The 121,896-nt window shown below is 40.2% G+C and overlaps 1 protein-coding gene across 1 annotated transcript; it reads right to left on the reverse strand.

Annotated features, from left to right (window-relative positions):
• Positions 1-60,318: 60,318 nt before the first annotated feature.
• On the reverse strand, positions 60,319-98,539 carry E2F7 (E2F transcription factor 7). Its single transcript, XM_047067413.1, has 13 exons — positions 98,472-98,539; positions 97,692-97,784; positions 90,493-90,768; positions 86,344-86,512; positions 82,260-82,550; positions 80,716-80,874; positions 79,115-79,249; positions 69,789-69,974; positions 69,231-69,303; positions 65,716-66,217; positions 64,089-64,344; positions 62,206-62,627; positions 60,319-60,909 (listed from the first exon to the last, which is right to left on the reverse strand). Exons 2-13 carry the CDS (start codon positions 97,782-97,784, stop codon positions 60,739-60,741), a joined length of 2,733 nt encoding a protein of 910 aa, XP_046923369.1. The 5' UTR covers positions 98,472-98,539; the 3' UTR covers positions 60,319-60,738.
• Positions 98,540-121,896: the final 23,357 nt, after the last annotated feature.

Genomic DNA, 121,896 nt, shown 5'->3' on the forward strand with positions numbered 1-121,896 from the left:
TCATCAGGCTCAACGAACAAAACGCATTTTCCTCCTTTTGCCTGCTCATTCTAATTTACTCCACTTGGGGCTCCCCTATAGCACAGATGTGATCTTCCAGACCTACTTAGACAAGTAACGTGCAGGAATATGTTTTAGATTTACAGATATTAGTGTACTGTAAGTACCATGGAAAAGACAGTTGTTCACTTGAAATTTTAAGTTCTCACCAGAATAACTGGTATGGATTTATATAGTAACTGTGCCTGACACCATGCCATGAATGTTTTATAGATTTTTGATGTAGTCCAAAGAAAACAAATTACAACAAATCCTTCCTGCATTGTCAATTAGGTGAGCAGCTGTAACTGCTAAAAGGCGAGGTCCTTGGAGAGCCATTGCCTGTGTTACCAAAATTAAAATTGGGCTGGATGTTTGGGGCTCCCTGCTCAAATTCTCTAATCACATTTACCAAAGCAAATCATTTTTTTGAAAACATGGCTGCTGCTATATTGGCCAAGATTTGGAAAATCTTATCTAACAGTCCAGTAAGGATGAAGGCAAAATGATTAAATGTCAGTTGCTATGATTTTTGTACTTGAGGTGTCCAGGTTCTTTGGGGGGTGTTCCTATTTTAATTTTTCTTGGTCCAACTAAAATGATCTTGCCCCTATTAATGTTGGTTTTGCTTTTTGGCTCACCCTCTGACATTTTTTACCATCCCCAGGTGTCTGACTCTATCTTTCAGATTTAATTTAACTGGAGAAGAGATGAAATAACTTGAAAATGGCCTTGTTAGCTTCATACGCTATCAAATTAATGAAAGGTCTTGTGTGCAGCCCTCCCACTCCCCACATTTGTATTAGGAATGAGGTTTTCTTTGTCTGGCTTGGAGTGGTGTGTGTTCTGGCCTTGGCCAAGCTCTTCATTTTCTAAATAGAAACTTAATGCACGTAAAATTAACGACAAATCTGATTATGGTGATTTGCATAAATTAGAAGACATTTTTATTAATTTCCAAGGGCTTATCTCTACAAGAGAGGACATATAAATTTGGATGCCAATTAAGCCAGGACTACCTTTGTTAATGAATACAAGCACGCGTTAAGCTTTCTAATGAAGAGGAGGGTGCACACTTACGGGTGAAGACACCATAGTGTAGGTGCTGGCAGAAATTGCAAAGTTGTGTTGTGGTATCTGGCAGCACGAGGATGGCTCATTTATATTAAGGATAATCCTGTCAGTCTAGTGTCTTTGTTTTTGTTTGTTTTGTTTTGTTTTCAGAACACCACGAAAAAAAAATCAGAGCCCTCTTTCCTTTGAAGGAAGATGGATTTGAAAGGAAAAGAGTGTCTCCTGTTCCTGGTAAAATATTAACATGAATCACTGATTCTAAGGAGAAATCAGTCTGTATTCTTAACTGACTGCTGAGTACAATGATCATGCTCTTCAATTGGCCAACATTTTGTTTTACATTTTTATTTTTTTAAGTTTATTTATTTATTTTGAGAGCGAGAGAACAATGAGGGGTAGAGAGAGAGGGAGAGAGAGAGAATCCGAAGCAGGCTCCAGGCTATCAGCGCAGAGCCCGCCATGGGGCTCAATCTCACCAACCGTGAGATCCTGACCTCAGCTGAAATCAAGAGTCAGATGCTCAGCTGACTGTGCCACCCAGGTGCCCCTCAATTGGCTCTAATTTTAAGTACACTTCTTTCTGTTTCTTCTGCCACTGTCATGGTTTCTCAGCATTATTGGCCATCAGCATGGTATTGATACTATGGTGAGAGATGTGGAAAACTTGGAGCAGGTCAAAAGCAAAGACATTCAAGAAAGTGATAGGACATAGGAAATACTGCAGGGACAGTCCTGAACAGAATTTTGAAGAAGGTAAAATTTACTCCTAGGATTTAATCTTTTCTTTCTTTTCTTTTTCCTTCTTTTGCTTTTCCTACATACCCATGTGTTTCACCTTCTTTCTACGTTTCTTTTACTTTTTCTTTTTTCTTTTCTTTTCTTTTTCTTTGTCTTTTTCTTTCTTTTTTTTTTTTTTTTTTTTTTACTTCTAAAGTATCATGGCTATCCTCTCTAAATTCTTAGGTCTGCTCACATAGGAGTGACCTATGCTCTGAACCTCTTGTCATCTCTCTCCTTCCATCAAACCTACTTGTTTTGTAGGATGCCTGGGTGGCTCAGTTGGTTAAGTGTTCAACTTCAGCTCAGGTCATGATCTTGTGGTTTGTGAGTTCGAGCCCTGCGTCGGGCTCTGTGCTGATGGCTCAGCGCCTGGAGCCTGCTTCACATTCTGTGTCTTCCTCTCTCTCTCTGCTTCTCCCCTTCTCATTCGCCATCTCTCTCAAAAATAAATAAACATTAAAAAAAATAAATAAACCTACTTGTTTTGTAGCCCAGGGTTTGCTAAAGTTAAGTGAGTGGTTAATCTGATGAACAGAGTCAGAGCAAATACTGGTGGCTAGAATGAGGTAGAGAGTGTTACTCGCTGAAAGTAGCTGCAAATTGTCACACCATAAACACACAGGCCTACGTCTGCTGTTCAAGTTCTTAACACATTCAAGATACTGTGGCTTTAGACAAGTCATTTAAGTTCTCTCAGCTTCATTTTCTGTATCCATAACATGGGACTAATGGACAGATTCAAGACCCTATAATAACTAACACTTGAGTGTTTGCTGTATGCTACGCATGTCCTAAGGCCTTTATAACTATTAATGTACCTTCTCACTGACTCTCCAAAACAGAGCATTACTTGGCCTGTTTTATAGATGAGGAAGAAAAGAGAGATATTGATTAATAAAACTATTACCTCTCTTGCCTGAATTATTGCAGTAGATTTCTGAGCAGTCTCCCTATTTCCATCCTTCTCTGTGTTCAGCCTATTCTGAGTCACAACTGGCAAAATGATCCTGTTGAAACTCGAGTCCGATCTTTCACTCCTCTGCACAAAACGTTCTGGTGGCTTCTCATCTTACCCAGAGTAAAAACCAAACTCTACTGCATATTCTACCAAGTCCTTGTGATGGGCTTGCGTCTCTGACTTCACCGTATTCCAGCCTTTCTCTTGGTGGTTCCACTCAGTTCCACTGGCATCCTGCACCTTCCCTGTTCCCCTCCTCTAGGGCCTTTATGCTGGCTATTTCTTCTTCCTGCAGGCTCTTCCCTCAGTTTTCTCCACGGCTCCTTTCCTCACCTGCTTTTCTCAAAGTCATCTTTAGTAAGCCTTACCTGGTCACCTTATCTGAAATTACAGCCCCCCGCGACCTCCAAATGCTTCTTCTCTTACTTCTCTGCTTTTCACTTTTTCACTTCAGCACCTGGGTGTTGCCTAAGCTCTCACTGGCCTAAGCTGAGAAACTTGGAGGGCTTGATTCCCTGTCTGTTGCCAAAGCCTTGACTAGGGATGTAGGACTCACAGAAGGGTAGACCAAGATTCCCTCCAACCAACGTTTTTCTTTTGTCTAATATCCAATCACATACAGAATGGTGTGGGTAAAGTCTAGCTCAGGGGTAGACCAGACTCTGACTCACAGATGCTATGAGAAAGTCTACCAGCAATTATAGCTGCCACTCCCCTCCGCTTTCTATTCTTGTTCTTTCTCTGCCTTCCTTCCCCTTCTCTTATTTTCCTTTCCAGCCTGTTTTCCCAGTTCTCCATCTGTCCCACAGCCTGAGGGCGGCACTCCTGGTTTTTGCCTCAGCCTCCAAATGAACAGACTGTTGATCTAATCAACCCTCCCCAAACCCTTCCCAGCTCTGAAATCCTATATCTGAAGTCTGAAGTACTTCTACATTAATAAACTGCTGTGTTCACACTATGTGGGGGTTCAGGTGCCAGACTCAAGACTGAAACCAAGGGAGAGAAAGAAAATCGGAAGACCAGACAGTGGTCAGAAATGCAACAGACTAAAGCCTGGAAAACAGTGGCTTGTTACTTCTGTCACTGGGTGGTCTGCTCCCCACAGCCTTACCTGGAGCCCAGAGGCACTCAATCACACAGTCTGTTCTTATTTTCAGGGGTCTTTGTATTGCATATTTCACTCACTGAGGATTGCCTCTCAGGCTCAAGTCATCTTATAAGGGCCCTTTGCCCAGCCTGGTATTCATGAAGCTGTGTATGTGCCTTCAACTGTTTACCCTCCTGGGCCCCAGTGCTTGCTTAGTGGACTTTTTGGTCTAGTTATTCAACAGTCTATAAACCATTAACTTACAGCTGTATTAATGTTGTAAGAATTCCTAGGATTCCCCCCCCCAAAAAAAAGGCTTTATTTACAACAGTTGCAAGTTTAAGCATTAAAAAAATTTTTTTAACACTTATTTTTGTGAGAGAGAGTGAGAGAGAGAGACTGAGCATGAGCAGGGGAGGGGCAGAGAGGGAGACACAGAATCTGAAGCAGGATCCAGGCTCTGAGCTGTCAGCACAGAGCCCAATGCTGGCCTTGAATCCATGTGAGATCATGACCTGAACCAAAGTCAAACGCTAACCTGACTGAGCCAACCAGGCACCCAAGCAAGTTTAGGCATTTTTAAGGAAAAAGTATCTTAAAAAATTCTTAGGAAATCCGGCTTAGATATTTTTAGGGAAATGTTTCAGGTGTAGCAGTATGCAAAAAAAAAAAAGAAAAGAAAAGAAAAAAGAAAAGAAAAAAAAGAAAAAAAGTTACAGTAAGTCCATATGCTTTTTAAAATATTGAGCGTGTTTTGGGGCACCTGGGTGGCTCAATCAGTTGAGAATCCAACCCTTGATCTCAGCTCAGGTCTTGATCTCAGGGTTGTGAGTTCAAGCCCTGTGTTGCGTTCTGCACTGGGCGTGAAGCCTACATTAATTTTTTTTTTTTTTTTTGATCGAGTGTGTCTTAAACATCAAGTAAAGGAGTCAATGATCTGATTTAATCTTTCTTAGAGAGTGGGAGACCCCTTCGTTTGTGACCTTCTGGTGTTGCTTTAAGTCTCTTTGCATGAAAACTTCCCTTCCCGCCATAGAAGACTGGCCGCCCTGGCACTGCTGAAGCCTTACTCCATGTAAAAGTGGTGTGAATGTTATTTATTGGCCATGGAATAAAGTCCTGCTGATCTTGGTGATGGTCCAGGATCATTTATGTTTCAGACTGTTCTTCTGATGCATCCTCATAGTAACTCATCTTACAGATGAGAAAACAGAGACCATGGTAAGTACCTTCTATAAAGTCACCCAGATAGTTAGAAGTACAGCTACCTTTCACCTAAGTTACAAACAAACAAAATCCTGTGTGTTGGTTCGTTTTTGGCCTTACACTAAAATTTTCTTGTGGCTTCTAGTTATATATTAGGAATTTCAGAAAAATTCCTGTCTAAGGAATTTTTTTTGTCTCAGCCCTCCTTATATCTGGGTCTTTCCTATTTTTCTCCACTTCCCTTTTTTCCAGGCCACATAGTGTAGCAGAAAGAGAAAGGACTTTGGAAATGGGCAAAGTTTATTCAGTTTTCATTATACAACTTGCTAAAGATAAAAGGTGAGGCAAATACATTAGTCTCTTGAGCCTCAGTTGCTCATGTTTAAAAAAATAATAGCTCTTTCTTAGAGTAGCTGTAATGATTAAATACAATAATGCATGTGAAACTTCATTATTCTAGCCCTTCTTAAATTGCCTAAAGCTTCTACTTTGTATGGTATTTTATTCAATAGAACATATATCTACTTCAAAAATCCTAAGAGATAATATAAATCACTGCTGAAGTGTTTAAAAGAGAAAGGAAAGAAAAGGAAAGGAGTAATCTATTCAACATTTATCAAAACTTCTTAAAGATTCTCTTTTCCCTCAAATTATGATTCACAGTGCAGCTACCCCAATTCTGTCCAAAAATATTAATTCTTCATTATTGTTCTCTCTCCCGAATGTCTACCCAGGGCCACATTACCTGGTCCTGCAGGATGACAGTTCTGTTGTCTGAGCTTTGATAAGGAGGTATTGCCTCAAATTATTTCTAAATCAGTCTTGCTGGGACAAATAAATGCAACAGCAAAAATCTTCACATTTCCCCCCTTCCTCCCCATTGTTTCTTCCATCCATCCCTTCTTCCTTCGTTATTTCCTAAACAAAAGAGATTTTTATTCCTCAAAGCTAATATTTTGTTGAAGCCTGGGTAATAGCATTTTCTTCTTTTTGTCTTCTATTTTACGGTTAACAGTGTCTAATTTTTTAAATGCTTATTTATTTTTTTATTTTTGAGAGAGCACAAGAAGGGGAGGGGCCAAGAGAGGGGGGAACAGAGGATCTGAAGTGAGCTCTGCACTGACAGCACAGAGTCCCATGCAGGGCTCAGACTCACAAACCATGAGATCAGGACCTGAGGCAAAGTCAGATGCCCAACTGACTGAGCCACCCAGGTGTCCCAGAACTGTGTCTAATTTTTCAAATTGTGAGCTCATTGATCTAGTTAGGAATGCTTTTGGCTACAAGTAACAGAAAATTTGACTCAAGGTGCTTAAACAGAGGTTGTTTTCCTTACCCTCGAAATGTCAAGATGAAAGAAACCAGCCTTTGGCATTTGTCCAGCAGCTCACTCTTTGTAGAGCCAAAGCCTCTGCTCTAGTTAAGTCTTTTCATTTCATCAAGAAAGCTTTTCCAGAAATCTGAGCAGTTTTTTGTTTTTGTTTTTCCCTTAAATCTCACTGGTATGGACTCCATCCAAGGCAACTCCAAACTTGAGGGAGGGATGAAAATTGAGATTAGGCCTTCAATTTGCCTTACTCCTTGAAGACAGAATAGGTGTCTTGTTCAGGCTTTCCTCACTGTGCCCAGTGAGGGCCACCACTTCTAGAACATAGATAGTACTCAAGACATCTGTTAAATTGGCAAATGTATGAATAAGTAAAGAATGGATTAACGAATGACTTTTCAGTTGCTGAGGGCACGAAAATCTTTAGGCAGTACTCCTTCCAAGACTTATGCAGTCAAAATGTGATACAGAGAATTTTCCATGCTGAAAATGAGGAAAGAGTGATTGAGATAATCCGCTCTTTGATTTTTAGAAACTCTTCAAAGGGCTAGGAAAGATTTAAAGGACCTACTATGCTTTTTGGTAGTTGTACTTGCCACAGAATTAGGAAAAATGATTCCAAAGAAATCTGGAGTTTTCATTGACCAGAAATTAATAAAATTATGGCTTTCTGTTTTGAGCTGCTTTTATTTATTTATTTATTTTTATTTTTTTATTTTTCAACGTTTATTTATTTTTTCTGGGACAGAGAGAGACAGAGCCTGAGTGGGGGAGGGGCAGAGAGAGAGGGAGACACAGAAACGGAAACAGGCTCCAGGCTCTGAGCCATCAGCCCAGAGCCCGACGCGGGGCTCGAACTCACGGACCGCGAGATCGTGACCTGGCTGAAGTCGGACGTTTAACCGACTGCGCCACCCAGGCACCCCTTGAGCTGCTTTTAAAGACTTCTTTGTTTTCAACCTAAAAGTTTTAAAGTCCTAGAACAGATGAAAAGGTGGTAGAAAGTTATGACAGAGTGAAGGCCTCAGTACAAATGTCCACATGAGGTCAATCCCACTTGGCTTTATTTAGTAATGTCTTTGAATCTTAGAAAGATCTCTTCATTCACAGGCAATACCCTCCTGGGGAGTAGACAGGTGTACCTTCCGTGGACTAGCTTCATTCCCACGTTTATGTTTTCATAAATATAGGTTCTCTTTCTTTTTTTCTCATTTCTCGTTTTTTGTGTCTTGAGAAACTGTCTTAAATCCATCATGAATAGGCAGCAGTGATCATGTGTGACGATCTTTTCTATGCCCATTTCTGAAATGCTGTAATAACTTTCACTTTTAAATAAGCATGTTCAGCAACAGTCACAAAATTTGAGACAGAACTGAGAGTGTTAAAGATTGCACTTGACACTGTATGGCAACCAACTGGAATTTAAATTAAAACTTAAAAAAAAAAAGATTGCACTTGAAAACATATCCAGGCTTCTTTGAAGTGTGTGACACATTGTAAGTTCACTGCCAAGCTATGAATTTAAGCACCTCATATGGTGTTCATATTTATGATGGTTGAATCTGTCTTTCACAATTGCCACCCCACCTCCCCCAATACTAACCCTAACATTGCTTGGGCAATTAAAGAATTATGATTATTATCTCATTTGAGTTTTTGCCTTCAATTTGCTGTATAAGAAAATAAGAAATCTTTTCATTTTGTAGGACTTTGTTGAGACTTAATAAAACAAATGAGATATAAATGTTGCTTTTCTTTCTTTTTTTTAAATGTTTTTATTTAATCTTGAGAGAGAGAGAGCGCGCGCGCGAGAGCGAGCATGAGCAGGGGAGGGTCAGAGTGAGAGGGAGACACAGAATCCAAAGCTGGATCCAGGCTCGGAGCTGTCAGCACAGAGCCTGACACAGGGCCTGAACTCATGAACCATGAGATCATGACCTGAGCTAAAGTCAGACGTGCAGCCGACTCAGCCACCCAGGTGCCCCTAAATGTTGCTTTTCATTACTGCTTATTAGATAAGAAATGAATCTAGCCAAAGCCTTATTTTACAAAGAGCTAGTCTTGGGAGCAATGCTTCATTTAGTGTAAATTGTGAAGTGAGTAGTACTGAAAACTTAACAGTTGGCTTAGCAATTGATGCACAAAGAAAAATTATTACAACACCTTAATGGCTGGCAGATGCCCTGGGTAGGAAAATAGATGCTTTTTTTTTTTTGTTTCACAGTGCCGTCTTTGCTTTTCATGTTGAGTGATTTTTTTTTTTTTTAATTCTTGACAGGGCTGTGTATACATGAATCCAACTGATTATTTATTTATGACAAGGAGAATGTCAAATAGGGAAGGGGAATCTATGCAATAGAAGGAAGAAAATGAGGGCTGATTGAAATGGAATGAATTGTTTGTTCTAAGAGGGAAACTAAGGAAATGTTTTGAAGAGTGAACACAAAGGAAATGCTATCAGGATTCTAGAAATCTGTTTCATGGTGGAACTCCTTTGGATCCTGCATTTAAATCCCTCTGTTTTCAATTTAGACATCAAAGTTTGGGAGTCACCATCTTACGTGAGACTTACTAGTGTACCGTGACACATTGGAAAGCCCTATTGAGACCAGCTGGTGAAGCTTGTGTGGTCTCCTCGTCCTTACTCTTTTGAGTCTAGCCTGAGTGTTAGAGAATGTATGATAATCTATACTATTCATCCAGCTCCACAGTCAGTGAGAAAGAGGAATTCTCTTTGTGGATTTTGTTATAAACCTCTAGAATACAAATACAAACCCTTAATGAAATAATGAATGTGAGCAAACATCTTCAGTGGTTGCTAACCTCACAGCGGGGGGAGGGGGCAATAAAAAATTAGGTGACTCCTGTTAGAAGTCTACAATACCACCTATAAAATATTTTTGTCAAAAAAATATCAAAGTTTTATCAAATCAGGCTTTAGGTTGAACCTAGTAATTTATAGTGAATAGAAGGGAAAGAGGAATGTATACAAAGGCAGCATGGGGATTTATTCGTCAAAATTCAGAATGTGAGAAAGTCTATAGGACAAACAATCTGGTTTCCTTGGCACATAAATTGCAGGGGGAAGGGGGGGGAACTATAAATGAAAAGAGACAATAAATATCAAACAAAAACCATATATGCACCTCCTTGTTTGGAGTCTTATTTGAACAAGCAATTGTTTTGTTTTTTTGTTTTTAATGGATACAATTGGGGAAATATGAATGTTGACTGGTTATTTGATGACATTAAAAATTATCAGCAATTTTTATGTTAGTGATGGTATGGAAATAATATTTTAGAAGTCTTTACCTTTTAAAATGCCTGTGATTTGCTTCAAAACAATTTGGTCAATGTTAGATGGGTGGTTTAAATGAAACAAGATTGTCCATGAGTTGGTAATTAATGCATTTGGTAATGGGGGTTTATTGTACTCTTCTATTTTTGTTTGAATTTTCCTAAATCAAAAGTAAACAAGCAAATTAAAAAATTCCCACAGTGCAAAAACACAGATCTTTGTAAGAACTCACTTCTATTCTGACAATTTCAAGGTTGGATGCAGAGTGCTGTCTTCCCCTGAACCTTTCCTGATGCCCTTGTGCTGAATTATTTGGCTTTCATTTGCATCAGCCCAGTGCTCTGTGTTTATTGCTCTTGTTTTGACACCATATTGTAATTCCTTAGTCACCTGTGGCGTAGGACAATATTTTCAAACGAGCTTTTTGTTTCCATATTTATTTTTACCCTTTGGCTAGCTAAGCAATTGATGCCTTGTTGCCTCAGGGAAGGGGAGGACTGGAGTGGATGCAGAGACAAAGAAGTTGATTGTTGACCTTTGAGTTCCAAAGCCTGGGCATCATGGGAATAAGAAGTACCCACATAGAGATGAGAGATGTGATAGAAGTGATGAGTTAGACAAGAGGTCACTAGTAGCAGGGATTCACTGAGTTGGAGTGTGGGGGACAGAGGCAGGATGGAGGGCATAACCTCGTGGGAGACATATCCCTCATGGGATCTAGGATGAGGGACCAGGTCTGGGGTCCCCCCCACACACACACACACACAGGTCCAGAGTTAGTCTCCAGTGAAAGTGTGCTCACCTTGACCATCTACCTAGAGTGAGTGCTAGTTGGCACCAGTACCAGGGAGCTGTGAAAGCTGAGTTCACAGTCTTAGATGGGCCACTCCAGTTTGGATTGTATATCACCATAGCGATTTCCCTCATTAGTACTGGTGTCTGTTAATGTGGTGAAGAGGTGGAGATGGAGGGACTATGACCTGGTGGGAGACCAAGACAGATGGGATCTGGAGTTGTGGGGTAAACATTAACAAACTCAGAAGTACACCCAAGAAGTAGCAAACAAGGGCCACAATATCACCCTTCTTACTGATAAATCATAGGTTGGAGAGGTAGAATACAGATTACAGAACCCAAGATGAGATAGATATATACCTCCTCTCCCCACAGGCAGTGTTTGGTGAAGGTGGGTTCTCCCTCTGGGAGATGGCGGGATGTCCCATGAGGTTTTTCTGCAGCTCCCAGTACTCCTCCTGGTAAACAGGTTTGCTTCCAAGAGGAAAAGGGGAGATGATATGAGCATGGTCACTTTATTCTCCCAATTTTATCAGATAGGGAAATGACTACACTTACCCATCTGATAAAATTGAGTGGGAAAGCTGACAGAGTTACTTCAGTTGTGGTGCTTTCAATATTAAAGGAAACATCAGGAATATGGAAGAGATCGTCCCTTCAGAACTAGCACATCACTAATTGATTGTCTGGTGGAGTGATAACCATCCGCGCAAGACTTTGCTCAGTACCCAGTCAATTGATCCAATGGGTCAACCACCATCTCAAAATCTCAGGACCTTTGGAAGTGCTGCAGTGGAGACTGTGAATGTTAACCCCCAAAAGGGCAGTGGCAGCTGTAGGTAAAACCTTGAACTTTCCCACTTATCCATGAAAGTGGTGGAATACATTTCAATCATTTCTTTCTTTTTTTCCCCCTTCATGACAAATGTGTTTTTGAGGGCAAGGATCAGACTTTATTCAAACTTGTATTAGTGTCTACCAAGAAGTAAGGACTTGATAAAAATTTACTGAATTGAATCATAGTAACATTTCATTAATGAAATTTTTAGCAACCAAACAAATATCTTGGCAGCTGAGATCAGGTTCATTTGTCTTATGAATTAATCCCACAGACAAGTATAACTGCACATCTACTCACTTCTAGATAACCATCTATTACTAATTTTATCAGTAAATTTTTTTTAATTTTTTAAATGTTTATCTTTGAGAGAGTAATTTTATCAATAAATCTTCAGTTACTGTCTTGAGATGTTAATGACTATTTCTCTTAAGTAATTGAATAGTTAACAGAGGCTATAAATTTATCAATATTTCTTCCATTCATGCCGTGGAGTTATGAAAATTAAGCAATGTAAACATTTTAGCCATGTTTCTAATTCAGTGTAGTATCAGCCAATAAATCAGTCCTGAAACCATTCATGTTACTCTTAGAATTGATACATAATTTTATCAACTTAGAAAAACATAGTGCTTAACTATCAAATATTTTAGGTTGTGAAAGCTCTCGTGTATGTATTTAATCTTGTAGTAGAGATTTATTGGTGGTTTACCAATCAGTACCAACACCCCTTCCTACTTGCGTCCTGATTGTATTTAGGAGACTTACTTCTTTCCATTCTGTACTGTCTCAGTATGCTGGTAAACCCAGGTACTTGCTCTGCCATTATGGACTGAAAGATGATTCCTGGGGTTTCCTTATATCAGATCTTTTTTCTTATCACTCAAGGACCACCAAGAGGTAGGCACATGATATTATTAGGGTCTCCTGCAACTTTGCATAGTCATGTAATTATACAAAGTTGGAATAAAATATTAGAGCTTCTGAATGGCAATGGTACCATCTGAGCAAGGTTGAAAGTAGTTTCTGCTGAAAAGAGTCACCTGGAGTCACCTGGTTCTATTTCAAGACTGGTTTTTCATCTCTTCCTTCCAATTTGTAGGCCTCCTCCCCCCACCAATCCCTTCAACTAATCCTTCCCTTTTTAAAAATTTCTGCCAAGATGATTTCTATTGCCTGCTACCATAGAACCTTAACTGATTCTCAGCTTGAGAGAAAGCATCACAAAGTGGAAGAAACCCTGAGCTAAGAAGGAATATGAATTGTAGTTGTTGTTTTGTAACTAACTTTTGTGGAGACCCAGGAGAAATTTCCTAACCTTTTTGGACTTTAATTTCCCCATTAATGAGGGTGATAGGCCAGATAGCCTCAGTTTTTTTTTTAAGAGTATTTAAAAAATTTTTTTCCAACATTTATTATTTTTTTAAGAGTATTAAAAAATTTTTTTTCCAACATTTTTTTTTTTGAGAGACTGAGACAGAGTATGAGTGAGGGAGGGCCAGAGAGAGAGGGAGATGCAGAATCTGAAGCAGGTGCCAGGCTCTGAGCTGTCAGCACTGAGCCCAGCACAGGACTTGAACCCATGACCTGTGAGATCATGACCTGAGCTGAAGTCAGATGCTTACCCAAGTGAGCCACCCAGGCACCCCAAGGCTCAGGTTTTAAAAGCCCAGTTCCATGACTGATGTTGTTACTGGTTAGTAACCATGATGAAGAAATAACAATGTTCTAATTGAAGGAAGAATTTTATAGATGTTTCACTTGATGTTTTAACACATGAGGTGCTGTAAATATCCCAGATATGTTAATCTTTGACTGAGCATTTACTCTGTAGGTCATCTCTTGGGTGGGGTGACCAGATATTGGAACAGATTCCTACAACAGAGAGAGTAAAGGGGCATGTGACTGCCTGTTCGTGGAAACTATTACCTCAGCTCATTGGGGTGTTTATGATAGAGCTAGTCTTAATGATGACTGATAGGATTGGCGTTAGATCCAGAGAGAAGAAAATGCTGACACATTACATTAAAGTTAAAATTAAACTTATTCAGCAGATATTTACCGTGGGTGAGGCACACCATCTTTCAGAGGGCTCAAGCCTGTTGTAAATTTGAAATACATACACGCAGTCTCTGGTTTGGGAGTGGTTGTCACTGAATGCTTCCTAACATTCTGAGTTTCTCCTTGTTTCTGGTTTTGATCAAATTTGGACTATTTCAATGTGGATTAGCACTTTAAATGACCCATTGATGATACAAACACCAACAGCCAGTTGCCTCAGATCTAAACTGACTTTGTGGTTATTACCCCTGACCTGTATTTCACAACTCTATAATTCAGTAGATACTATTATAGCAACACAACATCTAAAGGAAGTTTGACAATTATCTAGATATTCTAATGATTCCTACCATCAATTTGGATACTATAAAATACTTGTAAAATCTACTTTGAGCTTACGGCAAATAACCTTTTTGTAGTTTGCTTGACTACCAAGATCAAAGTGTATCTAATTCATTTGGCCTTGTATGAATACCTGGTCCATAGAACTGATGGACCACTTGGCTTAGAGTCTTACCTGACATATTTAATTCAGCCAAGCTAATGATTTTTCACTTCTCAAATTCCTGCAGTGGCTTTCCATCTCATTCAGAATAGAAGCCAAAAGTTGTGGAATAGACTATAGGACCCCATGATCCTATAGTCTGGTCCCCTGTTCCTCTTGATTCCTTTGGTTCACGTCCTTCCAGCTTTCTTTGTTCACTCTAGCCACACTGGCCATCTTGCTATTCATTGAACATACCACTCTTGACTATCTCAGAGACCTTGCTTTCCCTGAGTAAAGTGGTCTCTACTGCCCTCAAAGCTGTATGAAGGAGTTCTTGACTACAACTGGAGTCCACCATCAAGCACTGCTTCTGGCTGCTGTAGGAACCAGAAGGTCTGATGGTGGTCTGTAGACCAGAAGGCTTCCAGAGTTTTTGTTTCTGGAGTCCATGCCAGAGTTGTCTATTATTCATCAAAGCCATCTCCATACCAGTTTGCTGTGCTGAAGCTGAGACACTACTTACACTGGTGCCATATCCATGGAGCAGAGTGCAACATGACCTTTTGTTAAGCATGTACTGTGGGCCCAGAACTTTTTAAATACTCATAATAGCTTTGTGAGATTAGCACTATTATCGTCCACATTTTATAGACGGTTATAACTGTCTTTGAAAGGGTTAACAATTTTATATGGATAGCAAGTATAGAGGTTGGATTCCAACCAAGGCATTGGGACTCCAGAAGTCATGAACTTATGGCTCCAGAATCAACTCACTGTGTTGGGTCAGTTGGGAAAGAACCCTTTCTTCCACCTTTTTGTCACTTTAAACACAATGTATTAGCTTCGAGAAGAATGATGGTGCAATTTTGATTGGGATTGCATTGAATGTGTAGATGGCTTCGGGTAGTATTGACATTCTAATAATATTTACTCTTCCAATCCATGAGCACGGAATGTTTTTCCATTTCTTTATATCTTCTTCAATTTCCTTCATAAGCTTTCTATAGTTTTCAGCATACAGATCTTTTACATCTTTGGTTAGGTTTATTCCTAGGTATTTTTGATTCTTGGTGCAATTGTGAATAGGATCAGTTTCTTTATTTGTCTTTCTTTTGCTTCATTATTAGTGTATAACACAAGCAATCCTAAAATTTGTATGGAACCACAAAAGACCCCAAATAGCCAAAGTAATTTTGAAGAAGAAGACCAAAGCAGGAGGCATCACAATCCCAGACTTTAGCCTCTACTACAAAGCTGTAATCATCAAGACAGCATGGTATTGGCACAAAAACAGACACATAGACCAATGGAATAGAATAGAAACTCCAGAATTAGACCCACAAACGTATGGCCAACTAATCTTTGACAAAGCAGGAAAGAACGTCCAATGGAAAAAAAGACAGTCTCTTTAACAAATGGTGCTGGGAGAACTGGACAGCAACATGCAGAAGAATGAAACTAGACCACTTTCTTACACCATTCACAAAAATAAACTCAAAATGGATAAAGGACCTGAATGTGAGACAGGAAACCATCAAAACCCTAGAGGAAAAAGCAGGAAAAAAACTCTCTGACATGAGCCACAGCAATTTCTTACTTGACACATCCCCAAAGGCAAGGGAATTACAAGTAAAAATGAACTATTGGGACCTCATGAAGATAAAAAGCTTCTGCACAGCAAAGGAAACAATCAACAAAATTAAAAGGCAACCAACGGAATGGGAAAAGGTATTTGCAAATGACATATCGGACAAAGGGCTAGTATCCAAAATCTATAAAGAACTCACCAAACTCCACACCTGAAAAACAAATAATCCAGTGAAGAAGTGGGCAGAAAACATGAATAGACACTTCTCTAAAGAAGACATCCAGATGGCCAACAGCACATGAAAAGATGCTCAACATCGCTCCTCATCAGGGAAATACAAATCAAAACCACACTCAGACACCACCTCATGCCAGTCAGAGTGGCTAAAATGAACAAATCAGGAGACTAGATGCTGGAGAGGATGTGGAGAAATGGGAACCCTCTTGCACTGTTGGTGGGAATGCAAACTGGTGCAGCTGCTCTGGAAAACAGTGTGGAGGTTCCTCAAAAAATTAAAAATAGATCTACCCTATGACCCAGCAATAGCACTGCTAGGAATTTATCCAAGGGATACAGGAGTGCTGATGCACAGGGACACTTGTACCCCCATGTTTATAGCAGCACTTTCAACAATAGCCAAACTATGGAAAGAACCTAAATGTCCATCAACTGATGAATGGATAAAGAAATTATGGTTTATATACACAATGGAATACTACGTGGCAATGAGAAAGAATGAAATATGGCCTTTTGTAGCAACGTGGATGGAACTGGAGAGTGTTATGTTAAGTGAAATAAGTCATACAGAGAAAGACAGATACCATATGCTTTCACTCTTATGTGGATCCTGAGAAACTTAACAGAAGACCATGGGGGAGGGGAAGAAAAAAAAAAGACAAGGTTAGAGAGGGAGGGAGCCAAAACATAAGAGATTCTTAAAAACTGAGAACAATCTGAGGGTTGATGGGGGGTGGGGGGAAGGGGAGGGTGGGTGATGGGTATTGAGGAGGGCACCTGTTGGGATGAGCACTGGGTGTTGTATGGAAACCAATTTGACAATAAATTTAATATTAAAAAACCCCACAATATATTCATGTAGTTTTCATTCAAGACCTATAACTGTAATTTGTTTCACTTTTACTCACTGCACCAAGGCACAAATTTGTTCTGCTCTAGGCTAAAATCAGAATCAGAACTAACTTGGACATTGTGATTAGATTTGGCATCACCTGTAGCAAAATGTGGGAAAGCTTGCCTGTATGAACTAAATTGAAATAATGATGAGGATGATTATTTTTTTAAAGTTTATTTTCAGGGAGAAAGAGAGGGAGACAGAGAATCCCAAGCAGGTTCCATGTTCATTTTAGACCCTGACACAGGGCTTGGTCCCCTGAACTGAACCGTGAGATCACGACCTGAACCGAAACCAAGAGTCGGACACTTAATCAACTGAGCTACCCAGGCATCCCAAGGATGGCTATTTTTTTTTTTTTTGAGAGAGAAATAGAGAATGGACAAGAGAGGGGCAGAGAGAGAGGGGAGAGGGAGACCCAGAATTCGAAGCAGGCTCCAGACTCCAAGCTGTCAGCCCAGAGCCTGATGTGGGGCTGGAACTCACAAACTGTGAGATCATGACCCTAGATGAAGTCAGACACTTAACTGACTGAGCCAGCCAGGGGCCCCAAGGATGACTATTTTAAGAGACAACTCAGAGGGTGGTAACAAGTACCAAATCAGCTACCTAGGACCTCCCTCTCACTACCATCTTCGAAGTGGAAAGCGCCTCTACATATGTCCTTTTATTTGTTTTACGTTTTGAACATCCTGGCATGGTTTCTTTTGAATGAAGGTTGTGGTGCTTTAACAACAAAAAGATGAAATCCCAAATCCAGAGGGCCATTATTAATGTTCCTTCCTTTGTCCTTTTTTGGTCAGGGACCAGTGAGGATATAATTCAGGCTGTAGCCTCATGGGGATTTTGTCATCAAGGATAGTATATTTTGAGAAGGACCAACACGGAGGCCCTCTTCCCTCAGCCCTCTGGACAAAGGTTGGCTTCCTGGCCGGGATGCCTTTGAAATGTTTTCTCCAGGTTTCTCTTTTGAAGTACCGGGATAAACAAAACCCTCCTTTAAATTCTTTCTATTGTCTTTGATGGTTTCTGTTTTCTCTGTGGATAAAAATACAATTAAAAAAAAAATTGTAACTCTTTCCGATATTGGTGGTTTCAAAAGCTCAAGTATCTCCACATAGGGCAGTCACGCAGTTATTGGGGCCGCATGAAATTCTGATTTGCCAAAGGGATTGTGAGTCAGTGTAAAGCTCTGGCAGGACCTGTGGGTTTAGGGCGGTCGTGGGGAGGGATTTCACTGCCACAGCTTGTGTGCTTTCAAAACTGTGAGAGCAACCTCACCTAATGATTCCCATCATCTTCTTTTCCATTCCCACTCTAGTTTAAAAACTATAGTGAAAGAGGGAGACATTATGTGCAGAGACAAATTAGAATTATTTTGTCACCCGGCTAAGTACTTTTCCAGCTGGGTCCAGAACAATAGGTAGTGATGCAAGTGTATAAATACCTATTCACGTTTTAAAATCACCAGCTCCAACAGGTGTCGGGTGAGTGTGAGTGTTGCATCCAATGTAACATTAGAAAAAAGAAATCTCAGCATATTTCAGAACATAAGAAAGCCAGAGCAAGTTTGCTTACATTTCATCTGTAGTAACAGAAAAATTATCTCATAATAGTGTATTCTGTTCCCACGGTTTGGTCGTCTTGCGTATGATCCTTTTATGGTTCTGAGTTGATATCAGGTAATTACTGGGCCACCAGTGTCTTCGTTTTTTTTTTTTTTTTTTTTTACACTATCATTCTGCTCTGCAGCCTATTTTTTCTCTCAAAGAGGTAGAAAATGAATTTCTCAGTTCCTGGCCCTGTAACAAGCCATAGTAAACTCTGGGAATGTTTGCTGAATAAATAATGAATGTAGGCATTTCACAGTCCACTGAAAACAATCAGGTTGAAGCACTTATTTAAAGCCCATTATTTCAGAACGTTTGAACTAAAATTCTATTTTCCTGAGTTTGGCAACCTTTTAAAACTCTGGATACATACATAAATTGTATTCCCACTGATTCTGTTTAATTTGTGAAGGAGCCAACAGATTATTTTGGCATGAGCCACAAACAACTTGAATTTTAAACTTAGAGAGAAAGCTGAAGTAGGCTAGTGCAAATGTGCAATATGTAGCTTGCTATATAATTTTTTATGTTTGTCCAATTTAATGTGTGTACTTTTGATTTAGGTTAACCCTTTAGGGCCCTAAGTTGCTTCAGCAGGAGGTAGAATCCTCTCCTCCCCCTTTCTGTAGGAATGACCACTTTGAAATATGAGCCAAGCTGCAGAATTTATTCCTCCCTCCAGATGTCTATTGCTGGAACACAGCTCTTAAAGAGATTATGTCTCTGGAGGGGACCAGACTGCTGATATTATTTCTGACTTCAAAATATGTTAATGATAAAAATAGCGTTCAACATATGGACTTGAGCTTTGTAGAGGAAGCACACAACACTTACATATAGAGTGATCCATCCACCCAAACCAATATTAAATATAGGTTATGATATATTTACTTAACATTCTGTAAATAATTTGCTCTATCAGATTTAGAACATCAACCTCCGAAGGGATCTCAGAAATCTAGCTGATGCACGAATCTTCTGAATCTATATCCAGCTTCTCCCTCTGTAAACTTTATCGCCTTAGGAGATGCCAAGTCTGTATTTAGGGTAGATCTAAAAGTTGAATAGTTCTTTCTCATAAAAAATTGAAATGTCTTTTCTCTATCTTTGGTTAGATGCTAGTTTGCCTGGACACCTTTTATAGGCATCCAAGGGATGGAGCTAGGACCAGTGGATAGAATTCATACACTAATTTTTAGTATCAAGAAGAACTTTCTACTGGTCAAAATTGTCTTGGCATGGAGTGGGCTGCTTCATGATGGTGAGGGTAATATATTCCCCATTACTGGAAGAGTCTAATTAGGCTATATGATCAATGGGCAGGAATATTATAGAGGAGATTCAAGCATCTGGTGGGTGTTGGGGGATACTAAGAGAATTCATCCTGATCTGAGACATTATGATTCATTTTCTGATACACTTCTTTACATGTCTCTTCTGGGCTTCATACAGGTATATCCAAGTGCCTACTTGACATCTCCTCTTGGATGTCTCAAATTCAACATATTTAACCCCAAGCCCTTGATTTCCTGATTTCTTCTTTCAATCCTGCTCATCCAAGAATCTTCTTTTCAGTAAATGGCTCTGCTACATAGCAGTCAGAATAAGTCTTTTAAAACTCACCTATAGCTTCTTATCTTCCCTCCTGTTCACTTTGCCTGGAACATTACTGTCTTCCTCCATATATCTGTATGACTTGCTCATTTCCGGGAGTCTGCTGAAATATCACCTCTTCAGAGAGGCTCTCCTTGACCATGGTATCTGATATATCGCTCCCTGTCACCCCTCCTTGTTATCCTCTGTCCCTCTTACTTTATTTTTCCATAGAAACTGAAAGCACCTCATATTTATTTAAATGATGATTGTCTTTCCACTAGAACTTAAGCTTCCTAAGGAAAGAGCATGTATTATATTGACTGCTACATCCTCAGTACTTGGAACCGTTTCTGGCATACTATAGGTATTCAAGGAATATATACATGGAAATTATGTAAATGAATAATAATAGAAATTTATTTTAAACAGGAAAGTATAGTAAAAATGTAACATATACTATGTGCAAAAGGGCAAAGGAAGAGGGATAGTGCTTATGAATTTTTTATAATAAAAGAAAGTAAATGAAGGGTTTTGATGCCTGTTTGTAAAATTATTCTCCCAAAGCAGCCATCTTCCTATGAACCTCAGAGAGTCCATCAGTGTGCACGTTCACTCTTGGCTTTCAGAAGGAATGGAAACATTGCAAACTTCGCCAGTATTGGCTGTGATCAGTTTTTCAAGAGAATGTGGATCCCCAGATACATCAGATATCAAATTTGGATGATATTGACTAATAGGTGCCCAGGAGTGAGGAGCAATCATTAATTTTATCTTTAAGTCTTATAAGTAGAAGATAAATTGGTCTTTCATATCTAGAGGGCAAATAAAGCTTTCTTACTTACTCTTCCCACACATACAATCTTCCCCATTATAAACCCTCTGGGACTAGACTCTGTAACTTGTATGAATTATTAAGTTTCAGGGTCTTGGTTTAAATACAATAGATTTCCTATCTCAATTAAACTTGAGCAGGATGAAAGAAATCACTTTCAATTTTGTCACTAAAAATGGTAATTTCTTCCTTATTCTTTGCTTTTAATAAAGTAGTTTTGTCCTATTTAAGTAGTAATAACTGGTGATTTATACGTTTTTCTAAAATTAATAATGCTGTATTTTATACCCATTTTCAGTTTCTTTAATAACAGAAAAAAAGGACATTTTCAGAATGAATATACTTTAAATCTTTCCTATGTAACAGGAGTTTTAAATGCTAGTGTGAAAAGCAATCAATTTTTATTTTTCTTGAGACCAAAATATATTATCTTATGACTATCATAGAATGAAAACTTGTTGAGAGCAAATTTTGTGGGAATTACTTATTTTAGTTCTTAGAGACTCCTATGTTTTAAAGAGAAATGCATCTGGGAAAATAAAGAAAAATGTCTCTAGGTTCCTCAAGGAATGAAGTTGTTATTTTTTTAAAGTTACATTCAGGGTTATGTGCCGAATGGGAGGAAGGATGCTGTAAATCCATGGTCCATTCTGGAACACAACTTAACAACTCATAAAATATCAGACTCTTTGACCCAGTACTCCCACCTCTAGGCATTTGCCCTAAGGAGATATCCTGTAAGAATGAAAAGAAAAGATACAGGCATATGAATGTTTCTTATAAATCTGTTTTTAATGTACAAAAATTGGAATCATTCCAGACATCTATCAATAGGAGACTGATTAAGTAAGTTATTGCACATAAATGCAATAAAATTCTTAAGCCATTAAACTTGATGTAGCTCAATATTTATTGACATGGAGAGCTGTTTGTGACATAGTGTTGAGTGGAAAAAAACAAGTGAAAAAGGCTCTCAGCATGATTCCATTTATGTAAAATTATATCCTTCCCTTTAGAAAGACATTCACTGAAATGTTATTTGTGGTTATTTATGGATAATGAGATTTTGGTGATTTATTTTTTTCTGGGCATTTTTTTTAAAATGTCTATTGTGTGTATGTATAATTTTAATAAAAATGCAAATTCATAAATGAATTTCTTATAATGAAGTAAAATCTAATAGGAAATAAACTTTTTAGACCTGTTTGTAGCAGCAAATAGGACTGTAGTCAATTTGGGACCAGCTTGTTTAATGTAAGAAGAAGAAAATTGGAAATAATGTTACATAAAGAACATTTTAATGAGAACAAAATTTTAGAAAGCATTTTAAAAGATGATCTAAACAACATGACATTGTATATCATTTAAACCCAATCTAGAAAAAGATTTTGTTAAAACACTATTCCTAGAATCCTAAAAAATCTTTTCACTTCAATTAACTTCTCATGAAAGTAACCTTTTATATGGATATTTTAGAGCCTGTTCATTTGATACATAGTGATAAACTGAAAAGACCTTGGAGCATGTGGATGTTCTGTTCTGGTATTGAGGCCAATAAAAATCCCTAGCATTCAAACCTTTTCTGGTGGTGAACAGTGTTTAGCTGAATCATAAACTTTCTAATCTGATCATCACTGATTGTTACACATGCTCATTATCTATATATTTGGAAGCTCTTAAACTGTCCAGGTTTTTATTTTGAGAGAGAGGGGGACACCATGAGAAGGGAAGGGGCAGAGGGAGGGAGGGAGGGAGGGGGGGCGTGTGAGAGAGAGAGAGAGAGAGAGAGAGAGAGAGAGAGAGAGAATCCCAAGCAGGCTCCACGCTCAGCATGGAGCCTGACATGGGGCTTGATCTCACAACCATGAGATCATGATCTGAGCTGAAATCAAGAGTCAGATGCATAACTGACTGAGTCACCCAGGCACCCCTAAACTGTACAGTTTTAAGTGCAAGGAAATGGATTATATTTTTATTGATTGATTTCTATAGGTAAGGACTGAAACAATTTCTACTACACTTTTAACACAAGCTCCCAGGAAAATCCTCATGAAGTAAGAAGTTTGAGAAACACAGCTGAGAAAGCTATGTGAATACAATGATGAAGACAATGAAAGACATGCACATTCTACAAGATGGATTCCATGATACATTCCGAGTTAGAGTTTTAGAGCACTTAAAAAACAAAGAAGCTAATAACCTTAAATGTCCTAGAAGAAAACATAGGCAACAAGTTGTTTGACATTGGTCTTGGCAATGATTTTGAGAATCTGACACCAAAAACAAAAACAACAAAAGGAAAAATAATTAAGGGGGACTACATCAAACTAAAAAGCTTTTGCACAGGAAAGGAAACCATCAACAAAATGAAAAAAACAACATACTGAAAGGAAGAAAATATTTGCAAATTAAATATCTGATAAAGTGCTAATATCCAAAGTATATAAATCTTACAACTCAATAGCAAAACCCCAAACAATTCAATTAAAAAATAGTAGATCTGAATAGATATTTTCCCAAAGACTTACAGATGGCAAATTGGTTGAACAACCTGAAAAGATGCTCAAAATGTAAATCAAAACCACAATGAGCTATTACCCCACACCTGTTAAAATGGTCATTATCAGAAAGACAAGAAATAACAAGCGTTGTCAAGGATGTGGAGAAAAGGGCACCCTTGTGCATTGTTAGTGGAAAGGTAAATTGGCACAGCCACTATGGAAAATAGTGTAGAGGTTCTCAAAAAACTAAAAATAGGACTACCGATATGATCCAGCAATTCAACTTCTGGGTGATGTTTATCCAAAGAAAATAACACCAAGAAAGGTATTCATTGCTTTATGTTTTTGCAGCATTCTTAACAATAGCCAAGATACGGAAAAAACCTAAGTGTCCATTGATGGATGCATGGATAAGGAAATTGTAGTACACACACGTTCACACAAAATTAATATCATTTAGTCATAATAAAGAATAAAATCTTCCATGAATGGACCTCGAGGGCATTATGTAAGTGAAATAAGTCAGACAAAGCAAATACCGTATGATCACTCTTCTAGGTGGAATCTAAAAGAGTGTTTTGTTTTTTTAAACCAAGTTCATAGATAGAACAGATTGGTGATTGCTAGGGGTGGGGGCTGTAGGTGGGATAAATTGGTGAGGAGGGTAAAAAAAAAATAGGAGATGAATATGAGGACTTTAAGACACAGAACAGATGAACACAAGGGAAGGGAAGAAAAAATAATATAAAAATAGGGAGGGGGACAAAACATAGGAGACTCTTAAATATAGAGAACAGAGTTACTGGAGGTGTTGTGGGAGGGGGGATGGGCTAAATGGGTCAGGGGTATTAAGAAATCTACTCCTGAAATCATTGTTGCACTAAATGCTAACTAATTTGGATGTAAATTAAAAAAATAAAATTAAAAAAATAGGACATTGATATGACAAAGATACTTATTTTCTACACAGAGCCAAGTATTTTTCTGTATTTGACATGAGATTATTTCCCCAGTATTTGATCCTGTTTAAATGTAGAAATCTTACATGATCTTACATTTTGATGATAAAAAAAAATCAAAGAAAACACTTTGATTGATTAATTGATTGATTGATTCATTCATTCATTCAGGTATTCATATTTTGCTGGTGTAGATCCAGAAGGTGCCGAGCAGCTCTGGAACTAACAGCAGGCAGCACTTCCCTAGATGGCAGCTGAGATGTGTTCCTGGAGGAAAAACTGCAATTGCAGTTTTGATTTATCAGCTCTTTGGCTCAGGTAGAAGCTCTTCCCTCCAGGTCCTTCTGACTGGGAACTGCTCCTGGAGGCCCAACCTGTACCTGCTCTTCTAGTTCTTCCAGGGATGGGGTAGATACATAAATCCCTCTATTAGATACCTTTCTGCAAGAAACACTTAATGTGGTTTTGCTATTTAGAATTGAATTCTAACTCATACCTCACTCAACTCAGGTATTTTTTTGGGGGGGCAGGGGGTAACTACGTGGGAAATGCTTTCTCAAATTGTTTCCCACATATCTTGTCAGTGGACATTGCCGTTTTTTGCACAGATACTCTCAGACTCCTTTTACTTCTTCTGTTCATCCCTCTTCCAGCTTTCATGTAATTTTGCTTTCAATTCTTGAGCAGCCACTCTTCCTCAAAGGGCTATCCTCAGGCTCTTGGAGCAGCTTTGTTCACAGACACAGAACACTGGAAGGACCTAGGAGTTTATGATCCCCTAGAATGATGCTTAGCTAATGAGTGATCTCATTGGGAGATGAGGGTCCAGTCTCTTGTCTTAAGGCACAACAGCTTTGAGCCTGTAACTTACACTCCAGAGATCTCTTGTGGAATCAGGCTGATGCTGCTCTTTCAGGAATTTGCTGAAATCAAAGCCTCCTTGGTTTCCTCTTCTTCTTTGTTGTGTTTCTTCCTCTTCTTTTCCAGTTTTTGCCAAGAGCACCTCCTTGCACATAAATTCTCATCTCAGGGTCTGCTTCTGAAAAAACTCAACTCGGGCAATAGGTTAAACATTGCTTTCCAAAGGCTCTTAATGATTTTCCAGAATTGAATTCAATGACATGATGTATCTTCTGCATAGACTAAAAGCTCTTTGCTCTTTGAAGGCAGCCAGGAGTCACAGTTGATTGCGATAGTTATTCCCCGTAGAACCTAGAAATATGGTTTATACCGAGTGGGCTAAATCAGTGAATACATGGAAGACATAGGTCAATAGTCAGTAATTTTATTTGAGATTGCATCTAGATGGATTAAGTGAAAATTCTGTGTCTCTCATTATGATTTCTGTGCATAAATTAGTCTGATGTGCCCAGACAAAAGATGTTTTCTTTCTATAAACCACTAGATAACAAAGATTAATTCCACCTTGAACTTTCTTTTAGTTCTAAAGAATTAGATGAAGAGGACAGTACTGCCTCTTCCCTCAGTTATGGTAAATTGCCTTATCTTTTCTATTATGCTAGCAAGGGGGAGTGGCTCTTCTTTTTGTTGCTTTTAAATTTATCTTCATTTGCATAGCTCTTGAAATTAGAGAACATATGTGAGTTGTAGAAGTCAAGCTTGTAATCGATGTAATATGATGATAAGTCATCTAATTGGGGTTTATTTAGCCTTCCTTTTCTTCATAATGGAGGCATAGAAAGTAATAAAGGATATTAAGTTGACTGGTGATATTTTACTATTCAAGTCTAGCATGAAAATCAATTTCCCATTGATTTGATTTAGTTCTATGCAGCAGGAAGTGGATAACTAAAGAAAGGGATTACAGTATTAATTATAGATTCTTTCCTTAGTCATTCATCCTTAGAAACCTATAAATATTTATTTGGTACTCTGTGGAAAAATTAAATTCTCTCATCAGATAAAATTTTCATTTTTCATAAGTGATTTCATAGTCCCAGTGCATATTTGCTGGTTGGTGAAAAACAATATGACCTAACATAAAAGATACTTCCTCTTCCGTCAGTGAATATCTTGGATGAAAGAAAGATTTTGAAACATGCAACAAGGGAGCTGAAGCACATCTTTTTTAAAGGTGGATCATTGAGACCTGAGTTCTGCTAGGCATCATGGAGAGGGTGTCCAAGTTCTCCAAAGGCCTGGTATATGCAAAATGTTTTTCTTTTTCCTTCAAGCATTCTTGGATTGCATATACTTTTGGAGATGCCCTAATTTTGGAACCACCACAATTGTACTACCTGGATAGAATGGTTTAACAAATATAAAATGCGTAGAATAGCTCCTAGAATATTTTAAGTCTTCAGTAAATACTAATTATGATATAGACCAATAATTGCTTCTCTGAAACTCTTGGAGTTAGATGTATTTTGGAATTCAGAATTCTTTAGACTTGAAAACAGAAGTAAGGTGGATATACTGTGTCTTAATATGTCCAGCACCTCCAAATCAAATTACATTAATATTTCTGCAGTGAAACACATTCATATAAAGTTTTCATAAACGGCCTCATATTAATTCAGATCAGATTGTGCCACAGAAAAACTGTCTTAAAACTTTTGGGTTTTAGAGCTCTTTTGACTTTGCAATTATGGATAAGAGACCGTGAACCTATATTATCATCATTAGTTTTTTCAAAAATCTATATTTCATTTTTTAAAGCAGTTTTAGATTCACAACAAAATTAGGTGGAAGCTACAGAGATTTTCCATATATCTTCTGTCCCCACACATGCATAGCCTTCCTATTATCAACATTCCCCACCAGCATGGAAAATTTGTTACAACTGATGCACCTACATTGATAAATCATATCACACAAAGTCCATGGTTTACATTATAGTTCTTTCTGGGTGTCATGCATCCAATGGGTTTGGATAAATATATAATGACATGTATCCACCAACATACAGAATATTTTCACTTTGCTAAAAGTCCTCTGTGCTCTACCTCTTCATCTCACCTCCTCCCCCACCCCTTGGCAACCGCTGATCTTTTTACTATTGTCATAGTTTTGCCTTTTCCAGAATGTCCTATAATTAGAATCATACAGTATGTAGCCTTTTCAGATTGGCTTCTTTCACTTAATGTTATGCATTTAGGTTTCCTCCATGTCTTTTAATAGCTTGATAGCTTATTTTAGCACTGGATAATATTCCATTGTCTGAATGTACCACAGTTTGTTTATTCATTCATCTACTGAAGGACATATTTGTTGCTTCCAAGTTTTGGCAATTATGAATAAAGCCGCCATAAACATCCACGTGCAGGTTTTTGTGTGGACATAGTTTGCAGCTCCTTTGGGTAACTGCCAAAGAGCCTGACTGCCAGGTTGTATGATAAGAGTATGTTTGGTCTTATAAGAAACTGCCAAACGACCTTCCAGAGTGTCTGTACCATTTTGCATTCCCACCAGCCGTGAATGAGAGTTCCTGTTGCTCCACATCCTCAGCAGCATTTGGTGTTCTCATTTTCATTTACTTTAAAATATTTTAAAATTTCTCTTGAGACTTCTTCATTGACCTATGTGTTATTTAGAAATAAATTGTTTAACTCCCAAGTATTTTGGCTATTTTCCAACTATCTTTCTGTTACTGATTATCTTTTCTGTTACTGATTTCTGTTTTGGTTTAATACCATTGTGGTCTGTGAGTAGGCATCATATGATTTACATTCTTTTAAATTTGTTAAAGGGTGTTTTATAGCCCAGGATGTGGTTTATCTTGGTGGATGTTCTATATACGAAGAGATATATTTTGCTGTTGTTGGATGAAGAGGTGGTATAAGTGTCCATTAAATCAAGTTGATTAATGTTGTTTAGTTCAACTATGTCCTTACTAATTTTCTGCCCGCTGGGTCAGTCAATTTCCGATAATGTGGGGTTGGAGTCCCAGCTATAAGAGTAGATTAATCTGTTTCCTTTGCGCTTCTACCGGGTTTTCTTCATGTATTTTGACACTCTGTTGTTAGGCACATTCATGTTAAGGATTGTTATGTCTTGTTGAAGAATTGACCCCTTTATCATTATGTAAGGCTCCTTTTTATCCCTGATAACATTCCTTGGTCTGAAGGCTGCTCTGTCAGAAATTATTGTAGCTACTCTTGATCTCTTTTGATTTGTCTTAGCATGGTTTCTCTCTCCCCATCATTTTACTTTTAATCTATATGTCTCTTTTTATGTAAAGTGTGTTTCTTTAGACAACATACAGTTGGGTCTTGTCTTTTTATCTACCCTGACAATCTCTGTCTTTTAGTCAGTGAATTTAGATCATTGACATTCAAAGTGATTGCTGATATAATTGCATTAATGTCTACCATATTTGTCACTGGTTTTCTTTTTGTTGCCTTTGTTTCTAATTTTGTCTTCCAATACTTATGTCTTTTGTGATTTTAGTTGAACACTTTCTGTGATTCTGCTTTTTTCTCCTTTCTTAGCATATCAGGTATACTTCTGTTTTTACTATTTTTAGTGGTTGCCCTAGAGTTTGAAATATGTATTTACAACTAATCCAAGTCCACTTTCAAGTAACATTATATCATTTTGAGTAGTGTAAGTACCTTTAATAACAAAATAATTCCTTTACTGTATCATTGTTGTTATTAATTTCATAAGCATGTGTATATATTACTGATGTAGCATACTAAACATGTACATTGTTGGGGCGCCTGGGTGGCGCAGTCGGCTAGGCGTCCGACTTCAGCCAGGTCACGATCTCACGGTCTGTGAGTTCGAGCCCCGCGTCGGGCTCTGGGCTGATGGCTCGGAGCCTGGAGCCTGTTTCCGATTCTGTGTCTCCCTCTCTCTCTGCCCCTCCCCCGTTCATGCTCTGTCTCTCTCTGTCCCAAAAATAAATAAACGTTGGAAAAAAAAAATTTAAAAAAAAAAAATAAAAAAAAAAATAAACATGTACATTGTTTATATTATTATCTTAAACTAATTGCTATCTGTTACATCAATTAAGAATAAGAAAAATAAATGTGTTTATTTTAGCTTCACTTATTCCTTCTTCAGTGCTCTTTCTTTCTTTATGTAGACTCAAATTTCTGAACTGTATTTTCTTCCTCTATAAAGAACTTCTTTTAACATTTCTTGTCAGACAAGTCCACTGCCAACAAATTCCCTCAATTTTATTTGTCTGAGAAAGTCTTTATTACACATTCACTTATGAAGGATAATTTCACAGGGTATAGAATTCTATATTGATGGGTTTTCTCTCTCTCTCTCTCTCTCTCTCTCTCTCTCAAAACTTTAAGTATTTCATTCCACTCTTATTTGCATGGTTTTGGAGGAGGATTTGGATGTAATTCTCATCTTTGCTCCTGGATAGGTAAAATGTTTTGTCTCTCTGGCTTCTTTCAGGATTAATTTTTATGACTGATTTTCTATAGTTTGATATGCCTGAATGTACTTTCTTTGTTCCTTTTTTCTTTTTATTTTGCCTTTTCTTTTCTGAGATTTCTGGTGGTTTGGTGTCTGACATTAATTTGGGAAAAGTCTCAGTCATTATTGTTCAAATATTTCTTCTGTCCCTTTCTCTTTTTCTTCTCTTGTGGTATTCCCATTACACACACGTTGAACTTTTTGTAGCTATGTCCCACAGATCTTGTATTTCTGTTCTGTTTTTTTCCCCCTCTCCCCCCACCCCATTTGTTTTTCTTTTGCTTTTCAGTTTTTGGAGGTTTCTTTTGAGGTATTCTCAAAGTTAAAGTTTCTTTCCTCAGCTGTGCCTAGTCTGCTAATGAGTCCATCAAATGCAATCTTCATTTGTTAGGTTTTTTTTAATCCCTAGCATTTTGTTTTGTTTGCTTGTTTGGATTTCCATCTCTCTGCTCACCGTTACTCATCTGGCTTTGCATATTGTCTACTTTATCCATTAGAGCCCTTAGAATATTAATCAGTTGTTTTAAATTCCTAGTCCAAAAATTACAAGATATTTTCCATACCTGAGTCTGTATTTGATGCTTTTTCTGTCTCTTCAAACTGTGATTTTTGCCTTTTAATATGCCTTGTAAATTTTTCCTGATAGCTGGATTTATTGTACCAGGTAAAAGGGTCTGCTATAAATAGGGTTTTAGTAATGTGGTGGTGAAGTGTGGGGAAAGGGGAGGTGTTCTGTAGTGCTCTGATTAGGTAGGTCTTCTAGTGAACCTGTGCCTCAGGACTGTGAACTTGACAAGTGTTTATCAGTTGTTTCCCACCCCCAACACCCTCCCCCCACTTTAGGTGGGACAGAATGGCCAGAATTGAAAATTTCACTCCTCCATGTGGAAGGCTAGAGGGAGCTAGAATTATGTATTCCCATTCCCCCAGGTCAGTCAGGCTCTAACAAAACTCCAACTGGTTAGGCTCTAATTACATAGTTTCTCCTCAGTACAGAAGTTTTTAAGAAGAATAGTTCATGTGTATTTAAAAATCATTCCTACCCACACCCCCCCCCCCAGAAGCATGAAGGGATTTTTTCTTTGATATTTGTTATGGAAATCTGGTAGAGTTCCAGGAAGTAAAGCTCACATAAGCGTGGGGGCTTTCCTAATGACTCTAGAGTTTTTATCTCTCAGATTTGTTCACACTGAGCTCCAGCCACTGATCAGTTATACTTTAGGTTTCCCTGCCATAGCACAGAGATAGAAAAAGAGCATAAGCAAACCAAAGCTAGAGTTTGTGATTAGGATTTTACCTTCACACAATGATGAGCTCTTACTCAACCTGGCTAAAACAATAATAAATGCATTATATAATGAAAAGTGCAGAGCCAGAATGGTCTCCAGGTGCATTATATCAATTCCTTAGCACTTCTCTGTGACCTTTGGGCTCTGCCTGATTCTGTTAGCTTTATATTCAGACTTTCACGACTTGACAACATGTAGAAGAAGAATCTTCTCATCCAATTTTCTTTTTTAAGGAGTGGATGAATCTTTACCAGAACTGCCCACCTGCAACCCCCCAGTGCAGATATTTATTCACTTCTCATTGGTTAAAGTTAGATGCCTATTACCAAACCAAGGGGGAGATGGGTTGTCCAACTAGCTGTTGCTAATTATATGAGGTAAATAGATGTTAGAGAGTCAACAGCTGTGATGACAACAAGTAAAGATTAGCCTCCTTAGGCTTTAAAGTAGTTAGGCAGTTCATATTATTTCGTTTCATATGAAACAATTAGTGTCATTTGGTCACTGGTGAAGCAGTGTGACGCGATAGCTTAAAGTATAATAGAGATCAGCAAAGAAGTGCAGGGATTGGCCTTGGAGGCCACCTCTCCACTATGGAACCTCTCCCTGGGCAATTCTTGGTTGCTTGTAGAGTTCCATCCTGTGATGTTTATAACTCCAGCAGGAAGACTGTGCTCTTAATTAAACTCATGTTTATTCATTGAATTAGACTCAATCAACTTGAAAGCTTGCCTTTGTGCCCGATTTATTTGAAATTGGTCACAGCAAAGGTTCACAAAAATGACTTGGTAATGAAGAGAAGATGGTATTTTGGTCACAAGATTAGAAAGGCCACCAGCTGTTGCTTAGTTGGCATAATCTTAACACTTTTCTCTAAACAATTATGGGCAAATTTTAAAAGTAGCAGAAATGACTGTATTCTGGGGGTGCCTGGGTGGCTCAGTCGGTTGAGCAGGTGACTCTTGATTTCGGCTCAGGTCATGATCCCAGGGTTGTGGGATTGAGCCTCATGTCAGGCTCCATGGTGAGTATGGAGCCTGCTTGAGATTCTCTCTCTCCCTCAACCTCTTACCCTCCACTTGCACTTTCTCTCTCTCTCTCTCTCTCTCTCAAATAAAATAAATAAAATGTTAAGAAAAAAAAAAAGAAAGAAATGACTAGATTCTGAAGTAAGAATCCAGCCTTGATGTACTCAAGGAAAACTCTTGCTATTGTGGAAAAATCAGATGACTTTAGGAACTAGCAAAGATAATCTTCAGTTGAAATTTAACTTCAAAACTTTTTTTTTCTTTTAAGTTCAAATGCTTCTGGCTAAAATCATTAATGCAACTTACCCTTAATGTAGTGAGAACTTCCACAAGCTCAAACTTTAACCAAAGTTTAGTAATCTCTTTAATCTTGTTTACATCAACTTACTCAGCCTGACATTCCAGTAGAAGAGTAAAGTGAAGACATCAAGAAGAACAACATTCATCATCCAAATGTTCCATCAGAAGACTTTATTTTTTCCTTTTGGGACATGGTTTGAGCGAGTCAATAGGGAATAATAAATGGGCTGTTTTGTGCATTTTGATGTTTTCAAGTTCTTCCCAAATTTCTAGCTTTACTAGAAGAAAGGTCAAGCTTTTGAGGGTATAATTATTTTTGAATGGTGACATTATCCAAGTTTATAAATATCAAATAATCCCCTTAGTCAGAATCACAAGGGTAGAATTAACATAAGAGGAACACTATCTCATAATCAGCATATCAGAGTTGTAGAATTTTTTTTAAAAAGTTAAATATAAGCTAAAAAAGTAAACCAAAAAGAACAAAATGTGCCTTGACTTAGAGGTGCTGTCTGGTCAGGGTTTAGTTAGATGAGGTTAGGGTTGAGCTTAAGTAGGAAATGCTAATACCTAACACATTGAGTAACTTACAATATATCACATATTGTTTTAAACATTTTTCCTGTAGTAACTCATTTAAGCCTTATAACAATCCTATGACGTAGGTACCATTTTGTAGGTAGAACTGAGAGACGGCAAGGTTAAGTAAAGGATCACATAGCTGATAAAGTGTGAGGCCAAGATTTGAACTCAGGCAACAGGGTAATGGTGCTCATATACTCAAACATGATGTAATTTGCCCCTGGACATGGTAAGATTTCTGTCCAGGGAGAATAGCTCCTCTTATGCTCAGAATCTTCAGTAATGCAGTGTTAGGTGTAGGACTGCTAAGAACTTAAGGGAAGAGATTATAGAGCCAGATGCCTATCACTTAGTAGCCGGATGACCATGGGTAGCTTACTTTTATTTCCTCTGGGATATAGAATTGAGCTAATCATCACATCTAGTCCTCAAATTTAGTGTGCATATGATTCCTAGGAGACTGTGATTCAGTAAGACTGTAAGGTCCAGGAATCTGCATTTTATTTTATTTAAAAAAATTTTTTTTAAGTTGTTTCTTTGTTTATTTAGACATAAAGAGAGAGCACAAGCAGGGAAGCAGAGGGGGGCGGGGAGAGAATCCTAAGCAGGCTCTGCACTGTCAGCACAGAGCCCAGTGTGGGGCTCGAACCCACAAACCATGAGATCATGACCTGGGCTGAAACCGAGAGTCAGACGTTTAACAGACTAAGCCACCCAGGCACCCGGGGAATCTGAACTTTAAGTAAGCACCTTAAGTAATTCTGATGTGATCTGTCTTTAGGCACCCTTTAGGAAATACTGAATTCTATTTTCCAGGAGAGGAGAAACCAGGACTGTAAAATACTGGGCACAGTCCTGGCACATGGTTGGTAGATGTGAATGGCAGCTTTTATCTATTTCAGTGTTGCCAAGGCAGACCTAGGTGAGAAGAGATGGGAGGAGTCTCAGATCTCAGGAGATGCTGCAGATGAAGAGACGTGAAGGCCAGGATGATAGTGATGACGAAGCTGATCATGACAGTGATAGAGATTCTGGCACCCTCTGCTCTGGGAAAGGTATCATAAGGAGGAGAAGAAGGAGGAAGCTGCCATTTCCTCTCATTCTCATTCCCAAATCTTAAAAAGGATTTAATTAGGTTTGCTTCCAGGTCTAACAAAAGAAGCCTACTCTATTTTGAGGGTCCCTCTGCTCATTCTCTCCCCATATTCCCTTATGTACTTGCACATGCCAGTTTTCTTTACTGGAAAAAAATCTTTCACTCTGCAATTTAATGCGAAAAATGCAAATGTCGAGATGAGGTAATGTTGAGTTTGAATGTGCTTCAGTGGCGTCATGAGTCAGCCATTTAATAAATGCCCATACCCACTTAATAAATCCTTCCTTGTTTTGATAGGTCAAAGTAGTGCAGGAAACTGGAGCTCTTACCATTCCTAAAACAATGGAAGGAAATCTATGAGGAGGGAGAAGCAGGATAAGGTACAGAAAGAGTACTGAAGCTGGCATAGTAACTACACACTGTGTCTAGCTCTGATTGACTTTGCTCTTTCAGCTGGGCTGGTACCCTTTGGAGTCCTAGAGAAGGGTAGTTTTGTCATGCAGCTGCAAACACAGCCAGCATAATTTTGCATAATTTATGAACTTAAACTCAATTGTTTTCAAAGGATTTTCTAATGGAGGCAGCTTTATGTGGTGGCGTAGTAAGTAATGTCGGAGCCACAGAAATGTGGTCTAAGAATAGATCCACAGCCTATCTTATCATAAAAAAAAGTTGTGGCTACATTTTAAGCCTAATATAACAACTTTTGCGCTACCACTAAAATATCTTAAAATAGAACATTCTCAAGTGTATTCTATTTATTTCATATATGTTAAAAATCACAGAGCACAGATATATATTGGAAGTCCTCAGGGACTGGGGCTTGGGTGCTTTGAATCTTGGTGGAAAACAGAAGGAGGTTTCCAAGTCCCTGGACCCATAGCATGAAGTCTGGAGTTAGACTCACCTGTGTGGGATTTGTGTGACCTTTTGCAAATCACTTAACATCTCTGAACCTCAGTCTTTAAAAAAAAAAAAACAAAGAAAAAACCCCAAAAAACGTTTAATGCTTTTCTTTGTTTCTGAGAGAGAGCGAGACAGAGCACAAGCTGGGGGGGGGCAGAGAGAGGAGAAGACCTAGAATTCGAAGCCAGCTTCAGTCTCTGAGCTGTCAGCATAGAACCTGACGCTGGGCTCCAACCCATGAACCATGAGATCATGACCTGAGCCAAAGTCTGACACTTAACCGGCTAAGCCACCCAGGTGCCCCTGAACCTCAGTCTTTTTAATCTGTTAAATGACGAGTCATGAAAATTTAATAAAATAATGCATGTAAAATGCCCATTACATGTCTAGTACATAACACAGAGACATTCAAGGTAGAAGCCCTTATTATAACTTCTTAAATTTGTGTTATCTCTGTAATGGAACATCAGTTTGTTTTATATGTTCAGGCAACTTCATATTAAAATTTGAATTCTGTTTGGCTTTCTAAAGTATTTTGTGTAATAGGATTCATGATATTTGAAAATATATAGTGAATACCATAATCAATATTTATTTGATTTTGGAGGCTTCAAATTACTTAGAAAACACCCTAATGCTTAAAATTGCAGCAGGCATATTGTAACCAGGAGGCCACATGCAGGAAAACAAACGGTAACGCCTAATAATAGTGAAACAGAAAGACTGGAAGAGCCTGGAACACCTGTGTAATCATTGAGTGATTATATGAGCCCCAGATTGCCTACTCTGTACACCTTGTTATATCAGAAAAATTAACCCCTATTTGTTTAAGTCTCTGTGGTTTGTTTTCTTTTACTTGAAGATGAATACATTCCTTCAATTAATAAAGACTAAGCTATTCTGGGTGAGATAAGGAGGGATTCCCCCCTACTCTAGAGAACAGATGATTCAGCTGACAAGATGGAGTATGCTTGAAACCAAATACAGACTGGGATCATTAAAACTCACTGGAGTATCCAGAGGATCTTTTTTTAAAATTTTTAAAAAATGTTTTATTTACTTTTTGAGAGCAAGAGATGGAGTGTGAGTGGGGAGGGGCAGAGAGAGAGGGAGACCCAGAATTTGAAGCAGGCTCCAGGCTCTGAGCGGTCAGCACAGACCCTGATGCGGGGCTCAAACCCACGAACTGTGAGACCAGAGGATCTTTTTTTTTTAAATTTTTTTTTTTCAACGTTTATTTATTTTTGGGACAGAGAGAGACAGAGCATGAATGGGGGAGGGGCAGAGAGAGAGGGAGACACAGAATCGGAAGCAGGCTCCAGGCTCTGAGCCATCAGCCCAGAGCCTGACGCGGGGCTCGAACTCACGGACCGCGAGATCGTGACCTGGCTGAAGTCGGACGCTTAACCGACTGCGCCACCCAGGCGCCCCAAGACCAGAGGATCTTTTAAGAGCTACAATGCCCACTGTTCAAAGTTGTTTGCAGTGTTGTACTGTTGTCAGTACAATGTATTAGCCTTATTCAGATTTTGTGAGTGGAATCTTGTAGAAATTAGGGTTAAATCTCTCACCTGGATCAAAAAGGTACATAACTGAGAAAACATATGTGGAAGTAGGAATCCCCAGATCACACTGGCTTTGGAAACATAAGTCTATGTGGAATCCACAGATATTTAGAGATGAGCCCTATGCTTGCACAGGGAATGGTATTTATAGTTGGGATTTGGACCAATTTTATGAGAGTGTTGGAGTTGGAAGGCTTTTGGATGACTTTTGGATTGCATGTCTTTAATCTGATGACTTTACACCGAATTGGCCAAACTGGAGAATCCTAATAGTGTGCTTTTATATCAGAATCCTTTTAAATGTTTTATTTTTCCTCTTCTAAATAGGAAATCTAAAGATAAAATGCTGAATTGACTCTTTTCATGCTATGAAAGTATACAAATGATAAAGAATGACATTTGTGCTAGCTAATGCCATACAGTAGCCCACACAAACACTATTCTTCCAGTTGGACAGATCAAAAAGTTAAAACTACATTTCCTAGACTCCCTTGCAGCTAGGGTTCTCAATGTCAATTCAGTTCTGCCAATTAATGCACCCAAGAGAGGGGCGCCTGGGTGGCGCAGTCGGTTAAGCGTCCGACTTCAGCCAGGTCACGATCTCGCGGTCCGTGAGTTCGAGCCCCGCGTCAGGCTCTGGGCTGATGGCTCAGATCCTGGAGCCTGCTTCCGATTCTGTGTCTCCCTCTCTCTCTGCCCCTCCCCCGTTCATGCTCTGTCTCTCTCTGTCCCAAAAAAATAAATAAAAACGTTGAAAAAAAAATTAAAAAAAAAATGCACCCAAAGAGATTTGAAAGTTGGAAGTAAGGTAGAAACCATCTTCCTGTGGTTCTTGACTATTCCTGCTGACACGTAAGATTCAGGAAGTGTCAACCTTTCTCATGGCAGCCCTCCAGGGTCTATCCTCCAGCTTCCTGGGTGTTTAGGGGCAGTTGCAACTTTAGCAAAAGTTATTCTGATTTGTGAGGCTGGTGTCCTACTCCAGAGATGAGCCCCCATGGCCACACAGAATCTGTGACTCTGCCCCCTTCTGGCTGTAGATGATTAGAGACCAGTATGTATATTTAGCCAGGCAGATCAGTCTCTCTCTGTTAGGATTCAGAATTAGACCACAGATTCTAGTTCTGTGGTCCTCAAATTTCAGATGCATAAGGGTCATGAGGAGCTTGGAAAAAAGGAGGAAAAAGTTATTTTTAAAGGCCACTTTCATATATCTCAATTTTGAAGCCACTATTGTCCCTAAACACTCCAGAAACTAGAGAATGAGCACTAGACTTACTCTACTCTAGAGTTTCATGTTTCCACACCAACAATCATGTATCAGAAGCTACAATGTGTTGGGTATATATTGTTACAAGTCTTCTGACTCCTGCATTATGTGTAAGGCCAATTAGGCTCAGAGAGAAGAATAATTTACCCAAAATACATGACTGATAGATGCTAGCTCCAAAATTTGAATCAAGGCCATTAACCCTATCTCCTCATGTTTCTGCTTCACAAACACACACTGGAGATACGTAAGTGAACAAAGCAGGGCAAAGTTCCTGACCTCACAGAGCTTGCATTCTAGTGGAGGGAGATGACAATAAATCAATTACTATAAACGCTAGGAAGAAAAGTCAGTTTATAGAAGTAAAAATCTATTTATGCTTGCTCAGGTAAACAATGTGAGCATTATGAGAGCATATACGTTCTTATTTATCTGATAACCTCCCCCCACTAATTTTAGAATTCTTTCTTACTTTCTTATCTCTACTCAAACCCAATCCTAACTTAGATTTTTTTTCGGTAAAGGACCAGAGAGTAAACATCTTAGGCTTTGCCGGCCATCACTCTACTGAGAGCAGCTGTAAACAATATATAAACAAATGAGCATGGCTATGTTTCAATAAAACTTTATTTACAAAAACAGGCTGCAGGCTAGGTTTGCTAGGGCCATAGCTTGCCAACTCCTGATCTAGAGCATTGAGAAATTGCTAAAAAAGAAAGAAATATATATATAGCTACCTAAATTCCTATGAACTTTGGTAGATATTCCAGTAACTTTGATTTAATGGTGATTGAGGAAAAAAAAATTTTCTAAAGAATTATACCCACTTACTTGAATAACTCCTACTTTTCTTTGACCTCGGATACTGAAGAGCATGGGAATAGGAGAAACAAAGGAAATAGTTTAGGCATGCCAGGCACGTTGGAGTTAAAGTGCTGGCTGAAGGTTACTGTGAACACAATGTGGTTTGTAGTATTTTGCAATAAAGTAAATGTTGAAGTTATTCCAGGAAATACTGTAACCATCATACAGCTGTAACCAAATACAGCCAATTTAGTCAAATAAAAACTGGTGCACTGGAGCACAATTTAATGTATTATGAAAGATTTTCATGAACTTGGAAGGCTGGTTATGACCATGGTGACTAGACCCCAGAGAAGCCAAAAGCATTTTTCTGGATACTTGAAAATAAAGAAAAAGAGCAAGATTGCATTAGGAACGATCAGCTTTCCTATTTATTGTGCTATCTAGTCCCTGGTAAGAAATATTAAGACAAAGCAAAGTAGAAATACTTAAACAACATTAACCAGTGAGATTGCTACATAGAAGGAGGGGCTTTTACTTTTGGAGAAGGACTACAGCTGACCTGTAGAGGTGTGTCGTTGGTGGGATATGTGCAGGGGGAAAAGGCACTGGAAAGGGAGGTCAGTAAATGATGTAACCCACCTGGCATATTGGGAAGATTACAGCTGTACCCCAAGATTCTAGCATAAAGCAGAATTTAGGACCAGACAAGTCTTCAAGATCTAAGGACATTCTCCTTCTGCAGTGGCCACCTCAGTCAGAGGAGGCTCAACCCTTTGAGATGATCTCTCGGGATGTTGGGCTGATCCCAAGGCTGTCCTCTTATCAGGATAAACAAGGATAGATGTTAACTTCACGTGATTCAGGGCCACACAGATGGCATCATTGCCCTGGCTGTTATTGGTAACTCAAATGAGGCTATCCCCCAGTGATAGACACTACCTGTCAGTTGTGAGAAGATCTAAGTTCTTTTTGCTCCGTGGACTACCCAGGCTGGTCTGTGGAGATACTTATTCTGTATCTGGGCTTCCTCTCCCTGATGAGTGGGCAGTATGAACCTGGAATTTACTATCTGTGGTTAGTACTTGGGACTGATAGTAAAACATGCATTAGAACTTGGAAACAGGGAAATGCTATTGCTCTCTTGGAGTTAAGTTAGTAAAGTAACACAAATAGCACATGATGGATGAATACCTTAAGAAAAACACAGATATGTCAAAAGTCAAAGGGAAGAATGGCAAGGACTGGAAATCCAGTCCAATCCAGATGGAATGTAAGAGCAAGTGATACTGTAATTGTTACTGTTATATCTGAAGGATTACTCTGGGAACAAAGAGGATGCAGGAGTTAAGCTGAAGACAAGAAGGACATCCTGAAGAGTAAGAATTATCTATGTGTCACCAGCTCTGCCCTTTAGCAAGGATGCTCTGACCAGCTGATATGAAAGTTCCCACCCAACCGGCTATTACATTGGTGTGATTATTGTCATAGAGTTTATTCCTTGTGCTGAGTGCTTTATATCGTAACATTCAATCCTGATAAAACCCTAGGTGATTATCATTACCTCTACTTATGCCTGGGCTGAGAGAGACCAAATGATTTACCTCCTATCTCACAGAGAGTTCACGGCAGAGCTGGTACTCGGGCCCAGACTGTCTGAAATGGAAGTTCACTCTTTTAATTCTCTGCTCTACTACTTGTCATGTACACATGTATATTTCACCCCCTCCCCCCCTTGAGGTGGGGCCACCACAGATTGATCCCAATGGCCTTTAACATCATTCAACCAATATATTTGGGTTTTTAAAAAGAATTTATTTAGAAAGTATCATAGTGTAAGCAAATTGTACCACATCGATGTTTTTTCTTTATTTCTTTTTTTTTGATATTTATTTATTTTTGGGAGAGAGAGAGAGCACGTGCACACAAGTAGGGGAGGGGCAGACGCAGAATCTGAAGCAGGCTCCAGGCTCTGAGCTGTCAGCACAGAGCCCACTATAGGGCTTGAACCCTGACACGGGGCTCAAACGCAGGGAGCGGTGAAATCACGAACTGAACCGAAATGGCACGCTCAACCGCCTGAACCACCTGAGCATCCCTGGATTTTCTTTTAATATAAGACTCATGATGCAAAGCTTAAGAGAACTCATGAGAACTGTGCTTCCCTAGAAAGTCGGAGTTTTTTAAAAGAACACCTGTGAACCATACGCAATTAATAAAGACTTCCCTTAAAGCAGAGGCCAGCCAGGATCCTGCTCTGTTGTGTTCTGCCACAGACAGCAGAAGTGGTCTTGTTTCTTGCATTCCCACCACCAGTTACTGTGTGTCCACTGACCATACTTCCCAAGTATGGGGAGTGGGGCAAAGAGTGCTGGAAACAGAGGGGTTATTATGGAAGTAACTTGGTGACAAAGAACATACAGGTGCATATCTTAAGGGAGCCTGGTCTAGTGGGTACTTATTTTTATGTGTGACAGTAAAAATGCTAACAACCAGGATGGCCTGGCTTACAAGGATGCTGGCCTTGGTAGTAACATAGCCTGTGTCAGCCTTGACCCACCCCATCCACTTCAGTCTTTGATCTGGAAATCACCTTAATCCCACTCTTCATACAGCAGAGAGTCGACCTCCTTCAAGGCAGAAAAAGTAGAGTCAGCCTCTAAAATGACTACTTAGAAGCAGAATTGAAAGCCAGAGTTCTGGTTTGGGCCTCCTTGGTCCCCATACCCAGACCTGGGAAAGCTCACCTAAATCCCCTTGCCCCAGGTGGCAAATACAACCAGAATCTTTCTGAGTTACTTGTCAACTGTCTTGGTTGGGGGAGACCAAACCACAATGGCTCTAGCACAGTAGAAGTGTATTTCTCTGTCAGTCAACAACTGGAACAAGCTTAGCAAGTAATTCTCATCTCCATGTGGAGAGCCAGTAATTCAAGTTCCTTCCCTCTTAAGTCTTGACCGGCCCCCAGAGTTGTCTTCTCACCTGCAACAAGCTAGCTGAAGGAGAGAAGAAGAGAGAGAGGAGGTTTTGAATCAGACACATTTGAGGGCAATTATGAGCTCCACCATTTGCAAATGACAGCCTCAGCATGAACCCTCTGAGCCTGGGTTCCTCATCTGAGGGTTAAATGAGATGTCATGTTTAGTGCAGTGCTCAGCTCAATAAGTAGTATTTATTATTAGGTGCATGGAATACTTCCCTAAAAATCACTCTGTGACATTAGTATTATCCCCATTTTACAGTGGAGGAAACTGAGGTCACACAGCAGATAAATGGCAGAGCTGAGACTGGAATCTAAAACACGGGCTCCTAACGACGGAACAATACTTTCTCATAAATGGGGGAATAACTGACCTCTGGCATAAGATAACTGAGTTCCTGATGCTCTTTTTAAATGTTTTCAATATTAACTAGATTCACTAGACCTATTCTAGATCTAGAATGTCACCGTCAAATCACTTTCCTTTTTCCATCCACTCTGGGCCTGAAGAAAGGCCGACTACCTTCAGTAACTTGTATAGCATCAACAGCCTGCTGGTGAACAGCATGTGGAAATACTTGCTGACACAGAACAAAGGTGAACTTGAATAACATGTTTTTTTTTTTTTTTTTAATTTCCAAAAGAGACCTTTCAAAATACTTCCCTTTAGAGAGTAATTACCAGAAAAGGTTATACTTTAAGAAAACAAGTTTGGATGGAGAAGATAGAGTTTTTAAGAAAATATTTTACTTTTTACAAGTTAGAAAACATATGGAATTTCCACTTTCACATAGTTCATAAATGATTTTGCCTGGTTTTCTTGAAACTTGATTCTCCAAACTCCAAAGTCAGCAAAGTTGGAAGATGAGTTGGTGTCTGGAACTGATATTCCAAAGACTAGCTTATGATACAGGACGAATTGTTCAGGAAGGAAGGGAGACCTCTAGATTACAGGGAATGAAACTTTTTTTTTGTTTTCAGCTATCAAGTTTTGACCTGATCTTACCTCTCAGAGCCCTAAAAACTTTTCTATTTCTGGACTAAAAAAGTACTCTGCTTATCATTAACTTCTGACATTTTCAAGGAAATGAGTACAATTAGGACACTACCCTAAAAGCATTTGTATGCCACGTTCTACATACAAAGCAGGAAAAGTTGAATGAAAATATAGGGCTCCCTGGCAATTTAATTATTTGATGCCTTTTGGATTAATAGTTTTTAGTTATTCCAGCATTTGTTTAATGGGGGTGTGGTTGTGACTGAGAAAATAATTTTTGTTTTTTCACTGCAATGTACATTTTGCCGGTTACATAGCAAAGCTGTGAAACTAGAGGTTGGCACATATTTCCGATGGATTCCTATAATGTTTGGGTGAATCTTTATGGATTGTTGGGCTAGCAGGATCCTCAATATTCTGAATACAAACCTTCCCTTGCATCAGTTAGCAATTGCTGAGTAACAAACCGTCCCCAAATGGGGGGTGGATTTAAAAAAACCATTTGTTATTTCTCACTAGTCTGTGGGTCCACTGAGTAGATTGACTGACCTGGGCTCGGCCTGACTGACATTGACTGGGCTTGTGTATGTGTTTTCTGTGAACTGGTGGGGTGGTCGGGAGATGCCTGGTTTAGAAAGATCTCTGCTGCCACGGGGTGCCTGGGTGGCTTAGTTGGTTAAGCATCTGACTTTGGCTCAGGTCACGATCTCACGTTTTGTGGGTTCGAGCCCCACATTGGGCTCTGTGCTGACAGCTCAGAGCCTAGAGCCTGCTTCGGATTCTGTGTCTCCCTCTCTCTCTGCCTCTCCCCCACTCTCACTCTGTCTCTGTCCCTCAAAAAGAATAAATGTTAAAAATGAAAGAAAGGAAGGAAGGAAGAAAGATCTCTGCTGACAAGAATCACCTCTTCACCAGATGGTCTCTCATCTTACACCTGGGTAGTCCAGATTTTTTCTCATGGTGGGAGCAGAAGTCCAAAGTAGAAAAAGATCACACATATGAAGTCTCTTATGACATGGTTTGACATGTCACCATTTCTATGTGATTCTTTTAGCCAGAGTAAGTCCCAGGCTAGCCAAATTTAAGGGGTGGGGAAATGGGCTTTACCAGATGATACAAAGAACTGCAAAGTCAGATTGCAATGAGCATGGATAAATAAGGGTGAATAGAGAAGTAGGGCTGTATTTATAATCCATATACCATAACCTCTAACAGTAATATTGTAAAGTGAAAGAAGTTTGTCTTTGGTTAACTCACTGGTCCCTTTCCTATGGCATATGTTAGTTGAAAGCTTAGTGGATTTGAAGTCAAAAGATTGAAGTTCTATTTCTTTTTACAAGTTCTGGTCTCTGAGCGTTAATTTGTTCAACTTTAAATTGGTATGATGATGGGGTGCCTGGGTGGCTCAGTGGTTGAGTGTCAGACCCTTGATTTTGGCTCAGATCATGATCTCACGGTCATGAGATCCAAAGGTCATGAGATCAAGCCCCAGGTCGGAATCTATGCTGAGCATGGAGCCTACTTGGGATTCTCTCTCTCTCTTTCTCTCTCTCTCTCTGCTCCTCCCCCACTCTTTCTCTCTCTCAAAATAAATAAATAAACATTTTAAAAAATAGTGTAATGACATAGGTCCACCTGCATTCTGGGTTTTTGTTTTTTACTGTATAAACTCTCATGTGTTTAATAAATAAGGTTAAAAAGAGACCCTTTCAGGGTACCTGCGTTGTTCAGTCAAATGAGTGTCCAACTCTTGATTTCAGCTCAGGTCATGATCCCAGGGTCATGGGATCAATCCCCACATTGGACTTTGTGCTGAGCCTGCTTAAGATTCTTTCTCTTTCTCCCTCTGCCCCTGTTCCCCACTTGCTTTCTTCTTCTCTCTCTCTCTCTCTCAAAAAAAGTGAGATCCATTCTCTTAGTTATTCAGAATGTTTGTGCTGGTTCTTGGCCTCTGAAGCCTCTCCACCACCACCACCACCCTGTCCTTACTCCATGCAAATATGTTTGCTCTACTTAGTTTTGTCTTTCAAAACCCCCCTCCCACCCTGTTCTGGACCTGCCACAATTCTGACATTATTCCTCCATTAAAGTTAACTCACCTAATGTCTTTTTCTTGCCTTGAAATTGTTTAGCTTGAAACTGGTAAAAGACTTCAACCAAAAATGATATTGATTTTAAATAAAATTGCCATTTTAACATCGGCCTTCTGAGGAGAACAGGACTATTTCCACACTTCTGTTAAGCTGCACTGGCTTCTCAAAGCACTTTGCATGCACTTCTTCAGTAATTACAACCATTTCTTGAGCACTGATAAGGACTTTGGATACTTTTTTTTTTCTCCTCATATTGACTAGATGTCAAGAGTTCAGCCCTGCCATTGACTAGCTGTGTGATTTTGGGTAAAGCCTTCACTTCCATTTTATTTTTCTCACTTCTAAACTGAAGAAATTTGACAAATTGACCTTAAGAGGCCCTTCTTACTGGGAGAACTTATGATATTCTAGGATATTTACAAAGTGAGATATGGAGAATCCAGCATTGTTTTGAATACTTCTTTATTTTGTGGTTTAGTAAATCAAGTATTCTGTAGCCGATGATCACTTAGAAAAGAGGAAATCAAAATTATAATTAAAATAGCTAATATTTATTGAGTAGGTTTAGATTCTTGCTTGAAGCTGTTTGCTGTAAGAACCATCTCACCTTTTTTTTTTTATAGTTCAGTGTCAATAGAAAAGTTTTCATGCTGTCAAATAATGGATATAGCTAATATGAGAAGTGCTTTCTCTATAGAGGGGAGATAACAGAGGCAGAAAGAAAGGGAGGAGGGAAGGAGGAATGGAAGAAACTAATACTTACTGAACTCTTACTAGGTGTGTGGTAAGAAACAGTTATGTACACATGATCCTTGGCAGAGACAGCTAGGTGTTGTCCAAATTCTAGGCCTTCTTCTTGGGCCCTCAGCCAGATTACATCTCCCAGCCTCTTGCAGATGGTTCTATCTATGTGCCTGAGTTCAGTCGGCAGGATGTGAGTGGAAGTGATGTGTTCTGCCTCCAGCTCCGACTTCAAAAAAGCCTTGCAAACATGCTTCTCCCACTCTTTCCCACTTCCAGCTTGCTTGGATGGAGATCATGTTCACGGTGATCTTGAAAGTCATTTGTCTAAGACAGCGGAACTGCTGTTAACCTCTTGCCCTGAACGTTTGAGACATTGTACATTTGGAAGTCCATTTGTTGGAACAGTTTAACGTATCCTTGCCAATATACAACATTAAATTTCAAATAGTCTCTATGAGGTGGAGACCATTTTTTTTTTTTTTTTTTTTTATAGAAGAGGACCTGAGGCACAAAGTGAGGAGGTAACTTTCTCGGGTTATGCAAGTGGCAAAGCAAAGTTTAAACTCCAGTTCATCCAACTCTGTTCACACAGAAGACTGCAAACGGTCTGTTCATGCATAGAGAAAAGCCTAACAGAGTTCTACAGTAGCAATCCTCTTCATACTTCTTCTACATGTTGGACAAAGAACATCTTTGATGAATTAATGAGCTAAGATAGTAATTCCTACAACATTCTGAACTCAAGATGAACGAGAGGCAATGTGCCACAATGGTGTTAGTCTGACATAATCTAAATCTGCCATTTGCTGACTCTCTAACATTAGCAAAACATTTAATTTCTGTGGGTCACAGCTTTCCTATATGGAAAATGAAAGTAAAAATTAAAATAAAAAAACAATCATTTGTCTAAGAATCACTGATGAATGGTTATCTATCAAAGTTTTCTGTTCCTATTTCCCTTTTATCAATAGCTCTTTCTCAAAAATACAGCATACCTTGTACTCAACTGAATCATACAAAGTAGCTCTGTCCTGGGGTGTAAAAACCTTGAAAAAATAGTGTTGAGTATTAAATAACATTTTGAAGATTAAAAGAAATAATAAATGTGAAGACTTACCACAGTGCCTAGCATGTAATAGGTGCTCAGTTATACGATCTTTCTCATAAGGCAAAAATGAATCCTTGTTAGTACTGTGTCTGGTACTGTGTTCAGAGTTGCTCGAGCATTCCGGTTTCCTTTTCCTGAATTTATCTATTGGGATATGATTTGCCTTACTATTAGCATAAGTCAGAAGCACCCTGCTCTGTTTTTCAGGAAAAGGAGGTAATTTGGGCTGCAGCCATGTTCTCATTAGAGAAAATGAGGGCAGTTAATGTGTTCAGGAACAACAAAGCTCTTTTAGTTGCTTAGCAACTGAAGCTGGGGGGTTGGGCAGAGGCTACGTAAGCGGTGGGGGAGAAAAACAGAGAGGAGCATAAAAAGTGATTTTAATGTACAGGTCATTCCCAGGTGGAGGAAAAGAGATACATGTATATAGCTGTGGTATTTACAGCTCTAGCTATTTGTTACCTGGCTGGAAAATTTAGTGAAATATTTTGAAATGCAGCAGTGGGTAAGTTACAGTGGACATTTATTGTTCTAATGCAATATGTAAACTGTTTATTTAGCATGCTGATGACAAATGAAATACGGGAATGATTTAGAAATCCTCTAGATTTGGAAATTTGTCCTTCTCAATAGACACTACTGCCACCGCGTGGACAATGCTGGGAGCCTACGGGGAGATGAACGAATGAGGGACAGGCGCGAGAGGGGCCCACCTCTGGGGAATGTGGGAGTGGTCTACAGACTGTTGGTTCGTGTACTCCTTAGCACAATTTTGAAACTTTCTGATGCATTTTTAAGTTGGTATGTAAAAATTTTAATTGTAAGTTGAAATGGTTGTTAAGAATATAATCTCCTATGGTTATGAATATCGCCATTTAAAAATAAAACTGCCATGTCACTCCTTTTAATGTATATACCGTGGACTCTAAATGCCATAGGGATCTGATATATACCATCAACCATTTTAAAATTTCATGAGCAAGCTCTTTTAAATGAGTAATAGTCACATAATTCCTTTTCTCCCTTAAACTTCTATTTGAATTCTACTTTCCCTATAGACTAACGTCCTAATGTTTTATACATATATATGTTAAATATATATATAATATATCTACCATATATATTATATATATATAAGGTTATACTTATAATGTTATATATATATCATATATTTTTTTCTTAACAAAACTATATAAATTAGAATTTAAGTTACAGAACTTTTCTGTGACTATAAGCCTTTAGTTATCTATATTTTTTTAGTACACAATTGATTGAAAAACAAATATATTACAGATGTTGATCAAGAACTATTAAACATTAAAAAGTAGTGCTGTATTCAGAAATCTACACCTTAGATAGATGAAGCTTTAAAAACATTAGGTCACTTACGTATGATGGATATTTGTTATTGCTAGAATCTGGAAAGGATCAGCATCAATATTATATGTATTATATATTTTTTCCAGTTGGAAGCCTCAAGAAACTTCATTCACAGAAATATAATGGGACTGGAAGAAATTTTATTAGAAAATGTAACCCAAATTCTTTAAATGATTTCTGAGTCACTTGCCAAAAATGACCTAGTACTCTTTCTATATATATTTCTCTATATATTTATTTCCACAATCAGTGGACAGCTGTCTTAGCTTTGCTTCAATGGCGTTGACAGCAAAAGAATTGGAAGCTCTCTGACCAGCAAAAGGGTTTGGTACCCAGTCATTAGAATTATTTACTTTCTCAGCACCAATACCAATATTTAAAATCATCTCTGTGATGGACATCCCATAGATTTCTATATTCCAAACAGTGCACCTTTGCAATCTTTGGGTAGGATATAAACTCTTCTTATGAGAGGAAGGGCTTACAGAGGGGAGATGAGAACAGAGTATTATAAAAATGCAACATGGGGCACCTGGGTGGCTGGGTGAACATCTGACTTCAGCCCGGGTCATGATCTCATGGTTCATGAGTTCAAGCCCTGCATCGGGTTCTCTGCTGTCACCACAGAGCCTGCTTCAGATTCTCTGTACCCCCTTTTCTGCCTCTCTCCTGCTTGTGCATGTGCTCTTTCTCTCTCTTTCTCTCTCAAAAATAAAAAATTACCCCCCCCCCCAGCCAAACCCTAGAATACAACGTAGCATAACATGTCATACCTGAGTAACAATTGGGCAGAGATCACCAAGGCTATTAAGTTTAGGAATTACCAAGATTATCAGTTATGATATGATTTAAAAATGAATACAAATAGAATTTGAAGATGGAAGGGAATTTGATTCCTTTAAAAATTGTTTGGATATATAACTACCCCTTGAAAATGATTTATACATCCCAGTTCAAAATCCCTGGTTTATCCCCAAAACCACTGTGTGATGACACTTGCCTAAAGTCTGATACCAAATTGGGCTGTGGCAATAGGAGGTCAGGTGGAGTTTTCAAAGCGTTGAATTTATTGAGTTTAAATAACTCTTCCTTAGTTTGCTTAAATGTAATGCTTAATGCTTAGTTTCTGCATTAAAAAGAAGAGAGAGGGAGAGAGTATTGTAAAATGTTAATAGTGATTTTGAAAGCCCATGCTATGTCGATTCTTCATTTATTACGCTTTTTAAATTGTGACAAGATAGCCAAAATGAAGGTGAGGTAGTAAATGACCCCAATTCTCAGTGATTTAAGAACAAGTTTTATTCATGTTCATGCTGCATGGTCATTGCAGGTTGGCTATGACTCTGCTCCTTGCTGAAGACGGTGACAGAGCAGCTTCCTCTTGGGACATGTGGTTTCTTGGCAGAAGGAAAAACAGACATAGAAAACCATGAGCACTGTCTTAAAGCCTGCTCCAAAGGGACACTCATCACTTCCATCTATATTTCTTTGGAAAGGTAAGTGTATAGCCTCTGCTGAGTTCCACACGGTAAGGTTGTACAAACTTCCTCCAGGATGGGGCAGCAGCTATTCTGACTGATGTTACAGCCTCCTGCACCCATGCAGGAGCCACTGACTTATCATAGAGAGATAGTAATGATTTTCTAAAATTATTGTATAAAATATTAAATATTTTTACATATTCTCATATCTTATATAAAATGTTTATATATTTATATGTTATACAAATATGTAAAAATATTTATTTTAGTTAAAAAATTACAAAATATTTCCAACATCCAGAAGAGGTTAATATAACAAAACCATGAGTGCTTGTATGCTAAAATTACCAACTGTTAACATTTGCCCCATTGACTTCAGATTCCTTTGTTAAAAAAGAAATAAAACATTGTAGATGCAGTGGGAGTATTCCACCAACCCCATCTTATACTTCTTTTAAGCCTTTTCATTTCTAGAAGTAACTATCCTGATGCAAGAGTACATTCTTTGTGTCTATTCTTTTTATTATTTATTACAAAAGTGCTTTAAAAATATACATAATGTAGAATGTGCATGTCTCTTTACCTATTACTTTTTCCACTTAGTACTCTGTATTTTAGACATATCCATGTTGATGCATGTAGGTCTAGTTATTTCACTGAAAGTATTTAATAGTAGTATGTGTTATGAATCGATCACTATCCATGTTGTTTGAACTTTAGTTTGTTTACAGCTTTTTGTTATTTCAAAAATGGAAAGATAAACACCTTTGTATGTGCTTCTGTGTACAGACAAGGGTTTCTTCATGATTGAGGTCCTCAAAATGAGTGAAACACTTCACTGGAATGGCCTTGCCGGGTTGAAAAAGCTAATTGCTTTTGCATACCAAGCTGAAGCTTTATAAATGGCAGCTCCAAAGGGCAGAGTTAAACAGGAAATGGGGCCCAGTGTTACCTGAAACCATCTGGGCGGAGAGTTAGAGGCAGCCTCACGAGACTTTTCTGGGCCCCTGAGGCATGCACAAGGCAGTGAAAGACCAGCGCCCTAGAAAACCAGCAGTTTTCCTTGGGGCTGCAAGCCGTATGGTGAACGTGGGACTGCGAACCAGCAGACTTGACACAGGCAGTGGTTGGATGAGGCCCAGCAGGAGGTACCAGGGAGGTGGCAGAACTGGTAGGTACCAAGGGTTTCAGAAGACACAAGGAAGGGCTCCCGGGTAGCTCAGTCGGTTGAGCGTCCAACTCTCGGTTTCTGCTCAGGTTATGTTCCTGAGATCAAGCCCCGAGGCGAGCTCTGCGTTGACAGCGTGGAACCTGCTTGGGATTCTCTCTCTCCCCCTCTCTCTGCTCCTCCCCTGCTCTCTTGCTCGTTCTCTCTCAAAAAAAAACAAAAAAAACAAAAAAAACAAAAAACAAAAAACAAAAAAAACCCCCAATATATATATATATATATATATATATATATATATTTAAAAGGAATACAAGGGACTACACAGCAGAAGGAAAAATGTACTTCTCAGCTGATGTCTGTTTGAACTGATAAGGACTGAGAAGCCATTTGTCCTTCCCCAGGCAGTGATGCCATGTGACTGCAGGGAGAGGCGGCGGATGCTAGTGAAATTGCCACCCGCATCTATATCCCGCTTATTACACTCTAACAGAACCAAGTTTCGTTCAAGTGTCAACCCCACCCCAGTCGAGCCCATGTGCTTCAGTTGCAGGGACAAGTCTAAATGGGATAGAGGCAATCCTGTACCTCTTGCTAATAAGTGGTCTGGAAGTGGACATGTTACACATTTGGGGCTAGTAACAAGGAGGGATTTTCTGGGCAACTCTGAGAAAGTTCCTCCTTACTCCTCTGGAAGGACTTTCAAAGCTTTGTTTCCTCTCTTCCTTTGAACCTGGCTTGTGTGGAACTGTAATTGCTGCAGTTTGATAAAACTGGCATGTGGAATAAGGCAGAAAAAAGAGATTGGAATAAAAATGAGCTGGAGTCCTACTCTGTGCCCCCAGTGGCGTAAGCCCAACACCCCTCGTTGTTGAAACCTGTCTGAAATATGCTTTTAAATACTTGCCCCTAAGAGTACTGCCTCTAGAGAGCAGCAGGAAGTGTGCAGTGGGGAAAAGGGACTGAATTGACTGATACTATTCTGAATTCACTGAAACTAATTTCTGCCACAAGATAGAATGACGACTTAAACTAAAATTAATTTCGGTCCCAGAACCTATGCAAGCAGTCCTTGCTTTGCACAGTTCTGATATGCACACTTGCCAGTTACCGTGGTTTAGTTAAATAACACCAGCCCCCATACCCTGGCTCAAATTTCAGTTACTCTGATATGATATATTAACCACGAGTAATTGCATAAAGTTCAAACATCGCTGCTTCAGCCCACAAATCACTACGTAAAAAGCAGTTGCCCGCCAGGACCAATGTCACCCCTTTCAAAGTTTGTTGCACAAAGTCTCTGTGTTCGCGCACGTGGCAAAACATGCAGTCATGGTGCGTCTTTTTCCCAGTGAGAAGAATTTATGACATGTTAATAAAATGAATGCTCAAAACAGGAATTAGCAAAGATGAAAGTGAGGCAAAGAAACAAAAAGTGATAATGCTCGAATTGCAATTCGAATCGGATATCCATGTAGTTGGGAAGAAATAGCCGACGGATGTCAGCACTGCTGCCATTCGAGAGATGCTAGATTTGCAGTTAGAGGCACTTAAAGAAGGTGAGTTCGTCAGCATAAGTGACGATTATGATAAAAAGATGATGACGTCCCAGATGAAATGAAGCCTACAAAAGCTTTCCATTAAATGAACTCTTGGAGATGTTTTATGGAATTAGAAGTACTGAGTATAAAATATGGAAGCTGACCCAAACTTAGAAAGGAGTATAACAATTCATGAAGACATGGAAAAAAGATAATCAGCACTTGTCTCATTTATATGATGAGGTAAGTGCTGTTCAAACTATTCTTGATATGTTTTTTATGGAGGAATAAAACAATTCTCAATGTTTCTGAGGTTTGAAATTACATAGTAAACAAATACTAGTTTTACTATTTTTTCATTTCCCTAAATATTTATGGTCAATAGTAAGGGAGTTTAGATGTTTTGGTAGAGATTTTTTTTTTTTTAACATTTATTTATTTTTTGAGAGAGAGAGAGAGAGAGCGAGCGAGCATGAGCAGGGGAGGAGCAGAGAGAGAGGGAGTCAGATTCCAAAGCCAGACTCCAGGCTCGGAGCTGTTAGCACAAAGCCTGATGCGGGGCCCAAACTCATGAACTACAAGATCATGACCTGAGCCCAAGTCGGATGGTTAATAGACAGGCACCCAGGTGCCCCTTGATAGAGATTTTTAAAGATGGCGCCTGGGTGGCTCAGTTGGTTGAGCATCCCGCTCTTTTTTTTTTTTTTAAACGTTTATTTATTTTTGAGACAGAGAGAGACAGAGCATGAACGGGGGAGGGTCAGAGAGAGAGGGAGACACAGAATCTGAAACAGGCTCCAGGCTCTGAGCTGTCAGCACAGAGCCCGACCTGGGGCTGGAACTCACGGACCACAAGATCATGACCTGAGCTGAAGTCGGCCACTTAACCGACTGAGCCACCCAGGCGCCCCGAGCATCCCGCTCTTGGTATCAGCTCAGGTTATGATCTTGTGGTCATGAGATCGAGCTCCACTTGTGGCTCTGCACTGAGCATGGAGTCTGCTTGGGATTCTCTCTCTCCCTTCTCTCTGCCCCTTCCCCACTTGTGTGCTCCTAATTTCTCTACAATAAATAAATAAACATTAAAAAAAGATAAAGATGACATCCATACCTTTGCACCTCTGCCTAAATGCTCTCCTCCCATCGCCACGTTTTTGTTTTCTACCTGGCGGTCTCATACGCATCTTCTGAAACCCATTGCAGACGTTCAGCTTACTTTACACGGTGTCTGCTTGCTGTGAGAAGAGGGGACTCATTGTATAAGAAAGCCCCAACTTTCTGCACAACCAAGTTTGTAATCTGTAAAATTCACACTTCCTGAAAACTGGATAGGTTTGTATGAACGACTCCTTCTACCTTTTTGTTAAAAGACTTTGCCTTAGCTTGATAAGTGGCATGGCATAGGGACAAGGGTGCTGGGTGGGGTCATTGGGAATCTTGTGTTCTGGTCTCACCAGACCGGTTAAGTAGCTGTGTAATCCAGGGCAAGTCGCTTAACTTGCTTCTGTTTCTTCTCTGTAAAATGGGGGACTGAATAAGATGATGTTCAGGGTTCCCTTGGGCACTAGACATCTGTAATTCTCTACCATTATCAAAGAGATATAAAGGGTTGATCCCCACCCCCTCACACTCACTCAAGACTACCTCCTTTTGCATAGCAATGATAATTGTTTATTGACGGAATGAATGATGCGCAGGACATTGGTGGGGTAGGGTTATTCATGATCTGATGCTGGTTAGAAGCTGTTGTTTCTTGTACTCACCATTTTCACGTTGCCATTTCATGTTAAGCTACCCCATTCACAGGTGCACTGTTGTGCTTCCTTCAGTGTGATTGACCACTTATTCACATACTCATTGAACAGGGTGCTAGTACTTAGTGAGGAGAACTTAATTTCCGCCTTGGCTGGCCTCACTGTATGGTGGGGGAAACCAGCTCATTCTTCCTGAGGGAGGGACGTTTGAACTGGATTTTGGAAGATGCATGTGAGACAGCCTGATGGAGAGGACAAGTGGGGGTGGAAGGAGGGCGTTTAGGAAGAGAGGAGAGCTGGGGTAAAGGCATGGATGCAAAAGGGAGTAGGAGGCATGTGAGCACAGAGAGGGGCATGATTGATAGAGGATGGGTGGAAGAGAAGGAAGGCGGAGCGGTGGAGACTGCTGGGGTCTGTGTAGAACTTGGAAAACATTCTAGGTATTTCCAGGAGAAAGTTTTTAATACAGGGAATTTGGTGCTTCCAAAATCGCTGGAAGGCAGAGAAAGCAGCAGTCAGGGGGTTGTTGTGAAGCGTTCAGATTGTGTCACTGTGGCTACTACCCAGAGGTCTGGGAGACGCTGTTTCCTCTGATGGTTGGGAACAGCATGAAACTGTGGCCAGCTGCTACATGGTCCAATCAAATGTGGCAGCTGGGAAATCTCAGTGTGCTGCATTCTGTGCTTGAGGAAGAATGGCCCCAGCTTCCTTGCTGTCTACCAAATCCTGCAGGAGAGTAATTAACTGACAGAATCACAGCTAGCACCTGGTAGCAAGGGGATCTGGGAAGTGTAGTTCCCAGGCTTCCAGACCCTGTGATAAAGAACTTGGAAGAGGAGCAGAAATGAATGCAATCTCTAGCATAGGAGGGAGGGCAGGTTGGGTGCAGACTGTGAAGGGGCTAGAAAGCCTCACTCACAGGGTCAGGAAAATGCTGCATGGGATAACGCCTGAAAGCCTAAAAGCATGGTTATGGCCACTTTGTTATAGAAGCATTGGTGGCACAGGAGACGTCATCCTTTTAAACTAAAAAAAGGAAAAATAAAACAAGCTATACTACAATTATTTACTCAACGACTATTATGTACCTAGAACCATGCAGTGAAAAAGGCTTCAAAGGTTTTGTTTGTTTGTCTTTTTAAGTCTTTGTGGTAACTCATCCTTTAATACTTTTTCCCCCAGTTTTTTATTGGGTGCATGTTTTGTGGTAGATACTGCGAATATGGATATAAATCATTTATGGTCTCTGACCTTAAGAAGCTAATATTGATCCCTTTGCTTTTCAGTGAAGACTAAGAAGTTTTAGAGAGTTGTTTGGTAGATTAATTTATTGCTTCTCAAAGTAACTTTTGCCAAACCCTAGTTTTGCACAGTACTCTAAGAAAAATAGTCCCACTATCAAACCAGTTAAAAAAAAATTGGGGTATGTATTTCTTCTTGCAAATTTAAGTCTAATAAATCCTGTAGTAGCAATAAATTAATTTTGTTTTATCAGGGTCACCCACTTTCATGTGACTCTTAATAACTATTGGGGCGCCTGGGTGGCTCGGTTGGTTAAGCGTCCTACTTCAGCTCAGGTCATGATCTAGTGATTCATGAGTTCAAGCCCCGTGTCAGGCTCTGTGCTGACAGCTCAGAGCCTGGAGCCTGCTTCGGATTGTCTCCCTCTCTCTCTGCCCCTCCCCCACTTATACTCTGTCTCTGTCTCTCTCTCGTCTCTCAAAAATAAATAAAACATTAAAGAAAAATTTTTTTTAATAACCATCAATAGTTGAGTTTTTCAGGGCACAGTTGGGGAAAGAGTGGATGCTTGTGCAGAAGAACTGGCAGGCTATTTACAAAATGGAATGGAAGAAAGAAAACTTTTAGCTTTATTATTTTTTAGCTTCTGAAGCATTTTCAAATGCTTAAGAAAGTACATTGACCTGATAAAACTGATCTTAACACTAAAAAATCAACAGCTATCAAAGATTACTTTTATGAGATAGTAAGTGCTATAACAACCATCTAGGAAAACAGAAATCTTGGACAGTGGAAGTTTATAACTATCACGACAGGTTGTTAGATAGAGAGCTTGGCTGCAGCACCAAATTGAATAAAGGCTGCGTTCCAGAGAATTGATAGAAGAGGTTTTGCACATCAGCTATGCCACTGTTGAATCCGTTCACCCATAGGCCTTGGAAAGATTGAGCAAATGGAAATAAAAATGGATTTTGTGATTTCCTTGGAAACTTATGCTGTGGCTTCACACCCCTGCCTCCCTAGAACCACTAAGGGGAGGTGTGGGAGGTGTTGCTTGCCTCTCCCTCTTTTCTGGTGTCTGACACTGGCCTGGGGGATGTAGGGGATGTGGGAGAGCCAGCAGCTTTGGCAGCAAAAGGAAGGAGAGGCCGCTATGAGTTTGGCTGGACCTTCTCTCCAAGAATCAGAGCAAAGGGCACCGCATGTGGGCTAACAGTGGATAGAGGCAGCCCTGGACTGTTCTAAATCCCGCCCACGAGCGCCTGTGGAACGGACTGCAGGAAAACCAGAGACTGCGGGAGAATAGCAGCTGCAGGAAAACGTACTGCCTGCATTGCAGGAAGTTCAGGCAAATGTTCGCACGCTTTGACCTTCCCAGGGTTAGTAATCTAGGTAAGCACGTTGAGGAAGGGGAAATGCTCAGTAGAAACAAAGATCCACGCCTTCCTTGCTTGTCTTGAGCCCCAGGTGCAGAAGTTTTAAATGTTCACCTGCATAAATTGAGACTGTCTTTGTAACTTAAAATGGCTGTAGAACTTCTGTTATTGGCGGTAACCAGAGAAGTCACGGTACCTGACCTGATGTACATAACAGGGGCAGATGGGTTACCCCGGTTGACCAGGCTTCTAAGGAGTGCGGGGAGACAAAACAAAATCGCCTTCAGGACTACCTCATGAGTCCTGCTTGTTCACTGCACTTACCCCGTGAAAGACAAAAAGGGGAGGCTTGTAGGGAGAAGATATTGGTAGATGCCTACAGTACAGCACGACCCCACTATAACGTAACATACCGCTAAATATATGCTAGTGAAATCCTAACTAATCCTGGTGTATGTGTAGAAACATGTTTAATCCTGTGTTATACAGCTATGAATAACATGGGTTTGAACTGTGCAGGTCCATTTAAATGGATTTTCTTCTTTTCTCTAGCTTTATTATAAGAATACATACAATGCACAGTACCTATACAAAATATGTGTTATGTTATTGGTAAAGCTTCTGGGCAATAGTAGGCCGTTAATAGTTAAGTTTTTCGGGAGTCAAAAGTAATGCTGGATTTTTTACTGCACGGGGGCAGGCACCCCTTAAACCTCGTGTTGTTCAAGAGTCAACTGTATGTATGTGCCTTGTGAGAAGGAAGGCTAGAGACTGGGACAGGAAGTGGTGTGTTGGAAGGAAGAAGCCACAGTAAAATAAGAGAGGCAGGAGCTGACTCTAACAGTGCTGGCAAAGGGGCCAGCTCTGTTGGGCGGGGTCCTGTGGTTCCTCCCTTCACCATTTCGGGCCTTCTGAGTACCAAGACTGGGCTCGATACGGGGGTTTCAACGCCGCTTTCCCCAGGACCCTACAATTTAGCAGGGGTGGGGGGACTGACAGTAACGTGACATAAATGACTGGAGAGCTAACAAAGTAGAGAAAATCAGATTAGGTCTGTTTGGAGGTTAATTTGAAAGTGAGGGTTAACAATGGAATTTGGCTTTGACAAACTCAAGGTAGGCATTTGCTGGAATGAGAGGCATTTAACCTTGCAGATTTCATGAGAAGTGGTCTGCATTGCATTCACCTGAGCTTCTTTTAACTGGATAGGCATCAGGATCATCTGGAAGCTCCAAACCTATGGAGATTCTGACTCTGTAGAAATCAGAGGCTCAAGAGCATAGTCCTATCCTCTCAAGCTCCTGTGTAATTCTGACATATTAAGGTTTGGTGTTTGGGAACTACTGGGAAGTCTCAATCAAAAGATCCGATTTAGGGGCGCCTGGGCGGCTCAGTCGGTTAAGCATCCGACTTTGACTCAGGTCACGATCTCGCGGTCTGTGAGTTCGAGCCCCGCGTCGGGCTCCGGGCTGATGGCTCGGAGCCTGGAGCCTGCTTCTGATTCTGTGTCTCCCTCTCTCTCTGCCCCTTCCCCATTCATACTCTGTCTCTCTCTGTCTCAAAAATAAATAAACATTAAAAAAAAAAAAGATCCGATTTGGGTTTTATGAGGGCTTGGTTAGCTGAGCTGCGACAATGAACAGTTTTGCTGAAATTGGTACACACAGCCCACGAGCAAATACAACCAACATCTCATTAAATGAATTAATTTTTATTGCTATATTGTCAAGTTTAATATTTTTCTAAAAGAAAAACAAATCAGTTTACATATAGGAAAGTTCCAAGCAGACAGCTATAGATAATATAGCCGTTAGAAAAAAGAGCAGAGCTAAATAGGATGAAAACAAAAGCAGTAAGCAGCAATAAAATTAATACCTACACAAAACTAGCAGTGCAATAAGATTAGCTGAAAGCAGCTTTACGTTGAAAAAAAAAAAGTTACTTAAATACAGAAATAGCACCTTACCAAAAAGAATTGAGCAATGTAAACTTGGTAGGTAGATTCAAGTATAAAAGTTCTCCCAACTCTTGTACCAGAATGAAAGGGCTTCACAAACCCTGGACAGTGTAGGGCACACACCTTCCCTCAGTGCCTACTCACAGCTGCGTGTCCTTAGCAGGGTCCCCAACAATTATTTCTTTTACTAAGTAATACAACGATAGACTCAAGATTGCCATTGCTTTTCCGCTTCTCCAAATACCCAAGTCTAGCTTAGCAGTCCATTTTCATCAGTTGCTCTGTAAGGAACACATGTTCTCCTGACAGACACAACCACCGCATCATTTTATTTTTTTATGTATCACGAAGCCACATAAAAAAGTGTGTCCCGGATACAAAAAGGATTAGTTCTCAGTTTTCTGTTGCTGAATATGGTCACAGAGTCTTAATATTCTCATTTAGGGGGTTGGTTGCTCCTTAACACCCCTCAAGAACCGTGAACTCTCTGAGGTTTTTATGGTCATCATGTGAACAGAATAATAATTAAAAAAAAAGGGATAGCAAAGAAGTTTAATAAGTGGCGAACATCCAAAAACAGTGAGGGGAAAATCAGATTGGGATGTCTTCCAAATGTAGACCTCTCAAGTGAAAATATTTTTGTGGACGTTCTTAAGTATGGTATATTTAAAAATGCATGTACCCTGTGCAGATATAGATGCTGTGTGTCCTGAAAAGGGCATATTTTTATTTGTTTCAATAAAAGTATAAAACAAATATTAGCTCATATTAGCTCAGGGTAATCATTACCAGGAAATTGTGGATGATTAGAACCATAATTTTATCCATTTAATGCTAGCAAAGATTGTAAAAAAGAAAAAAATGCCATGTTGTAAACTTTATAAGTTTAGTGTTGATAAAAATTTTATATAATAACAAATTTATTTAATCTGGCTATCTACCTCAAGTTTTCAAAAATCTCGTGGGGTAATAAGGCTAATATTATCCTGTAGTTAATATAAAGCTACTTTGCTCAGACTCCCAGAGTCTCTTAAATTAATATTTTTATTTCATAGAACATTTTATTGGGTCCAAAAATAATAAAATAGAACCCTACACCAAGATTCTAAATCTAAGAAGCTTAAAAAAGAAAGGGAAAAAGGAAGGAAGGGAGGGAGGAAGCCACTTACTGGAAGAGACAAGAATGAGGTACATATCAAAAAATCTAGGAATAAAAGAGCTAGTTTGGCTACTTGATGAAATCCTAAAGCAATATGGTTTAACAAACGAGTATTGCATAATTGTTTCCAGAATAGTATTCATGTTAGCACAATGAAATCCCTGCACTCACCACTTGTATTTTTCAGAAAAACTCTGAAAAATAACTGGTTTGCATACTCTTGGATGCTCAACATAATGTGTCCATTTTCCCTCTTACCCTTCCAATAATAAAGAAAAAAAGCAAAAGAAAAAATAAAACGATCACCTATCTTCCTATATCAAGTTCCACATCATTAGCTCTTCAGAATTCTACCACAAGGTCCCATCCAGGTTCCAATTTTCCATATAATCACTTGCTACCATCCTGATTTATTCAATAAACAGCGATTCTTTGAAGGCCTCCAAACCTGATACTCTACGGTTAACATTTAAATAAAACACCCACGGGGCACAGAGTGAAGGGAACTGCACATGGTAGGATTTTTACAAATGAACAGTAAACACCTCACGGTTCACACGGGTCAGCTCTCAGGCTGCTGGCGTCCCTCTTGGTTCTCGCGCCCAGACAGGGTTAGCACAGTTCAGTATAGCAAGGTGTGCCATTCACAGTTATTTTGGTCTTGACATTCTGTCATGCATATACATTTATCCACATTATTAGCAGGTTGTGAAGTAAGTGCAGGGCAAATCATAGGAAAAAAGTATAAACATTCAAGTCGTCATACCCTGAAAAAACATGTGTTTTGCTGTAGTTGTAAACTTTTTGCACTAAATCCCATTTCAGGAACAAAATAAATAATACCATAGGATTCACAACTGGAGTTGGCTTCCTGGTGAAGCCTAAGGAAGCAGTAGCTTTTTGAAACTGCAGAAAGGAAGTTTCTCTCACCACAGATCTATAGTCAGGGTGAGGGGAAATACATGCCCAGAACGCTCACCCTGGTTAAGTGCTAGACAGCTCCCCCTTCCCCCAGCAGAAAAACCACAAGGCTCCAGTAGCCTGTTCAGATCTACTTCCAGCAATAAGAGGATTCTTGAATCAAAACCACAGAAGTCAGTCGGTGCTTTCACTGTGACACCACGCACAGAGTCTGGACTCTAACTGGTACTGAATGCACAATTAGTAACAATTACTTTCCGGAAAACAGAGGATCTGTGATGACGGGCAGGTAACCAGAACCAGTGGGTGAAAGAGGAAGGACGTGTGCCAAAGACCTGACGGCCTGCGTTCCGTTTTGCATCCAGCGTCAGGGCATCACCTGCGACAGGGAAGTTCAGGTGGTTTGATCCCGCCCCCGCCTGGTGAGGCGTGGGGTTAGTCAGCCCCGCTGCTGGGGATTTCGAGTCTCCTCTGTGCCGAGCTGGTGTTTCGTGACGGATTCCTCTCTCTTCTCCTAAGGACCGGGTCTCCTAGGCTGCCAGGCGTCTTGAAAAATGTCTCACGATGTGTGCGTCGGATGCTCTTGGGGGTCACTGGAACCGGTGACTGAAAGAGCAAATAAAAACAGCAGTGAGGTCCAAACTGTCCTCGATCTCTGAACTAAGTAAACCCTGTCCTGGCCTGCGTCATTGTGATCTTCGTGTAAGCGTTCTCTCCTTTGCACTTTTCTGTCACACTCATCTGGGTTGACCTTCCCAGCACTTACAACTGAAATTAACTTTGTTATTTCGTGTGCAGAAAGGCAGCCTAGCAAACAGGTTAGAAGGGTGCCACTGGCGCAACCAGCTGTGTGACCTTGGGCAAATTACTTAACCCATGTGTCCCTCAATGTTTTCATCCATACAACGGGGATGACAGAAGTGACGACTTCACAGAGCTGCACGAATTAAACAAGATCATGTTTATCAAGCACCTTTTAGACCACACTGGGCAAATAGCAAGTATCTGCATCTGTCTCGCCGCTTTTTATTTACTTGCTAATATGTATCCTCTTGTGTTAAACGTTGATCTCCTTAATGTTCCCTCAAAGGACAGGGGACTTTATCCTGTTTACTGGCATATCTTTACTGCCTGGATCAGTGCCTGGCACATAACTGGTGATCAGAAAGCATGTTATTACATTATAATCACCTTTAGAAACTGTTTATTTCAATGTCTAGCAACGTTGTCAGCCTCTGACAGACTTGTCTAAAATATTTTTGGCCACAGCATAACTCTTCCTCTGTGAGAGAAAAGTAACCACTCTGAACAATGCCTAAGGCATAAGAGGAAATCAACACATACTTACTGACTGCTACAAATGGGAGTTTAGGGGGAAATAGGGTATTGATGAATTTATATTGATTATAATAGTCTTATGTGTACATTTGTATACATTATATGTATCTCCTGTCTCCTAAACACTGCATTTTAAGAAATGACAGATGCTAAGAATCTTTGTGTTAGTATCTAGACTTCTGTTTCTCTCGATTATTTCTATAGCTGTACAACGAAAATTCAGGGTGGTCTCCTTTATTGATCTACTGAAATGAAAGCCTGGAGAAATCATCTGACTATTCAGCATTCCTCACAAATCCCCCCTGAACCATCACTCAAATAAGTCCCTCTAATTTTAAGGAACAGATTGACAACTAAAAATATTTCTGTCTTTAAGGCACAGCATTTCCTGCCTTAATATCTCCATGCTTTATAAAATAAGCAGATAACTCTGGGTCTACAGTGGAAGCTAGGAAGACCTTGACCTAGAGCCTCCGTCCTACAGTCATGTGACTTAAAGCTAATTAAAGGCAGGCAGACCCCATCACAGAGTGATGACCTTCCTGGGCTCACTTTAGGACTCACCTGCTGTAATTTTACTACAGAGACTGGATGCCCCCCATACATGGGGGATTCAGGCTGGATGGTGTTGTGTGATCTTGACATCACAGGGCTCAGGTTGAGTGAGCCTGGACACTGAAGCTGAGGGTCTGCGGAGGAGAGTGTCGATGATTTTGGATTAACCATGTTTGCAGGACTGATGAGAAGATGAGCCGTTGATCCGAGGCCAGGCAGGCCAAAATTCACAGGTCCCACATTTGGGATAGCACCAGGGGCAGAGGAAACTGGCCTGGGCATTGTGGGAGAATAGAGAACAGGAAAAGTGCCCAGCGTCGGGGATGGTAAGACCATGCAAGGAATGCTGAGTGATGGCAGCTGACCTGAAGGTGGCCCCACAGGATGGGGGGTCTGACTGCCAGATAAGAGCACATTGAAACCATTTAATCCTGAAACAGAAGCAGAACAAGGTAAGTCAACATAACAGGAAGATACCATTCCAGCTCACATCCCGCACGGCGCTTCCAAATGAGAAAGAACCCACAAAGAATGGATTCTGCCTGACCAGCCAACCCCCTTCCCGTGTTCTCCCCACCCTGCACTGCGTCTCCTCAGCAATGGCCACGAATGAGATCCCACAACCATCTGTGTGACAATGTGGTAGATGCCCAGGGCTACTGAGAGGGTCAGTTAATGTGAGTTCCACGTCGAGGAGGAAAATGAACTTGGATGGAAAAATTGTTATCTTTATTCTTACAAACTTCTAGCAAATTTATATTTCCCTCAACTTGGATCCTAGGCAACAAATCTGACAGTATTAATAGCACCTTGACTTTGTCACTAGTAAAAATTATTTTTTGTTTTGGTACAATTGGCTTCCCCTTATAATCCTATGTATTTAATAATTTTAAGCATTTGTAAACATTGTGAAGAGGAATCCACAGGCTTTACCAAAGTGTCAGTGGGTCCCTGGCCTAGAAAAAGCTAATAATCCCTGTGCTGGGCTGTCATTTTCATTCGGCAGGAACCAAGTCTGTTTCTTGTTCATCAATGTATCTGCACCACTGAGTATCATGCTTACGTCAGACCCTCAAAAAATATTTGCTAGTGGAATAAAGAACATTTTCTAGATAAGAGAACAATAAAAAAACAGCTGCCTAACCTGTGAAGTGAATGGAAAGCTGAGGAAAATCAGTTAAAGTCTCTTTGCATTGAGAGCAGCTTTACGTACATGGTGCATATCTTAAAAATTAGGTATCTATTATGTTTCAGCTTTATTTTGAAATACTAACAGCACTTGAGTCTTTCTGTCAGGTCCTATTATTGAAGTGCTTCGGATGTATGATCTTATAAAATTTAGTTCAATTTTGAGAGCACTCCCATGGCATAGCAGCCATGGTTAGTGCTGCTTTACTGGTGAGGATGGCTGAATACTTCATGAAGACTGTGAGTGGCTTTGATGTCCAGCCCTCTGTCTCCAGACCTGGCCCTCGACCACAGTGAATGCTCAGTACCTCCAGATATGCGAGACATCGGCAGGCTAGCTGCACATAGTGGCCATGAGGTTCATGTTGTTCAGTAAACTGAACCAATGCCAGATTCAGCTGAATTATAAAAACAGAATGATCTTTTGAATTGTGCTTTTTTAGCAAATGAAGTTCAACGCATTAACAAAAAACTCACTTGCCCTAATTATTTTCCTAGTATCCTTCCAGTTGGTGAAAACGAAGACAGCCTTTGCCTTCGGTTCACAGAGGGAGGAAACAAGCGGTTTAGAGTAAAATGGCTCAGAGGCTGTACACAGCATCACTAATGGGCTACTTCGGTCAGGTGACGTGGACGAAAATTTAAAAATCTAATTCATGATCTGACTACCCCAAGGGGCCCTAAGACAGGGTGACATCCCTTACCGGCTGGCGACTGTACATAAAGATACTGCAGCAAAGAGGGCTCTTTGGTGCTTTCATTTTCTTTTGAAGACTTTTCAACCTCTGCATCTCTTGAAGAATTTCCCCACTCGGAAGAAACGCAGCAGTTTGCTGAAGCCTTTCCCGAAGCCTGTTCTGCAGCAGAGAGTTGACTCTCCATGTGAATGTCTTCGAGGGGCGCAGATCCTCCGGGACCCAGGGTCTTGGGAGAAGCGATGTCTGTGGAATCTGAGGGTTTCTAAGCACAACCAAGCAGGAACCAGAAAGGCACGTAAAAATCCCAGTAGTACATTTCAAGAACAGCCTTCTCAAAATAGCTAAGACATAAGCAGAAAGGTCAGAGATTGCCATGTGCCACACTGCATCGTGTATGTGAGTTGTTTCGGTCACACTTCTAGGAATGGTGTGAAAATCAAGGACATGTCATGTGCTCCTGGAGGTTTAGGATTCTGAAGCACAGAAATGATGGAGTTTTAATAATGAAAAACTGGCCATGGTATTTACACTATGAAATAAATTTCTGAGCTGCTAACGCATCCAGAGTGTGGATGCATCTTTTAGTGGCCCAGTATGAACGGCAGGATGGGCCCAAAGCCAGTCTTGGTTACCTAAGACATACCCCAGTCAGTCTTCCCTGCTGTTATGCAACCCCAGGCTATATACACAATTAGAACAATTCACTCTGGCGAGAGGGAGGAATAAAAGAGAAGGGGTCGTAACTAAGGTACTGATCTCTATGAGTCTGGCTGACCCACCATGGACTGCTGTCATGACCGTGCTTCTGCTCTCACAGTGTTTTACTGGTCATATCTCATTAACCTTCGAGGGCTACTTTGTGAGAGATACGAACAGCTCACATTTTTGCTCCCTTCACTTTGTAGCTGGGGAAACAGGATCTCTGAACAGGGATGAGAACAGACACAGACACTAAAAGCCAAATAGCACCTGTATTCCTGACTCTGAGACTCTGGTGCCTCCTGGATTACGGTGGCTATTTCAGTGATCTCAACTTGTTTGAAAACAACAACAACAACAACAACAAAAAAACAACAAACCTAGAAAGTATAGAAAAAGGGAGAAGATCTACAATCATGTTAATGGTGATTGCCTCTACGTGGAAGGATTATGGGTCTTTCTTTTCTATTTTTCATATATCGTTTAGCATTTTATGCAAAGCAGGAGCTTTATAGAAAGCACTTGTTTTTTAAAATTTTTTGAGTGAGTCTGTGTGCATGCATGCATGCGCTGGGGGGGGGAGGAGTAAGGCAGAGAGAGAGGGAGAGAATTTAAGCGGGATCCATGTTCACAACAGAGCCTGACGTGGGGCTTGATCCCACGAACCCTGAGATCATGACCTGAGCCAAAGTCAAGAGTTGGATGCTTAACTGACTGAGCCACCCAGGCGCCCCCAAAATCGCTTTTCTTATGGTACTACTTTATGGCAAGACTATGGGAGAGCCAGTCCCAGGCTTAGTTATACAAGTGATACACAAAATACCTTCCATTCCAGACTCAGTAGCTTATTAGTATCTGTGTGTCTTTACTGGGAAGGAATTCTGGGTTAACGGGATGTCACTAAACATGTCCCTCCCTCTCCAAACTCCCTTACCTTGGGCATGACAAGGGCTAGAGGGCTGTCATCATAGTCCCTGCTCTGTCTTTTAGTGGCTGGCTCCTCCTCTTGAGGCTTCCTCTCCTCACCCAGGCGCTTCTGAACTGAGGGTGTGGGTGACTGCTCTGATGCCGTGACCTCCAAGCTTCCACCGTCCCTCTCCGAACCTGAGCCTGACCCTGGGGACGGTCCCTCCTGTAGGTTCCCATACAGCATGAACAGTGAGGTGGAGGGCACGTACACCAAGGGCTGGCCGGTCAGCAGGGCTGGCTTTGGCGTTTCCCCGTCTGAGGCGGCAGAAGACGGTGAGACACCCGCTTGTGCATTCAGACCATTCTGCATGGAGAAGGACTGCAGGTCCGTTTGGGCCACAGAAAATACTTGGTGCGCTAAAGGATTAACACGATATTCTGAGTCAGCAGACAGGGTAGGGGAAGGAGCAACAGGGTCCAGGCTGCTTGACAGAGGCATCACTCTCTTACCAGCAAAGGCCTTTCCCCTGAAATGAAAAGAAACATAATGGGTCTCAACAAGTTATCGTGTTCCACCAGCTCCTGATTCTTTGCCTTCCTCCAGAGAGATGTACCAAAGCAGAAATGAGATAATGCTGCTGACGCTGCTACTGAAGTGTGCCCCTTGAGCACCTATTAGCTAATCCCAGAGGCAGGGGCCCATGTAACGTGGATAGATGGTTAGGGATTGGGAGGGCCGCCTTTGAGGAATCTCAGGTTAGAGCTCAGACTGGCTCCTCCCCTGCTTCTTCTACATCTACTAGTTATCAGTTAGCATAATATTATAATTGTTTTACATAATTATGATAATGATAGCTCTCTGCCACCAGTTTACGAGACTGAAGCTCAGAGGCTCATCAGCCTACTGAGGGTCACCCAGCTCTAACGTGATGAAGGTGGGCCTCACACTAGGCACTGTATGACATTCTGGGTAGATAGCAAAGACTGGACCAGAGTTTATTCATTTATTTATTATTTTTTATTTTCATTTATTTTTTTAAAGTTTGTTTATTTTGAGAGGGAAAGAGAGAGAGAGAGAGAGAGAGAGAGAGAGAGGAGAGGGGCAGAGAGAATCCCAAGCAGGCTCTGCACTGACAGAACAGAGCCCAATGCAGGGCTTGATGTCACAAACTGCGAGATGGTGACCTGAGCCGATATCAAGAGTCGGACGCCTAACTGACTTTAGCCACCTAGGTGCCCCCAGATCAGAGTGTCATTTAAAGGATACATCTGGGGGCGCCTGGGTGGCGCAGTCGGTTAAGCGTCCGACTTCAGCCAGGTCACGATCTCGCGGTCCGTGAGTTCGAGCCCCGCATCAGGCTCTGGGCTGATGGCTCAGAGCCTGGAGCCTGTTTCCGATTCTGTGTCTCCCTCTCTCTCTGCCCCTCCCCCGTTCATGCTCTGTCTCTCTCTGTCCCAAAAATAAATAAACGTTGAAAAAAAAAAATTTAAAAAAAAAAAAAAAAAAGGATACATCTGGTTTGTTTCAAATCCACTGTGACATAAATGAACTGGGCAGTGAGGAAATAAAGTTACCTACTAAATTATTTTCTGCCATTCTTGTCCCGTTCTGTTCAGTATCACAATTTTTAGGCAGAACACATGAAAAATTAACCCCCATTTAACATATGAGATTATAAACAATGTCTGGGTGTTTTCTATGGAAAAATGTCTAAATATTAAAAAACATTTATATTTCTAGTGTATTTTTGGAAACAGGTGAAGAAAATCCTTTTAAGACTCCTCTAAGAGGGGCGCCTGGGTGGCTCAGTTGGTTAAGCATCCGACTTCGGCTCAGGTCACGATCTCGCGGTATGTGAGTTCGAGCCCCGTGTCGGGCTCTGTGCTGACTGCTCAGAGCCTGGAGCCTGTTTCAGATTCTGTGTCTCCCTCTCTCTGACCCTCCCCCATTCATGCTCTGTCTCTCTCTGTCTCAAAAATAAATAAACGTTAAAAAAAAAAAAAGACTCCTCTAAGAACTAATCAGTAGGACCTATTTTGCCCAGTCTTGTTGTCCGTGTGCTGAAGTTAAAATGGAGGGCACCGGGCTGCAGAGGTGAGTGTAAGTGTCCGACCACAGCCTGAGAGAGTGATCACTACTACTTGGCTGTGAGAAGCTCAACATGGCCATGCTGAGTCTATCACTCACCGTCCTCCCTCTGGTCATCCATCCTCAACCTGTCTACCTCCACCAACAACAGCACCACCGTCTGAGATCCAGGTGTTCTTTGTGATGTCTCTCTACTTCGGTGAGTCTTGCTCACTCACCGTCTTACACTGATTTCTACTCTTCCGTCTGCAGCTGACACAGCTCAGATATACACCATGACACAGCAGAAAGGCTGCAGGTGCTGAATCCCACCTGCTTAATAAAAGCAGCCAGAGTGCTGTTCTCCATGGAGTCTACATAGTTCATTATCGTCTGTCTCATAAACCCAAACTCTTCCACCTGGCTTTCAAAGCTCTTTGCCAACCTGACCTATTCACCTCCAACACCCCAAGTTCTTTTTACGAATGAAGTTTCCCTTTACTATCCTATTTGGACAAATCATTACAGCTAAACTAATCGGCTTAATGTCCCGGTACTCCCTGACGCCACATCATAATCTGTTTCTTCCCAAATTTGTCCTTAAAAACCACTCTCGTTCCCTCATTAGCACTTCCTCTGCTTCTTCTGATAATACATGATTTTCTTCAAAATCAGACCCAAAATTTGAATCAAAGAGTCTGGGTTTGAATCCTGGGTTTGAATCAGCACTGTGACTTTGGGCAAGTTATTTAACCTCTTTGGGTTTCCATTTCCTTTCTGTAAAATGAAGAAAAAACAGTACCCACCTCAAATGTTTGTTATGATTAGATGAGTTAATATATATAAAACTTTTGGAACAAGATCTGGTGGTTCATAAACAAAGTTATCTATGGTAATGACAAAATGACTCCTGGAGCTCCAATCTTCAGTCCTCAGTGCCATGTTAGTAGTGGATTGCCTTTTCTCAGTGTATTTGTTTTTATTTTTTCCCATAAGCTTTCATTAGCATAGGGGATCCATTCTTCCTACTTTTGTGTCCTTGATGCTATATCCAGAACAGTGTTAGGCACAAAGGGGAAAAAGAAAATTCTTTTTTTTTTTTTAAGTATTTATTTATTTTTCAGAGAGAGAAAGAGAGAGAGAGAGAGAGAGAGAGTGTGTGTGTGTGTGTGTGTGAATAGAGGAGAGGCAGAGTGAGAGGGGACAGAGAATCTGAAAGTGGGCTCTGTGCTGACAGCAGAGAACCTGCTATGGGGCTTGAACTCACAAACTGTGGGATCATGACCTGAGCCAAAGTCAGACGCACAACCAACTGAGCCACCCAGGCACCCCAGAAAATTCTTAATAAACAAATAGCTGACTTCTGAGGAAGACTGCTAAATTTACCTTTTGATGGGTTGCATTTCAATGTGTTCAAAGTTAACACCAGAAAATAGAAAAGAATACACTCAGAGTTTTTAAAAACTACTTACTGTGAACTGTCTTCTATTTTCTGTCGGTAAACAGCTGCCAGACTTCCAATTTCTAAGGAGTAGCCACCTGATCCTAAAAAGGAAATTAAAACTCTTAACAAAATATGGCAAGAGACTTACACACACCAATTATATATAGTAGGATTCATTATTCACAGCTCAGGGATTATAAGATTATCTCAAATCCGTTCTGGTTTTGATTCAAAGAGAGACATTTCCAGAAGCTAGCTATTAGTGGGGAGTTCAGGTCTCATCAATAATTAGAAACAAAACAAAGAAAACAAGTGTTGCTTTGTAAACCTGATGACTGTCTGAGATGCATCAAACAGACCCAGTTGGCAAACCAGTGGGTCTTCATGGCTGACTAGGATGAATTTCAGGCACGGAGCCATGTTCATTCCCTGTGAAGTCAGCAACTCTTTTGCCCTCAACCATCCTTTTACTTCAGGTAAGTGAAAAAGAGGGCATGGCCTAGAGTCAGCTCATTTTAAAATGCCTGGGTAGGGTGACTGTTACATGACAGCTGACGGAGTCCACGGAATAAGAAAAGGCATATACCTTGTTCTTCTCTATAAGGGCTGCTGGGCTCTGAGTTCACTTTCCTCTGGATCCTCTCAGAAGCCTGAACTGTGTTAAAAGAACCATGTCGAGCCAGCCTCTGTTTTGCACAGACTTGAATCTGGCCATATGTTTCTCTTTTCAATTCTGGTAAGACAGATGCAGAAACATCCACTAGTTCTTCATCTAAATAAATGAGAGAATTGGTAGTGTTGTTATATAGCTATAATTCAGGATAATTTTAGCCTTTTTAGAATATAGCTTTGGGAGCCTGTAATTGTAATGGAGCTATCCTATAAATTAAAAACTAAGACAATCAAAGGAATTTTATGAGCCTTGTCTCAAACCCCAATTTCTTTAGATGTACTAATTTTTTTAAATTTTTTTTTTTCAACGTTTATTTATTTTTGGGACAGATAGAGACAGAGCATGAACGGGGGAGGGGCAGAGAGAGAGGGAGACACAGAATCGGAAACAGGCTCCAGGCTCTGAGCCATCAGCCCAGAGCCTGACGCGGGGCTCGAACTCACAGACCGTGAGATCGTGACCTGGCTGAAGTCGGACGCTTAACCGACTGCGCCACCCAGGCGCCCCAGTACTAATTTTTTTAAGAGTTAGTAAAAGACTATAAAGTGAGACCGAATTCATATATATTCTAAAATTATCCCAACTGCAACAAAAGTAGAGCAAAATGTTCTCCAACCCAAATTAGAATGGACCTGACATTTCAGATGCTTTCTTTGGGCAGAGATATCAAAGGAAAACCCAACCATGCTCAGCCCAACACACATATTTAGAGATTTTAACATTAATTGGGATCAGCCGCTTCTGCCACAGCTCTAGGGCAATGAGTATACGAATCTCTATTTTCTATTATGCTCTATTATGTCTTTCTTAGGCAGTAGGAGGCTCAGTTACTAAGTGACCAAGGGAATAAGGTCAGCAAAAACGTCATGGTTGAAGTGCTGCAGAACAGTGAGAATAGAAGGGCCTTAGAGGCCCATTTTTTTGCTTAAAGAGGCTGTGTAAAATCAGGACAAAACTTCCTGTATAGAGCCAGGCCTATGTTTCTACATAGAAATAGTCCCTGTTGTTTAGTCATTCCTACCCTGTTCATCTGTGTGATTTTTCTTTCTAGGTTCAAAGCATGCACATTTGTTTGTTTATTTGTTGTTTATTCATTTATTTTGAAAGAGAGACAGAGGGAATGAGTAGGGGAGGGGCAGACAGAGAATCCCAAGCAGGCTCTGTGCTGTCAGTGCAGAGACCAAAAAACATGCATAATTTTAAGAAATATTTATCTATTTTGAGAGAGAGTAGGTGCCAGTGGGGGTAGCAAACAGAGAGAGAGGGAGACAGAGAATCCCAAGCAGGCTCCACATTGTCATTACGGAGCCCGATGTGGGGCTGGAACTCATGAAGCGTGAGATCATGACCTGAACTGAAATCAAGTCAGACACTTAACTGACTGAGCCACCCAGGCACCCCAAAGCATGCCCATTTTAATGAAAAGATTAATAAACTGAAGGGCCTTGCTAGACTTACATTTTCTAAAACACATAAAAACTGAAAAACAAAATCACCTTTACAAAAACCCCCAAAATGGTCTTTAGAAAGTTAAAAATTATAAAATCAAAAAGAAAATGGGTCCAGACAGTAACAAGGAACAAATTTACCCTCCTTCCTGAAACAAAATATCAGACAAAGTATATCAAAACAATGGCTCTCAAGACACTGGACAGCAGGGTCCTTAGAGACCGGAATCAATGGAGTGAGATTGAGGATTGCCCCCCCACTTACTGTCTGGAGAATGTTTCCAGGTTGGAGTATAGGGAAGGGAACCTGGACAGAAACTGGAAGTCTCTCCACATTGAGGTTGGAGCTGGGAGTCAAGGAAAGCCAGGATGGCTAGAATTTGCAGGGCAAAATACCAGAAAGGAGAACCACACAAAAGAATGGTGGAGATCTGCAGAAGGTACTCCCACTCTTAAGTATTCCGTGGAACACCCACGCATGTGAGAAACCTACCCGATGTTACGGAAAGAACCACTCAAAAGGAGAAGAAGGAATAGTGTCTTGCAGCTCACCCAGGGCTGGGAATAGTGCCTGTTGTCAATAGCTAGCATGGAAAAATCTTGTAATTCATGGGTCACTGGTTAGAATGCTGAAAAGGGTATTATTGCCTCAGTAGTGGGGATAATGCACTAAAGACTAACTGCTGATGGCCCTGCCTACCAAAGCTTAAAAACAAGGCCTGAAAGGTTCACTGTTCCCAAGTAACTTCACTGCATCCCAGAACAAAGCTGAAGAACATTTTTAGAAAAACTGAAATATCTAGCACCCCACATCTTAGTGTCTGGCATATAATTAAAAATTACCAGGTACAAAAAGTTGAGTGAAATATAACCTGCAGTGAAGAGACAAATCAATGGAAATGGATTCAAAAGTGACACACGATAGAATTAGTAGACGGGCACATGAAAACAGGTATTATAATTCCATGAACTCAGGGAACTAGAGGAAAGACTGAACATGTTGAGTAGAGACATCGAAAATCTAAAGGCTCAAGTCAAACTTCCAGTGATAAAAACTGTAATGCTGCAGAAAAAAAATAGTGAATTTGAAGATATACCAATAGAAACTCTCCCAAATGAAACCCAGAAAAGAGAATGAAAGAAACAAAACAGTGAACTGTGGGACAACTTCAAGCAGCCAAATTTAGGCATAACTGGAGAGTCCCCAAAGAACAGAAGAGGGGACAGAAAAAAAATCCAAAAAAATAATGGCTGAAAATTTGTCAAAGTTGATAAACACCTTCAACCCATAGATCTAAGAAGCCCAACAAACCCAAGTACAAGAGACATGAAGAAATACCAAAGCACACATAATCAAATCATTTAAAACAAGGCAGAAGGAAAATCTTAAAAGCAACCAGAGACAAAGGACACATTGTATCTGGAAGAACAAGATGATGATAGATTTCTAACAAGAAACAATCCAACCTAGAAGACAGTAGAGCAACTTCTTTAAAGTACTGAGAGGAAAAACCTTCAATCCTGAAACCTTTACCCATCGAAAATACCTTTTTAAAAATTTATTTTATTTTGAGAGAGAGAGCGCAAATGGGGGAGAGGGGCAGAGGGAGAGAGAGCATAAATCTTAAGCAGGTTCCACACTTCCCAGAGCCCAATGCAGGGATCAACCCCATGACCCTGGGATCATGATCTGAGTCAAAATCAAAGAGTCAGGGACTCAATTGACTGAGCCACCCAGGAGTCCCAGCAAAAATATCTTTTAAAAACAATGGAGCAAGGTGGTAGAAAACATACAGATTTCCTGTTACATGATAAGTACTCAGGATGTAATGTCTGCCATGATGGCTATAGCTAACACTGCTGTATGTTATATACAATAGTTGTTAACAGAGTTAACGGTTGTTAACAGAACTCCTAAGAGTTCTCATCACAAGGAAAAAAATTTGTTTCCCTTTTTTTTCCTCTTTTTATTGTATTAATATGATGTATGCTAACCAAACTTACTGCAGTGATGAATTCACAATATATGTAAGTCAAATCATTATGCTCTACACCTTAAGCTTATACAGTGATGTACGTTGAGTATATCTCAATAAAGCTGGAAAATGGGGAAAATAAAGATATCTTTAGACATAGGAGAGCTGGAAGAATTCATTAGTGGTAAACCTGCACTACAAGAAATGTTAAAGAAAGTCCATCAAGCCAAGAAAAATGATACCAGATGGAAACCCGCACCTACAAAAAAGGGATGACAAGCACCAGAAATGGTGATTACATGGGTAGATATAAAGTTTTCCCCTTATGAAAGTCTTTTAAAAGACAATAGACTGTTTAAACCAAAAATAATAACAATGCATTGTGGAGTTTATAACACACAGAGCAGTAAAATGTTTGGTAATAATAGTACAAAGGCCAGGCAGGGAGAAGTGAAAGTACGCTATTATAAGATCCTTATATAAGTAGTACATCATTTGAAGGTAGCCTGTGATAAGTTAAAAGTGCATACTATAAATCCTAAGGCAGCCATTAAAATAACACAACAAAGAGTTACCGCTAATAAGCCAATAAAGCAAGTAAAAAAAAAAATTTTATGGAAGCATAAAAAATAAATCCAAAAGAAGTAAAAAAAAAAAAAAATAAAAAGGGAAACAATGAGCAGATGGGACAAATTGAAAACAAATAGCAAGACAGACTAAAGTCAAATATCAATAATCACCTTAAATGCAAATGGTCTAAACAACTCAATTAAAAAGCAGAAATTGTCAGATTAGATGAAAAAACTCTCAACCATATACTACCTACTAGAAACTCACTTTATTTATTTAATTTTTTTTTTTAACCTTTTTATTTATTTTTGAGACAGAGAGAGACAGAGCATGAACGGGGGAGGGTCAGAGAGAGGGAGACACAGAATCTGAAACAGGCTCCAGGCTCTGAGCTGTCAGTACAGAGCCCGACACGGGGCTCGAACTCACGGACGGCGAAATCATGACCTGAGCCGAAGTCAGCCGCTTAACTGACTGGGCCACCCAGGCGCCCCTAGAAACTCACTTTAAATATAGGTACCAATAGTTAAAAGAATGAACAATATACACTATGCTAACTAATCGAAAGAAAGCTGAAATGATATTACCATTAGATAAAGTAGATTTCAGAACAAAGAATATCATCAGGCATAAAGGGTCATTCATAATGAGAAAAGGGTCAATTCACCAAGAAGACGTAGGGATTGGTCTTAAATGTTTATGTACATAATGACAGCTTCAAATACACATAGCAAAACCTGATAGAGCTGAAAGAAGAAATAGACAAATCTGCAACTATACCTCTACCAGCAATTGAGAGAAGAAATAAACATAAAGTCAGTAAGGATATAGAAGAATTAGACAACACAATCAACCAACTTGATTTAGTTGTCATTTGTAAAACATTCCACTCAACAAAGTAGAATATACATTCTTTTTAAGTGCATATGGGTAGACCATATCTGTACCATAAAAAAAACCTCAATAAATTTGAAAGGATTCAAGTTACATAAAGTATATTCTCTGCCCACATGGAATGAAGTTAGAAATCCATAAGAAAAAGATCTGGAAAAATCTCAGAAAAATTGGAAATGAGCTCACATCCCAATAAAAGGAAAACATAAAGGGAAATTGCAAAATATCTTGAATTGAAAGACAGAGAAAACACACATATCAAAATTTGTGGGATAGAGCTAAAGCAGCACTTACAGTAAAAGTTGACAGCATTAAATACCTACTAGAAAAAAGAACGATCTAGAATCACCTCCACTTCTACCTTAAGAAACTAGAAAAAGAGAAAACTGAACACAAAGTAGAAGGATAGATCTACTAGAGATAAACTGAATAGCCCTATAGCTGAAAAAATTGAATCTGTTATTAAAAACCTCTCATGTAGGAAACTGCTTGCCCACATGCTTCACTGGTGAATTCTACCATATGAACAGATGTACATGACTATTCACTGTAGCTTTATTTGTAAATAAATAAATTTATAAGTAAATTTCTAGCCAAACACTGGAAATAATCCACATGTCCACCAACAAGTAAATGAATAAAGAATGATATATCCATATAATGGGATACTCAGCAATGTAAAGGAATAAACTATTGATACATGATACAATACTATTAATCTGAAAGTAATTATGCTGAGTGAAAGAAGCTTGATAAAAAGAGTATACACATTACAGTCAATTCTTGTTATTCACGGTAGTTATGTTCTGTGAAGTCACCATGAACACTGAATTAGCAAATACTGAACTACTGCTCTTAGAGGAAATACAGGGTTAGGTTCCTGCCAGCCTCCAGTCACAACATTTTCATCAACTGATCAACACATAACCCTGTTTTATATGTGTGTCTGTTTAAAGACACCTTATTTAATATACATTGTTGATTCATTAGTGTTCAACTCTTAGCCAAAAGCACTAGAACGCATGCCTGAAGGAAGCTTTTCTAACATATGTATTTCCACTGTAAGGCACTTCACAGCCTTCTTGTACTTAGAATCATTAGCACTTCAGTAGGACACTTGTGAGCCATTTTAACAGCAAAATCCCCAACACAAAGCACAAAAAATGTGAATACATGGCCTTAAAAAGACCACGGAAAGGACACTTGTTTATAGCATGAGAGCCAAGTAGGAACAAGTACGAGAAACAAGAAGGCTGTGTTACCTTGTTCGACCTCAGCTGGGAACAAGGGTGTTACCAACCGAAATTTTTTGCCACTCTTTGCATGTCTGTGAATGAATGAGAAAATTCTGCGAGTGTTGATTTTGGAGTTATCAAAAAATTTTAGTGAGTATGTAAATTTGCAAATATGCACTCTGAATAATGAGCATCGACTGTATATAATTTGCTTATAAAAATTTCAGAAAATATGTACAAAATCTAGAGTGAAAGAAAGCAGATCAGTGGTTGCCCTGGGGACGGGACGGGGGTAAGGAGGGAGGAATTACAAAGACACAGGAGACTTTGGAGGGTGATGGGTTCATTATATTGACAGTGGTCATTCTTTCACAGGTGTACACAATGCAAAACCTACCAAATTGTAATTTTAACCATGTGCCATTTATCCTGTGTCTTAATAACTCAAAAAAGCTGTGAAGAGGATGAAAAGGCCACGATGGTGGGAAGGAGAAGAGGAAAGAGACATTTATTAAGTTTACCCATGAGGAATTGCTACACAAGGAGTGAAGGAGAGTGAATTCAAGAAATCAAAGGTAATGTGAAGTTCCAGATTGCTGGGTTGTTGATGACGATGGTGATGTCAGTAATGAAACTAGATATACAGAAAGAAGATCAGGTTTCTGTCAGATAGAGAAAGTGGGTTCACAATGAGGTTCCTGACCTGGTCTCAAGTCCTGGTCCCCTCATCAGATTGGAGCCATTCTAGCTGGGTACACAAATCCCTTCGTGAGACTTCTCAACACCACCTCAGTTCCCTGACTACCCTATTTTCTGCAATGACACTACTACCCTTGAGTCCCTCTTCTTTTTTTAATCTATCTAAAGATCTCTTGTCACTTCTGCCTATTACATCTAGGACAGATTTCTTGGTTTATTTTGAAGGCTTCCAAAACGTCCCAACCAATCACATTTTATGTCTCGTTATCCTCTAGCCCATGCCCTACACCTAAATCAGGGTGGCTGATCTCTAAACATGCACCAGATTTGTTCTTAGGTATCTTCTCCCTGAACTCAACAGCTCTCCTTCCCTCCAAAACCTAACGGTTCCATTCATCAGAATGTCACCCATATCCTCTCTGAGCTCCCCCAGAGCCAGGACCACCGTGTGTAGTGCTTAATCGTTCTCTAATTTTCAAATGTAGGCTAATTACACCTTCGATAGAAGCTCATTAATCAACTAAAGCAAGTAAAGGCACTAATCTGGGTACTACAGGGTAATCATGGATGAATACAGGCTGAGTCTGCTTTTAACTCATCGGGAATCTGCCTCTTTAGAAAACAGTTTGACCATTCCTTAAAATCTTAAGCATAGTGCTACCATATGAGCCATCACGTCCACCCCTAGATATACCCATGAGAAATGCAAACAGACGTTCGTATCAAAACTTCTCTGTGAATGTTCAAAGTGGTATTATTCATAATTGCCAAAAAATGGAAAAAATCCAAATTTCTGTCAACCGATGAATGAATAAATGAAATGGGGCACATCTATACAATGGGATAGTATTCCACAACAGAAGGCAAGGAAGTACTGATACATGCTATGAGGCTGAAGGACCTAACAACATTGTGCTAAGTGAATGAAGTTGGTCACAAAAGACCATATATTGTGTGATTCCATTTATAGGGAATCTCCAGAATAGGCAAATCTATAGAGATGGAAATATATTAATTTTCTCCTGGTGCTGGAAGGGAGAGGTTGGGAAGAAGTGGGAAGGAAGTGCTAATGTGGACAGGGTTTCTTTTGGGGATGGACTGTGTTTTCCAAGTAATTGTGGTGATGATTGCACAACCCTGTACTAAAAGCCACCAAATTGTACAATTTAAATTGATGAGTTATGTGAGTTACATCTTACGTGAGTTATATCTTAATATGGTTGTTAAAAATTAAAACAAAAACGACCACGTCGGGCTTCCAATGAATGCAGAGAGCTGGGGCAATGGCATGACACCAACATCACGGAGCACAGTAGCACAATACTACATCGCAACAGCTCAGATGTGACAGTCTTTGCTCCGGGTGATCAGGGAAAACTTCACGGAGGAGTTGACATTCAAGCCAGATCTTGAAAGCCGAGTAGAATATGTTTGGGTTGAAAAGAAGAGGGCTTCACAAGTGAAAAGGCTAGAAGCTAAAGGCAGAGGTGTGCAAAATGGCAAAGGTGTATAATTCATGCAGGCAGGGATGGCGTCACACGCGCCTTTCAATCTCTCGTGGCATTTAGTACAGTAACTTCATGTGCACAATGCACACGCAGTAAGTGCCGGCTGGCCTGAATTAGTTATACTTGATTTTAAGTGGTTTCATCTAGATCCTAAGTGAATAATGTGTTGTGAGGTAGAGAGCTGTATCTTTTATAAGCCTGGGTTAAGTGGCAGGAATTTATGCCACTAATACCAAAATTGGAAGGGTAATTTAAAAATAACTTTAATGGCTTCTTTTTTCCAGGCAGCACAGCTATATGTAAAGTAGTTGGTATAGGAGGATCCAGTCCCCAATTGCTCAGATATTACCTGTCAAATTAGAAGATAATACCCTTTTTTGCTCTAGTTTAGTAAAATTATAACACTTGTAACCTGTTAAATAAATTACCAAAAAGGTGTTCATGACATCCATACTATATTTAGAAGCCATCTCATCACGTATTAGTTTTGTGATAGTAATCGATATAATTTTAACACTATCTGGGATTTCGAAGAAAAATAATGCTTTATTTTGCTGATGCAGAAACAACCAGAGTTCATAAGAAGTGTTATTTTTAATCCTTAATCCCAAACTTCCAGGAACTTTGGAATAAAATAAAACATGCTAATGAGTTATAATTTAGTAGTTACAGAAACTCCCACATTATAAGCTCTCAGGATCTCCCTTCCTACCATATGGGAGCTGGCCCCACACACCATTTAAAGACTAACGTTCCTTGTTCCAAGAGTGATACCTCTAGTCTAATTTTGAATGTGACACAGGTTATGGGAAATGAAGATCAATCTCATTGAGTAGTAGATGCATGATTTGGAAAAGGAACTGGGGATTGAAAATAAAATAGGTCCCTAGCAAAACCATGCCACCTTACCGCTGGAACTGAAGTCCACAGGCCCGATCCATTTGAAGGCTGGTTTCCGGCCTCGCTCCTCGGTTACATGCACCTTCTTTATTAGAGCCAAGCTGGTCAGGACATTGGCTATGTCATAGAGGCGTCGTACCTTTGCTTGAAGATATAAAACACAATTATGGTCACACCGTCTGTAACACCATTACATTTTAGTTTATGTGACAGGTCACTTTTCTGGGCGGCCATATAAACCTCAAGCAGAAAGCAGTGGGGTGCAGCAGAGGCCAACGGCTCTGTCATGCAATGGCCCGAGATTTATGGATCTGATGTATCTAAAGACACATACTACGGGAAGGTCAGTGTGTCTTTCCTTTTCCACAACTTCACACCCCTTGTGAGAGGCACCTGGTAATGAGCAGGGAGCACCGAGATTTGCAGGGAGCGCCGAGATTTCAAGAACGCCAAGGGAGGGAAAGGGGCTATAATTAAAAGCTTAGTAAATGTAATTCTGATGTGTGGCATGTCAAAAGCTCGCTCTGAGTTTCTCCCAGCAGGAGGTGGTGGCACCAGCTCCAGCAGGCAGCTGGCCTGTGAAAATGACAGGGATTCCCCAGAGCTTCCCGTGAGGCTGCGCTCTTGGGCACACAAGACCGTTGGGGCTCAAGGTCATGAGGTTCAGCTGTGCTGAAGACAGGCATCTGGCCACCTAGTGGGGGAGGGGAGGGGTGGTCCTTCCCTGAGTCTTATGAGGGCTGGGGGAGAGACATTTGAAAATGCAGGTACTAGAGGAGACATTCAGAAGAGGTGGTAAGACATCTGACAGGCAGGGCAATACCCACAAAGTAATGTCCATTCAAGAAATCAATTTACAGGTAGGAAACCCACTTGACTTTGTATCTAAGATCAATCAGAGGAGCTCTGATTATGGTCCAGGAACATCAAACATTCACCCCAGATGCAATCTTCTTCCCAATTCTGATAGAGCTGCATTTTACCTACTCATTTCTCCCACAGGGTGCCTATACCTCCAATGGAAACAGAAAAAGCAGAAAGCTGAGATCATGGCTTCCCAGGCCTTGAAAGGGCTACTGGCAGCCAAGGGCATTTGGCTCAACCTAGGCTTGACAGAAAAGGAAGATGCACTGGGTACGAATCTCGGAAACTCTATTCTTGCCCAGCGGCCTCATCCCACCACCCCTACCCTACCCTGGTCATTCCTCTGTTTCTTACCTGCAGACAACTTTCATCTCCACCCATCAGGAGAGTAGGCAGGGGGTGAGGAAAAAAGGGGAAAGAAAACTCAGACATTCTGTCTTGGAAGCAGCAATACTAAAGAGAAACGCAAAGCATCTTACACCCTCCCTGACCTGCATTTGTGGGATGGATGGCATTCTGCTTCCACCATCCATCCTAACTGCCGAGGAAAAGGCATCGGACAGAACTTTAATGGGAATTGTAGTATTTACTAACTTACCTCTCACAGCCCCAAGAATCTTTGTGAGTGCAGGAAGGACTGCACTTCTCAAAAACAATTTCTTCTTCAATCTCACAGGCAGAAAATATCAATATATGATATGACACCCTTTTTGTACTTATAAGTGGATTTAGATGAAGATGCTTACTTTTAAATTTACTCTGGTCTGGGGTATCCTGGCTTTCTTCTATCAGTATTTTGGCAGCCACATCAAGAGTAACAATCTTGGTTTTGGAGACGAGGAATAGCATGACAAACTTCTGGCTCATAATTCTCAGAGACTTGTCTTTTCTACTGTTTGCAGATGCTACAAAGGGAATGAAATGAAAGCATCAAAACATATAATTTACCACATGAAAGATGGTACTTAGAGTTTGCCAGAACTACTAACTCTACCAGCAGATGGAAAGATCAGTCTTGTTACAGGCAGAAGCTTACTGGACACACAGCACAAAAAGATGGCTTGTAAACAAATGAGATGGATTTTTGTCTTTTTTTTTTTTTTTTTTTAAGTAACCTCTACACCCAATGTGGGACTCGAACTCATGACCCTGAGATCAAGAGTTGCATGTTCTACTGACTGAGCCAGCCAGGCGCCTCAAGAAATGAGATGGGTTTTCTTATGGCTTGGAAAATGACTCTACAGGAGGCATAAACTCTGAAATGCATATCTGAAACCACTCTTAATGCTGTACACTCCTACTTCATAGAATAAATCCATGAGGTAGTTTTCCTGGAGCAACTTTTTGAAAAGATGAATGCAGAAGGATAAAAGGAAGGGTAGACTTCACAGACTGTTTTCAGAACATCAGCTGTTCCCTCAAAGGCAAGAACTCTGTTTTTCTTTCTCTGTGCCCACAATATCTAGAATATATCTTAAACACAGTAGGCGCTCGCCTCTTCCATTGCTTTTCAGAAATAAGTGAAGAACTAAGCTGTAAATGAGTAAGAGACACTGATTAGATGTCTGTTGCTGTATATGGCAGGCAAACCATCCCTGACAGATGGCTGTCTCCTCTGGTTACTAGTATAAGAACTGGCTCATGGGGTGGAGCTAAAAGGCACGGGGCAGTAAATCTAATGAAAACCAGGCCCACATTTCCATCCCTATTATATATGCAAGGGAAATGTTGAGTGATACTTGTACTTTATCATCTTAGCAATGGGATTTAGGGTAAGAATGATGAAGATCAGTGGTCAAAACAGGAAGAGGCTCAAAAGGAGCTGGGAGGGGAAGAATAATGTAGATATAAATAAAAAAAATTCTGTATCAAATGACAGCAGGGGTTATCTATCTTTCTTACCAACGTGTTCTCCTAACGGGGTTTGTTCCTAAGTAATCTACCCTAAATAGAATTTAAAAAACTGAATTCTGTGAAAAGATAACTTCTTTCCAAGTGAAATTTCCTTAAAGGCTCACAAACAGAAATCAGCATGGGGCTGTCAATCAGAAACGGGAGCGCCGTTAGCGATCTGTGGTCCAAACACACCAAGTACCAAGTGAACTGCCACCAGATAGGCTTGAAGTGAGGTCGAGTGGGAAGCCCAGTGGGGGAGCCATCTGTCCCCCTTTCTTCAGTAGGTAGAACAGGAGGACATCTCCCTCCAGGGCTGTCGATCTGGCACTTCCCGCCTTAGCAGTGAATCTCTGTGGAAGGAACCATCACTCGTGTAGTTTTATGGTGCACTCACAAGAGGGGTAGTCGGGTTCAGAGAAATCCAGTAACTGTTGATCTTGAGAATCTGGGCAGCCATCTTTTTTACGTTCTCCAAGTTTATAATCCATCAGCTCTAGCTCTTTCTGTTGGAGATGTGCCATCTGCTCCTCATATTTCTGCTCCTCTCCCAGTCTCTGGAGGCTCCTCAGGGTTTTTGGCAGGCTGTGCCGTCCATGCCAGCCATACTGATTCTTGGCCACCCGGCTGACCAGATGCAGTGATTCCAGCACATTTACAATGTCATAGATACGTCTCCTTTCAACGCCTGTTTGAAAAACAGAAGTCGACAATCATGCAGGCAAACATTTTTGAGTAAAAATTCCTTGAGGGCCTGGACCATGTCTGTAAGCTACTCTACATGCTGCCCAGGGCAATGCGCAGCAAGGGCGGATGCTCCACAAACCGAACCTGTAAGGATGTTCTTGGGATCCAACCCTTAAAAGAGCGAGGGTAAAAAACATCCACCCAGAGATGGAGGATAGTCGCATCTCTATTACGTCAACACTAGTATGTCTCTTCTTTAGACCCGTTAGGTAAACCACGTGAACACCTCAGCACGTTAAAACAGGTGGGATTGAGCAACACGTGTACCAGTATGTCTAATGGACACCTGATGAATGCTGTTTGGTTGATTTTGACTTCTACTCCTAATTATGCAGACTGTAAAATAAACTGTGTCCAACGCGTGACACCTCATTTGGACAATCGTATCCTTTCCTGGAGTTTGAATGATGTGGAATAATTATCGTTGTTAACTTTCTTTTTTTAAAATTTTTTTTTTTAACATTTATTTATTTTTGAGACAGAGAGAGACAGAGCATGAACAGGGGAGGGTCAGAGAGAGGGAGACACAGAATGTGAAACGGGCTCCAGGCTCTGAGCTGTCAGCACAGAGCCCGACGCGGGGCTCGAACTCACAGCCCTCACGGACCTCGAGATCATGACCTGAGCCGAAGCCGGCCGCTTAACCGACTGAGCCACCCAGGCGCCCCATCGTTGTTAACTTTCTTAATGGCCCAGGAAGGAAAACAGATGGCAAATATTTTGTTTCCTATTTTGCGTTGGAAACTTAGGAGTCTACAGCTTGGGCACCCTTCTCAAGCTGCTGGAGGAAGCTACAGCCAGGGCTGAACAACATACGAGGCTCCTTTTGCTCATAGCTTGGCCGGTGGTAACTGTCCCCGTGCTCCCATTCACAGCCGTTTGGGCTAAACAGCCCAGGGGTAAAGCACAGACACTCTTTATGCACAATACTGGCTGACCATGAAGTTCTTCAAGTCTCTACCCACTTTCCCAACACTCTCAAAATAGCTAGAGTTACAGGGCTGTCTACCACATTTACCAAAAATATTTACAGGAGTTAAGTGTGGGGACTTTGAGGTCAGACTGCCTGGATTTGAATCCCTGCTCAATCCCTTACTACCTGGGTAATCTTTCTATGCCTTAGTATTTATCTCATTAGATGATGAGGATTAAATGTGACCATAAATGTAACGGGTCTCCAGTAGGGTATCAATTTTTATCTACTGTTATGTATTATTTTGTAAATACTTTCTGCACAGCATTGGAAATACCTAAAATCCCTGCTAGCATGAGAAGTCACAGTATAAACAGATTTTAAAACTTTCCTGTGACTCATCCTGCTGAGCAACAGGCCCTTAGGCTTTTGGAACCCACTGGCTCCTTTGCTCTCATCCGAGAACCCATAATAAAAGCCTCCGGGCATCTCCCAGAAAACTGGTCCAGCTACAAAGATGTCCTCTTTCTGTTCACTTGCCAGGAGCCGTTATATAATCAGAGCAGGCTTAGTGAATGTAGCTTCTGGCCCTTCAAAGATTTAACACGAGAAATTGATCAAATTCTGATGAAAACTTTGGAGGTGAAACGAAGTTCTATTATCTGCAGGAAGAGGCATTTCACAGTTCATCAGAACATTTCGGCTCATGACCCTGAAAGGCTCTTCATCCTCAGAAGCTCAGACTTCGGTGCCAGATGCCTGCTGGAAGGTGCTGGCAGGGGCAGTCAACAGCCCCTTGTCCAGATCTGCCTGTTTTTTTTTTTATTCCAGTCTGTTTTCATATATTAACACATCTTGTTTAGAGTGTAACATTCCATAAACCTTCCCATTAGAAATGTCATGTGAACGCAACTGAGACACCCCAGGGCCAGCCATATGCTGGGCTGTTTTGTGATTCTGTATTAGATACAAATTGTTAAATCTCCATCTAGTGAGTAGACATCCTAAGAAGGGAAAATAAAAGAAGATTCTGACCGCTTGAAGGTAAGATGAGTGTTTAATATGCACAATGGGTGTTTAATAGGCGGTATTGGTAAAAGCCACTGTGGCAGCTGCCTTTCAATCTGGACTGGGTTTATCTGTCTACTGGCTCGTGCACTAAAAAGTTCCATTTCACAGGTCTTGAGACCTTCAGGTTACTCTGGGGCTTGCTCCGTCAGGAAGGTTTTTCCTAGCATCCAGCCTTTTCCTTTTGTATCAGCGTAATCCTGTTAATCCTAGCCATGGCATTATGTACGCCCCCACGGATTTATCAGTTATTACCATGCTTCCCTTAGTCCGAGATGGAGCTTGTTTGATGTTTTTGTCTAATCTTTTGTCTTCTGCACTGACATTAGTGCAAGGTCCGTGGATGGAAGTTGGGTATATGGAGGAAGCTGGTTTCATGAACCTCAGTAAGGACACTGTATGCTACTGTTTTACCCTCATCCTGTGTAAGATTAGTTTCTAGGCCTGTGCCTCAAATGGGTGTACCCTAAGTCTTCATCCGCTGGGTCACTTTCCCTTTCTTGTTTCATTGGCACTGACTCCAAATACTGTATTTTACTTCTGGGCTCCCCAACCAGGCACTGTACTTCCTTTCCCAGAGGGTGACAGGATAGCTTGGGGAGGGCAGAGAGAGATCTAATAAGAGCTGAGTAGAAAGTGTTCCACGTAACAGTAGGAGTTACCCATGCCCAGCCCTGAGTGAGGCATGTTGCTGACATTCTCCCCAAACTTTGCTAAGTTTCTGCAAGGTAGGTGCTATGATCCTTGTGTTTCAGACAGGAACAGGTTAAGTAACTTTTTAAAAACTCTCACAGCCTATAAATTGGAGAGCTCCATCTGATCCAAAGCCCAGCCCATGGTCCTTCCATCACATTCACTGCCTCATTACCTCAGTTTCTAGCAACTAAAACAGTTTTAGCCATCAGTTTGAATAATTCAGATGGCCAGTCATCTACTGGGGCACATTTGTCAGGGCTAGGGGAAGAAAGAGAATAAACAAATTAAAAATATAATCTATCATAAAGCCTGTTTAGTTGATTTTTTTTCTTTTCTTCTGTGTGTAAAACCTTATTTTTTAAGGGGACACCCTATACCTTCAAATCACTGTGATTTCTGCTTAGTTAAGATTGTCAACATGTTTATCCTGGGACCAACTGCAACCCATGCCCACTAGGGGTCTCTACTCTGAGGCAGCTGTCTTCACATTTACAGCCCATACCCCACTGCACATTACACACACCCATGCCATGTGAACACATGTACTCCTCTTTGTTAGAAGGTTAGCTGTTTGAGTTATGTCCGGATGTGCTTCCTCCAGCTTGACAGGCTCGCTGTATCACACTGTATGGCTTCAAACATAACGCTCTTGCTCTCAAATCCTATTTGATAACAGAAGTAATACCAGGTCTGAAATCTTAGAAGCATTTTTAAAAATAAACAGCAAGCTATTTTAAAATGTGTTTTGTCTGCCTGCAATAATATGAAATTACAAGTGATATGTTTTTAACGTGAGTCTTTTATACAAATATTTTACGAGGTTAAAAAAAACACAAATTTTTGTTTGACCCTCAGGCCTAGAAGACTCCCTGAAATCCTCTGCATGAGGATGAGAAATTAGATGACAGAAGGAAGCGCTACCTGCTCCTCTGTCCTCATCCTTCGGGAGCCCAGTCTTTACTTAATGAGAAGCTATCTGAAGACTTTGGCCTGCCCGAGGAAACCAGTTTCCCACTGTGACTGGAGACGGGCCTCCAGGTAATCTGATGATACATACCAAGACTGACAGCAACTTCATCCAGGGAGATGGTTGTTTTCTCGGTTGACAAGGGGTAACTTGGATAGCGAGCTAGAAACTTCTGGCACAGGAGTCCTAGACTTTTCTGTTTTCTGCTTGGCCTCTGCTTTTCAAATTCATCCACAGCACTGTCCCCAACAACATCAAGCTGCAAAGGGCAGACAAAAGGGAGAGGAGAGATGTCACCGAAATTGCATGTGGAGAAATTGCATGAAAAATGCAGAAGAAATGCATGGACTAATGAGTTATTGGCAAACCTGGGGGGACATCCCAGTCCACAGCATTCTAGATTCTGGTTAAAATATATTCATTACCTAATCCAATTTTCTTAACATTTTATTGGTTGTTTTCTTTGGACTGATGTTTTCCTCCTTTGAAACTTGAGGGTGAGTCTATTGGTTAAAAGCTTAAAAAATGAAAAATAGTCATTTACAGCTTGCTACACCCTTGCTATGAATGTGCTCACTAGACCTATAGATCGGCATCACCGGGAGCTTGCCCCATCCAAGACCTGATGTATCAGAATTTAGGTCCTGGGTAATTCCTATTGACATAAAATTCTGAGATTCACTGGCCTGCATTGCGTCACCAATGTGTTTTATTTTTTACAACTGACCAAGGTTCAAGGAACTGAACAAGGGCAGCTAAGTCTTACTCCTCTTTATTCTTTTTGTAAGGATACTAACGTGGTATCCTTGTCTCAGCAACCCACATTTGAGAAAGGCTCAGTTCAAGCCGCAAAAGTAAAAGACTTTTCTTTTTTATTATTTTTTTAATGTTTTTATTTTTTTTTTTTTGAGACAGAGAGAGACAGAGCATGAGCAGGGGAGGGGCAGAGAGAGAGGGGGAGACACAGAATCTGAAACAGGCTTCAGGCCCTGAGCTGTCAGCACAGAGCCCGACAAGGGGCTCGAACTCATGGACCATGAGATCATGACCCGAGCTGAAGTCGGGACGCTCAACTGACTGAGCCACCCAGGCGCCCCAGTAAAAAAGGCTTTTCAACGAACTGATTCAAGGAAGAAAGTGGTATGATTATCTCAATGGGCTTCAGAAAAAAGCATTTGATAAATTTAACACCCATTCATGATTTTTAAAAATGCTCTTAGAAAACCAGAAATGGAGAATTTCTTTAATAAAGTGTACCCATAAAAACCCAACTGCAAACACATGTCTTAATGGAAAAATCTTGGAAGTATTCCCTTAAAATCTGGAAAATGATAAGGATGCCCATTATTACTGTTCCTCTTCTATATCATATTGAAGATCCTAGCCAGTGCCTGAGGACAAGAAAAAGAAACTGAGGCACAGGGATTAGAAAAGAAGAAGCAAAACTTTCACTTTGCAGAAGATGATTGTTTATATAAAAAACTCAAAAGTATCTCAAATTATTTAAAATAATAAGTGAATTTAACAAAGTAGCTATAAAGGCAGATTTAAAAAGAGATTTAAAAAATCAGCTGTGGGGCGCCTGGGTGGCTCAGTCGGTTAAGGGTCCGACTTCAGCTCAGGTCATGATCTCATGGTTTGTGAGATCGAGCCCTGCATTGGGCTCCGTGCTGAGCATGGAGTGTGCGTAGGATTCTCTCTCTCCCTCTCTCTCTGCCTGCCCCTCCTCCACTCGTGTATGTGCATGCACACACTCTCTCTCAAAATAAACATTAAAAAAATCCAATCTAAAGTATATATGGAGGAACAAAAGGCAAAGAATAGCCCACACACTCTGAAGCAAAAATGAGAGTCTTGCTTTACCTGATATCAAGGCTTATTACCATATGGTATTGGTGTAGGTATGCATTAATTGGCCAATGGAACAGAAGAGAGCCAAGAAACATATACATACATGAAAAGAACTTTGACATACCACAGAGATAGCAATGACCACTTGGGAGAGCAGGAGGGACTGAATAAATAGTGCAGGAACAATTGATTATAATATACAACATGAAAAAACACAAGCAGTAAGTTGAAATGTAACAGAACTGATAAAGGTATTTCAAGAACATACAATAAACTCCTACAAACCAGTATGGAAAAATGAATAATAAACATCAGCAAAGAACATGCAGAAACACTTCACAGAAAAGGGAAAAAACAACATGGTGGCCAGTAAATATGTCGAAAGAGGCTGAGCCTCATGAGTAACCAAGGAAAAGCAAGTGAATATCACAATAATACACAATTGTACACCCATTCGATCGGCAGAAATTAATAAATTTCACAGTGTCAAGTGTCAGAGAAGTGAATCAATAAATGTTCGTACATTATTGGTGGATGAGAACAGCACTTGGGAAAGCAATTACTTTGTGCATATTTGCATATCCAATGACCTAATCATTTCACTACTAGATGTGTACCCTAGAACAGTAGTTCTCAAATTTTTTGGTCATAGAATCCTTTCATATTCCTAAAAATTACTGAGGAATATCTTCTTTAAATTGATTTTTTACTACCTTTTGATAGAATATTTGGTCATATAAAATATACTTACCATGTACATAATATCTTTAATGCCCCAAACCAGAACAATACTATTAATTTACATCTGCCTACCCCACAGAGTAACCTTTCTCCTAAATTTGCATGTATCATTTCATGGCCATTTTCAAATAATCCTATCACATATGGATATATTCCTATATAAAATATTGCTTAGGTTTTGTTTGGTTTGGGTTTTTAGTGTTTGTAAAATTGAAACTAGTAGTCTTCTGAAACTTGCTCTTTTCAATCAACATACGTCTTTATGATTCATCCACGTTCTTGCATGTAGCTATGATTTTCTCTCATTGTCACTGCTGTTTGATATTCCACTGTATGAATATACCACAATTTAGTTATCCATTCTCCTACTCATAGCCATGTGTGTTGTTTCCAGTGTGCACTAACAGGAACTGTGCTGCTATGATATTCTTGTTCGTGTCTCTTGGTGTATACACACAGGAGTTTCTCTGGAGCGGTGGTTCTCAAAGTATGGTCTGATTTGTATTTAGTTACATGGAAAAATCTATTAGTTAGCTCTGTCACTGCAATGAAGTATACCAGATTCACTTCATTTTGTTCTATTAATTTCATGTTGTAATTCAGGATATCTTTTTCTCTTCTTTTTCAATTTCTTCATTTTGGTAATTTTTATAGCATAAAAAGTCTACCAAAAGGAGGAAAAATAGAAGAGAAATAACATTCAAATCTGTAACTTTTCTTAGCAAGCCTGGGAAAAGGTTTAATGGGAGAGTGAAAATGTTTAATGGGAGAGTGAAAATTATTGACCATTGATTTTTTTTTTTCTTTAAAGTATAGATATGCTGCTTATTCAATAGCTCTGGTTCTCCATGGGACAGATAATTTAAAGATGATTTACCTTTAAGGCCCCAAACCAAAGACTTCAACATATATAAAAATAATGAAATTTCCAAAGTCTAAAATAAACTGCTACCCTCAAAATCAGAGAAAAATTATAATTCACAGCAGCATTAAAAAAAGTCCAAACTTTTTCATTAAATCAAAATTATGAAACAGTTCTGCTTTAAAAATTATCATTTTTAAATGTATACTGGGAGTAGTCAAGGGAGTAGCATATAGAAGAGAAAAAAAAAACATTCATTATGAAAAAAATAAGACACAGAGTGAGAATTCCATTTCAGCTAGAAGTAAGATATTAAGTTTTGGCATATTTTGATATCTGTAAACAGCAGGGATTTGTGGATGAAAGATACCGCCTGCCTAAAAGTATTTTACCATTACAGACATCTGACATGCCATTAAAAAAAAAAAAAAGAAGAGAGGAAGACATTAAGTTTAATACCGCCTTTGGCTCAATGGTAACTGAAAAACTGAGAATCCTATGACTTTTAAGTTATTAAGTAAAGAGTTTAAAATTCTATAAAGCCTGGGGTGCCTAGGTTGCTCCATCGGCTAAGACTCTGACTCTTGGTTTCGGCTCAGGTCACGGTCTTGTGGTTTCACGGGTTTGAGCCCCACATCGGCCCCATGTTGACAGTGCAGAACCTGCTTGGGATTCTCTCTCTCCCTTTTTCTCTGCCCCTCCCCACTCACACTGTCTCTGTCTCCCTCAAAATAAATAAACTTAAAAAAAATTTCTATAAAGCCTGAGACACACAGCCTATTTACCTGCAGAGAGTCTGTAAAGGCATCATCCTTGTTTTCAATGGGTCTGAACAGTCCCTTTTTCTTCTCCCGGTCTCTTATGTCAGGGCTGGCAGCACTAATGAGCATCTTCAGGTTAGCTGTGGGCGTCCATGGTTCTGCCTGCTGTCTGTCAACAAGCTTAACTGGAGTAATGGGGTTTCTTTCTGGAGTGAAAATTTTTTGCTTTGATAAATCAATTGGTTCATTTTTTATTGGAGTCTTCGGGGCCATCCTTGAGAGATCAACAAATATATTTTCCTATTTTAAAAAAAGAGACCTTTTAGTAAGAAACAGAAAGGGCAGGTATAAGCTAAGAGCATTTTGTTCCCATGATTCACCGAGACATGAAAATACAAAGAGACCATATATTCACTGCTGAAAAATACCAGGCTAGGACTAATGAAAATAGACTGAAGGATTCATGGAATCCAACAGTGGTTCAGTGAGAACATGATTATCATCTACTGCTTTTAAATACACTTCTCATGGCAGCTCTGGGAAAGAAGTTGAGTGTATGTACCCCTGGTAGATGCTTGTAATTGTTGGGGATGATAATAAGGGCAAATGTGGGCTGAGTCCATACTGCTTCTCCATTTACGAGTTTGCACTAACTAGTGCAGTACAGTTATGCTTTTGTAGTTCAGTGTTCACTGGTGCTAATTTAGAAATTTGTAGCAGGACCAACCAATGGAAAAGTATCCAACAAAATGCCACATTTCAAACCAACATGGAAGGGCTGTTATTCCCTTAGAGCAGTACTTCTCAAACTATCCATGGTGAAGGGCCAGGGTTTTTTATTTCCAAACTCCCACATACTGATATGTAGTTTCACTTCACAGGACTTATATGCATTTTCCACCACCTGTAACTCTCCATGTGAGTTTGTCACTCAAACAACCTACAGCCTGTTCACTAGGAAGAGACCACTGATCATGGGCTTAGATGCCACAGGGGGGCAAGATCAAATTGTTACAGAGCTTTCTAAGTGCCTGCCTTTCAAATTCTGGTCTTAATTTTTTACGGTTTAGCAATAGTTTGTGGGCTAGCACCTGTCCCCAGATCACACTTTGAGTAGACCGCCTTAGGTAATTATAAGAAAAGAGCAGTGATGGGTCCATTATGTCCCTTAGTCCACTTTGAAAAAGGACTAAGTGAATGGAAGCCACATTTGGAAATACCAAGTAATGAAAACAAGTTTCTTTCCCCTAAAATAAGGACCCATCATTCAAAAACGGAAAGATTCTGTTCTTTCTGTAGCAGAATTCACCTCCAAGCAATTGCATTTTACATAATGATGAAGGTGGATGAGCTAAAGGTTTGTCCTACAGCTTTTCCTATATACGTAGCATCCTATATATGCTTTTCCTATAGGAAAATATATATATATATATTCCATATATATATGCTTTTCCTATATATGTAGCATCCTGTAGCTACTGTGTGCTTGGATTTCCGCTAAGCAGTCCTTTAAGAAAGGTGCTTTCCCACCAATGAGCAACATATGAAGAGAGGAAAAGAAGATTGGGAGCCCCTGGAGTCTGTGCTGGGGGGCGGGGGCGGCATCTCTTGTTCCTTGGATCAGCAAAAGCTGCTGGCTGGCCATGGTGAGGTTTTGCCCCGGTGTCACTGGGGTGGGGGGAGAGGAGGGAATGGGATGGGGGGGGATGGTTTCCCACCACGCAGCAGAAACAGCCAGCCTGGAGCACTGCATCTACCCATATCTCTTAACACATCCGTACTAATGTGCAGTTCTGATGAAGTCTTCTACAAGGGAATTCTGAGGGGAAAGTATTAAGTGTTTACTATGGACCACACCGCGTTTTATGTACTTTACATATATTAACACCTCATCCAATCCTGTGATCTAGGTACTATCATTTTTCCAGTCTACAGATGAAGAAACTGAGGCACAGAGAGGTTAAATAACTTGAAGGTCACATACAACCTTCATTCAGTATAAAAGTTACTGGTATGCAAGAAACAGCTGACAGCAGAAGTTTCTGAAATCTTGCATCTAGAAGTGAGCTTATCGTGGGTGCAAACTTTTGTTGGATCAACAAAAGGTACTGAGCAGGCCACTGATCCCCACTGGCACTATGGAGAGGCAGTATGGGGAAGCAGTTATGCACGCAGGCTCTTGGGCCAGCTTACCTGTCTCTGCTGCTTATCAGCGTGGGCAAGCTGCTTGTCTCACTATATTCTAATTCTCTCAACTGAAAATGAAGTCCATAAAAATACCAACCTCAAGGGTTATTAGAGTAGTTCCTGGCATATAGTGAGCCCTCAGTAAAACCTAGCTGTTACCTGTTCCCCTCTTTCCCATTCTTTGTTACCGTCCATTCTGGCACTCAGAGCTAATACAACACAATGTGTCATATTGCTATTTAACTTCCTAGGTGCGTGTCTTGACTCATTAATGTGACTGTGCACTTCTGGAGGTCAGGAATCAAGTTCCATATGGCTCATTCCTCATAGTTTTTTTGGCACAGTGCCTTGCCCCTTATGGGTGCTGACAGAACACTGTGCCTTGATTATCTCATTTTCCAAAAAGTATCCCTGTGATAGAGGGTGTGGGCCAGCCTCACTGAGGTTACAGAGATGCACACTCCTTCTGTGCTCCCTCTAGCAGACCTACCTATTCTCAAAGGAGTAATGAGCTCCTACTTTTGCCCTATGGAGGAACTATTTAGATGGATTATTTCCTTCAACACTTTGATATATTTTTACTACAGTTTAATACTTAAAGTTGGAGGGGAATTAGGTTACCTGCGAGGTTATGACTGTACACACCTCTACATCAAGAGAAAAAAGAATGCCGAGCAAATTTTTATGCTGAGATCTCAGATGGGCAGAAAGTCAACTGTAATCTAAAGTCAACTGCTTCATCTGTCTGTCTAGCCTGTAGTCCTAACACTGTATAAGTGGAAAGGAAGTTAGAATGAGACTGGAAACCTGGTTTTTGTCTCCGCTCTGGGTCTTTTTGATACTGGACAAATTGTTCTGTCTAGGCCCAAGTTTCCTTATCAATAAAATAAGGGGTTCCAACTAAAGAATCTATCTCTACAACTTTCCAACCAGGCTCCCCAGCTGTGTGGTGGACACAGGGATGTGCTGAGATCTCTTCAGGAATGAATGACTCATTTCCCCTGATGCTAGAAGCCCTTCACCAGTCTGAGAGGGCGGAGTCCTCCAGAATCATAACTTCCCAGGGAGACCCGGACTGTCCTAGATGCCAATAGAGGTAGCGCTGACATGTAAAAGCCTAGCCAGGCTTGCCCCCACTCAGGATGACTCTGAGGGGTCATTCTAGAACTCCTAGTTGGGTAAACTCCAGACTTCCCCTGAGACTGTCTCAGATCCGCTTCTCCCTCTGTCTAGTTCTGCTGCCTTCCCTTCCTACCCACAGACGTGGCTCCCCAGAGCACCCCTAACAAGCCTCCAGCACGTTACCTCCGTGTCCGATCTGCCTGTCGGTAAATCTAAGTGCAACACCCTGGAAGTGGCTTCTTCGATTAGAGAGGGCCTGGAGAAATGTAACCCTGAAACAGGCTCTCCAATTCTCATATGCAAATGGACACAACATAGCCTCGCTTACCTGCCATAGAGGTGCTGTGAGGATGGGCTCAGATAATGAAGGTGAAGGCAGTTTGTCACCTGAGTGCTATACAAATATTTGTTATGAATTATACCAGTACTTCGACTCTGCTGTATGCCGCCATAGAAAAGCTGTGTAATAAGATCTTGGTTCCCGTCTTGCTTGGGTCTCAGATATAGCTTTGATCACGTTACCTCAAATAATATGTGCAGATATCAGCCTTGTTGGGGCCCTTGGCAATATTTTGCCAACTGCTTTTCCAGTTCTATCTCATGCATTATTCTACCTTGTGCCCAAACAGTGCACTTGCTTTTCTTCAAACCTGCCCTGCACCGTTACTTTGTCTTTAATGCTATTGGTGAAGCTTTGCCCCTTGAAACTCGACCTATGGTTTAAGGCTCACTGCAAAGATGACATGTTAGGAAGCGTCTCTTTCTAGCTTTTGACTAACAAACTCTCCTTCTCTTCAGAGCACACTTTCTAGAATGAGTAATCCACACCAAGGGCTTTCCTCTGCCCGTCTCCCAGGGGTTCCCACTGGTCTCATCTAGGTCGCCTCTCACTTGCCAAATCAACAGTAAAACACCTCATTTGACCTCACTGTATAGGTTGAGACTGTTGACTATTCTTTGCTCTATGAAACATGCAGCCCTTTGGAAACAGCACATTTTTTCTTTTGGTTCTCTCCCTACTTCTCAGTCTCCTTCGTTGGTTCCTCGTTTTCTACTCTTAGAACCTCAGCTCTCCACTCCTCTCTGTTCGCTCTCTCTGGGACAGTTCACTCATCCTCATGTACAGGGCTTTAAAACCAACCTGAATGTTGACAGTTCCCAAGTTTGTATCTGGCTAGGACCTTTCATGAATTCCAAAGTCAGGCAACCAGTGCCTCCTGCACACATTTATCTACCTGTAATCACACAGGTACAGATACATAGCTCAAACTGACCTTCCCTTCTCTCTCAATCACTCCTAAAAATGATGAATGACCTTCAAAGAAAACTTGTGCCCACTAAGTCTGGGCACTGTCCCCAAATGTATCTGCTCATTGCTACTTCTTACCAGTTGCCTCCCTCTCCACTTGCCTAAGTCTTAACATTCATCCCTTCAAGCCCTTGTTCAGGTTTATCTCCTTCACAAAGCACCCCGGTAGCTCAATCCTTATTGCTCACCCCTGCATGCCAACCCATCCATTTTCTTCTTTTGTCCTCCCCAAATGCTCTGTACACAACTTAAGAGGAGAGTCTTGTTTATTACCTCACAACTGGGCTCAGGAAATGTGGGTAATGAAACTGAAAACTGTACACTTAAAAAAAAATTCCTCCGTAAGTAGCAAGAAGATGCATGCATCATACAGTACTTCTAGTTCTTGACCAATGTGTAGAAAGTCAAGAAAGAGAAATCCTCTAAATGCCAGCTGACCCACAAAACACTGTGCCAGGCATCTCTCAGAGGCTTTCAAGCAACAATTCAACACCATCAGCTTCTGGCCATTCTGAGTATCTTGAACATTTCTAGAACACCTGCACCTCACATTATTTCCTCTGCCTACAATGTCCGTTCTGCTCACTCCTGTTTTTCTGTAGGCTGAACGTCCTCAGGCATGGAGGCGTGGTTAGCCCAGATGTTACCTGCTCTGTGAAGCTTCCCAAATCTCCCGGGATTCCCTGTGAATGTATTTCCTCCTCTGTTATTTTGCCAAACATTTTGTTCCCACTTCTGTGATGGCACTTGGCAAATGATAGTACAGTTGGGTAGTTTTGCATCTGAGTCCCAGAAAGTCTCTCACGGCCTCTATGTTTATCTTTGCGTTGTCACTGAGTACAGTGTGAACAGTATGTGTTGCTGGGTACTTTACAAACACCTAAAGAGGGAGGTGCTATTTATTAGCTCCAATTTATGGAAGAAAAAAATAAGCTTAGAGAGGTTAGGAAACTTAAACTACTGTATCTCAGCACCTGGAATATAAATATTTATTGAGTGACTGAATAAATATATTAGTTCAAGGTTATGGAGCTAATAAATGGCAGAGCAGGAAATCAAACCCAGATCTCTGTTACTGCAAATCCCACGTTCTCGCCATCCCTAGAAATCCTCCTTCGTTTACTACACAGCAATGTGAAAAGGAGACGAAAGCTCCACCTAGGCTCTGGGCAGAAGCACTATTCTCATTCCTTGCCTTCTCTTTGAGAGGTGAAATAATCCCTGCTCATACAATCCATTTTAAAAATTTTAACCACTTTTCCAACCTCTTTGTGGAGTCATTTGAGTTATTCTCCACACCTATTAAAATGGGAAAGTTCATCTGCAAACAGTACTCACTGATACCAACCAGAGTAGAATGGCCTTGTGGAAGGCACTTGATAAAAAAAATCACTGACCCAGAAGGAAAGAAGTAGACGCTAACTCAGGCTTTATATAAATGCATACACATTCCTTCAAAGCTATTCCATCCAAATTATAAAGGAAAACAAAAAGTTTTGCTCTGAAAATCCCAAAGCCAAAACTCTCAATATACATTTTAAAGTCTGGGCATTTCCATCCTCATATGGCTTAGGTTCATTTTTAGAAAGTCCTCTTGAAAACAACAACGTTTTGGTATCCTTCTTTTCCTAACAAAAAAAATTTGAAGGCTAGGAAAAAAAAAACAACAACACTACAAAACATACAGTTGCACACCTATCCAAAATTAATGGTTGTCAAGTATTTTTCAAAGGTCCACATAAGAGGTGCTTTGCAACCAGACAGTTTCATTGTTGATGGCAAGTCTAAAACTAAAGACAAGGAGCCTAGAGAAGTGCAATGCCCAAGTAAGTTGCTATGCTCAGATTTGTATTCAAAGTTTCTGTTATATATTTGGCTTCTGCCTAAAAATGCTTAGACATTCACTAACAAGCTATTACACCTTTTCCGTAGGGCACTAGCTGGTGAGTGCAGCTGTGCCGATGTGGGGATGGTGACAGTTTAGACATTACAATGGCCACTTCGTTATGGGTCTTGAAGACACAACCATGGTCTTAAAAGTCACAAGGGGTGCAGAAAGAGAGAGAAAGGCTCAGTACAGAACCAGGAGCAGCACTGTAAAATATTCAGAGTATGCTAGTGGGCTAAGTCATTTTATCTCCCTATATATGGGTGGCACAGGTCTTAATTTTGGGTGAATGGAATAGTCGCTAGGAGAGGGTTCATTGGTATGAAGAACACGTCACAGCACTTTAAATATCCAGTATTTACAATGTACAGTCTATATTCCAGGACCCAAGGGGTAACATTCCTGCACAGCATGAGCTAATCCACTCTTGACAACTGTAAGTATAAATTTTTGGTTGCAGTGTCCAGCACATTTTCGATTCATATAAATTGGTTTCAACATTACATCTAACAGCCTCTTTCTACTGCACAGTGAGTGAGAAACTCGACAATAATGGTTTGGATGCCTCCATTTTTAAAAAAGTATATTTCTATAATGATCGTCAATATTAATTACTATGTTTATAAGAGAAATACAAGTGCCATGTCGAAACACTTCACTGAATTAGAAATGACCATCTTAAATATGTTAGAGCATAAGGTATTTAAGCGCACTTACCTTTTGTGCATTTTCCCCATCTTCAATTGCAAAATCTAGTCTGGGTTGCCTGGGGTTGATCAGGTCTTTTAATGTTAAACAATTTACCTCCATCTGTAATGCACAATTACATTAGAAAATGATTTTACAATTGGATGTTTTCTCCTCCAACAAAAATATTTATTACTTGCTCGTGAACATGAACTTCCCCTCTCTAAACTCATCCTGGGAATTTCCAGGAGTGCAGCCACCCTCAACTCTAAAACGCACATGAATAACACGAACACTTAAAGTGTGTTTGATAATTACTAAAAACCTGAGAAGGCAAAAAATCGACAAAACTGGTAATCGTTTATGAAAAGCAACAGCACAAAACAAAGTTACCAAGTCAGAAGAGTGTAGGGCAAATCTGTCAGAAAGCACAGGGTCTCCTAGGTCAGTTAATTTTGGCGCAAAGAACTGGGAGGAATTCGGCTTTGAGGGGGTTTTGAATCGGGGGGAGGGAAACCTGATCGCTAGACCAAACGCACTCAGCTCTTAACGCAGCCCCTTCCCAGGCCTCCAAGCAGACCCCAAGGATAAACTCTTCCAATGAACCCCCCAGATCGTGAGGAACAAGTCCCCTCTACTGCCTCACGGGAGGGAGAGCTGGAGCCAGGACACCCCACACACTCTTGGTCCGGCGGCAGAAATGACTCGATCTCCACCAGCCAGGGAGGCTGGCAGCCTGGGAGGGAGGGGGGGTCCCCTTTTACCCCAATTCCCGCCTCCACGCAGCGCTTAGGGCCGCACGCTACTTACTCCCACTTTGAGAAGGAGGTTTCCTGCCTCTGTGGGGACCTTTCACGATCCCACACCGGCGAGGGACCAGCGGGGAGAGGAGATCAGCAGGCGGGCGGCGACATCGGGCGGGGAAAGCGAGGCGCGCAGATCCCCGCTCCGAGCGCCCTGAGCTGGCGGGGACCCCGCGGTGTCAGGGCAGCGCCAGCGCTCCAGCCCCGGATCGCAGTCCCCGCTAAAACACCTCCTCTGGCGCCTTGAGACCGAATTTGAGAATCAGCCAATCAGCGGCGGCCGCCGGGATGGCCCCGGCCAATCGCTCGGCGGCACGGCCCGGGCCCGCCGCCCCTCGGAGTCTTGGCGCTCCCGGCCGCGCGTTTCGCCCTCACCCGCCCAATTGTTACCGCCTCGGCCCCCTCCCCCTTCCGGGTACCTGGAAACCTCGGGCCCGGGAGCCAATTCCTGCCGAGGACTTGGGCCCGGGCGGCCGCGGGAAAGCCAAGGTGGGGGCGGCGCGGGGGCGGCGGGAGGAGGAGGGGAGCTCTTTTGTTATGCATAAAAGGCCCGCTCCTGTCCCTTCGGCTTGCCGCGCTGGGGTACCGCGGGCACAGCCAGGGGAGGGGAAAGCAGATGGAGTTTGGAAAAACGATATACACACTCTGGACGCTGCCGCCGCCACCCCCTCCCCGCAGCAACCTGCGCGGAAGCTAAGTTGTCCAGGCTTGTTGGGGCAAACTTCCTAACACCGCACGCTGGTGTGGCACGTGAACCATGGTTACCACTCTATGCTGCGAGCAGATGGCACGCCAGTTAGTCCTGGAAACTAGACTGCAAGCACAACCAGCTGTTTTGGTTTTTTTTTCTTTTCCTTTTCTTTCTTTTCCTTTCTTGTTAAGTCTGGAAGAGTTTTTTTGGTGTTCCTTTTTAAGAACATCGCCAATAATTAAGGGGGAAAAGACTTACTAAATAATTCTTTGCAGCATGCACTAGCATTCCGGGAAGTAGTCGAGAAAATTTCCTCGACTTGCTGATTTGTATTAAGTGTTTCACTTCCTTCAACTTTAGTTTCTTATTTGAAATATGGATATTGATAGAGACAGCTGTGTGTGTATGTATGGTGTGTTTTAATAGATTAGTGCTTAGAACAGTTTTACATTTACAGGAAAATTGAGAAGATAGGACACAGAGTGCCCATATATCCCGCACTCAGTTTTGCCTGTTTAACACCTTATATTTGTATAGTGTTTTTGTTGAAATTAATGAGCCAATAATGATAACTGAAGTCATTTCTTTATTCAGATTTCCTTAAATTACCTACTGTTTTTCTGTTCCAGGATACTGCATTATATTTAGTGTTCATGTCTCCTTAAGCTCCTCTTGGCCATGATATTTCTCATACTTTCCCGGTTTTTGCTGGCCCCCATGGTTTTGAGGAATAACTGGTAAGTCATTTTGTAGGATGTCCTGCTGTTGGTATTTGAGACATCCTTTTAAAAGCATGTCTACAGACACTTCCCAACAAATCATATACCTCCTTATCCTTTCCTGTCTAGTGCTCTGCTCTCCACTCCTCACCTCCCAAGCAGAATTTAGAATGCTCAATCAAGTCCTTCACTTTGTACTGTTTAGATTACTGATAAATACAGCCTAAAAATCACTGTTAGATGGTATCAAAGAGACACGCATGGAAACATTAAACATATAGGAAAATAACAACAGTAATAACAATTTGACATTTTTATATGAGAAATGATATTTTGAACTGAAATCTATCTTCTAGGTAGAAGCATAAGGAGACAAGTATAAAGAATAAAATTCCATTTATTAAATTTACACTTGTATAGAAGCAGAAAATTTTGATTAGGAAATATTTTTTTCCAACTGTATTAATTTGCTGTGGCTGCTGTGACAAATTACTACAAACTGGTTGATTTAGAAGAATAGAGATTCATTTTCTCACAGTTCTGGGGGCAGAAGTCTGAGATCAGGGTGTTGGCTGAGCCACATTCCCTCTGGGGCTCTAAAGGAGAATCTGTTTTTTGCCTCTTCCAGCTTCTGGTGACTATAAGCAATCTTTGATATTTGGCTGCCTCACTTGGTTCTCTGCCTCCGTGGTTACATTGCCTGCTCCCCTTCTATCTGTTAAATCTCTATTGTGTATCTCTCATAAGGACACTTGTTACTGAATGTAGGTCCCACCTATATTCAGGATGGTTTCCCCTTTAGGTCCTTAACTTAATTACATCTGCAAAGACCTTTTTTCCCATATAAGGTAACATTCATGGGTTCCAGAGATTAGGACGTGGATATTCCTTTTGGGGACCACCATCTCCACTTTCAAATGATTAAAGTCTATTCATTTCTCTGATATTTTAAAATAATAATGGTGTCTCTTTGAGGTTAGGCAGTTTTATGTTACAGACCTTTTCCTAGCATTTTCAGTGTTTTCTCTATCTATGTTTCAAATGTAGCCACTATTCAGAACAAGAATAACTCAACATATAGCTTCAGACTCTTGCATTGCTTGCTTAAAGAGTGATCTTAAATTTGGAGGGAAACTGGAAAATGAGTGTTCGATGGGCAAATTCGGAGACATTCCTCTAATACACTTACTTTGCTGCCTTCAGGTCCCAGAGTTTGTAAATGTTCTGTCAATCTCTCAGTTACTCAGTGGACACTGATGGTGGCTGGGAACTTGGGTGGGGCATCAAGAAGAGTCCTTGCATGTGGCTTCTCAGCGTAGCTTGATCTTCCTTACAGCATGGTGGCTAAGGCAATTGGACTTCTTTCAGGAGCTCAGGACTCCACCATGAGTACCCAAGTCCACAAAGTGGAAATTGTACTGCCTTTCATGATGTAACCTTAGACCTAAGGTAGCATCAATTCTGCTATATCTTTTGGATGAAGCAGTCAAAGATCCACCCATATTTGATAGGAAAGGACATATACCCTACCTTTTTTTTTTTTTTTTTTTTTTTGGTTTCAAGTTTTTATTTAAGTTCTAGTTAGTTAACTTATAGTATAATATTGGTTTCAGGGACAGAGTCATCACTTACATATAACACCCAGTGCTCATCGCAAGTATCCTCCTTAATGCCCATTACCCATTTAGCCCATCCCTTGCCCACCTCCCCTCCAGCAATCCTGTTTGTTCTCTATAGTTAATAGTCTCTTATGGTTTGCCTCCCTCTCTCTCTCTTTTTTTCTTTCCTTCTCCTATGTTCATCTGTTTTGTTTCTTTAAATTTTTTTTATTTAAATGTTTATTTATTTTTGAGAGAGAAAAACAGAGTGTGAGTGGGCAAGGGGCAGAAAGAGAGGAAGACAGAATCGGGCTTCAGGCTCTGAGCTGTCAGCACAGAGCCCAGTGCAGAGCTTGAACCCACGAACCACGAGATCATGACCTGAGCCGAAGTCGGATGCTTAACCAACTGAGCCATCCAGGCACCCCATCTGTTTTTTTTCTTAAATTCCACATATGAGTGAAATCATATGATATTTATCTTTCTCTGACTAACTTATTTCACTTAGTATAATTTACTCTAGCTCCATCCATGTTCTTGCAAATGGCCAGATATCATTCTTTTTTTTTTTTAATGTTTATTTATTTTTGAGAGAGACAGAGACAGAATGTGAGTGGGTTAGGGGCAGAGAGAGAGGGAGACACAGAATCTGAAGCAGGCTCAGGCTCCGAGCTATCAGCACAGAGCCTGATGCAGGGCTCGAACTCACGAGCTGTGAGATCATGACCTGAGCCCAAGTCGGATGCTCAACCGACTGAGCCACCCCAGTGCCCCAAGATATCATTCTTTTTGGTGGCTAATATTCCATTGCATATATATTACCACATCTTCTTTATCAGTTCATCAGTTAGTGGACATTTGGGCTTTTTCCATAATTTGGCTATTGTTGATAATGCTGCTATAAACATCAGGGTGCATGCCCCTTCAAATCAGTATTTTTGTATCCTTTGGGCAAATACCTAGTGGTGTCATTGCTGGATCAAAGGGTAGTTCTATTTTTAACTTTTTGAGGAAGCTCCATACTGTTTTCCAGAGTGGCTGCACCAGTTTTCATTCCCACCAACAGTTTAAGAGGGTTCTCCTCTCTCTGCATCCTTGCCAACATCTGTTATTTCCTGTGTTGTTAATTTTGGCCATTCTGACAGGCGTGAGGTGGTATCTTATTGTGGTTTGGATTTGTATTTCTCTGAAGATGAGTGATGTTGAGCATCTTTTCTTTTTCTTTTTTTTAAAAATTTTTTTTAACGTTTATTTATTTTTGAGACAGAGAGAGACAGAGCATGAATGGGGGAGGGGCAGAGAGAGGGAGACACAGAATCGGAAGCAGGCTCCAGGCTCTGAGCCATCAGCCCAGAGCCCGACGCGGGCCTTGAACTCACGGACTGCGAGATCGTGACCTGAGCTGAAGTCGGACGCTCAACCGACTGAGCCACCCAGGCGCCCCGTTGAGCATCTTTTCATGTATTTGTTAGCCACAGATGTCTTTTTTTGAATAATGTCTGTCTTCTGCCCATTTCTTAACTGGATTATTTGTTTTTTGGGGGGGGTATTGAGTTTGATAAGTTCTTTATAGATTTTAGATACTAACCCTTTGTCAGATACGGCATTTGCAATTATCTTCTTCCATTCCATAGGTTGCCTTTTAGTTTTGTTGATTGTTTCCTTAGCTCTGCAGAAGCTTTTTGTCTTGATGAGGTCCCAATAGTTCATTTTCATTTTTGCTTTTGTTTCCCTTGTCTCCAGAGACATGTCTTAATAAGATGATGCTACGGCCGATGTCACAAAGATTGCTGCCTGTGTTCTTCTCTAGGTAATGGTCTTTAAACACATTTAGGTCTTTCATCCATTTGAATTTTTTTTTTGATACACCCTATGTTTCAATGGAAGAAGTGTCAAATGATTTGGGGCTATATTTTAAAACTGGCACACCAGGTTTCATGCTGATTGAATTATTTTGCAATTCTACCTCTATAAACTCTGCCTGAAAGGTCCCTGACTTTGGAACAGTATTGTACTGCCCACATAGCAACAGTCACCAGGGCTCTGTTTTGTGCTAGGGCTGTGGTTCTCAATGCTGTCTATGCTTTAGAATCCCACGGGGGGAGATTTTTTAAAAATACCAGTACCTGAATCCCACACCCAGAGATTTCTAGTTTACCTGATCTGGAATTGTGCTCGGGTGTTTTTTTCCAATGCCTAGTTTCTTGTGCCTTAGCATCATGCTGGTTGTATGCTTATTCATTGATTTTGGGGGATGCTTCCGACTCAGTGATTTCAGAAATGGACCCTCTTGTGCCATCAATGAAGAGAGGAAGATTTGGGCAGGTGGGTCACCCTCTGGCGTAGATGCAGAATTCAGAGGGTTGGGTCTTACTGGTTCATGACTAAGTCACTGATTTTTGAAAGGAGTTGAGGTTGTAAATGAGAACTCATGGGTGAGGTAGAGAATAGGCAGCAAGGGTTGTGACCAAGAGAAAATACATTGATGACATGTGACATTCCTCTGTGCAAAGGAGGAAATCAAGCTTATCAAACTTGCAAATAGTCTTTTATCCCTTTAGGGTTGCAAATCCCAAGAGTTTTTACACTTTACAGTAAAAATACTTGGTAGTGAAATATTAATTCATGTCAGTCAGACAGGTTGAGTTGTCTAGTTAATATTTAAGCTTCTTCAGATATTTTCCTTTTCCTTTTTTAAAAAAAATTTTTAATGTTTATTTAATTTTGAGAGAGAGACAGAGTGTGAGCAGGGGAGGGACAGAGAGAGGGAGACACAGAATCCGAAGCAGGCTCCAGGCTCTGAGTTGTCAGCATGGAGCCTGAAGCCGGGCTCATACCCACAAACCTTGAGATTGTGACCTGAGCCGAAGAAGTCTGATGCTTAACTGACTGAGCCACCCAGGTGCCCCAATATTTTCCTTTTCTTCCACTCCCTCAAACTCGGTCATCTGGGTGTAGCATCATCTGTTCTCAAAAGTTCAGTTACAGAGGGAATTAGAAGTTGACGTTTTCTCCACAAGGAGCAACAGAGGGACCTTGGCTTTACATCCTGGCAATTCTCAAGTCTTTTTTGGGTGTATCAATTTAGCAGTTCATGAACTGAGGGCTGTTCTTTTTTTTTTTTTAATATAATTTATTGTCAAATTAGTTTCCATACAACACCCAGTGCTCATCCCAACAAGTGCCCTCCTTCATGCCCATCACCCACTTTCCCCTCTCCCCCACCTCCCATCAACCCTCAGTTTGTTCTCAGTCCTTAAGAGTCTCTTATGGTTTGCCTCTCTCTCTCTCTGTAACTTTTTTCCCCTCCCCCTCCCCCCTGGTCTTCTGTTAAGTTTCTCAGGATCCATATAGGAGTGAAAACATATGGTATCTGTCTTTCTCTGCCTGACTTATTTCACTTAGCATAATACGTACCCTCCAGTTCCATCCACATTACTGCAAGTGGCCAGATTTCATTCTTTCTCATTGCCAAGTAGTATTCCATTGTATATATAAACCACATCTTCTTTATCCATTCGTCAGTTGATGGACATTTGGGCTCTTTCCATAATTTGACTATTGTTGAAAGTGCTGCTATAAACATTGGGGTACAAGTGCCCCTATGCATCAGCACTCCTGTATCCCTTGGGTAAATTCCTAGCAGTGCTATTGCTGGGTCATAGGGTAGATCTATTTTTAATTTTTTGAGGAACCTCCACACTGTTTTTAAAAATGGCCTTTGTCTGCAGCCATTCATGGGCCTAATACATTTGTTTCTCTAACTGCTAGAAAGTTCAAAGAAGGCAGATTTATTCTTGGCTGACCATAAGCTATGTCAGGAGAGTAAGTCTATGATTGGTTCCTGCTCATAGCCTTAGCAACAACAACAACAAAAATATCATATTAATACCAAAGGGCAGTTATGGCTCCCATCTCAAATTGCATCCAGATGTCCAGCTCTTCTAAGAGAGGTACCTAAGCTGTGATCACATGTCCCATAGGGAACAGAGGAATTCGTTCTTTATAGATTCGTTGTCATTGTTAGCACTGTGGAGCAAGGTCATTTTCCTTAGTGATCGTGTAATTTGTGTTCTCACTAAAGGAAAAGATAGTGTGTTTGGTGTGCATGCATGTGTATATGTGTACCCATGTGTGCATGTTGAAGGCCAGGATGTGGAGAGGGTTTTGTGCTGTAACAAACATTTCAAACCACAACAGATAGGATGAATTCCGAGCTGGGTTAGGTGTTTCTGGAAATGTGATAGTGGAGGGTGTATAACGGGCCACCCTTTACGTGGCACCACATCTATGCTGCCACTCTGGAAGGGTCATGGTGGACGGAACAGTAAAAATGGGAATTGACCACTGCCCTGGAATTGAGATTCTGGAGAAAATGGGGGACAAGCTTCACCTTAATTTCCAGAGCCTTATAGAAAGGAAGGAATTCACACTGAGGAGTAGAGAAACAGGTTCTAGCCCAGGCTTTGCCGGAACTTGCTGGGTAACCTGAAACAGAAAAGTATTGCCTACCTGGGGCTCAGGTCTCTCTTTAAAGTGGTAGGATTAGGGTGCCACCTAACGTGGGTGGCCCAGTGAGTTGAACACCTGACTTCGGCTCGGGTCATGATCTCACAGTTCATGAGTTTGAGCCTCACATCGGACTACCTGCTGTCGGCATGGAGCCTGTTTCGTATCCTCTGTTTCTGTCTCTCTCTGCCCCTCTCCGGTGTGCTCACAGGCACAAACTCTTTAAAAAAAATGCACGTTAAAAAATATTAAGTGGTAGGAATGATTTGGAAAACCTCTGAACCTGCCAATTCGGTCATTCTAAATACTTACTGGACACTTAGGTTATCATCTTAAAACTACTCACTACTGAGTCCTTATCACTTAGTATGGATATATAAGAATATTACTGAAATAAATTTTTATTTCCATATTTAGTGAAACTGAACACCTCTTTCCTTATTACATTACATAATGTACATACATTAGTAAGGAGAATATTAAAAAAAATATCAGGCCAAAGACTGACCTTTGTGACCTTTATTCTTCTAGGCTTAGAATTAAATGGCTGAATGTATTTATATACCTACCTAATAGCATCATATTAATAACATTTATTCATTGTGATCCTTGGTAGGACCGCATGAAGATGTTTCCATTGTGCAGTGGAAAGAGGAGGTTGGGGTCGGAAGTGGTGGAAAGAAGGCTTGGCGTTAGCAGCTCAGGAACTAGAAACTTGTGCTTAAATACTACAGATATTGCCTTTCCTAACCCAGAACCATCTTATATGCAGAGCCTTTCACCTTGAAAAAACTAGACAATTAGAATATTGAACCCAAATGGAGATGTATTAGCCCAGGTCTTCTCTAAAGAATCAGGGGGAAATGTTCGTGTACAAAGGTTAATGTATCGTCTACAAGAAGTCTCTGTTAAAATGCATACTGTTCCTGGAAAGAGTAATCATTTAACCAACATCGCCCACATAGCACATTAAGACGTCTTTCCTCAGTCTGTCCCTGGAGATGAAAATGGGGTTAATTTCTCTGTAATACTTCATGTAACACACTGGACCTTCTAGCTCCTTCAGAAACTCACCCCTGTCTCGCCAGTGAATTCCGAGAGTCCCTGGTCATACCTCCTCTCAAAACAGGTTCTTTAAATCTTCCCTGATACCCAAGGCCTCCCCTGCCATATGTTGGTTTCTTTCTGCCCTTATTAGTGATGCGTGACATCGGGTATCTCCAGGTAGCATGGCCACCTCTGGCAAGTAAAGCCGTTGGCACTCAGGCCAGGGATACTCTGTGATGACACTTTGCCCCCATCAAGGGTGCTGGCTGCAGCCACTGCCATCTCATGAAACCAGAACTGGCTTTTCACTGCTTTTAGTACCGGTGTTGCTGCTGCTACTGCTTCTGTGAGGTGCTACTACCATGGAGTACGAATGGGAGATGGCCTGGTTCCCCCTCGTACTCTCCTCCCACCCAGCAAAGTCCTATCAGGCCACTGCTTCTCTGTGCTGAAATACGGAGTCAGAGAACAATCTCTGTTGGTAGTTGCTTTTTACTTCTTATCCTTTTTCTAAGCATGGGGCCTAGGCTGGTGGCCAAATCTGGGTTGTAGACACTGTGTTGTACTCATAATTCCTTCCCTCCCACAATAGCAGAGGCATTGTGATTGGACGAAAGTTTGGTCTCTTTCGATGAATATTTCCCAAAGTGCTCCTCTCTACTATTTACTTACAAACCAACATGGCCACTTCTTGGGCATATTCAGTAATGGCCTCACTACTCTCAAATGGGTGTATCTGTGGCTTAGAGAATAGGACCGCGAAGGTATAGGCCCCAAGAAGAAAGGGCTCAGGGTAGGCTTATTTGAGTGGTACAGATGTGAGTGGAATCAGGTAAGATTGGGGCAAGAGTTGTTCCTTCCTCCAGGAGGAAGGCTTGAATGGGAGGGGACCCCACATTCCTAACAGAGTTGGAGGAGATGTCTCCTGATAAACAGAGAAATATTCAGAAAAGAGTGCAGAAAACAGCAGCCTGCATGACCAACTTAATAAAATCGCTTGGGATTCCTGGATTATTATTCTTGTTAAAGATTTAAAAGATATGAATAAAATCTTCCCTGGTTATCTAGAGCATGACTATCAAATAAATTGGTGCTTCTGAGATGGTAGAACGGAAAATTCTGTGTTCTTATATTCAGCTGCAGACACCTATGATACCATATCACACAGGGAGCTATAAGGCCCTACGAATTAAGACATATTCTTTTGACCTACAGTTTAACGACATACTTTAATTAAGTTTTCTTTCTCTCTAATCCAGATGTTCTCTGTTATAAAAGTGCCATCAAGCGTGATCCTGTTTTGGCCAAGGAAGGCCAAAAAATTATGTTTCTTCTGTTTAATGTTACTTTTAACAGTTGTAGGTCCTTATCCACAAGAGAGCATAGTTTCTTTTACTTTATCTTATACTTTATGTAATTAAAGTAAGCAAAGTAACAATATTTTCCTATCCTTGTGTGTTTTGGTTTTTGCAAATAATATCTAAAGTTTTTTGCATTTATTTTCCCCCCTTAGACTTACGCTAGCATATAAAATGGTCTAATACCCCGTGTGTGCACGTGCACGTGTGTGTGTTTGTGTGTGTATATGTAATTCCTCTTTATTTCAGTTATTCAACACTTTTTTGGCTGATGAAGTTAGATTTTGCCTGTCCTTTTGACTCAAGGAGGATTTCTTCCTATCTTCATACCCAGTTTTACTGGGTTTCTTATTTTTTAATTATGTTCCCAAGTGGCCACTTCTATTTTCTTAAGCTTGCTGAAATTTACTCTGGAAATATGCTTTTCCATTTTAATGATTTCTTTACCTGTCTCATGGTTGTTAAATATTTTATTGATGTTTGCAATCATCGTGACATGATGCTGGAGTATCCACTTAGGGTAATTTGTGTTTGCTCTTTTCCTAAACTTTTTGTAATCTTGCAATTTTTTTTTATAATGAAAAATTTTGAAAATATTTTACCTTTGTCAGTGTCAACATAAACTGAGCAAAGTTGCTAGTTGAGGAAAAATACAGTTATGTAAATGATTTACCTTTTTTCCAGTGACTCTTCTAAAGGCATAAAAAAATGACAAACTCAGCCGAAGCATAACTGGGACATATGAGGAGAGGAAAGCCCACCATATTGCTTGTGGGGGATTCCGCGTGTGGCAACTATAGGGCTAAAATTAAAAATGTAAAAGCAGGAGGTAAATTACAATTTGCGCAATAGTAAGAATAATCTTGCTTTCACTATTTTCTAATGATTCTCTTGTTAAACATGTAAAGAGAAAGTAAGAAAAACCTCTATATAGCCTGTGAGGCAAGCTTCACTGAATTTCATGGCTGTAAAACTGACATCTTCATAGTTTTCCTATTTAAAGTAGTAGCTGATTTTTGTTTGTTTGTTTGCTTGTTTTAGAAAATCACAGTTTGCTGTTTGAAGGAAACCTAAGTAACCTTGTCTCTCAGGCCAGTGACCATCTCGTGGTTAATATTAAAGGTGGCACTGAAGATGCATGTACTTTAATAGCATTAAATCTCAGTGGGAAGTTCTTTATGGGGTGGGTAACTCAGAAAGCATCCATAAGACTTTCAGTTAGTTTCATTTACTTTGTGCAAGTCAATTATTAATACCTATACCGAAACAATAATACTATTCCTTTTTCACTACCGAGGACATTAAGCACTTTATGAGCTGCTGGGATCCAATTTCTGGTCTTGGTGCATATGTAGTTCTCTGACTTGAGCCACCCAGAAGCATAAGCATCATTTATGCCTGAATTTCAGACAGGGAGCCTTTAGCACTACCTTAAAGGTTTATCCAGAATCCGAATACTGATTACCACCAAGTTTACAACCTCCTGATTCCAAACCACCTCCATCTCTCCCCTGGATTGTTTTCATATTCTCAGAGCTGATTACCCTATTTGTTGTTCCCCTGTAATTTGTTCCTAAGCACCAGCTACAGTGATCCAAATTAAAATGTCAGATCATGTCCTCCTTCCTCTCCAAATACTATAGTGGCTTTCCAACTCATTTCAGAGTAAAAGCTAAAGTCTTCCCAGTAGCCTACAAGGTTTTAAGGATATGGCCTCTTTTTTACAACTCTGATCTTATCGCCTTCAATTTTCCCCCTTGTTTGCTTTGCTTCAGCTGTGCTCAGCTCCTTGCTAATCCTTGAACACGTTTGGTATTCTCCTGCCCAAGGGCCATGCGTTTACTGTTCTGTTCCTTCTGCCTGGAATGCTTTTCGTCTAGAGATGTATAGCTCTCTCTTTCACCTCTTTCAGGGGCACATTAATTAGGTTCATGTGAACTTCTATAGCAAAGGAACTTTACAATTTCAGTGGTTTAATAAAACAGAAGTCAATCTCTCACTCATGTAACAGTCTGATAACAGTGTTCCTGGATGTCAGGTAGATTTCCTGTGTGTGGCGACTCTGGACCCAGGCTCCTTCCCTTTGTGTGCACTGTCTTTAGACAATCCCTGAGACCTCTGTTTCTCACTGGTGGAAGGAGAAACAGACAGTAGACAAGGCATGTATCACTTCTGCTCACATTCTCTTGAGACAATAGCTAGTTACTGGCTCTGCAGCACATTCCCAGTAAGAGCCTAACACTAGAGACAGAGAGTAACAACTCTTGAGGCAGCTAGCTATTTCTGCCATGGACCGCCTCCTGGCCACAAGTATCTATGTGGCCTCCTTCCCAAAGGAGACAGCCCAAAGTTCCACCCCGGTGCTTCATCCAGAACACAGTCCAGGCACTCTGGGTAGTGTGTTCCTTTGGTTCAGAGACCTATGAATTCAAAGGCTAATTGTCTGCCCACCTCCCCCACAGCAAACCTCACATAAAAAATATGAATCAAGAACAGGATAGCAATAGAAGCTCTTCTTTGGAAAAAGGGCAGCTGAGAGATCCATAGCAGTAACTGGTTCACAGCAGTGGCGAACCCAACGGGACAGGCGTTACGAATCCTCCCTACCCTCATGGTATAGGAAGTTCCTTCATTAGACTGTGGTTCTGCTTGATGGGAGGAACTTGCTTGTTCACTGTTTTCTGTAGTTCTTGGCTCTGCCCTCTGGGGTGATTTTTCTTGCCCAGTATCCTTTCTGGCAATATCTGAGAGCAGCAGTAAAGAATCTGACTTCCTTGGAGCACGTACAGCTGTGTCCTGCCATTGGGCACTTGAGATCCCTAGGTGTGTCCAAGGGATCACAAGCCTGTTTAGTCACAGGCTTTTTAAGACTCAGATCACTGTTCTTCGGAAACATTATTCCCATGATTTCTAGTCAGCTCCATGTGCCAGTAACCACATCCAAAGTTCTTTCTTGAAAATTATTCTTGGGGCGCCTGGGTGGTTCAGTCAGTTAAGCGTCTGGCTCTCAATTTTGGCTCAGGTCATGATCTCATGGTTCACAGGTTCAGGCGCAGCATCGGGCTCTGTGCTGACAGTGCGGAGCCTGCTTGGGAGGGATGAGCAGCCCCTCCCCTGCTCATGCTCTTTCTCTCTCTCAAAATAAACATTAAAAAAAAATAAAAATAATTTATTCTTAGGCCTTCTCTATTTCTCTCCCTCCTTGCCTCTCTACTTATTTTTCTCTTAATTTCATGGGGTTAACTTGAGGCCCCTTGAAGCAATAGGCTTGGTGGGAAGAGAATAAGTTACCCATGATCTCTGTTTTAGCCTTGAAAAGTTCTGCTTAACCAAAAACAACTTAATGGGCACTTTTGCTCAAAGCATTTCTGATGTTATCCCCTACTGCTTGGTATCTAGAAGCAGTCAGCTTTCCATACCATCAAGGCCCCAAACTCACCTTGGTTTCTAGATTCTCTTCATTCTCTTTTATTTCTGCTTGCAGACCAGCCAATTCTTCTCTGAACACATTTTTAAAACAATTTTTGCACATTAAGCACTTTATGAGCTGCTGGGATCCAATTCCTGGTCTTGATGCGTATGTAGTTCTCTGACTTGAGCCACCCAGAAGCATAAGCATCATTTATGCCTGAATTTCAGACAGGAAGCCTTTAGCACTACCTTAAAGGTTTATCGAGAATCCGAATAAAAGATGCTGAATGCTCCTCTCTGTACTTTTACTCTGTTCAGTACAGAGAGGAGCATTCAGCATCTTTTATGAACTGAATGGTGTCCCTCCAAATTCATATGTAGAAGCCCTAACCCTCAATGTGCCTGGATTTGGAGATGGGGACTTTAAGGAGGTAATTAAGGTAAAATGAGATAATGGTGGGAACCTAATCCAATAGGACCAGAAGAGGAAGAGACACCAGGAGTATGCATGCACAGACAAAAGACCATGCAAGGACACAAAGAAGGCAGCTATCTGAAAGCCAAGGAGTGAGGTCTTTCCAGAAACTGATCCTGCTGGGGCTGATCTTGGATTTCTGGTCTCCAGAACTGTGAGAAAATAATCTTCTGTTGTGTAAGCCGCCCTGCCTGTGGTATTTTGTTATGGCAGCCTGAGCAGATGACTACAGCATCTGTTGGCATTGTTGTTGTTGTTGTTTTTTTTAATTACTGTAATGTTACAGGGTCACTGCTTGTACCTGTTCTGTCTCACAAGTGTGCGTAGTTAAGAGTTCTATCGGCACATAGCATGAGTCTCTGATTTCCAGCTCCTAATGTCTCTTTTGTGCTGCCTGTTACCTTATTCCTAAGCCAATTCTCTATATTTTAGTTTTTTATTTTCTACACCACTTCAAGGAATCAGTTTCTGCAAGATGAATCTCAAACCTTTGGAAGATTAACCCAAAGGAAGTTTATTTTTCATGTAATGATAACATGTGGGTGTTCCTGGTTGATGGGTGGCTGTCCTCCATACGGAGAATAGGGACGCACCTTCTTTCATCATCTATGCTCCACCATATTCTGGGCTTGCACTGTCCAACATGGTGCCACGTGTGCTACTGAGTACTTGAAAAAGGGCTAGCAGCACTTGAAATGTGCAATGAGAGTAAAACACATACTGGATTTTGAAAAAAAGAAGAGTATCTCATTGATATTTTTTGTATCTTAGATACATGTTGAAATAATTTTTGGAAATACTGGGTTCAAAGATGCATTATTAAAATGAATTTCACCCGTTTTTTCCCCAAACACATAGTAATGTGGCTGTTGGAGAATTAAAAATAACGTGGTTCACATTATATTTCTCTTGGACAGCCGCTCTGAAGTCTCCGGGTCTTCTGCTTCAGTTGGCAGAAGAGGGAAGAGCCAGAAGTGGGAAGAGCCAATTCCATTGGTTATGTGGCTATGTCAAGATGCAGGAGGGGCCGGGAAAGGTCCTGGCTCAGAGGCCACCGTAGTAACAATTCTACTCTAAGATGGGGAGGGCAGAGCTAGTCCTCTCTAGCACAAGGTCTTTGCTCAAGAATCACCTGCTTGGTAAAATCTTCCCTGACCACTGCAACCACCTCCAGCCTCTTTCCCCAGCATTCTCTGTCTTCTTGCCTTGTTTTGTTTTTCTCTAGAACATTCTCACCATTTGGCTTAGCATATGTTTTGTTTGTTCATTTCCTTTCTTTCTATGTGTAAATTCCCTCAAGGAATTTTTTTTTTCAAAAAAAATTGTTTTCTTTTTAATTGTATTTGAGAGAGACAGAGTCAGTGGGAGTGGGGGAGGGGCAGAGAGAGAGAGGGAGAGAGAATCCCAAGCAGGCTCCATGCTGCCAGTGCAGAGCCCAATGCAGGGCTCGACCCCACAAAACCGTGAGGTCCTGACCTGAGCCGAAACTAAGAGTCGGACACCCAACTGACAGAGCCACTCAGGCACTCCTCAATTTTTTTTTTATTGTGGTAGAAAGTACACATAAAATTTACTCTCTTGACCATTTTTTTTCTTAACCATTTTTAAGTGTACTGTTCAGTGGGATTAAGAGCATTCATATTGTTGTGCAACAGGGTCACCACGACCATCCATCTCCAGAACTCATCATCTTGTAAAATTGAAACACTATACTCATTAAACATTAGCCCCCATTCTGCCCTTTCTCCTAGTCCCTGGCAACCATCAGGCTTTCTGTCTTTATGATTCTGACTACTTTAAGTACCTCATATGAATAGAGTCATGTAGTATTTGTTTCTTTTTTGTGACTGGCTTATTTCACTTAGTATAATGTCCTTAAGTTTCATCTATGTTGTAGCATGTGTCAGAATTTCCTTCCATTTTAAGGTTGAATAATATTCTAATGTATGTATATATCACAGTTTGCTTATCCCCTCATCTATCTAGGGACACTTGCGTTGCTTCCACAGTTTACCTCATTTAAATAATGCTGCTGTGAGACTCTGATTTCATTTCTTTTGAGTGTGTACCCAAAAGTAGAACTGGTGGATCATATGGTGGTTCTATTTTATAGTGGTGGTTCTATTTTTAATTTTTGAGGAACCACCATACTGTATTCCACAGTGGCTGCACAATTTTACATTCCTACCTATGATACACAAGGCTTCCAGTTTCTCTACATCCTCATCAACACATTGTTTTCTGTTGTTGTTGTTGTTTTTTTTTTTGATAGCCATCCTGATGAATGGGAGGGGGTATCTTGTAGTTTTGATTCGCATTTCCCTAATGATTAGTGATATTGAGCATTTTTTCATGTGCTCATGGGCTATTTGTACGTCTTCTTTGGAGATGTCTGTCCGAATATAAAGGCATTCATTTTTGTCAATATATTCAATGCTGTGTCCTTAATGACTGAAACTGGGCTGCCATGTCCTAGGCACTTGAGGACTGTATGCTGACCAATGAAGCAGCGGAGTGATATTGGTCTGCCAAGCCACAAGTAAAGCATAGAGGAAAAACTTTAGGGTACTTGATGACCTAGTTCCAAAATTGATTATTATAGTCAGGGTAAATGAAATATCATATTTTATCCATATGCAGGTATGAGCAAACCACAGTTAGACATAATGGCAATGTCAAGTTACATCATAGATTTTAAACTTGAGCTGAAATTTGTCATCCTGGGGTTTTGTTTGCTCTGCACAATATTGAAAGTCTTTTTTTCCTTGAGAATTTAAAATTTTTATTTATTTTTACTTAGGGGCTGACTTAGAAAATCAGAATATTTTTACATTGAAAGATTACATCAATATTTCACTTTTTAAATTTCTAGTTATTTAAGTTATATGCTTTATTTCTACTTTTTTAGTGATTGCTATTTAATTTGTATCATATCAGCATACCAGCAATAATAATTGTAATAATGATAAATGCTTTGTGGGGTTAACAAAGGACACAGAACCTAATTCTGGACAATAAATCTATGTAAGTTACGAAGGAGGGGATCAGAGTTAAGTTTCTAAATTCCTTGTGTTATTTGGAGGAGGTGAAAGTATTGACCGTAGACTTGGTTAGTTATTATGCATGCAAACTATTACTTAAAAGTTAACCATTAAAGAGTAGATATGGAGTCTGTAATCTTCAATCAGTAGAAGGAAACAATCAAATAGGAAAGCAAACTGCAATTCCATTCCTATATATATACCCAAAATAATTGAAAGCAGGGACTCCAACAGTTATTTGTACACCTGTGTTCATTGCAGCATTATTCAGAATAGCCAGATGGTGGCAACAACCCAAATGTCCATAAACCAATGAATGGATTAATAAAATATAGTATATACGTACATTGGAATATCATGAAACCACACAAAAGAATGTAGTTCTGATCATGCTACAACATAGATGAACCTGGAGACTTTATGCTATGTGAAATGAGCCAGACACAAAAGGATAAAGATTGTATGATTCCACTTATGTAACATATCAAAAATAGGCAAATTCATAAACACAAAAAATAGATTAAGGTCATCAGGGGCTATAAAGGAATAAAGGAATTATTGCTTAGCAGTTAACAGAGTCTCTGTTTCAAGTGATGAAGAAATTTTGGAAATAGATAGTGGTGATGGTTGCACAACATTGGGAATGTAATTAATGCCACTGAATTGTACATGTTAAAATGATTTAAGAGGCAAATTTATGATATATATTTTTTTGCCCTAAATTTTTAAAAAATTGAACCAAACCAATAATTTTCCTGAAGAAAGAATAAACACACAAAAATACAACAAAGGAAAAAGCACAAGAAGGATGATAGAAACTAGTCCAGGTAACAATATCTGTAAGGCAGCTGGACTCATCAGCTAAAAGACAGAGACTGATAGACTGTTATAAACATGGATTTTGCATGTTTATAAGAGACACATCTAAAACATAAGGATTAAGAAAGGTTGAACATGAAAAAATAAAAATATTTTTGAAACGTATACCAGGAAAATACTAGCCAAAAGATGTTGGGGTTTCTTTAATAATATTGAAAATAGAATACAAGACAAAAAAAAGTATTGTCAAAGATAAGGAGACTCACAACGTAATGATAAAAAGCTCGTTTCAACAGGAAATTCTAATTCTAACCTTACAGAACTCAATAAAAGATATAAAATACAGTATAAAAAATGATAAAGTCTCAAAATTTAGAGAACAAAACTGATGTAATAATACAAAAAGTGGACAAATACAATATGTGAATTGTAGACCGAAAGTTTTCATGAATATATGGAAGACCTGAATCATATACTGAGCAGCTTGATTAATGGATACATATAGAACCATTGGTATATAGAACCAATGATTAAAGAATGTACATTCTTCTTGAGAACATAAGGAACAGATGAACCAACCTAATCATGTGGTAGGGCCATAAAGCCAGCCTCCAGCCTCAACAATTTTCTTTCTTTCTTTTTTTTTTTTAATGTTTATTTTATTTTTGAGACAGAGAGAGACAGAGCATGAACGGGGGAGGGTCAGAGAGAGAGGGAGACACAGAATCTGAAGCAGGCTCCAGGCTCTGAGCTGTCAGCACAGAGCCCGACGTGGGGCTCGAACTCAGGGACAGTGAGATCATGACCTGAGCCGAAGTTGGATGCTCAACTGACTGAGCCACCCAGGCGCCCCGACAATTTTCAAAGGGTATGTATCATACAGCTCATATTTTCTGTCAACAGTGCAATCTAGTGTAAAATCAATAACAAAAGTGTAAAAAAAGCAAACATAATACATTTGAGCATTTGCAAATATGTATTTCTAAGTAACTCTACGTCAAAAAGAAATAACGATGATTAAAATATACTTAGAACTCAATGGTAAAGAAAATACTAAAGATAAAACTTCAGAGATGGGCAAAAGATATTTAAAAATAAATTTATAGTAATAAATTCTTTAAAAGAGAAAGAATGTAGGTTGAAAATCAAGAAGCAAAGTATGCAGTTAGGGAAACAATGGAATAAAACCAAAGAAATCAAAGAAAATAAAATATGAAAATATAATAAAAGCAGAGATTAGTGAAAAAGAAAATAGAAGCATTAAGATAAACAAAGCCTCAGGTTTCATGCCTAAGTATATATCCCTACAGAAATTCTTACATAGTTTCTCTAGGTGAAATAGACCTAAATGACAGAAATGCATTGCTAAGATAGAAACAAAAATGGACATATAGTGAAAGTCACAAATACTCAAAAAAATTAATCTAAAATCTGAGTAGCCTTATATCTTTTAAATAATTTGAATTTATAATTAAAAGCCTTCTCATAAAGAAAACTCTAGTCTTGGATGGACTTACTAGTGAGTTCTACCAAAAATTTAAGGAAGAATGATAACAGTCCTGCATAAAAGCTTCTGGAAAACAGAAGAGGAAGGAACCCTTCCCAAGTCGTTTTATGAGGCTAGAATTCTCCTGAAAACAAAGATATTAAAAGATAATGAAATTAAAGACCCAAATCCTTCAGAAACACAGAAAAATTCTTTTTGTAAATACTTATTTATTTTTTTACAGTTTTTATTTGAGAGAGAGAGATAAACAGCAAACGGGGCGGGGGACAGAGAGGGAGACAGAATCCTATGCAGGCTCCACACTGCCAGCACAGAGCCCGATATGGGGCTCGAACTCAGAAGTCAAGAGTCAGACGCTTAACCAACTGAGCCACCTAGGCACCCCAAAACACAGAACAATGCTTAAAATATTAGCAAACTGGGGTTCCTGGGTGACTCAAACAGTTAAGTGTCCAAGTTCAGCTCAGGTCATGATCTCATAGTCTGTGGGTTCGAGCCCTGCATCGGGCTCTGTGCTGACAGCTGGAGTCTGCTTTGGATTCTGTGTCTCCCTCTCTCTTTCTGCCCCTCCCCTGCTGGTGCTCTCTCTCTTTCTCAAAAATAAATGAAAACATTAAAAAAATATTAGCGAATCAAACCCAGCAATATATAAATATGATAACACCTCATGACCAAAGGAGATTTATCCCAGATGTGCAAGATTGGTTTGACCTTAGCCTTCAACAATCAATTAAGGTAATCCACCTCATTAAAAGAATAGTAAAGGGTTGAAAATCAGATTAGCCATAGGTACAGTAAAAGTACTTAGAAAATTCAACACACGATAATGATTAATAAAAATCCTGGGGAAACTAAAAATAAAAGAACACTTCACCCTGATAAAGAGAGTCTGAAGAACCTACAACTAACATCATGTTTACTAGTGAAAGACTGGATGCCTTCCCTTTGGAGTGATCAAGGGTATATGATTTTACCACCTTTATTAACAATTTTCCTGGAGGTCCTAGCTGTTGTAACAGGCAAGAAAAACAAATAACAGGTATATAGATTGGAGAGAAAGAAGCAGAACTTTCTATTTGCAGAATATGGGATAGTAGATGTAGAAAATCCTAATGAATCTGCAAAAAAGCTACTAGAATAAATAAGTTTAGCCAGATGGCATGATACAACTTCAATATACAAAACTCTGTTGAATTTTTTATACGAGCAATGAACAATTGGAAAATTAAAAGAAATAAATATTATGTACATAGCACAAAAATAAAGTACCTAAAATAAATTTAACAAAATATATTTAATATTTGCACCTAGAATATTACTGCACATTGCTAAGGAAACTTAAAGAAGAGCTAAACAAATGGATGTGTATCAGGTTCATGGCTTGGAGAAATCAGTGGTGTTAAAATTTCAAAATTCCCCAAATTGTTCTATTTATTCAGCATAATCCTAATCAAATTTCCTGTAGCCTTTCTGTTGTAGATATTGGCAAATTTATTATCAAATTTCTAAGGAAGTGCAGAAAATCTAGCATATTGAATACAATCTTGAAAGATAAGAATCAAGTTGAAAACTTAACACTATCTAATTTCAGGATGCCTTAAAGTTACAGAACTTAAGATAGTGAATATTAGCGTAAGAATAGATGCATAGGTCTGTGGAACAGAATAGAGAATCCAGAAATATGTACACAAATTGATTATAATCATAATTATATACAGAGCTAAATTATACACATAAATTGAATATGAATTGGTTTTTGATTAAGATTTTGAGGTAATTGAATGGGTCAAGTGGTAATATTTTCAATAAGTGGTGTTGAAATAACTGGAAATCCACAGAAATAAAATGAATCACATCATGTACTTCACATTATATACAAAGATTACCTTGAAAAGGATCACAGTCCTAAATGTAAGAGTCAAAACTATAAAACTTCCAGAAGAAAGTATAGGAGAAAATCTACATGACCTTGGAGTGGCAACAAGTGTACTTCTTTGATAGTACAAACCATACATTTTTTTTAAAGGACAAATTGTACTTCATCAGAATTAAAACCTTTTATTTTTTTTAAAGAAACCATTAAAGAAATGAAAGTCAAACCACAGACTGGGAGAGGTTATTTTCAATATTTATGAAGAAATTACTTGTATACAGAATATATAAAGAACTCCTACAAGTCAAAAGTAGGAAGACAAACAATCCAATAATAAAATGAGCAAACGATCTGAACAGATAATTGGCAAACAGAGATATACAAATGGCCAAGAAAACACATAAAGAGATGCTCAGCATTATCAGTCATCAGTAAAATGAAAACTAAAACTGTAGTCATATACAATTGCTCACCCTCTAGAATGCCTAAGAAGGGAAGAAAGAAAGAAAGAAAGAAAGAAAGAAAGAAAGAAAGAAAGAAAGAAAGAGAAAGAATGAATATCAAGTTTTGGCAAAGATGTGGAGCATCCATAACTCATACATTGCTGGAAGGAGTGTAAAATATTACACACACCTGGAAAACAGTTTTGCAGTTTAAGCATACCATTGTCATATTATCTAATAATTCCACGCTTAGATATTTACCTAAGGTAAAGAGAAATACATGTCCACACAAAGCCTTGCTCATGAAAGTCATAGCAAATTTATCCATAATAGCTCTAAACTGGAAACAACTCAAAGGTCCATCAGCAAGTGAGTAAATAAACTGTGGCATAGCCATATAGTGGAATATTGCTCAGTAAGAAAGAGAAAAGAACACATGGCGTGGAAGAATCTCAGAAATATACGAAGCAAAGAAGCCAAAGAAGAACACGTACTGTGTTCTAGCAAATCTAATGCTAGATTTGACTTGCTAATATATTATTAATGTAATAATACATGTGATTCTATTTACTTAACATTCTAGAAAATACAAAACTACCCCCCCTGGGAGAGAGAGAAGATAAGTGGTTTCCAAGGTCCAGGACTGAGGTGGGATTGACTAAAAAGAGCCACTGAACATTTTTTGTGAGGAAATTTTTTTTTAAGTTTTTATTTATTTATTTTGAGAGACAGAAGAGATAGAGTGTGTGGGGGAGGGGCAGCACGGAGCCCAAAGTGGGGCTCGAGCCCATTAACCACGAGATCATGACCTGATCTGAAATCAAGAGCCAGGTGCTTAACCGACTGGGCCACCCAGGCACCCCAGGAAATGTTCTATATCTGGAGAGTGATGATGGTTACAAACTGTGGTAGTTACAAATTGTCAAAACTCTTTTAAATGGTATACTTAAAATAAGTATAATTTGTCATATATAAATTATACTTTAATAAGGGTCATTAAAAAGATGGATGTCAAAATCAATGTCAGCTCTCAGCTTAGTCTAACACTGCTGTTCTGCACAACCAGTGGGGTGTCTTCCTGGAAATATGGCTACTAATTTGGGTGCTACAGTAAGGCAGTCTTTGGAATTACCGGTAGAGCTACTCCCATTCAGAAATTTCATTGATTGTTCTTTTTATTAACATCTGTTTTGGTTTCAGTGACTAATATCTCCCGATTTATCCGAAGATACTAACTGGAATTTTATAATGGTTGTCTCCAATCTCTGATTTATCTCTATTTCGTCTGTAGACATAAGGACAGATAAGAGGAGGAAATTTCTAACAGGTCAGTTATTTTGTTATTCCCTTTCTCCATTCTCCTGCAGTTTAAGACCTTGCATTGAAATTAATGAGGAAGGATCCCCTAATAAGTAATATACTGACCTAGAATATAGTAATTGTTTCTAGGGTCAAATTATAAACCAGATTTCAAGTTCTAGAAAGGGTAGAGAAGATTAGAAAGCCAAAAATGCAATTGATTTGTCCCTCCATTATTAATTATGTTTTAGAATTAATCATGATTTTTTACATTTTTATTTGAGCTGTTCCTGGTTCTCATTTTTCAATTATTCTCCACCATTGCTCTTATAATTCATTTATAATTAATTACATTCATAATTCATTTCTTTCTAAAAAGGTCTTGTGAAAATTAATTCTGAGAATATTTTCTTCCAAAGCAAACTTAAGAGTTTGCTTACATTTTCTTAAACAGGTAACATTTTTGGTTTTCATATTTAATTTCAGTTCTGCCAAGAATCACCAAGTGTCTGCTATTTGCTGTGCACTGATCCTGGAACTGGTAGAGTAAATGTGGTAACTGTAAAAATGTAGAACCTTGGATTTAGAACATCTATTAATTCAAAGCATGGTTGAAAATCCTAATTAAGGGGAGCATTTTAT

The sequence above is a fragment of the Lynx rufus genome, unplaced genomic scaffold (genome assembly GCF_022079265.1).
Source record: "Lynx rufus isolate CCGP_SWC_20201006 ecotype Redwood Valley unplaced genomic scaffold, mLynRuf1.p SCAF_7, whole genome shotgun sequence".
NCBI classification, from domain to species: domain Eukaryota; kingdom Metazoa; phylum Chordata; class Mammalia; order Carnivora; family Felidae; genus Lynx; species Lynx rufus.

What these genes read in the sequence shown, in the direction of transcription:
- E2F7 (XM_047067413.1), bottom strand. Translation starts at nt 97,784, where the DNA reads ATGGAGGTAAATTGTTTAACATTAAAAGACCTGATCAACCCCAGGCAA. An exon ending in TGTGGACTTCAGTTCCAGCG is followed by an intron (nt 69,975 to 79,114) that starts GTAAGGTGGCAT and finishes TCATTTATTTAG; the next exon opens with ATGAAGAACTAGTGGATGTT. An exon ending in AAAATAGAAGACAGTTCACA is followed by an intron (nt 66,218 to 69,230) that starts GTAAGTAGTTTT and finishes TTTTCATTTCAG; the next exon opens with GGGAAAGGCCTTTGCTGGTA.